Source organism: Oratosquilla oratoria, chromosome 13 (assembly GCF_046742065.1).
Source record: "Oratosquilla oratoria isolate Oo_2021 chromosome 13, ASM4674206v1, whole genome shotgun sequence".
NCBI lineage: Eukaryota > Metazoa > Arthropoda > Malacostraca > Stomatopoda > Squillidae > Oratosquilla > Oratosquilla oratoria.
The window spans coordinates 22,365,322-22,509,500 of NC_134789.1; the positions used below are offsets into that span (position 1 = coordinate 22,365,322).

The following is a 144,179-nucleotide window of genomic DNA, read 5'->3' on the forward strand; positions in this document are numbered from 1 at the left end:
CATAAACATTGACTATACCATTTTGGTTGAGTGATCTGATAACACTGTGGTCAGTGATTAATCTTTTAAAGAATTTCCTGACATGACCCACATTGTATTCCAATACACTACCAAGATATGCTAAACTTTCAAAGACCTCAATGTCCTCACCACATGCATGAACAGACTGAACTGTGTCATTCAGTACACTCACAAATACCTGGCCCTTGGTCTTAGTCCAAAAGAATTGGACTCCAAGCTATCTTTGACTCAAGGCCTGCAACCAGAACCTCTAACAATTCCACATGTTTGTAAATATTAGTAACCAATATTGAGGAAAGTAAATGGAGTTAATATTACAAGTAATCACTGAGCATGTGGTTTTTGCTATAGAGAATAAATTCTTTACCTATTTCATACCGTATGGCACTTTCTCTTTCAAACTAAATGTTGTATCAACCATTTATCAAGTATGAGAATTTTATAGACAAGTCTAACCATAAAATGAGTATTATTTGATAGGATGGAAATCGTGGCCTATCAGGTAGAAGAGGGTTGAATTTTTTTATTTCGGAGTTATACTAGTGTGAATTTTATGTAATATCACTGCAATGTAATTATTTTGTTGTGTGTAATTGAGCAGGGTTGGGCTAATAATACACCAGGTGCACCAATTACATCAACCAATTTGATCCTAACATTTTCATGATTTTTGTGATTAATTTTAATTTTAGTTATACAGCAAGACAAATTTGAAATATGAAATTTTGCTCATAAAATCATATTAAACCAAAATTGAACCACTTAACAATCTTTCATTTTTAGTAAACAAGAACATTATTAAAAAGATAATGATTCTATGATTAAAATTTCATATTTCAAATTTGCCTGCCTATGACCATAATTGAACTTAATTACAGAAATTGTGGCTACCTCCCTTATAAAGTGAAAAAAGCTCTTGGTATATAGACTGAAATTATGAAAATGCCAGGATCAAATTGGTTGATGTAAGAGAGAAATGGGTGGGAGTGGGTACTTGCCTTTAGACTTGGCTACGTCCCTTTTAAGTGTGAAAAAGGTCCTTGATGTATAGATAGAAGAACATTATGAAACTTACAGTTAGGATAAAGAGAAGGAAATGAGTATGACAGAAAACCTTGGACCAAAAGAGTATCTCATGGCCTATCTTGGTCAATCCTGTCCTTGCTAATTTTATTTTATTCATTTTGGTGGCACTCTCAGTAGCAAAAGGGTTTATACCACAAATTAGGAAATGTTTGGAATTCTGTCCTCTTTTTTTTTCTGTATAATTGAATTAAATAAAAATAACTGTTTACCTATTTCATTATGAGAACACATCAGCAGTGAGGGACCAATGATAGGTACCTGTTAGTAGTGATGGTCCTGCACAATGGACACTGGGGATAACCACCATCTCCTTGCTGCACATCCCCACAACATATCAACATCCTTAGGTGCTGGTATCTCTAGACTTGTCCCAAAGTCTTTGTCAACTTTGACTATTTATTCCCCATTTTTTCTCTTGAAATCTAACAACTGGTGACTTCTGCTCCTTCTTGTTCCAGCTAATGATATAGAAATAGACCCATATTAATACACATTAGTGAATGGGGACTTTGGAAAAGATATAGGAAGAAATAAGCTAGAGGACAGTGTGAGAAAAAGTAATAAAAAAGGGGGGGGGGGAATCAGAGGGACCAAACAAGATCAGAAAGGGTGAATAGAGATACTGCCACCAAGTATTTCCACTTGGATCATAAGAGGCGAGAAGAAAGGGACGGGGAGTGGGATGCATCCTTCTCCTTGTAGCCCCACAGGGGACATTCCTAAACGAAAAAGTAAAGGCATAAGAGGGTCTGGGAGTTTTCCGACCAGCACCCTAAGGTTTGGGTCTTTTAATGTGCGTGGATGTGGTACAGATGAGAGTAAAAGGGAATAGATAGGTAGTATGTTTGTGAGAAGAAAGATGGATGTGTTGGCTTTGAGTGAAACTAAGTTGAAAGGGAAGGGTGAGTAAGTTTGGGAGTATAAGTGGGAGGTTATCAGGAGTGAAGAGAGGGCGAGGGAGGGAAGGTAGCTATTCTAGTAAGTGAAGAGATAGGTAAACGTGTAGTGGAGTGGAAGGAGGTTTCCTCAAGGATAATGTGGATGAAGGTGAAACTGGGAAAGGAGATGTGGGTCTTTGTAAGTGCATATGGGCCTGGCAGTGAGAAGAGTGTAGAAGAAAGGGAGGCCTTTTGGATAGATTTAAATGAGTGCATAGAGGATTTAGGGAGAAATGTCAATGTAATAGTACTGGGAGACCTTAATGCTAGGGTAGGAAATGGTCCAATTGATGGAGTGGTTGGGAAATTTGGAGTTCCAGGAAAGAATCGTAGTGGAGAGTTGATGGTGGAAATGTGTCTAGAAAGAGAGTTGATAGCAAATACAGTGTTTCGGAAGAAAGTCAAGCATAAGTACACATGGGAGAGGGTGGTGGATGGAAGGGTGGTAGATAGAGCGTTGATGGATTATGTAGTGGTAAATAGGACTATGATAGGAAGAGTTAAGGATGTACATGTGCTAAGGGGAGAGGGTGGGGGAATACAGATCATATTTTGGTGGAAGGTAAGCTGAGAGTGGAGGATAGATGGAAAAAGAGGAAAGGGACAAAAGGTAGGGAGGTGCTTAGAGTGAACTCTTTAAATGAAAAGGAGAAGGAGTACAAGAAGCTGAAGGAGTGGGAGGGAGTGAAGGATAGAGTAGAGCTAGGTATGGAGGAGGAATGGGGATGGTTCAAGGAGGGAGTCACAAAGTGTGCAAAGATGGTGTGTGGAACAAGAAGGACAGGAGGAAATAGAAGGAAGGGTAGTGAATGGTGGGATGAGGAAACAAGGTTGTAGAAGAGAAGAAGTGAGCTTTCACAGACTGGTTACAAAATAGGACGAGGGAGTCATATGAGAGGTACAAAGAAAAGAGAAGTAAAGAAAAAGGTAAAGGAGGCAAAGAGGAGAGCAGATGTGAAGTGGGGTAAGAGTATGACAAAATTTTGAAAGTAATAAAAAGATGTTTTGGAAAGAAATTAAGAGAGGAAGAGGAGGCGAATCAAGTAGAGAAAAAAAGGTAAAAGGTGCAGGTGGAGAGATGATAATGGAAGAGAAGGCAGTAAGGGGAAGATGGGCAGAATATTTTAGGGAGTTGCTAAATGTGAAGGATAGGGAGGGAAAGATAGTTCCAGTGGGAAATGCTAAGAAAATGAGAGTGATGAGTGAGGAAAATGGAGGAGAAATAAGGAAGGATGAAGTGAAGGCAATTGTTAACCACTTCACTACGGGCCAAAATCTTACAGGCAGCATTAGCTGCCAGACGTACGATGTTGCGTCATAATACTCGCATCATAAAAAATAGTCACCGCTTATATCGATCGTTCTCTCTTTCACCCGTGAATTTTTAAACCATAGAAAATGTGATGAAGCCAGTTTAGAGAGTATGTCAGTTATGCAGGGACAACTACAATAAATATAATCAAGACGCCAATATGGCAGCCTCACGTGTCCACTTGCTCCTCATGCCACCTACGTAAGCGGCACCGTTTGGAAGAGGTTAAGATGAAAGCAGGTAAGGCACCTGGTCTGGATGAATGCCATGCAGAATGTTTAAAAAAAGGAGGTAAAGTGATGGTGGACTGGCTGGTGAGGTTATTTAATGTTTGCTGGAGAGAGGGTAGAGTGCCGGAGGACTGCCTGTATAGTTCCACTTTACAAGGGAAAAGGGGACAAGTGTAGTTAAGTGTTAAGTGTAGTTGGGAAGGCTTATGGGAAGATCTTGATTGAGAGGATTAGGAGAGGAACAGAGGGAGTAATTGGTGAGGAACAGTGTGGATGTAGGACGGGTAGAGGTTGTGTAGATCAGATCTTTGTGGTAAGACAAATATGTGAGAAAGCTATAGGAAAGGGGAAGGATGTTTTTTAGGCTTTTATGGATCTGGAAAAGGCTTATGATAGGGTAGACAGAAAGGCACTGTGGGAGGTTATGGAGATATATGGGATAGGAGGAAAGCTTCTAGGAGCTGTCAAGAGTTTTTATGAGAGTAGTAGAGCTTGTGTCAGGATCAGAAATGGAGAGAGTGAATGGTTCGAGGTAAAGGTGGGACTTCGTCAAGAATGCGTTATGTTCAACTTATACATGGATGGGGTAGTGCGAGAGGTAAATGCAAGGGTAGTGGGTCAGGGATTGGAGATGGTTAAAGAAAATGAAGAAAAATGGGAGGTGATCCAGCTGTTGTTTGCTGACGACACTGCGCTTGTGGCAGGATCGGAGGAGGGACTGAGGAAGTTGGTGACAGAGTTTGGCAGAGTATGTGATAGAAAAAAGTTAAAGATAAATGTGGGTAAAAGTAAGGTGATGAGATGTACAAGGGGTGAAAGTGGCAGTAGACTGGAAGTGAGCATTAAGGGAGAGCGACTGGAGGAAGTGGATAGTTTTAGATACTTGGGTGCAAATGTGGCAGGAAAAGGTGGAGTGAAGGTGGAGGTAGAATGTAGATTGAGAGAAGCGAGTAAATGCCTTGGTGGATTGAAGAGTGTAATGAGGTATAGACATTTGGGAATGGATGCTAAGAGGAGACTGTATGAAGGAGTGATTGTGCCAACAGCACTGTATGGGGCAGAAACATGGAACATAAGAGAGGAAGAGAGGAGTTTGAGATGAGGTGACTGAGAAGTATGATGGGGGTTACTAGGCTAGATAGAGTGAGAAATGAGGAGTTGAGGAGAAGAACGGGGGTGGAAAGGGAGTTGGGAGATAGGGTTGATGAAAAAGTATTAGGATGGATTGGACACATGGAAAGAATGAGTGAAGAAAGACTAGTAAAAGAGGTATGGAAGGCAGATGTGGAGGGAGTGAACATGAGGTGACGTCCTAGGATGAGGTGGATGGATGGGGTGAAGGGGGCTTTGGGGAAGAGGGGAATGTCTGTTGAGGAAGGACAGGAGAGGACAGGGGTGAATGGAGTATGGTTGTATATGGATGATGTTGTGATGCATGAGGTGGAATGGGGGGTGAGGTAGTATGTGTGAGCAAAATTTGACGCAGTCTGAAGGGATTTCTCCCCGTCTTCTCCTTTTATGCATGGGGGGACGGAGAGGGGGGGTCGCCGATTTAATGAAGCAGCCTTGCTGTGGATGTGCTGTGTCTTACGACACTGCTTCTGACCCAGGGCAGTGGACAAGGTGCAGGGATGATCCGTCATCCAGGAGGTGCTAAGATAGGGAGGGTGGAGGGGTGTGGAGTGCATTCAGGGATGGAATGGGTGGGAATGATTTTATGCCTTTTCCTTTTTGGCTACCTCCCTTGTAAGGGGGAAAATGCCTTGGTATATGTATGTATGATAACGAAACAGCAAAAGAGGGAACAAAAGGCATGGAAAAGGTGATAAAAGTACTTAACAGTAATGTTGATAAGAGAGGAAGATAAATGTAAAGAAAGGTAGTTGATAATCACACAGTATGTGGATGGATGGAAAAGAGTAATGTTTACTAGCATGAATACAGAAACAAAAGGGAACAAGTAAAGGAAATTGTGTGAATGATTTGACAATTAGGTGAAAAAACTATGGTGACATATATCCCACCAAAAAATTAAAGCATGGAATGTGGGAGTGTATGAACAATTAGTGATAGCTACAGCAGAATAATTGGAATAACTGTTGAAAAGAATGAAAATATAACTAATGGGAGATTTTTATTGTGGAGATGTAAAATGTGAGGAGTAAGAAACAAATAGAAATTAGGATTTATAAGCCAGTACATTGTTGAATATTATAATAAATCCATTGACCCAGACCTCTCTTGCAGGAGACTCATGGCTCCTAAACAACCAACAACAGCTACTGGATTGGCCCATTAGTGTGGGTATGGCTTGGGTGAGGCAGAGTAGATGTGTCTCCTCTTTTTTTTGTGTGTGATAGGCATTCATAGATTGGCTACAAATTAGGACGAGGGAATCGTATGAGAGGTACAAAGTAAAGAGAAAGGAAGTTAAGCATAAGATAAAGGAAGCAAAGAGGAGAGCAGATGTGAAATGGGGAAACAGTATGACAGAAAATTTTGAAAGTAATAAAAAGATGTTTTGGAAGGAAGTTAAAAGAGGAAGAGGAGGCAAATCAAGTAGAGAAGAAAAGGTAAAAGGTGCAGATGGAGAGATGATAATGGAAGAGAAGGCAGTGAGAGGAAGGTGGGCAGAGTATTTTAGGGAGTTGCTAAATGTGAAGGAGGATAGGGAGGGAAAGATAGTTGCAGTGGTAAGCGCTAAGAAAATGAGAGTGATGAGTGAGGAAAATGGAGAAATAAGGAAGGATGAAGTGAAAGCAGCTGTTAAGATGATGAGAGCAGGTAAGGCACCTGGTCTGGATGGATGCCATGCAGAATGTCTGAAGAAAGGAGGTACAGTGATGGTGAACTGGCTGGTGAGGTTATTTAATGTTTGTTTAAGAGATGGTAGAGTGTCAGAAGACTGGAGGAGTGCCTGTATAGTTCCAATTTACAAAGGAAAGGGGGACAAGTGTGAGTGTAGTAGTTACAGAGGGATCAGCTTGTTGAGTGTAGTTCAGAAGACTTATGGGAGGGTTTTGATTGAGAGGATTTGGAGAGAAACAGAGGGAGTAATTGGTGAGGAACAGTGTAGGTTTAGGACAGGTAGGGGTTGCATAGATCTGATTTTTGTGGTAATACAGATATGTGAGAAAGCTATAGGAAAAGATAAGGATGATTTTTGGTCTTTTATGGATCTGGAAAAGGCTTAAGACAGGAAGGTACTGTGGGAGGTATTGCAGATATATGGGATAGGAGGAAAGCTTTTAAGAGCAGTCAAGAGTTTTTACAAGAGTAGTAGAGCTTGTGTTAGGATTACAAATGGAAAGAGTAAGTGGTCTGAGGTAAAGGTGGGACTTCATAAGGGATGTATTATGTTGCCCTGGCTGTTCAATTTATACATGGGTGGGGTGGTGTGAAAGGGTGGTGCAAGGGTAGTGGGTCAGGGATTGGAGATGGTTAAAGAAAATGGAGAAAAATGGGAGATAAGCCAGTTATTGTTTGCTGACGACATTGCACTTGTAGCAGGATCAGAGGAGTTGAGGAAATTAGTGACAAAGTTTGGGAAGGTGTGCGAAAGAAGGAAGTTGAAGATAAATATGGGTAAAAGTAAGGTGATGAGATGTACAAAGTGGGAAAGTGGCAGCAGACTGGAAGTGAGTATTAAGGAAGAGAGACTGGAGGAAGTGGATAGTTTTAGATACTTGGGTGTAAATGTGATGGGAAAGGGAGGAGTGGGGGTGGAGGTAGAATGTAGATTGAGAGAAGTGAGTAAATGCATTGGGGGATTAAAAAGCGTAAGGAGAAATAGACATTTGGGAATAGATGCTAAGAGGAGATTGTATGAAGATGCAATTGTGCCAACAGCACTGTACGGGGCAGAAACATGGAACATAAGAGAGGAGTTTGAATGTTTGAGATGGGGTGCCTGAGAAGTATGATAGGGGTTACTAGGCTGGATAGAGTGAGAAATGAGGAGGTGAGGAGGAAAATGGGAGTGGAAAGGGAGTTGGGAGATAGGGTTGATGAAAGAGTATTGGGATGGTTTTGGACACATGGAAAGAGTGAGTGAAGACTAGTAAAAGAGGTGTGGAAGGCAGAGGTGGAAGGAGTGAACAAGACGGGCTGACCTAGGATGAGGTGGATGGATGGGGTAAAAGGGGCATTGGGAAAGAGGGGAATGTCTGTTGAAGAGGGACAGGAGAGGTCAGAAGATAGGGGTGAATGGAGAATGGTTATGTATGGATGATGCTGTGATGAATGAGGTGGAGTGGGTGGGGGGTGGGGGTGAGGGAGTATGTGTGAGAAATAAATTGATGCAACCCAAAGGGATTTCTCCCCGTCTTCTCCTTTTCTGCATGAAGGGATGGAGAGGGGGTTCACCGATTTAATGAAGCAGCCTTGCTGTGGATGTGCTGTGTCTTGCGACACTGCTTCTGACCCAGGGCAGTGGGCAAGATGTGGGGATGACCTGTCATCCAGGAGGTGCCAAGATAAGAGGGAGAGAAAAGGGTTGGGGGGAGTGGAGTATGTTGGGGATGAAATGGGTGGGAGTGGTTTTTATGCCTTTGTTTTTTTGGCTACCTCCCTTATAAGGGGGAAAAGGCCTTTGGTATGTGTATGATATGAAACTTGAATTGCTCACCACAATTATATGAAATGTAACACTAACACAAATTTATCAGTTGAAAATTGCAACCTTCTTACCTCAGTGCTGGCTTCTTTATGATTTCTGTCAGCCTTGGCATTTCAGTCTGTTCACAGATGTTAACCTTTCCACGTGTTACCTTCAGCTTCATTGATCATGCACATTATCCTTGATTCACTTCATTTCATTATCTAGTGCTTATGTACACATATTCCCTGGCTTAAACTCAAGAGCTCAACTGGTGCTGGCTTTGCTACTATATGTGCAGATTACTTTGCTATGATTTAATTTTTCCATCTTTTTCTAGATACAAAGACTACTCGTGGTCTTCATAGCAAGAGCGTTTCTTATTGTTCATCATATTTGCATTCTTGGGACGCGTACTCATGTGAAAGGAATAATACATATATTCAAATAAAACTTTTATTAAAATTTATGTACCCAAATAAAACTTTTATTATGATGTACTTTCTGGATTATTCCTGTGGTCATTACTGGTGTTTTCTACTTTATTTCTTTCACTATAAGAACTCCCTCTCCCCCTGGACCTCCCTCTACCATAATATCCTCTTGCCCCTTGTTCTGACCGACTATATCCAGCTTGAGCATCATTATTAGGATTCCAAGACCTTCCTCCATGATTTCCTCTTTGGGGCTTCTGACTGTTTAAATTCCGACGTCTTTTCACCTTAATTGGTTGCCACATTTCTTCTGCAGATGATCTAGGAGCTTGATATCTGTTGGAATATTAAATTTAAGTACAAATGGACATACCTAAATTTTACTATATTGTAATAAGCAGGAAAAAAGCTACACCTATGTAAATATATGCATGTTGTATTTACAGCTATATTATATACCCAAAATATACAATACAGTCATTCCTTAACAGACATCTCATCATGCAGTTTTTAAAATACACATGAGAAACATATACATATTTTTTAAAATACACATATCACTACTAGAAGATATACATGGTTTTGACCATTCACAGGTTACCAAAGTTTCAAATCATGCATGGCTTGAAATATAGTTTTCCATATAGATGCATAAATACTTGGAATGGTTTAGCAGATTTAACCCAAGCTGGAATAATAGAGGATTTCAAATCTAAATATGATGATTAGAAATCAAGGATATAGATTAAGTTGGAACTATACATGAATACTGAGGCTAAGTATGATATACTGGAGACTAAGATATTTACCTAGTTGTATCTTATACTTGTGATGTCCCATCTTTGTATCTCTCCATATCTAGTTTGCTCTTAAATTCTTGTATTGTTTTTGCACACATTGTTCTTTCGTCCAATATGTTCCATTCATCCACCTCTCTGTGGGGAAAGCTGCTCTTTTACAGGTCTCTTCTATAATTGTCCTTTTTGAGCTTCTTTCCATGTCCTCTTGTTTCTCTTATCCCAATTTAGTAAGTCTTCTCTTTCAAGGACTTCCATGCCTTTCATAATTCTGTAGATAGTCAACAAGTCACCTCTTCCTCTTCTTTGTTCCACAGTTGGCAACTCCAATTTTAACAATCTTTCTTCATATGAGAGTTTTGATAATTCTGGGGCCATCTTCATAGCTGCTCTCTGAATTCTCTCAATCTTCTTTATATTTTTTTTGTACTGGGTGACCATAGTGTTGCTGCATACTCCGATTTAGGCTTTATCAATGTGACTAGTATTTTCTTTACCATATCTTCATCCAAGTGGGTAAAAGCCACTTTTATTGATCTTAGCAAGTTATAGGTTTCACTGACAATTTTGTTGATATGTTTGTCAGGAGACGTATCTTTTGTGATGATCACTCCCAGGTCTTTTTCAGATCCTTCTTTCTTTATTTCTTTTTCACCAATTTTATATCATCCTGATATCCTTTTTTTACTTTTTCCAAATATCATTATGTTAGGATAGGAAATAAACCAATAAATGGATTGATTGGGAAGTGTGGAGTTCCAGGAAAAAAAAATTGTGGAGAGTTGATGGTGATGTGTCTCGAAAGAGACTTGATGATAGCAAATACAATGTTTCAAAAGAAAGAGGGTGGTGGATGGAAGGGTGGTAGACTGAACATTAATGGACTATATAGTGGTAACCAGGAGTATAGTAGGAAGAGTTAAGGATGTACATGTTCTAAGGTGAGACAGTGGGGGAATATCAGATCATTTTTTGGTGGAAGGTAAGTTGAGAGTGGAGGATAGGTGGAGAAAGAGGAAAAGGGCAGAAGGTCGGGGGGTACTTAGAGTGAACTGCTTAAATGAGAAAGAAAAGGAGACCTCAGCAAGACTATTGTGCAATCATTTTGACTTCAAAAGTTCATCTCTCATTAACAAGCTATATAAACCATTAGTTCATCTACATTTGGAATATGCTGTTTCTGTATGGTCATTGAATCTCGTCAAAGACATTGACAGATTGGGAAAAGTACAATGGTGAGCCACAAAATTGATTCCAAATATAAAAAATAAATCATGAAAACTGACTAAAACATATGAATCTGTTTTCCCTAAAAAAGCATAGACTCAGAGGTGACTTGATACAGGTCTTTAAGATTCTAAAGGGAACTGACATCAAAAGTGACAAAATTTTCACAATGAATAAGAATCTGAGAAGAAATAACGGTTTCAAACTGTCAGGAGATAGATTTAATTTGGAAGTGGGTAGAAACAACTTTGCCAACCATGTAGTTAATGACTGGAATAAACTTCCTGCACAGGCAGTGCAATGAAGTTCAGTTCAAAGCTTAGATTTATTTAGATAAACACCTAAGCAAGTTTCTGTTATGACTGCCATTTATATTATATCATTTGTTTACTTGTTTGCTATTATTTGTCTTTTTATCATTATTTGCTTGATTTTCATTTATTTAGTTATCTGAGTGAATGTGAGGGGGCAACCTAGGATGAGATGGATGGATGGGGTGAAAGGGGCTTTGGGGAAGAGGGGAATGTCTGTTGAGGAAGGACGGGTGAATGGAGAATGGTTGTATATGGATGATGTTGTGATGCATGAGGTGAAATGGGTGGGGGGATGGGGGGGTGAGGTAGTATGTGTGAGAAAAATTTGACGCAGCCCAAAGGGATTTCTCCCCGTCTTCTCCTTTTCTGCATGAGGGGATGGAGAGGGGGGTCGCCGATTCAATGAAGCGGCCTTGCTATGGATGTGCTGTGTCTTGCGACACTGCCTCTGACCCAGGGCAGTGGACAAGATGCAGGGATGCCCCGTCATCCAGGAGGTGCCAAGATAAGAGGGAGGGTGGAGGGGAGTGGAGTGTATTAGGGATTGAATGGGTGGGAATGGTTTTTATGCCTTTTTCTTTTTGGCTACCTCCCTTGTAAGGGGGAAAAAGCCTTTGGTATATATATATTAGTTATCTTTCAATTTATTATTATTTACTATTTACCTATTTGTTTATTATTCAACTATGCCTATGCATTTATTTTATTTATTACTATTTATATTATTATAATTCTTATTTTTTTTTTTATCTATCATTATAATTTTTTTCCCACATCTGATCTAGTTATGGACCAAAAGGTCTCCAGTCAGTATGCTCCTCCTTTGTAATCCTTTGTAAAAAGAGTATAAGAAGAAGCTTAGAGAGGAGTGGGAGGGAGTGAAGGATAGACTAGAACTAGGAGTGAAGGAGGAATCGGGATGTTTCAAGGAGGGAGTCATAAGATGTGCAAAGATGGTGTGTGGAACAAGGAGGACAGGAGGAAATAGAAGGAAGGGTGGTGAGTGGTGGGATGAGGAAGCAAAGAAGGGTGTAGAAGAAAAGAAGCAAGCTTTCATAGATTGGTTACAAATTAGGACAAGGGAATCATATGAGAGGTACAAAGTAACGAGATGAGAAGTAAAACATAAGATAAAGGAGGCAAAAAGGAGAGCAGATGTGAAATGGGGTAAGAGTATGACAGAAAAATGTTTTGGAAAGAAATTAAGAGAGGAAGAGGAGGCGAATCAATTAAATAGGAAAAGGTAAAAGGTGCAGATGGAGAGATGATAATGGAAGAGAAGGCAGTGAGAGGAAGGTGGGCAGAGTATGTATGTTTAAGAGAGGGTAGAGTGCCGGAGGACTGGAGGAGTGCCTGTATAGTTCCACTTTACAAGGGAAAAGGGGACAAGTGTGAGTAGTAGTTTCAGAGGGATCAATTTGTTAAGTTTAGTTCAGAAGGCTTATGGGAGGGTCTTGATTGAGAGGATTAGGAGAGGAACAGAGGGAGTAATTGGTGAGGAACAGTGTGGGTTTAGGACAGGTAAGGGTTGAGTAGATCAGATTTTTGTGATAATACAGATATGTGTGAGAGCTACAGGAAAAGGTAAGGATATATTTTGGGCCTTTATGGATCTGGAAAAGGCTTATGACAGGGTAGACAGGAAGGCATTGTGGGAAGTATTGCTGATATATGGGAGGAAAGCTTTTAAGAGCAGTCAAGAGTTTTTATGAGAGTAGTAGAGCTTGTGTTAGGATTAGAAATGGAGAGAGTGAGTGGTTTGAGGTAAAGGTGGGACTTCATAAGGGATGTGTTATGTTGCCCTGGCTGTTCAATTAATACATGGATGGGGTGGTGCGAGAGGTAAATGTAAGGGTAGTGGGTCAGGATTGGAGATGGTTGAAGAAAATGGAGAAAAGTGTATGATAAGCCAGTTGTTGTTTGCTGACGACATTGCGCTTGTGGAAGGATCAGAGGAGAGATTGAGAAAGTTAGTGACAGAGTTTGGGAAGGTGTGCGAAAGAAGGAAGTTGAAGATGTGGGTAAAAGTGAGGTGATGAGATGTACAAGGGGAGAGAGTGGCAGCAGCGGACTGGAAGTGAGTATTAAAGGAGAGACTGGAGGAAGTGGCTAGTTTTAGATACTTGGGTGCAAATGTGGCAGGAAAGGGAGGAGTGGGGGTGGAGGTAGAATGTAGATTGAGAGAAGTGAGTAAATGCCTTGAGAGATTAAAAAGTGTAATGAGAAATAGACATTTGGGAATGGATGCTAAGAGAAGATTGTATGAAGGAGTGATTGTCCTGACAGCACTGTACAAGGCAGAAACATGGAACATAAGAGAGGAGTTTGTATGTGTTTGAGATGAGGTGCCTGAGAAGTATGATAGGAGTTACTAGGCTGGATAGAGTGAGAAATGAGAAGGTGAGGAGGAGAACTGGGGTGGAAAGGGAGTTGGGTGATAGGGTTGATGAAAGAGTATTAGGATGGTTTTGGACACATGGAAAGAATGAGTGAAGAAAGACTTGTAAAAGAGGTGTGGAAGGCAGAGGTGGAAGGAGTGAACATGAGGGGCTGACCTAGGATGAGATGGATGAATGGGGTAAAAGGAGCATTGGGAAAGAGGGGAATGTCTGTTGAGTAAGGATGGGAGAGGACAGAAGATAGGGGTGAATGGAGAATGGTTGTGTATGGATAATGCTGTGATGCATGAAGGGGACAGGGTGGGGGATGGGGGGTGAGGGAGTATATATGAGGAATAAGTTGATGCAGCCTGAAGTGATTTCTCCCCATCTCCTTTTCTGCATGAGGGGACAGAGGGGAGGCAACCAATTTAATGAAGTGGCCTTGCTGTGGATGTGCTGCTTCTAACCCAGGGCAGTGGACATGACATAGGGATGACCAGTCATCCAGGAGGTGCCAAGATAAGAGGGAGGGAAGAGGGTAGAGGGGAGTGAAGTATGTAGGGGATGGAATGGTTGGGAGTGGTTTCTATGCCTTTGTTTTTTTTGCTACCTCCCTTGTAAGGGGGAAAGAGCCTTTGTTATATGTATGTACTTTCCACTTCTGACTCCATTCCCAAACCCTGTTCAGATCTCTCTGTAGTGAGTCACAGTCCATTTCAGTACTCACTTTCTTCAACAATTTTGCATCATCTGCAAAGACGCTCATGTAACATTCCACTCCCTCGTCCATGTCATTCACATAGATGGCAAACATTATTGGAGCCAACACTGATCCTTGTGGGCTCCACTAATTACCTCTCCCCAAGTAGAAGTTTTACCTCTGAGCACCACCCTCATTTTTCTTCCATGCAAAAAGGCCTCCATCCATTTCAATTGTTTACCTTGTATCCCTCCTATGGTTTCCAGTTTTCTTAATATTTTTTGAGTGGGACTTTATCAAAAGCTCCTTTCCTTATACATTAGGTAAATACACAGCTTGACAGTGCAGTGGTACTGCTCTCAGCCACTGATTCAGCAATCAAGTTTGAGTCTGGCCAAGGACTGGAAAAAAAAAAAAAAAAAAAAAGTCAGCATCACTGCACTGTAAGCCAGCATTCCAGCTCTGGTGGGCAAGGAACTGTGTGTATTTACCTAGTTGTATCTTACTGGAAGGGGAGCTACACTTGTGGTGTCCCATCTTTCTATCTTGCAGTGTCTAAATTGTTCTTAACCCCTTCCATACGGTGCCGCACACGTAGGCGTCATGGACTTGGATCTCGGTGGCAGCAGCCAATGCCAGCCGTACGACGTGTCATAATAATACTCGCATCATAAAATATAGTCACCGCTTATATCGATCATTCTCTCTTCACCCGTGAATTTTGATAACCATAGAAAATGCGATTACAAAAGAATTAGAAAGAATGTCATTATGGAGGGGCGACTACAATAAATATAATCAAGACGCCGATATGGCAGCCTCGCGAATACACTCGCTCCCCATGACGCCTACGTGTGCGGCACCGTATGGAAGGGGTTAAATTCATGTATGGTTTTTGTACACACTATCTTTTCATCCAGTTTGTTTCATACATCCACTACATCTGTGAGGAAAGCTGTTCTTTTTCAGGTCTCTTCTATAACTGTCCTTTTTTAGCTTTCCATGTCCCTTTGTATTTTTCGTATCCCAATTTAGTAAGTCTTCTCTATCAAGGATTTCCATACCTCTCATGATTCTATAGTCAACAAGTCTCCTCTTTGTTCCAGGGTCAGTAACTCTAGTTTTGACAATCTCTCTTTGTATGACAGTTCTGAAAGTGTGGGGGCCATCTTCATAGTTGCTCTTTGGATTCTTTCAACTTTCCTAGTATTCTTTTTAGTACTGGGTGACCATAGTGTCACTGCATACCAGTCTTGGCCGTATCAGTGTGATTAGTATTTTCTTCATTTCTTCATCCAAGTAAGTAAATGTCACCTTTATTGATCTTAGCAAGTTATAGGTTTCTCCGACAATTTTGTTTATCTGTTTACTCCCAGGTCTTTTCAAATCCCACTTTCTTTACTTCCTTTTCACCAATTTTATATTGTCCTGATATCCTGTTTTTACTTTTTCCAAACTCCACTATATTACATTTCTTAATGTTGAAGTTCACTTCCCATTTCTGACTCTATTCCCAAAGTTTGTTCAGAATTCTCTGTAGCAAATCACAGTCTATTTTAGTGCTCACTTTTTTCAACATCTTTTCGCCATAAGCAAAGAAGCTCATGTAACTGTCCACACCCTCATCCATGTCATTCACATAAATACCAAACATTATTGGAGCCAGTACCGATCCCTGTGGAACTCCACTAATTACCTCTTCCCTCATCTTTGAGCTCTATTATTTTTCTTCCATGCAAGAAATCCTCCATCCATTCCAGTAGTTTACCTTGTACCCCTTCTATGGTTTTCAGTTTTCTATGTGGCACTTTAGCAAAAGCTTTTTGTAGGTCTAGGAAAGCACAATCAGCCCATCTGTCCCTTTCCTGTGTTATATCTAATAATCTTGAGTAAAAACAGATCAGATTTGTGGCACATAATCTTCCTTGTCTGAATCCAAACTGTCTCAGGTTTAGTATGTTGTTCTCCTCCAGATGTTTTGTCCATCTATTTTTGATAACTTTTTCACAAATTTTGGCTATAGTACTTGTACAGTAAACTGGTCGGTAATTTGTTGGGTCTTCTTTGCTTCCTTCTTTATATATTGGTATGATGTTGGCCTTTTTCCAGTCTTCTGGTATTTTTCCTTCTTTAAGTGAGCATCTTATTATATATTTTGCCTACCAATTCTTTACACTCCTTTAGTATCCAGTTTGCAATTCCATCCAGGCTATGCAATTTCCTGACATCAAGGTTTCTTATTTGGTCCATTATTTCTGCTTGTGTTGCTATTATCTCCTCCATAGGAGGAGGATATCACTTCTCGCCCTTCATCCCAATGCCATACATTTTCTCTAGTGAAAACCAACTTGAATTGTTTACTAATGACCTAAGTCATTTCTATATCTTCTGTGTATTCTGTGTTCCCTTGGCATAGTTTCTCTATTTCCTACTTGTTTTTCAATTTGCTGTTCACATATCTATAGAATAGTTTTGGTTGATCCTTACATTTTTCTGTTATGTCTTTTTCATAATTTCTTTGGTCTTCCCTACATATTTTAATATATTCATTTCTTTCATTGATCAGATTTGTGGCACATGATCTTCCCTGTCTGAATCCAAACTGTCTCAGGTTTAGTATGTTGTTCTCCTCCAGATGTTTTGTCCATCTATTTTTGATAACTTTTTCACAAATTTTGGCTATAGTACAGGGGGTCACCGCAATTCGACCATTCACAATTCAAATTATCGCAAATTCGACAGTAGCTAATTTATACCCAACCTTCAAGGTTTGACAGCCAGACTCGATAATTCGACATTCAAATCTTGTGCGCCACCCACCCGGTTGAATTTGCCGCCACTCCCGATGTGCCACTCTGTCTCACTCTCGCCCCAGCCATCGTCGTGGCAAGCCGTGCTCCGCTGTTCCACCTCCACCATGTTGCGCAAATCCACCTCCGGCCCCACCCCTAAGAAACACATTTTCCTGCCTTTCAAAGATAAGCTTGAGCTTATAAGAAAGTGTGAGGCAGGTATGGCTCATTCTGCCGTTGCAGCGGAAATGGGTGTCCCGAGATCAACAGCATCAACGATTTGGAAGAACAGGGACAAATACTGCCAAGCCGCTGCATCAACATCTTCCATGACTTCCCTTGTTCTCCGTGGCTCAAGGGACTCCCGTCTCGACATGATGGAGGACATGTTGATCAAGTGGATAGATGACAGGACACAACGCAAGATGCCAATCAGCATGGGGCTCGTGCAGGAGCGTGTCTTGTCATTGTGTCACCAACCACATAGGCCACACCACCACCACCAACCAAGGAGGCAGCACAGCCAACCACTGAGGCCACACCACCATCACCAAGGCGGAGTTCATCAATGACACGCTTCAGGGGATTTAAGGGGGAGGAGGAGGAGGAGGTGGAGGAGCTAGGTTTGTAAGTCCAGTAAAATGCTCTTTTCATATATTCTGCTGAGTGTTTGTACTATGTGTGTGTGGGAGATGGGTTTATCTTTAAATAAAAGTTAGCTTTTTATTGCAAGTGTTTTTATTTCCAAAAATGTACTATACAGCAGCTTAATGTGTTTAATAATTAAAATTAGATATAAATGAAGCCTTTAATAATATTACTGATTTAGTCTAAGTCAGTGTTTTTTAGAGGTCATAGTGATATTTTGGGAGGGTCTAGGCTGGAGGTCGGTCCCTATCCCCCCTAATTACAATGTATTTCTATGGGAAAAACTGCATCATGATTCGACAAAACCCAGGTTCAACCGATGATAGACCGCCCCATCCCTGTCGAATTGCGGTGACCCCCTGTATTTGCCATTTTCTAGGATTTTTCTCTTTTTTCCATGTTTTCCAAGCTACATCTTTTTTTTTTTCCTCACTGCACCTTCTGTTAAACCAGCACTTAATATACACCTTTTCCTGTTTTTGTCTGGGGTATTGGCTGCTTGTTATTGTGGCAAAGTAGCATGCAGTCGATACTTTAGGGTCTATATGGGGCGCCCCTACGGACCAGAGCCACACATCATTTTGTCTATGATAGAAGAAATTCTGTTCATAGAGAAATGATGACACTTTTATACTACGACTGTCCCTCCGTTATGCTGTCCCCCAACCCCTTGTTGCTGTCCTGTACCATTTCTCTGAGTATTCTCTTTCTGTGATGGGGGAATTCCCTGTGGTGGGGGAAAAGAATACTGCCACTAAGTATCCCACTTGGATCGTAAGAGGCGAGAAGAAAGGGACGGGGAGAGGGACTAGGCATTCTTCTCCCTGTAGCCCCACGGGGCATATAACCTAAAAAGAAAAGTGAAGGCATAAGGGGTGCTGGAGGGCCTCGGGCCAGCACCCTAAGGTTTGGGTCTTTTAATGTGCGTGGATGTGGTACAGATGAGAGTAAAAGGGAAGAGATAGGTAGTATGTTTGTGAGAAGAAAGATGGATGTGTTGTCTTTGAGTGAAACTAAGTTGAAAGGGAAGGGTGAGTGTAAGTTTGGGAGTGTAAATGGGAGGTTATCAGGAGTGAAGAGAGGGCGAGGGAGGGAAGGGGTGGCTATTCTAGTAAGTGAGGAGATAGGTAAACAGGTAGTGGAGTGGAAGGAGGTTTCCTCAAGGATAATGTGGATGAAGGTGAAACTGGGAAAGGAGATGTGGGTCTTTGTAAGTGCATATGGACCTGGCAGTGAGAAGAGCGTGGAAGAAAGGGAGGACTTTTGGATAGATTTAAATGAGTACATAGAGGGTTTAGGAAGAAATGTCAATGTAATAGTACTGGGAGACCTTAATGCTAGGGTGGGAAATGGTCCAATCGATGGAGTGGTTGGGAAGTGTGGAGTTCCAGGAAAGAATCGTAGTGGAGAGTTGATGGTGGAAATGTGTCTAGAAAGAGAGTTGATGATAGCAAATACAGTGTTTCGGAAGAAAGTCAAGCATAAGTACACATGGGAGAGGGTGGTGGAGGGAAGGGTGGTAGATAGAGCGCTAATGGATTATGTAGTGGTAAATAGGATTATGATAGGAAGAGTTAAGGATGTACATGTGCTAAGGGGAGAGGGTGGGGGAAAATCAGATCATTTTTTGGTGGAAGGTAAGCTGAGAGTGGAGGATAGATGGAGAAAGAGTAAAGGGACAAAAGGTAGGGAGGTTCTTAGAGTGAACTCCTTGAATGAAAAGGAAAAGGAGAAGGAGTACGAAAAGAAGCTGAAGGAGGAGTGGGAGGGAGTAAAGGATGGAGCAGAGATGGGTGTGGAGGAGGAATGGGGATGGTTCAAGGAGGGAGTCTTAAAGTGTGCAAGGATGGTGTGTGGAACAAGAAGGACAGGGGGAAATAGAAGAAAGGGTAGTGAATGGTGGGATGAGGAAACAAAGAAGGTTGTAGAAGAGAAGAAGCGAGCATTCACAGATTGGTTACAAAAGAGGACGGGGGAGTCATACGAGACGTACAAAGAAAAGAAAAGAGAAGTAAAGCAAAAGGTAAAGGAGGCAAAGAGGAGAGCAGATGTGAAATGGGGTAGGAGTATGACAGAAAATTTTGAAAGTAATAAAAAGATGTTTTGGAAAGAAATTAAGAGAGGAAGAGGAGGCGAATCAAGTAGGGAAGAAAAGGTAAAAGGTACAGATGGAGAGATGATAATGGAAGAGATGGCAGTAAGGGGAAGATGGGCAGAATATTTTAGGGAGTTGCTAAATGTGAAGGAGGATAGGGAAGGAAAGATTGCTGCAGTGGGAAATGCAAAGAAAATGAGAGTGATGAGTGAGGAGAATGGAGGAGAAATAGGGAAGGATGAGGTGAAGGCAGTTGTTAAGATGATGAAAGCAGGTAAGGCACCTGGTCTGGATGGATGCCATGCAGAATGTCTGAAAAAGGGAGGTTCAGTGATGGTGGACTGGTTGGTGAGGTTATTTAATGTTTGCTGGAGAGAGGGTACAGTACCGGAGGACTGGAGAAGTGCTTGTATAGTTCCTCTTTACAAGGGAAAAGGGGACAAGTGTGAATGTAGTAGTTTCAGAGGGATTAGCCTGTTAAGTGTAGTAGGGAAGGCTTATGGGAGGATCTTAATTGAGAGGATTAGGAGAGGAACAGGAGTAATTGGTGAGGAACAGTGTGGTTTTAGGACAGGTAGAGATTGTGTAGATCAGATCTTTGTGGGAAGACAGATATGTGAGAAAGCTATAGGAAAGGGGAAGGATGTTTTTTGGGCTTTTATGGATCTGGAAAAGGCTTATGATAGGGTAGACAGAAAGGCACTGTGGGAGGTTATGCAGATTTATGGGATAGGAGGAAAGCTTTTGGGAGCTGTCAAGAGTTTTTATGAGAGTAGTAGAGCTTGTGTCAGGATTAGAAATGGAGAGAGTGAGTGGTTTGAAGTAAAGGTGGGACTTCGTCAAGGATGCGTTATGTCGCCCTGGCTGTTCAACTTATACATGGATGGGGTGGTGCGAGAGGTGAATGTAAGGGTAGTGGGTCAGGGATTGGAGATGGTTAAAGAAAATGGAGAAAAGTGGGAGGTGAGCCAGCTGTTGTTTGCGGACGACACTGCGCTTGTGGCAGGGTCAGAGGAGGGATTGAGGAAGTTGGTGGCAGAGTTTGGGAGAGTATGTGATAGAAGAAAGCTAAAGATAAATGTAGGTAAAAGTAAGGTGATGAGATGTACAAGGGGTGAAAGTGGCAGTAGACTGGAAGTGAACATTAAGGGAGAGCGACTGGAGGAAGTGGATAGTTTTAGATACTTGGGTGCAAGTGTAGCAGGAAAAGGTGGAGTGAAGGTGGAGGTAGAATGTAGATTGAGAGAAGCGAGTAAATGCCTTGGTGGATTAAAGAGTGTAATGAGGAATAGACATTTGGGAATGGATGCGAAGAGGAGACTGTATGAAGGAGTGATTGTGCCAACAGCACTGTATGGGGCAGAAATGTGGAACATAAGAGAAGAAGAGAGAAGGAGTTTGAATGTGTTTGAGATGAGGTGTCTGAGAAGTATGGTGGGGATTACTAGGCTGGATAGAGTGAGAAATGAGGAGGTGAGGAGGAGAACAGGGGTGAAAAAGGATTTGGGAGATAGGGTTGATGAAAGAATATTGGGATGGTTTGGACACATGGAAAGAATGAGTGAAGAAAGACTAGTAAAAGAGGTATGGAAGGCAGATGTGGAGGGAGTGAACATGAGGGGACGTCCTAGGATGAGGTGGATGGATGGGGTGAAGGGGGCTTTGGGGAAGAGGGGAATGTCTGTTGAGGAAGGAAGGGAGAGGACGGAAGACAGAGGTGAGTGGAGAATGGTTGTATATGGATGATGTTGTGATTGCATGAGGAGGAATGGGCGGGGTGGGGTAGTATGTGTGAGTAAATTTTGACGCAGCCCGAAGGGATTTCTCCCCGTCCTCTCCTTATATGCAAGGGGGGTCGCCGATTAAATGAAGCGGCCTTGCTGTGGATGTGCTGTGTCTTGCGACACTGCTTCTGACCCAGGGCGGTGGGCAGGGTGCAGGGATGACCCGTCATCCAGGAGGTGCTCAGATGAGAGGGAGGGTGGGAGGGGTGTGGAGTGTATTTAGGGATGAAATGGGTGGGAGTGTTTTTATGCCTTTCCCTTTTTGGCTACCTCCCTTGGAAGGGGGAAAAAGCCTTGGTATATGTATGTATGTATGTACATATTTATCCACCCCTCCATTATAGATTTCCATCAGAATCTTCCATTTTTCTTCCACTTATGTCTCTTCATTGTAGAATTTTTCTCAACTTGCTTCTTGAAAAAAATTATTAAATTTCATAAAGTCCATTTTACTATATACCAGTCTCTCTTTCCTGTATTTCTTATTTCTCTCCATGTATATTTTCTCTAGTTCTAGCTCAAATAATATGTGGTCAATCTTCCCAATTGGTGTCTTGTATTAAATTTTATCCACAATTTCAGGTTCTGATCTAGCCTCGATGGTTCTTCATTATTTCTATATCTCATATTTTCCTTTACCCATTGTGTTGTTGTATATTCCATAGTCATGTCAAGTAATACATTTCCCCATAATTCCTCTCCACCTTTCACTGTCAATCTCCCAGCAGATTTCTTTACAGTTAAAATCTCCCATAATTACCACATTTCCTCCATCTTTCAGCACCCCATTTCATGAAATCTTTGTATTTACTAACATTTTAGAGTAATCGCTCTCTCTCCAACAACCCATTTTCCGGGGCACATGAATTGCCACACTCTGTTTCATGTCATCTTCAACTCTTATCATGATCATATCCACACTGTTCCTTCCATTTGTAACTTTCATCACATTTAAATTTTTCTTAGCCAAGAACTTGAGTCCACCCTGTTTTTCCTATTTCTAAGCCAGTAATTATATAATTTATTTCCAACACTGTTTGGTGATAGTGGACCCCTTAATTTTGTCTCTACAATTGCCATTACATCTGACTTTGCTTCTGACAAGTAATCATTAAGCTCATTTAATCCTAAAATTAATCCATTTATATTAGTATAAGCCACTTTTAATTTTCTGCATTCTCTATCTTATTCTTTTTTTCTTTTGTTTCCTTTACTTGAAGGTACAATTTTCTCAGTCTCATGTCTAACACTCCAAAAGAACTTTTTCTTCATCTCCATTTTTTTTTTCTTTAGCTTTGCTTCTTAATGTTTTCTCTTTTTCTCTTTCCTCAAGGTTCATATCTCTTTTTATCCATACATCTTTATAGTGCTCAGTATTTACTAGCTTTCCTGTGGCCAATATCTCTTCCACTGCCCTTTGTGCCCTTAATTTGATCTTCAGGGGTCGATTTCCTTCTACATAATTTCCCATTCTATCCACTTCCTCTATTTCCTTTTCTAATTCTTCTTCATCTTGTACTCTCAAAACATCTAATGTTAATTTTTCTTCTTTGTCTCTCACAAACCTGTTTTTTCTTTTAGACCAAATACTACTATATGCTTCTATGACTGTTTCCTTAGCATTCTACTGCATTTGTTGCTTAACAATTTCCTTAAAACATACCTTATCCTTTTCATGATATTTTTCCATTCCTTCCTGAGTTGCTGTATCTTTTCCTCACCTATACTTCCTCCAATTTTTTGTCATTGCCTTCATTTGTTCATTCAATTCCTTTATGGTTGTACTATTTATGGTATCTTTGCTTTTCAATTTCTCATTTTCACATTTTACCTCAACCAATTCTTTTATTGGGGCACTCACTTCTCAATTTGTTTCAGCATTTGCTTTCTATTCACTAATCTCTTTGTAAAATAGATCTTGTTGTGCAATGACCCATGAAACTAAATCTTTCAAATCTTTCATTACCTTCTCCATGTCTATAATTCTTCTCAAGTTACCTCTTTCTTGTCTAAACCCAGAAAATGGCCTTTGTAGTTTTCTAATTATGGTTGTACTATTTACAGTACCTTTGCTTTTCAATTTCTCATTTTACCTCAACCAATTCTTTTTTTAGGGCACCCACTTCCCAATTTGTTTTAGCACTTGCTTTCTTTAATTCACTAATCTCTTTGTAAAATATATCTTACTGTGCAATGACCCATGAAACTAAATCTTTCAAATCTTTCATTACCTTCTCCATGTCTATGATTCTTCTCAAGTTATTTCTTTCTTGTCTAAACCCAGAAAATGGCCTTTGTAGTTTTCTAATGATCTCCTCAGGTCTAATAGAGTCTTTAAGCTCATGTTTACCTTGTGTTTCACTGCTTCGCCACCAGGAGTTTCATCTGGCCCGTTTTCATTTCCTTCTATCTTCTTTCAATACTCACTATTTTCACTGTATTAACTTACCTAGGGTACCTACAAGTGCTCCCCCTTCCCATCTAACACAACCTAGGTATCCTGTTATTGTAGCACTGATGAGAGGTCCAGTTTTTAATGTAGTCCCCAGGAGCACCAGTTGTTGATGTGTTGACAGGCTGACGATCAACATGTGTATATTTACCTAGTTGTATCTTGACGCAGCCCGAAGGGATTTCTCCCCGTCCTCTCCTTTATATGGGGGGACGGAGAGGGGGGTTGCCGATTTAATGAAGCGGTCTTGCTGTGGATGTGCTGTGTCCTGCGACACTGCTTCTGACCCAGGGCAGTGGACAGGGTGCAGGGATGACCCGTCATCTAGGAGGTGCTAAGATGGGAGGGAGGGTGGAGGGGTGTGGAGTGTTTTTGGGGATGGAATGGGTGGGAATGATTTTATGCCTTGTTCTTTTTGGCTACCTCCCTGGTAAGAGGGAAAAGCCTTGGTATATGTATGTATGTATCTTACAGGAAGGGGAGCTACGCTCATGGTGTCCCATCTCTATATCTTGCCATATCTAATTTCCTCTTAAATTCTTGTATTGTTTTTGCACACACTTGTTTTGTCTGGTACGTTCCATACATCCACCACTCTGTGAGGAAAGCTTTTTTTTTTTCTTTTTTTTTTCTTTTTTTTAGGTCTCTTCTATAACTGTCCTTTTTGAGTTTCTTTCCATGTCCTCTTGTGTTTCTCTTACCCCAATTTAGTAAGTTATTTCTATCAAGGACTTCAACACCTCTCATAATTCTGTAGATGGTCAACAAGTCACCTCTTTCTCTTCTTTATTCCAGAGTAGGTAGTTCTAGTTTTGACAATCTGCCTTCATATGACATTTCTGATAGTGTTGGAGCCATCTTTGTAGTTGCTCTCTGGATTCTCTCAAATTTCCTTATATTCTTTTTAGTACTAGGTGACCATAGTGTCGCTGCAATCTCCAATTTATGCCTTATCAGAGTGACTAATATTTTCTTTACCATTTCTTCATCCAAGTAAGTAAAAACCAGTTTTATTGATCTTAGCAAGTTATAGGTTTCGCTGACAATTTTATTTGTGTGTTTGTCAGGGAACATATCTTTTGTGATGATCACCCCCAGATCTTTTTCAGATCCCATTTTTGTTACTTCCTTTTCACCAATTTTATATTGTCTTGCATATCTTTTACTTTTTCCAAATTCCATTATGCTACATTTCTTAATGTTGAAGTCCACCTCCCACTTCTGACTCCATTCCCAGACCATGTTCAGATCTCTCAGACCTCACAGTCCATTTCAGTACTCACTTCTTTAACAATTTTGCATCATCTGCAAAGAAGGTCATGTGTATTTACCTAGTTGTATTATATGGGAAGGGGAGCTATGCTCGTAGTGATCCATCTATGTATCTTGCAATATCTAGTTTGTTCTTAAATTCTTGTATGGTGTTTGCACACACTATTGTTTCATCCTATTTGTTCCAAGCATCCACCATTATGTGTGGAAAACATTTCTTTTTTTTTCAGATCTTTTTCTATAAATACCCTTTTTGAGTTTCTTTTCATGTCCCCTTGTATTTACCTAATTATAGCATACAGAAAAGGAGCAACACTCATTGGGTCACACCTATTCTCTAATTTTTATCATACCTATCCTCAAATTCATGCACAGTTCCAACTTAATTTTTATCCTAGTTTTCCAATTATATCTAGATTTGAACTCATGTAGTTTGACTTTGGGCTATATCACCTTCTAAGCCATTACACTTATTTATGCATCTATATGGAAAACTATTTCTTCACATCCTTGAGACATGTAGTCTTTCTTAATTTGCTCCCATGACCTCTTAAAGCCCTCCCATCTTTAATAAGAACATCTCTTCTGTCAATGCAATCCTTTAAGTAACCCAAATATTGTAATCATATTGTATTCATGGAGAAACTGTCATGCACTGCCCAAGTCTGCCGCTCTTTTTTTTCTATTACAGCAGGTCACGGTGACCCAGATCTGCGCATTAAGCAATTATCGTCCCGTCAACAATCGACCTGACCTCTCACCTCACCCCCACAAGTTGCGATGCTCGCTCGTGCCCCCGATTTCTACGTGAGGTCGGAGTTAGCGGACGTCGTGACGCATGTCATTGTGTGTGTGTATATATGTGTATGCATGTATGTGTGTATATATGTGTGTAGATGTGTATGTACCATACTAACATGTAACAAAAATAAATAAATAATTTTTTTTTTTTTTTTCCCTTAAGGGAGAGCAACTCCCCATAAGCTTTGCTTCTCGCTCTCCCTTTTCAACTACCAATTTTGTAAAAAAAAAAAAAAATGTATATATGTATGTCTAATTGTATTTAATATTGTTGAATAAACCTATAATAATAATAATAATAATAAAAATAATAATATCTCCTCTTTCTCTTCGATTTTCAGTCTTCTGTCCTCTCCCGTCCTTCCTCAACAGACATTCCCCTCTTCCCCAAAGCCCCTTTCACCCCATCCATCCATCTCATCCTAGGTCACCCCTTCATGTTCACCCCCTCCACATCTGCCTTCCATACCTCTTTTACTAGTCTTTCTTCACTCATTCTTTCTATGTGTCCAAATCATCCCAATACTCTTTCATCCACCCTATCTCCCAACTCCCTTACCACCACCGTTCTCCTCCTCACCTCCTCATTTCTCACTCTATCTAGCCTAGTAACCCCTATCATATTTCTCAGACACCTCATCTCAAACACATTCAAACTCTTTCTCTCTTCCTCTCTTATGTTCCATTTTCTACCCCAAACTCCTCTTAGCATCCTTTCCCAAATGTCTATTTCTCATTACACTTTTTAATCCACCAAAGCATTTACTCGTTTCTCTCAATCTACATTCTACCTCCACTCCTCCCTTTCCTGCCACATTCGAACCTAAGTATCTAAAACTATCCACTTCCTCCAGTCACTTTCCCTTAACCCCTTTAATACGATGATGTCTACGTAGGCGTCACAAGGCGCATGTGGGTACGCGAGGATACCGATGTTGGCGTCTTGATTATATATATTGTAGTTGTACCTGCGTGACCCCCATACTCCGTAAACTGGCTTCATATTTTCTATGGTTATCAAAATTCATGGGTGAAAGAGAACGAGCAATACAGCGGTAACTTTATTTTTTATAATGCGAGTATTATGACGCAACATCGCACGTCTGACAGCTAATGCTGCCCGCGAGATTTAGGCCCAGAGTGAAGGGGTTAATGCTTACTTCCAGTCTGCTGCCACTTTCACCCTTTGTACACCTCATCACCTTACATTTACCCACATTTATCTTCAACTTTCTTCTTTCACACACTCTCCCAAACTCTGTCACTAGCTTCCCCTCCTCTGATCCTGCTACAAGCAGTGTCGTCAGCAAACAACAGCTGGCTCACCAACTTTTCTCCATTTTCTTTAACCATCTCCAATACCTGACTCACCACCCTTCATTTACCTCTTGCACCACCCAATCCATATATAAGTTGAACTGCCAGGGTGACATAACACATCCCTTATGAAGTCCCACCTTAACCTCAAATCACTCACTCTCTCCATTTCTAACCCTGACACATGCTCTACTACTCTCGTAAAAGCTCCTAACAGCTCTTAAAAACTTTCCTCCTATCCCGTATATCTGCAAAACCTCCGACAGTGCCTTCCTGTCTACCCTGTCATAATCCTTTTCCAGATCAATAAAAGCCCAAAAAACATCCTTACCTTTTCCTATAGCTTTCTCACGTATCTGTCTTGCCAAAAAAATCTGATCTACGCAACCTCTACCTGTCCTAAATCCACTCTGTTCCTCATCAATTACTCCCTCTGTTCCTCTAATCCTCTCAATCAAGATTTTCCCATAAGCCTTCCCAACTACACTTAACAAGCTAATCCCTCTGAAACTACTACACTCACACTTGTCCCCTTTTCCCTTGTAGAGTGGAACTATACAGGCACTCCTCCAGTCCTCCGACACTCTACCCTCTCTCTAAGAAACATTAACCCATTTCAATACGGGCCACATCGCACGTCATGATACTCGCATTATAAAAAATAAAGTCACTGCTCTATCGCTCGTTCTCTTTCACCCGTGAATTTTGATAACCATAGAAAATATGATGAAGCCAGTTTACTGAGTATGGGGGTCACACAGGTATGACTACAATAAATATAATCAAGACGCCGACGTCGGCATCTTCGCGTACCCACTTGCTCCTCATGATGCCTACATAGGCATCACCGTATGAAAGGGGTTAAATAACCTCACCAGCCAATCCACCATCACTGTACCTCCTTTTTTTTTAGACATTCTGCATGGAATCCATCCAGACCAGGTGCCTTACCTACTCTCATCATCTTAACAACTGCCTTCACTTCATCCTTCCTTATTTCTCCTCTATTTTCCTCACTCATCATGGTCATTTTCTTAGCACTTCCCACTGCAACTATCCTTCCCTCCCTATCCTCCTTCACATTTAGCAACTCCCTAAAATACTCTGTCCATCTTCCTCTTACTGCCCTCTTTTCCATTATCATCTCTCCATCTACACCTTTTACCTTTTCTTCTCTACTTGATTTGCCTCCTCTTCCTCTCTTAATTTCTTTCCAAAACATCTTTTTATTACTTTCAAAATTTTCTATTATACTTTTACCTCTTTTCACATCTGCTCTCCTCTTTGCCTCCTTTACCTTGTGCTTTACTTCTCTTTTCTTTGTACCTCTCATATGACTTCCTTGTCCTATTTTGTAACCAATCTGTGAAAGCTCACTTCTCTTCTACAACCATCTTTGTTTCCTCATCTCACCACTCACTACCCTTCCTTCTATTTCCTCCCATCCTTATTGTTCCACGCACCATCTCTGCACACTCTGTGACTCCCTCCTTGAACCATCCTCATTCCTCCTCCACTCCTAGTTCTACTCTATCCTTCACTCCCTCCCACTCCTCTCTCAGCTTCTTCTTGTACTCCTCCTTTTCCTTTTCATTTAAAGAGTTCACTCTACGCACCTCACTACCTTTTGTCCTTTTCCTCTTCCTCCACCAACTCTCTAGACATATCTCCAACATTAACTCTCCACTAAGATTCTTTCCTGGAACTCCACATTTCCCAACCACTCCATCAATTGGTTCATTTCCTACCCTAGCATTAAGGTCTCCCAATACTACTACATTGACATTTCTCCCTAATCCCTGTATGCACTTATGTAAGTCTATCCAAAAAGCCTCCCTTTCTTCTACACTCTTCTCACTACCAGGCCCATGTGCACTTACAAAAACCCACATCTCCTTTCCCAGTAAAATGTGGAGGATAGGGATTTGTGGTAGCTGTTGGGAGGTGCTAAGAAAATGACAGTGATGGGTGAGGAAAATGGAGGAGAAATAAGAAAAGATGAGGTCCAAGTAGTTATTAAAATGATGAGAGCAGGTAAAGCACCTGGGTTAGATGTGTGTCATATGGAGTGTCTGAAGAAGGGAGGCACAGTAATAGTGGACTGGCTAGTGAGGTTGTTTAATGTGTGTCTAAAAGAGGGTTGAATGCCAGAGGACTGAAGGAGTGCCTGTATAGTTCCACTTTACAAGGGAAAAAGGGACAAATGTAAGTGGGATCAGTTTGTTGAGTGTAGTTAGGAAGGCTTATGGGATGGTTTTAACTGAAAGGATTAGGAGAGAAACAGAAGGAGTAGTGAGGAACTGTGGGTTTGGGAAAGGTAGGGGTTACATGGTTTAGATTTTTGTAGGAAGACATATATGTAAGAAAGCTTTAGCAAAAGGTAAGGATGCTTTTTGGGCCTTTATGGATTTAAAAAAGGCTTATGACAGGTTAGATGGGAAGGCACTGTGGGAGGTTTTACAGATATATGGGATCAGGGAGAAAGCTGTTACGATCAGTCAAGAGTTTTTAAGAGAATGGTAGATCCTGAGTTAGAATTAGAAATGGAGAGAGTGAGTGGTTTGAGGTAAAGGTGGGGCTGCATCAGGGATGTGTCTTGTTGCCATGTCTTTTCAATGTGTGCATAGACAGTGGTGCAGGAGGCAAATGCAAGGGTAATGGACAGGGGATTGGTAATGGTTAAATAAAATGGAGAAAAATGGGAGGTAAGCCATTTGTTGTTTGCTGATGACATTGTGCTTATGGCAGGGTCAAAGGGGGATTAAGGGAGTGATGAAGTTTTGGAAAGGTATGCAATAGAAGAAAATTCAAGGTAAATATGGGTAGAAAGTGATGAGATGTACAAGGGGAGAGGATGGCAGCAAGTTGGAAGTCTGAAAGGAGGAAAGAGGCTGGAGGAAGTGGATAGTTTTAGGTATTTGGGGTCACATGAAGCAGGAAAAGAAGTTGAGGGAAATTGTAGACTGAGAGAAGCAAGTAAATGCTTTGGGAGATTAAAAAGAGGTCAGAGGGGGGATTAAGGAAATTAGTGATGGAGTTTGGGAAGGTATGCAATAGGAAAAAGTTAAAGGTAAATGTGGGTAAAAGTAAGAAGATGAAATGTACAAGGGGAGCAGATGGCAGTGAGTTGGAAGTCTGAAAGGAGAGTGGCTGAAGGAAGTGTATAGCTTTAGGTATTTGGGGTCCCATAAGGCAAGAAAGGGAGGAGTGGAGGTGAAGGTACATTGTAGATTGAGAGAAGCATGTAAATGCCTTGGGGGATTAAAAAGTGTGATGAGAAATAGGCATTTGGGAATGGATGCAAAGAGATATGAAGAGATGACTGTGCTGAAATCACTGTATGGGGCAGAGACTTGGAATTTAAGAGAGGTAGAGAGGAAATGTTTGAATGTGTTTGAGATGAAATGTCTGAGAAATATAGTTGGGGTTACAAGGTGGGACCAATAGAAATGAGGTGAAGAGAGCAGGATTGGAAAATGAGTTGGCAGATGGGGATGATGAAAGAGTATTGGGATGGTTTGGACACATAGAAAGAATGAGTGATGAAAGATTAGTAAAGGCGGAGTGGAAGGCAGAGGTGGATGGAGTGAACTTGAGGAGATGGCCAAAGATGGATGGATGGGGTGAAAGGGGCACTGAGCATTGGAGAAAGCAGGAGATGAGATAGGAGTGGAGAATGGCTATGTACAGATGATACTGAGATGCAAGGAAGGGAGGTTAGAGAGTGATTATGTGTGAATATTTTAACCTCTTCACTCTGGGGCACATCGCACGTCTGGCAGCAATAGCTGCCCGACATGCAATGTTGCGTCATAATAATTGCATTATAGAAAATAAAGTCAGTGCTCAATCGTTCGTTCTCTTTCACCCGTGAATTTTGATAACCATAGAAAATATGATGAAGCCAGTTTAGAGAGAATGGAGGTTACGTAGGTACGACTACAATAAATATAATCAAGATGCCAACGTCGGCATCATCGCGTACCCACTTGCTCCTCATGATGCCTATGTAGGCGTCACCGTATGGAAGTGGTTAACAGGTCCGTCGTGCTCGAGAACGAACTTCATCAATTATGATCGGAATTTTGCGAAATTTTAATATGTTATATATATACTGAGATGTTCACCACCAATTTTCATATAATTTGGTTGAAAAACAATGAATTAAAAAAAAACTTTTTTGAAAAATTACAAACTCTCATTTATCCATTGACTGAGCATGCTGCAAAAATACTACAAATGCTCTAGCAATACCTAAATAAAGTTCATACAGTTTTTTGAATTTCCTCTTAGTTTAGGAGAAAGAATTTTTTTTCTAATTTTTTTTTTCTTTTTTTTTTTTTTACATAAAATACAATATATTGACTTCTATCACAAAAAATGAAAAATGCCACAATATATAATTGGAAATTTATTCAGCTTTCAAATGATCCAAACCCCATTAAAATCGGCCAAGTAGTTATGGAGGAGATAGAAAAAATGTAGAGAAAAGTGTAGTTTTGAAGTTCAAAATACATTTCCCCGCATTTTTATATATTTCATTTAGATTTTTTTTCTCTGCGCCAATCTTCATGCAATCTATGTCATTCACATGTTATTATAAAGTGTAGCTGGTACCTGGTCCCCCCTTTTACGGAGGTATTAGCAGCTCAGAAGGCGAGGGTTTCAGGAGGCACCACCTCCCTCATTGTCGCCAGGTTCGCTTACTAGAAAGCTCCCGGGTGGAAATCGGAGCTGAACGACAGTTTTCTCTTCTTCTTTCTGGTCTTTGGTGTCCCTTTCCGTTCTGTGTTTTTGTCTTGTTCCTCAAGTGCTTTTGTACTGATGGGATTGACTCCAACCAAGTGAGAAAGATTATGTGTCCTTCCAAAGTTATGATCAATGACAGTCGCTCTTGTGACGAAAAGCACTTGAAGCATTTCAGTTGAAGAGGCACGTGATGGTACGTCACGCATGCTCGATGTTTGCGGTGACGTCATTTGAGAAAAGAGGATGTGGAGGGGCAGAGGAGTGCAGTAACGCGGTCAGCGTAGCGAGCCCAAGTGCGCAGCAGCACTGCTATGAGTCATCTCCAGAAATAACCAAGGCAGAAGTACACTCTTTCTCAATAATTTGATTCCGTTTCTTAGCTCTTTCATGAAATGCATGTTTCTTCTTCGAATGTTTAGGCATTCTTGAAATGATTACAGCTTGAAATAAAAATAAATAAAAGTTCTCCAAGGAGCGACAATTTGCTTTCTCAGCCTACTCACAATAATTCTCTCAGTTTACTCACGAGTGCGAAATGCTTTCCCCACAAGTTTCCAGCTAGTCTTTAATAGTGAATAATACATCACATTTGTGTCATTTTTATTGCAATGAAATAACTTAGTCGAACATATGTGCAGCGAAGGTGTACTGGGAAGTGGGGGGGGGGGTCACAAAAATAGTCATAACTCCTTTATTTTTTTGTATTTCGCCTCCATTGCAGTCTCCTCCTCCCCCCTCCCCCCTCCCCCACAAGCCTTGGGACATGACTTGGAATGTGCAGTTGTCACCTTCTTTGCCATCTCTTCGCCCCCTCCTGCTCTCACACTTACAGCGAGCTATGTTACACTGGTGCCCAACTTTTACATTGGTCCACTATTATCTGCTGATGGTTAACTTGAATATTCAAATGAAGGAATGTATGATATTTTAAACAATTATTTTAGCTCAGTATTCGTAAATGAAACACCTCAAAGTGAACTCCAAACTGAAACCTGTTAAAGTCTAGGGTAAACTTACTACAGTAAATATAACAAAAGAAAAAATTAATAGGTGTATAGATAAATTCAAAGTTGATAAAACACCAGGGCCTGATGGTTGGTATCCAATAATCTTAAAGGAAATAAAACATGAGATTGTTGTTCCATCAGAAATTCTTTTCAAGAAATCCATCATATCCAGAGATGTCCCAAGAGAATGGAAGCTAGCTAACATTACTCCCATATTCAAAAAAGGTGACACAAAGTATCCAAATAACTACAGGCCTATAAGTTTGACTTCAATTGTAGGAAAAATTATGGAAACTATCATCAGAGATTCTATCGAACATCATTTAGGAAGTAACTGTTTGGTAAATGATAGCCAGCATGGTTTCAGACGAAAACATTCTTGCATGACTAATTTACTCGAATTCTACAACACAGTTATCTCGAATTATGGCAAAAGAAACAATATAGATTTAATATATCTAGACTTTGCAAAAGCTTTTGATACCGTCCCCCACGAAAGACAACTTACTAAATTAGCTTCACACGGAATAAGTGGTAGTCTATTAAGTTGGAATAGTAATTGGTTGAATGATCAAAAACAGAGTTGTTTTAAATGGAAAAACTTCTGGATGGAAAAATGTTACAAGTGGAGTTCCTCAAGGTTCCATTCTCGGGCCACTTTTATAGTATATATAAATGATATAGACCATGGACTAAAATCTATTGTCTCCAAATTTGTTGATGATACAAAACTGTGCGGAATGGCAAATGATCACTTAAAACAATTAGATATTCAAGAAGATTTAGATAAATTACAGCAATGGTCTGAAAAGCGGCTAATGAAATTTAACACAAGGTAATGCATTGGTAAAAATAACAGTAAGTACGATTACAAGTTATTTGGAAATTCGTTAACAAAAGTGAATAGTGAGAAGGATCTCGGTGTAATTATTAGTAACGATCTCAAATCATCCAAGCAGTGTATTTCAGCCTCTGAGAAAGCAAACAAGATTCTAGGACTGCGCGATCTTTTGACTTCAAAAGTCCATCACTCATTAACAAGCTATATAAATCGTTAGTTCATCCGCATTTGTAATACGCTTTTCCGTATGGTCACTGAATCTTATTAAAGACATTGACAGATTGGAAAACTACAATGGCGAGCTACAAAATTTATTCCAAATATCAAAAATAAAGCATACGAAAATTGACTAAAACATATAAATCTGTTTTCCAGAGGTGACTTGATACAGGTCTTTAAGATTCTAAAGGGAACTGACATTAAAAGTGACAAAATTTTCACACTGAATGAGAATCCGACAAGAAACAATGGTCTCAAACTGTCCAGAAATAGATTTAATTTGGAAGTGGGTAGAAACAACTTTGCCAACCATGTAGTTAATGAATGGAATAAACTTCCTGCAGAGGCAGTGCAATGTAATTCGGTTCAAAGCTTTAAGAGTCATTTAGATAAACACCTAAGATACTGTAATGATGGAAGGGTGGTAGATAGAGCGTTGATGGATTATGTAGTGGTAAATAGGACTATGATAGGAAGAGTTAAGGATGTACATGTGCTAAGGGGAGAGGGTGGGGGAATATCAGATCATTTTTTGGTGGAAGGTAAGTTGAGAGTGGAGGATAGATGGAGAAAGAGGAAAGGGACAAAAGGTAGGGAGGTGCTTAGAGTGAACTCTTTAAATGAAAAGGAAAAGGAGAAGGAGTACAAGAAGAAGCTGGAGGAGGAGTGGGAGGGAGTGAAGGATAGAGTAGAAAGTGTGCAAGGATGGTGTGTGGAACAAGAAGGACAGGAGGAAATAGAAGGAAGGGTAGTGAATGGTGGGATGAGGAAACAAGGTTGTAGAAGAGAAGAAGCGAGCTTTCACAGATTGGTTACAAAACAAGACGAGGGAGTCATATGAGAGGTACAAAGAAAAGAAAAGAGAAGTAAAGCAAAAAGTAAAGGAGGCAAAGAGAAGAGTAGATGTGAAGTGGGGTAAGAGTATGACAGAAAATTTTGAAAGTGATAAAAAGACGTTTTGGAAAGAAATTAAGAGAGGAAGAGGAGGCGAATCAAGTAGAGAAGAAAAGGTAAAAGGTGTAGATGGAGAGATGATAATGGAAGAAGGCAGTAAGGGGAAGATGGGCAGAATATTTTAGGGAGTTGCTAAATGTGAAGGAGGATAGGGAGGGAAAGATAGTTGCAGTGGGAAATGCTAAGAAAATAAAGAGTGATGAGTGAGGAAAATGGAGGAGAAATAAGGAAGGATGAAGTGAAGGCAGTTGTTAAGATGATGAAAGCAGGTAAGGCACCTGGTCTGGATGGATGCCATGCAGAATGTCTAAAGAAAGGAGGTACAGTGATGGTGGACTGGTTGGTGAGGTTATTTAATGTTTGCTGGAGAGAGGGTAGAGTGCCGGAGGACTGGAGGAGTGCATGTATAGTTCCACTTTACAGGGGAAAAGGGGACAAATGTGAATGTAGTAGTTTCAGAGGGATTAGCTTGTTAAGTGTAGTTGGGAAGGCTTATGGGAAGATTTTGATTGAGAGGATTAGAAGAGGAAGAGAGGGAGTAATTGGTGAGGAACAGTGTGGATTTAGGACGGGTAGAGGTTGTGTAGATCAGATCTTTGTGGGAAGACAAATATGTGAGAAAGCTATAGGAAAGGGGAAGGATGTTTTTTGGGCTTTTATGGATCTGGAAAAGGCTTACGATAGGGTAGACAGAGAGGCACTGTGGGAGGTTATGCAGATTTATGGGATAAGAGGAAAGCTTCTAGGAGCTGTCAAGAGTTTTTATGAGAGTAGTAGAGCTTGTGTCAGGATTGGAAATGGAGAGAGTGAGTGGTTCGAGGTAAAGGTGGGACTTCGTCAAGGATGCGTTATGTCGTCCTGGCTGTTCAACTTATACATGGATGGGGTAGTGCAAGAGGTAAATGCAAGGGTAGTGGTCAGGTATTGGAGATGGTTAAAGAAAATGGAGAAAAGTGGGAGGTAAGCCAGCTGTTGTTTGCTGACGACACTGCGCTTGTGGCAGGATCGGAGGAGGGACTGTGGAAGTTGGTGACAGAGTTTGGGAGAGTATGTGATAGAAGAAAGCTAAAGATAAATGTGGGTAAAAGTAAGGTGATGAGATGTACAAGGGGTGAAAGTGGCAGTAGACTGGAAGTGAGCATTAAGGGAGAGCGACTGGAGGAAGTGGATAGTTTTAGATACTTGGGTGCAAATGTGGCAGGAAAAGGTGGAGTGAAGGTGGAGGTAGAATGTAGATTGAGAGAAGCGAGTAAATGCCTTGGTGGATTGAAGAGTGTAATGAGGAATAGACATTTGGGAATGGATGCTAAGAGGAGACTGTATGAAGGAGTGATTGTGCCAACAGCACTGTATGGGGCAGAAACATGGAACATAAGAGAGAAGGAGTTTGAATGTGTTTGAGATGAGGTGTCTGAGAAGTATGATGGGGGTTACTAGGCTAGACAGAGTGAGAAATGAGGAGGTGAGGAGAAGAACGAGGGTGGAATGGGAGTTGGGAGATAGGGTTGATGAAAGAGTATTAGGATGGTTTGGACACATGGAAAGAATGAGTGAAGAAAGACTAGTAAAAGAGGTATGGAAGGCAGATGTGGAGGGAGTGAACATGAGGGGACATCCTAGGATGAGGTGGATGGGGTGAAGGGGGCTTAGGGGAAGAGGGGAATGTCTGTTAAGGAAGGACGGGAGAGGACAGAAGACAGGGGTGAATGGAGAATGGTTGTACAGTAGAAGCCCAATTTAACGAATCTCAATTTAGCGGAAGCTCAAATTAGCGAACTGCAAATAGCAATAACGAAAATGCTCAACTTAGCGGAAATGGTCCGCTAAGTTGACCATTTTCCGCTAGCTGACCAGACGCGCGTCTATGGAAATAGCTCAATATAGTGGGAACGGTAAGCTAAGTTGAGCATTTTCCATCAACTGGCCACATGCATGTCTCAGAGTCCAATGTTACCATATGTTACCAGATTGTGGTGGTGGAGTCAAGAAAAAAATTAAAATTTTGTACTTTGGAGGTATATATATATATATATATATATATATATATATATATATACACAATAATATACATTTCAGTATATGTATAAAGTATAATTGTAGCAGAAATATATTCAAGTGAAATAGACGGTATAATAGGAAAACAAAATAATGAAACAGTAAGCTGATGGGAAAATTCAAAATCAGTACACGAGAGTAATCACCACGAAAAAAACTTCAATAACAACGAACTACGTTTTCTGCAACAACAGAACAATAACGCTTACTATCCAAAAACCAACTGCCCAGTCCTATTAATCGCTAGAATTATGTACATCGAACCAAACACGAAGCTATGACTAATATTCCGCGAAATTCACAGACAGCTCATATCATTGTTACACGACACACACACACACACACACTTCCGTCGGACGGACGGTGAGGATTGACGTCCTGAAGAAAAAGTGAAATATTCGTGGATCTCAACGCAAAGGAAGTACCTATTGTATTTGCAGGGAAGGGGATTGCTCATGGTGTAGTGGGAAAGTGAGGAAAAAGGAGAAGGGGAGGGATTACTGAGGGAAATGGAAGGAAATGAGGAAGGAGGGGACTTGGTCCAGGCAGGCAGATGCCATGTAAACAAACGCGGGCCAGAGCAATTTAGTGACGATGAAGGGACTAACAAAAATGTAAAGATTAGAAACATAGATAAGAGCAGCACAATAGATGAGGATAACAATTTCCATGGATTTAATGAGGGGGGGGGGGTGGATACCAACCTCCCCCAACTGGCAAGACTAGAGGAAAAACTTGAACAAATGACCGAAAATTGGGAGATTAGGTTCGGTAGAATGTCAAAAATTGCGAAAAGGGTTGAAAGATTGGAAGAACTAGAGAAGGCGAACAAAAACTTAAATAATGAAGTAGAAGAATTAAAAAGACAGTTAAAAGAAGTAAAAGAGGAGAATGAACAATTAAAAAAGAATAAAGACAATAAAGAGGCCATAGCAAAGGAAGCACATGGGTGGAGAAAATTACAGGAAAACAGTAAAGTTGCATTTACTGATATAATTAAACAGCAAATGAATGAACAAACTGAAGACTCAGTTATCAAAGTGATGAGACAGAAGGAGAATATAGTAAGAGACTTAGCAGATAAAAAGAAATGTATAATTATATTGGGAATGGAAGAGAAACATAACCTAGAGAGAACTTCAAGAATCAGTGAGGAAAAAGAAAAAGTAAGCAGTTTACTAGAATTAGTTCAGGAAGATGAACCTGAAATAATGAAACAAATTGAAGAGATGTTTAGGCTCGGAAAATATAATACTGATAAGACCAGACCAATTAAGATTAAATTCAGGTCACAAACAACAACAGAGAATATCTTAGCAAAAACAGGGAAGCTAGCAGCAAGTGAACAATATAAAAAAGTATGGATAAAAAGAGAAATGAATAAAGAGGAAAGAGAGGAAGAAAAAATGAAAAGCAAAGAAGCTAAAGAAAAAAACGAGACCAGAACTGAGTCAGAAAAAGAAGAATTCTACTGGAGAGTAGTGAATATGAAATTGAGGAAATGGACCATAACAGAAACAAAAAAGAAACAGAGAATACAATGGAAATAACAGAAAGTTAAGAGTGTCCTACACAAATATAGATGGATTAATAACAGGACTGAATAAAATGAACGAGTATCTGAAGGAAAAAGAACCGGACATAATGGGAATTGTAGAGACAAAATTAAAAGGTCCACTACCACCCAACAGCATAGGACATAATGCATATAATTTTTGGATTAGAAACAGAGAGATAAAACAAGGGGGTGGAGTTATGTGCCGTTACGAGCAGTAACGGGATTTTTTATAATTCCGTGTATCTCCATGTTTACATATTTTTTGTCGTAAGGCTCGTTTCAACTCGGAAGGGGTTTTCAATTTTGTTTTTTGTAATGCTTTAATTTTAAGTGTATTTCGGGCAGAGACCTCCTCTGTTCCAAATCCCACCTTTGTAAGTTGTCTGCAAGTTGTGTCGCAAGATAACATCGCATTATTTGTACAATGTTCACTTTAAGAATTAGAATTAAGGTGTGTAAAGACCGGTTGCCGTTTATGATGTCACGTCACGCATCTAGGCGCCAGTCTGGTTCGAAACTCGAAAGGTGTACGCACCCCTCTTGTAGCCAACTCAGTAAGTCGTAAACCCCTTTATATTTTAGGTTTAGAGTATACTAGTGCATCCTTTGCAATCCTTTTATATCATGTGTAGCTTTTAGCCTTTAGTAACTAGTCCAATTTCCAGTTTTCATCATTTCACCGTAACTATCGAAATTCCTTTGGGTCCATCCTGCATGATGGATCGGATCTGCAATAAAGTGGCATCGAACATCCCCGTGAATTTATAACCTTCCGTCCCAAGTCTGTCTACGTCACGGATGCTAAGATGCTGATTGTCCATTTGATCTGCGCAGTCCCCAGTTCGCTGTGTGTCACATATGGAAAGAATAGAGATGATTATGATAGAAGTAGAAGACAGAGATAAGAAGAGTAGAAAGTTTGTAATAAACTACGTGCCCCCAAAAACAGCCTCGTGGGAAGAGAGTGAACATAAAAGTATGTTAGAAGACACAAGAATAACATTAAACAAGATAATGGAAGATGGAGGAAGAATAGTTATGATGGGCGACTTTGATTGCAAAGAAATCTGCTGGGAAGAGATGACCATAAAGGGTGGAGAAGACTCATGGGGAAATGTTCTACTTGTGATGATTATTGACCACACAATGACACAATGGATTCAGGAGAACACTAGGTATAGAAATGAAGAACCATCGAAACTAGACCTAATAATCACATCTGAACCTAGAATAGTGGAAAAGATAGAATACCAGGCACCAATAAGTAAAAGTGACCACATATTGATAGAACTAGAACTAAACGAGAAAAAATACATGAAAAGAAATTAATATAGAAAAGGAAGATTGATGTATGAAAAAACAAATTCTAATAAAATAAGAGAATTCTTTCAAAATGAAAACTGGGAAAGAATACACAAAGAAGATACAACAGAAGAGAAATAGAATATTTTGACAACAATTTATAAAAATAAAAAAAAAAGGAGTGGAAAAGTATGTCCCAAGACAAAAACAAGAAAAAGAATATGTAAAGTGCTGGTACAACAAAAGTTGTAGGGAGTTAAAAGACAAAAGATACAAAGCTTGGACCAAATGGAAGACAAAAGACCTGAAAAATGGAAAATATATACTTGTTATAGAAATGAATATGTACAAGCATGCAGAGAGGAAAAGAGAAAATATGAAAAATATGTCATAGAAAAATGTAAAGATCAACCAAAACTATTCTACAGATTTGTAAACAACAAAGTGAAAAACTAACAAGATTTGGAGAAATTAAGACAAGGAGTTGAATACACAGAGGAAATAGAAATGGCAGAAATTATGAACATGCATCTTAAATCAGTGTTTACAAGGGAGAATATACAACCAGAAGAGATCAAATGGAAGGAGAAAGTCCTCCCTATGAAAGAAATAGAAGTAACAAAGAATGAAATAATGAAACACTTGAGTAATCTTGATGTTAGAAAATCGCATGGACCAGATGAAATAGCAAACTGGATTTTGAAAGAATGCAGAAATGAACTGGCAGACAAAATACATAACATAATAAATAGTTCCTTGAAAGAAGGAAAAGTTCCAGAAGATTGGAAAAAAGCAAATATAGTACCTATATATAAAGGAGGAAATAAAGAAGACCCTACCAACTATAGACCAGTCTCTCTAACAAGTACAATAGCAAAAATTTGTGAAAGAATTATCAAAAGTAGATGGCAATTTGGATTCAGACAAAGCAATTTGGATTCAGACAAGGACAATCATGTGTCACTAATTTAGTATGTTTCTATTCAAGGCTAATAGATATAATACAAGAAAGAGATGGATGGGCTGATTGTGCATTTCTAGACCTAAAAAAAGCTTTTGACAAAGTACCACATAAGAAGTTGCTTAAGAAATTAGAAACTGAAGGAGGAATACAGGGCAAACTGCTTAAATGGATGGAAGACTTTTTGCAAGAAAGAAAAATGAGAGTAGTGATAAGAGACACTCAAAATGGGATGACGTAATAAGCGGTGTTCCACAAGGAACAGTTCTGGCCCCAATAATGTTTGCTATATATATTAATGATATGGATGAAGAAATTGAAAGTTATATGAGCTTCTTTGCAGATGATGCAAAACTTTAAAAAAGTGAACACGGAAGAAGATTGTGAGTCACTACAGAGTGATCTAAATAAAGTATGGGAATGGAGTAGGAAGTGGAAGATGGAGTTCAACACTAAAAAGTGTAGTATAATGGAATTTGGAAAAAGTAAAAACAGAATAACAGGATCATATAAATTGGGAGAAGGAATAAAAAAAGTAGAAAATGAGAAGGACTTGGGAGTCATTGTTATGAATAATATGTCACCTGAGAAACATATAAACAAGATTTTTGGAGAAACTTATAATTTAATAAGAACAATCAAAGTGGCATTTACATACCTGGATGAAGAAATGGTGAAGAAAAATCTAATCACTGATAAGACCAAGATTGGAATATGCAACAACAATGTGGTCACCAAGTACAAAAAAATGTATAAAAAAAACTTGAAAGAATACAAAGAGCAATTACAAAATTGGCACCAACACTCTCAAAACTATCATATGAAGAGAGACTAGCAAAACTTGAGCTACAGACACTAGAGCAAAGAAGAGAGAGAGGAGATTTGATAGCTATTTACAGAATCATGAAAGGCATAGAAATTATTGATAGAGAGAATCTGATAAAATGGGATGACAGAAATACAAGAGGGCACGGAAAGAAAATCAAGAAAGACAGCTATAGAAGAGATCTGAAAAAGAACAGCTTTCCTCACAGAGTAATAGACAGTTGGAACAAGTTAGATGAGAAAGTGGTGTGTGCAAAAACAATACATGAATTTAAAAATAGTTTAGATAAAATGAGATATGAAGACGGGACACCACGAGCATAGCTCCCCTTCCCGTAAAATACAACTAGGTAAATACACATGTTGCAACAAATTACTGCACGTTGCTGTTCATTTGCAATTCATGATTGTGCTGCCTATAATTCACTTACAATAATATATATACTGTATGTGTGTGTATGTACACTAGGGAATTTTTAGGTACGTATCATTTTTATAATTCGCTCTGGCAACACTGTTACACCAACGCTCACTCGCTCAATTTAACGGAAAATTCAATTTAGCGGACTGGACCTTGGCTGAATTAGTTCGTTAAATCGGGCTTCTACTGTATATGGGTGATGATGTGATGCATGAGGTGGAATGGGCAGGGGGATGGGGGGTGAGGTAGTATGTGTGAGCAAAATTTGATGAAGTCCGAAGGGATTTCTCCCCGTCTTCTCCTTTTATGCATGGGGGGACAGAGAGGGGGGTTCGCCGATTTAATGAAGCGGCCTTGCTGTGGATATGCTGTGTCTTGCGACACTGCTTCTGACCCAGGGCAGTGGACAAGGTGCAGGGATGACCCGTCATCCAGGAAGTGCTAAGATAAGAGGGAGGGTGGAGGGGTGTGGAGTGTATTCAGGGATGGAATGGGTGGGAGTGATTTTATGCCTTTTCGGCTACCTCCCTTGTAAGGGGGAAAAAGCCTTGGTATATGTATCATTTGTCCATTTGTTTATTATTATTTGTTTGATTCTCATTTATTATTAGTTATGTCAATTTATTATTATTTACTATTTACCTATCTATTATCTAACTATACCTATGCATTTATTTTATTTATTATTCACATTATTATTTTTTTTATTCATTTATTTATCATTAATATGATTTTTTTTTTTGCATCCAACCTAGATATGGACCAAAAGGTCTCCACCTTTGTAATCCTTTGTAATAATCTCCCCATCAGAGTTTGCCTTCCAGCCAGCCTGACATTTGGCTGCCCCATGTTTGAGACCCTGATCCCCACCTTTACCAACTACCTGCCAGATCAACTGCCACTCTTGCCTGCCAGGTCTGCTGACTGCCAGCTCTTTTACCGCCACTGCCTGCAAGCTCATCTGCCGCCCATTGCCTACCTGCTCGACTGCCCACCAGCTCAACTGCTGCTGCTGCCTGCCAGGCCTACTGATTGTCAGCTTGACTGCCTACATTCTTGCCTATCACAGGTATCATTTTGTGGCCTACTGTCACTAGATCATTTAGCAAACTAGAGCTATAAGCATTCCCACCTTGACCCACCCACATGCTCAATGGAGATCACAAGGTCCTACACCTAAACTCCAATAAAGCTAGTGACTAGTAACCTTGACTGTCAAGTCCATGAAGCCCTGGGTGGCCTAATGCCACACCCACTAATCATAATCATTCTCATGAGTCTATCTTTTCATGGAGATGTTGCAACCACACTACTAACATCACCATACATGATCCCAAGATGCGTTCTAGATACAAGATCCCCTAGGCAGTCTCCCAAGATGCACCAACCTCTTCAACATCATTCAAGATGTACAGGACAACTCTAGTCCTACAGGAGTAGCCAAGCACCCCGAGGCTTACTACCCTGCGGCAAACACACTACTGCCTGCTGCTGCCCCTGCAGTCTGCTGGCCAGCTCCACCCCAGCCTTCAAGTTCTGGTCCCATCATGTCCAGGACAAGGACAACTACCCTGACAACTCCTTGTCGCGGCTCCACATGAATGCACTCCAGTCCTTGACTTCTGTTGGGGTGTGTTAGGGAAGTTATCCTCATGACAGTCCTCACCTCTTCTCCTGACCCTGTCTCATGACCTTTGACTCCCAAGGCCTCCAAGGGAATTCATTGTGGGCCTAGCCATGTGACTCATGCTGCCTGGCTGCATGACTCACACAAAGCCTCTTTGAGGAAACATACATGCAGTTCACCAGCCTATGATGACTCAATCTACTCATCGCCTGACCATGTAAGATGCACAAAAATTCTTTGAGGAACGCACACTCCATACTCCATCTTGGTGACTCAGTGGCTTGAGAACATTTTGTGTCTCTGACTTCCTAGGCATCAACTTTGACCTCATGCCAATTAAGAGCATGGGTCATGACCTGAACTATGTATATAAGATCGGACAGAACACTAAAGATTCAGATTTCCTCGGAGCATCACACTGTGAGCTTAGAACATTGCCTCTGTTGCAGTCTCCTCCTCTCCCACTTTGGGATATAACTTGGAACACACAGTAGTCATCTCCCTTGCTGTCTCTCCCCCATCTTTCTCACACTTAGAGCAAGCCGTATTATATTGGTGCCCAACTTTCACTCAAAATAAACAAATATTCTCCCCCATCAGAGTTTCCCTTCCACCCAGCCTGACAGTGTATTATTTCTATCTATATACTACAGGCTTTTTCCCCCCTTACCAGGGAGGTAGCCAAAGTCAAAAGGCATATACTCACTCCCACCCATTCCACTCCCATCTACCACCCTTTCCTCCCTCTCAGTGTGCTATACTGTACATTATTCACAGTAAACTATTTGTAAAAATGCACATAAGACATTTCTATACTTAACCCATAAACTGTGACATACATCATATGAATAGCATGTAACTATGACATACATCATATGATATGAAGGCTTTTCTTAAACTTGGTCCACATTTTGCTCCAATATGTCTTAAAATGAAGTTTGCCAACTCAAAGTGAACAAGTCCACACACTACACCTACCCACCCATGCATCCTTTGTTCTTCTCAGACATCATGGAAGGGGCAGTTCAGTCACCTCCACATGACCCACTTGTGGTGTAAGATGTAAGATAACTTACACAAAAAACATTCATAAAAAAAACAAAAACAAAAACAGTGGACAAATGAAGTAGCAGTAGTGAGGAACAAAGTGTTAAGTAGTAGAAAAGTTCCTCATCACTCATCCATGCATGACCACAACTCATTCCCTGCTACCTCAGAGTGACACAACGTGCAAATTTGCTACACCACCATGCCTGAACTAAGGGAAATAATTAACTAAAACTTAGTTTTCTTATACTTTTTCATGCAATCTTTCATTTTATAACAAAACTCTTTTGAGATTTTTTTAACCCCAAACAATTGCACAAAAGCCTATTGTGCAGTTATCAGGTTAGATAAGGAAATGGAATGCCAGAAGTGTTTCCAAGGGGGACATAGCAAAAATATGAAGATTTTCAACAGGCATAATATCTATGTTACCTAACCCTCATGTATGTTAAGAGATGACTGTATACATGTAATATATATACAAACACAATATTCATATACATCAACAAAAGGAATTAAAAATTTTATACAGAATATAATACATAAATATACAGATCAAACTTAAAGGCAAATTACCCTAGATCTCGTTGTACTAAATCTTTTGAAAGTAAGACAAATAGGGTGGGAATCCGACGAACAACTTTTAACTGGTCGAGGTCTTCAAGCTTTGGATCCCAGTACTCTTCAACTCTATGGAAATAAAATACAAAACAGTTACTTGGTATATACATACCAAAGGCACACACTTAATACACATTAAAACCCCCACTTAATTCCCCTCTCATCTCAATACTTTTTGGATTAAAGGTCATCCCTGTCCCTCTTCCATTTAACTCAGAATGAAGACAATGCAGCATGCCACATCACTTCCACAGCAGGTCCTGAGAGCTGGAGCTGGTTTACATCCACCCCTACAGTTACTTCATACATATACCAAGGGCTTTTTCCTCTTCACAAGGTAGACAAAGTCAAAGGCATAAATCCACTCCTACCCATTTCATCCCCATATATTCCACTCCCATTTACCACCCCTCCCTCCCTCTTTTCTTGGCTCCTGGATGATGGGTCATCTCTGCATCTCACCCTCTGCTGTCAGAAGCAATGTAGCAAGACACAGCATATCCACAGCAAGGCTGCTTCATGTAATTGGTGAAGACCCCCTTTCTATACCCTCATGCAGAAAAAGAGATGGGGAGAAATCCCTTTGGGCTGCATCAAAATATTATCTATACATATTCTCTCACCCCCATCCCCCACCCACTCCCATGCATCACAGCAAATTCAGAAAGAGACCTAGGAGTGATCATTTCATGACACCAGACAAACATATAAACAAAATAGTTGGAGAAACCTACAACTTAATAAGATAAATGAAAGTGGCCTTTGACTACATGGATGAGGAAATGGTGAAGAAAATCCTAGTTACACTGACAAGACCAAAATTAGAATATGCAGCGTCACTATGGACACCCAGTTAAAAAAAAAAAAAAAAAAAAAAAAAAAAAAAAAAAAAAAAAGATAATGATAAATAAATAAATAAACTAGAAAGAATTCAAAGAGCACTAACAAAGATGGCACCAACACTCAGCATGTTGACATGTGAACAAAGATTGGACAAACTAAACTTATTAATTCTGGAGCAAAGAAGAGAAAGAGGCTACCCCTGCATCTCACTGTGTCAAGTCAATGTTATGGTACTTTCATGTTATTCAAGTCTAAAGAAAGACACAACAAAAATGCCAGCCTGCTGTTTGTGTTATGAAAATAAGAAGATATTTCTATGTTTTAAGCCAGAAAGTAGCAGTTGCTGGTTGTTAACTTTCTTAATGTAATAAGTGGTGGATGAGTAGTATGGGGGTAAACTGCATGTCCAAAGTAATGGTCATTGGACCCTCCCATAGATCTTTCTAGTAAGAAACTTTTACTAATATCTGTGTCATACTGGTGCAGTCTACAGTCTGGTCTGGAGGCTAAGTGAGGGCCACTAAAGGGTGCATCTCCAGATGGAGAAGAGGGTGTTGATGGATTCTGAAGATAGATAACAGAGATGATTCTCTGAAATATTGAAGGTCACCAACAACAAATACCAGTTCAATATGGTGACATCCCTGAGCTGAATGAGTTTGGAATAACCCGGAATGAAATAATACAATACATAACTGAACTATTGGGGTTAAAGGTGATGATTACCCTTCACTATGGTACTATTACCTAAAAAAACAAGATTGTTTTATATTTGTTGGAATAAGACTTAAATTTATGATTAGAACGAGGGAGCTAAGTTTAAAAGACAGATAGCCCAATTTTCAAAACTTCTGACACAGTATTGTATTTATGGTACATTGCTTTTAATCAGAACAGTGTGGCAGGGGACATGTTGATCTTTCATCTCCAAGATTCTGGGATGGGAGGGGTGGGTGAATGGGTTTAATTTGCTCACAATGAGGGTTTTTAAGTTCATTCTGTGGCTCCACTTCAATATATGTATTTAGTGAAAGATAAATTATATATATTTTTACTTACATTTTGTATCCAATCTTGTTCAACTGGTGGAGATTTCTATTTTTCCTCTTGATTATCTCAACACAAGATATGACTTTCGTTGTTGCTGGTCCTGATCCAATCCATAATAATTGTTTATCAGTGTTCAGCCTGAAAAATAAGAAAATAAATCCTAATCAGAACTACCAATCTTTTAATCAAATTTTACATTTGTTGTGCAAAAATGTCACTAATGTCACAGATCTACAGAAAACAGTGACTTACTTATTCAAAGCAGCAGATATGATATTGCACATCTTAGAACCTGGATGAACTATAAACTGTGGAGTGGATTCTGGTAGATCAGGAAATGGAATTTCTAGATCCAATTCTTTATTTTCACCTTTGCTGTAGTTCTCCACTTTGGAAAATGAAATATAAGTATATAATGAGAACAGTGGTCTGAATACTTCTTGCTATGCTACCATGTCCTCACCCTACCTATACAACAACAAAATATCTCTTCCTTGAGTGACTTTTATTTACATAGTTATTTTACGGGAAGAGAGCTATGCTCATAGTGACCCATCTTTGTATCTTTCATCATCAAGTTTGTTTTTAAATTCTTGTATAGTTTTTGCACTCACTGTTTTGTCATCCAATTGTGGGTCAATCCAGCTGTTGTTGATTACCTATGAGCAGTGGATTTCTAAGACATATGGGCATTGGATTGATTGATTGAACATATAATCTAAAAATAGTCTATTTACATGCTGAAAGGTTCCTTCCCCTTGTAAGGGAGGTAGACAGTAAAGGGATACACCTATCCTCTAGTCATCCCACACCCATTTGCCCCCTGCCAACTACCTGGGTCACAAGCAATCCAGCAAGTCAAAGTTACTGCACAACAGGGCCCAGCAGCCAAAGCTGGTTTACCCCTACTTTTTTATTTATTGTCTCTCTTTGTCCCATTATGAGTAAATAGAGAAGACTAGAAGAAATCCCTTTAGGCCCCATCAGCTGATCATCCATTTACAACCATTGTTCACTCACACCTATATCTTGCCCAGTCTCTTCCCTACTCAATAGACATTCCCTTTTTATACAAGGTCCTCTTCACACCATCCATCTATCCCATTCTCTATTTTCCCCTAAAGTTCATCCCATCCACCTTTGCCTTCCACACTCTTTTTGCTAGTCTTTCTTCACTCATTCTTTCCACATGTATAAACCATTTCATTCTTCCACTGATCTATATGCCAGCTTCCTTTTCACCCCCACTCTCCTCCTAACCTCCTAATTTCTCACTCTATCCATAATCATAACCTCAATCATACTTCTCAAACACTTTATCTCATACACATTCAAATTTCTCCTTTCTGCCTCATTTACATTCCAAGTTTTCCCCATACAGTGTCATAGGTATGAATGATGAGGAAAGAGAAAAGACATTAAGAAGTGAAGCTAAAAAAAAAAAAAAAAAAAAAAAAAGAACACAGACCGAGAAAACGAAGTTCTATTGAAGAGTGTTAGACATGAGACTGAAAAAATGGCATATTCAAGAAAAAGAAACAAAAGGAACTGAAAATGAGATGGAGAAAGTAGAAAATTAAAAGGGACTTATACCAATATAGATGGATTAATCTCAGGATTAAATGAACTAAATGATTACCTGTCAGAAGAAAAACCAGACATAATGGGAATTGTGGAGACAAAATTAAAGGGTCCACTATTACCAAACAGTGTTGGACATGGATTACATAATCACTGGCGAAATAATAGAGAGGAAAAACAGGGTGGAGGAGTCATGCTCTTGGCTAAGAAAAACTTAAATGTGATGAAAATTACAAATGGAGAGAACAGGGTGATGATCACAATAAGAATTGAAGATACATACATACATATACCAAGGCTTTTTCCCCTTTACAAGGGAGGTACCCAAAAAGAAAAAGGCATAAAATCATTCCCACCCATTCCATCCCTAAATACACTCCACTCCCCTCCACCCTCCCTCCCATCTTAGCACCTCCTGGATGACGGGTCATCCCTGCACCTTGTCCACTACCCTGGGTCAGAAGCAGTGTCGCAAGTCACAGCACATCCACAGCAAGGCTGCTTCATTAAATTGGCAAACCCCCCTGCATAAAAGGAGAAGACGGGGAGAAATCCCTTTGGGCTGCGTCAAATTTTGCTCACACATATTCCCTCACCCCCAATCCCCCCACCCATTCCACCTCATGCATCACAACATCATCCATATACAACCATTCTCCATTCACCCCTGTCTTCTGTCCTCTCTCGTCCTTCCTCAACAGACATCCCCCTCTTCCCCAAAGCCCCCTTCACCCCATCCATCCACCTCATCCTAGGACGTCACCTCATGTTCACTCCCTCCACATCTGACTTCCATACCTCTTTTACTAGTCTTTCTTCACTCATTCTTTCCATGTGTCCAAACCATCCTAATACTCTTTCATCAACCCTATCTCCCAACTCCCTTTCCACCCCTGTTCTCCTCCTCACCTCGTCATTTCTCACTCTAGCCTAGTAACCCCCATCATACTTCTCAGACACCTCATCTCAAACACATTCAAACTCCTTCTCTCTTCCTCTCTTATGTTCCATGTTTCTACTCCATACAGTGCTGTTGGCACAATCACTCCTTCATAAAGTATAGACCACTAAAAGTTAAACTTAGATCGCAATCAAGCGCAGAAGAAATATTATCTAGAACAATAAGATTAGCAAATAGTGAACAGTACAAAAATATATGGATAAAAAAAGAAATGAGTGAAGAAGAAAAAGAGAAAGAAAAAGAACTTAGGAATGAGGCGAATGAGAATAGAACTGAAAAAGAAAAGGAGGAGTTTTTTTGGAGAGTGATAGACATGAGGCTGAGAAAAAGATATACTGTATAGGGAAAATGGAAACAAAGAAGACAGAAGGGGAGGAGGACAAAAGAAACTAAAAATAGCTTATACAAATATAGATGGAATAATCTCAGTAATAAACGAATTAAACGGTTATCTAGTCTTAGAAGAACCAGACATATTGGAAATTGTAGAAACCAAATTAAAGTACACCCTAACACTCCCACACTGTGGGACAAGGTGTATACAACTGTTGGACAAAGAATAGAAAGAACAAACAGGGCGGAGGAGTTCTAATATTGACCAAGAAAGATTTGATTGTAAAAAAAATAACTGAAGGAAAAAACAATGTAGAATCAATTATAGTACAAGTCGAAGGTAAACAAATGAAGAAAAGAAAATCTGCAGTGGTATATGTACCTCCTAAAACACAAGCCTGGACAGAAAGGGATCATTCCGAGTTACTAGAAGATACAAAAGATGAACTAATTGAAACACTGAAAGATGGAGGAAATACAGTAATTATGGGTGACTTTAATTCAAAAGAAATATGCTGGGAAGAAATGACAGTGAAGGGGGGAGAGAAACACTGGGGCAATGTACTCCTTGACTTGACCATTAAATACACAATGACCCAGTGGATTAAAGAAAATACTAGATACAGAGGAAATGAAGAACCCTCAAAATTGGACTTAATACTTACAACAGAACCTGAGATTATTGAAAAAACTGATTATAAAACTCCGATAGGAAAAAGTGACCACGTGCTAATAGAAATGGAATTGAAAGAACAAATGGACCAAAGCAAAAATGATAAACATAGAATACGAAGACCTATGTATAACAAAACAAACTTTGAGAAACTTAAAACATTCTTTCACAATGCAAACTGGGAAAAATTCCAAAACGAAGATACAGGGATAGAAGAAAAATGGAACATATTAAAAGAAATTTATAATGAAGGAGTGAACAAATATGTACCACAAAAAAAAAATGGAAAAGGCATACATAAAGAGCTGGTACAACAAAAGATGTAGTGAAGCTAAGGAAAAAAGAGACAAAGCTTGGAAAAGACATAAGAAACAAAGCAAATGGCAAACATACATCAAACTAAGAAACGAATATGTAAAAATACGCAGAGATCAGAAGAGGAATTATAAAAAAAAAAAGATAATAGACAAATATAAGGAAGAACCCAAACTATTTTACAAATATGTAAATAGAAAACTGAAAAACAAACAAGAAATAGAAAAACTGCGCCAAGATAAAAAGGAAAATACAGAAGAACTGGAAATGGCTGAAATTATGAACAACCACTTCAGATCAGTATTCACAATAGAAAACTCGCCTAACAGTGTAGATAGAGAGAGAGAATTATCCCCAGCAATGAAAGAAATAAACGTAACACAAAAAGAAATCAGTGATCAAATTAAAACCCTTGATGTCAGAAAATCACATGGCCCAGACGGAATTGCAAACTGGATACTGAAGGAATGTATGGAAGAATTAACTGACAAAATATATAATATAATTAAATCCTCACTTAAGGGGGTACGCGACACCTGAGGGGGGTGAATTTGGTCAAGATATAGCATTTTTCAAAACTGTGTTCAAAATGTTCGTATACCATTTAGAAATAAATCCCGACAAATAATTTTCCAGACGCGCGCAATTTAAAGGTCTTGGGTGAGGTTTAAAGGGACAGAGTTAAAGGCGCAACCCACACTAGATGGAGGCGTGCCACTTAGGACCTTCAGGCGCATGGAATTACGTTGAAATTTGATTGAATTTACGCTCGCCCAATGCTTCAATGGCCAGTACGAGGGTGGAGGGGAAGGGAGGAGGGTGGAGGGGAAGGGAGGAAGGTGGAGGGAGAGGAAATGCCAACTTTGAGCGCATCTAGGCGTCAGTTACCTGCTAGCTCTGAAAGGGAAACTGTGCATATCTCATGAGCTCTCCTTGCAATCTATTACCTTAGCTAGTACATATTACTCTATAGTACGGTCATCATGGGTAGCAAAAAGAACAGAAGAACATCCACACTGACAAAAAAACAGTAGTTAAAGATGGCAAGCAGTCAAAGACGACTAGCCAAGACCTAACCACCTCTCACTCCACCACTGCCCTCACCTGCACCTCTCTCAACACCTGTGGCCAGGTCTACACCATCAAGCACTTCATTCATCTCTAATACAGCAAGAAAATTAGATATCAGTTATGAAATTGCACAGAGGGGAGATGAGAATGAACGTGAATTCATGATTGTGGAGAAAAGCAGTTTTTTGCAGTGGATAAATTCGCTTGTTAGATGCCAGTGTGGTGAGAAGATGCATGTTGAAGTGATAGGAGAATGTGGAATGGTGAAAACATTTCAGGCAGAGTGTAAGTTGTGCTCTGAAAAGAGCAAATGGTGTACTTCACCAGGCGGTGGAAATGAAAGCTATGAAGTACATAACAGGGCTGTGGAGGCCGGCTTACACTGTGGGGATGGTTATGTTGCAGTACAGAAAATGTGCATGGCAATGAACATGAAAATGATACACCACAAAACGTTTAGTAAACTTAGCCATCCTATTATAGAGACCAGCATAACGAAATATGAGGAACTCTTGGAAAAAACAAGAGAACAAGTACATGCTGCATTAGAAAAAGAAGACCCAACTCTACCAGAAGTAAAAGAAGTAAAAGTTAGTATCGATGGTTCGTGGAGTAAGAGAGGATTCACTTCCAAATATGGCTTTGTAAGTGCAATAGAATTCCAGACAGGAATGGTAGTGGACCATGTAACACTCAGCAAGTACTGTAAAGTTTGTGCAGTAAACGAAGAAAAGGGGCTGGATCGCAAGGAGTGGTGGCCTGAACATGAATGTATGTGTGAGAAGAATTTTGATGGAAGCAGTCCCGCTATGGAAGTGGAAGGGTGGAAGATATTGTTTGGCAGGTCAATTGAAAAATGCAAGATGAAATATACATGTGTGGTGTCTGATGGTGATGGGAATGGCTTTAAAGCAGTGCAAGGCATATATGGAGATACAAAGATAGAGAAGGAGGAGTGTACGAATCATGTCTCAAAAAGAATTGGAAAAGGATTGCTCCAATTAAAACTAGGGGGAAGAAAGAAAGGTTCACTTACTGCTACAGCTGTGAAGAAATTGCAAAACTACTTCACCAAAGCCATCAAGGATAATGCTGGCAACAAAGAGGAGATGAAGAAGGCTATATATGCCACACTACGGCACTGCTCGAGCACGGATGAGAATCCTCAGCACAGCTGTTGTCCACCAGGGAAAGACTCTTTTTGTTTTGTGCAAAGGGCTATAGCTAATGACATGCCCATACCTTCACACAAAGATAACATCCACACACCACTATGTCCTGATGTTGTGAGACAGATGATACCCATTTACCAGCGAATCGTTACCCCAAAGTTACTAGAAAGTTGTGGAGGAGACACTCAAAATCACAACGAAAGCTTGCATAGTGTCATCTGGAGTGAACTGCCCAAGGTTAAATTCTATGGTCTATAACGAATGCTGTATGGTGTGCATCGCGGTGTGACAAAGTTCAACCTTGGCCATACAGCAGCTGAGGTGGAGAACCTTGGTGAAATTGCAGCAAAAGTGACAGAGGTAAAGGACAACATTAGACTAAACAATTCAAAGAGGAAGATTGAATCCAAAGAAGAAAGCAAGAGGAAAAAGATCAAGGCTATACAGGAAGAAGAGAGAAAGAAGAGAGAAGAGGGGACATCATATGATGCTGGAGGGGGTGCCCTACCAACATAGATTGGTGAGGGGAATCTGATGAGGAAAGAGAAGGTGCCCACTGCTGGTTAAAATAAACCTCTTTCCAATTATTTAGATACCCTGAAGACCCCCAGCAGTGAGGTTTCATATGAAGAAACCGCCAAAGGTGCAAAAAAGCAAATTATATGATGGTGTCGTCTGTGCGTCGTCACTACTGTGACATACTTATACTTTAGTTTTTCAGTATTTAAAGTACTTATAATTAAAATATGTTGATGATTTTTACTGTACATACTCATTATATAATAAGAATTAAGCCATGAACAAATCAGTCAAATTGGTAAAACTATAAGCAAGTTCCAGATATATTTATATTTCAAGTTGCCATATCTCCATTCGATATTTTTTTACTTTTTTTTTAATCATAAAAAATCTAAAATACATCTGATTTAGATGAAACTTACAGGGAATATTACTTTTAGTAACTGCTAGGGCCGATTGTTCGAATATTTTGAATAAGATGAAAGAGTTCGGAGTAATAATGGAAACAAGACCAAAAATTTTATATTTTTCACGATTTTTGCCGAACATTAACATTGAAATGCCTGTATGCAAAAGTATAAAGGAAATTGTTCAATTACTCAATGACCAGCTCTAGGTGTGCCTACTGACTAATCATAGCCAAAATATAAAACAAATTGGTCCACGTATTATGGTGCTGTGCACTTTTAAATGTCACTACTGGTATACGTACATGTGTACATGTGTACATACATCATTCTGTTTCACCTAAAATGTAGGCAACATGGATACCTATTTACCTGAGAAGTTTCAGCTCTTTACTCTAAATAGTTTAGAAAAAGACCCCCAGGTGTCGCGTACCCCCTTAAAGAAGGAAAAGTACCATTGGACTGGAAAAAGGCAAACATTGTACCAATTTAAAAGGGAGGTGATAAAGAAGTTCCATCTAACTACAGACCGGTCTCACTAACAAGCACAATAGCAAAAATTTGTGAAAGTTGTCAAAAACAGATGGGTTAAATACCTGGAAGAAAAATCTATACTGAACCCAAATCAATTTGGATTCAGACAAGGGAGATCATGTACAACAAATCTGATCTGCTTTTACTCAAGATTAGTAGACATAATACAAGAAAGAGATGGATGGGCGGACTGTGCTTTTCTGGACCTGCAAAAGGCATTCGATAAGGTACCTCATAGGAAACTAATAAATAAGATAGAGTCAAAAGGTGGCATCAGAGGAAAATTATTGGAATGGATGAAAGACTTCCTGATTGGGAGGAAAATGAGAGTTGTAATTAGAGAAAAATTCTCCAACTGGGAAGAAGTAAAAAGCGGTGTCCTGCAAGGATTGGTACTAGCCCTGATCATGTTCGCTGTATACATTAATGACATGAATGAAGGCGTGGAGTGCTATATGAATTTTTTTGCAGATGATGCAAAATTACTTAAGAAGGTAAAAAGGGAAGAGGGCAACTCATTGCAACAAGATCTGGACACGATATGGAATTGGACTCAAAGGTGGGAAGTGAAATTTAATATAAAGAAATGCAGTATAATGGAATTTGGAAAGAGTAAAAACAAAATATCAAAAGATTACAGAAGTGGAGAAGAAAAACTAAAAAAAGCAAACTCTGAAAAAGATCTTGGAGTGATGATTGGAAAGGACATGAAACCTGATAAGCATATAAATAAAATATTCGGAGAAACCTATATTTTATTGAGGTCAATCAAAGTGGCATTTACTTATATGGATGAAGAAATGATAAAGAAAATACTAACTACACTAATAAGACCAAAACTAGAGTACGCAGCATCACTTTGGACACCCAGTACCAAAAAGAATATTAAGAAACTAGAAAGATTACAAAGAGCGACAACCAAACTAGCACTGACTCTCGCCGAACTAACATATGAGCAAAGACTATCCAAACTAAACCTACCAACTCTGGAACAAAGAGAAAGAGGAGATTTGCTGACTATCTACAGAATATTGAAAGGAATGGAAGTTTTAGACAGGAACGACCTGTTAGTGTGGGACAACGGTAAAACGAGAGGACACAAAAAAAAATGAAAAAAGATAGTTATAGAAAAAACTTGAAAAGGAACAGTTTCCCACACAGAGCAATTAATACATGGAACAAATTAGACAACAAAACAGTATGTGCAAACACTATACAAGATTTTAAGATAAAACTTGATGTGGAGAGATACAAAGACGGGTCACCACGAGCATAGCTCCCCTCCCGTATATTACAACTAGGTAAATACAGTCTCCTCTTAGCATCCATTCCCAAATGTCTATTCCTCATTACACTTTTTAATCCACCAAGGAATTTACTCGCTTCTCTCAATCTACATTCTACCTCCACCTTCACTCCACCTTTTCCTGCCACATTTGCACCCAAGTATCTAAAACTATCCACTTCCTCCAGTCGCTCTCCCTTAATACTCACTTCCAGTCTACTGCCACTTTCACCCCTTGTACATCTCATCACCTTAATTTTACCCACATTTAACTTTAGCTTTCTTCTTTCACACACTCTCCCAAACTCTGTCACCAACTTCCTCAATCCCTCCTCCGATCCTGCCACAAGCGCAGTATTGTCCACAAACAACAAATGGCTCACCTCCCACTTTTCTCCATTTTCTTTCACCATCTCCAATCCCTGACCCACCACCCTTGCATTTACCTCTTGCACCACCCCATCCATCTACAAGTTGAACAGCCAGGACGACATAACGCATCCCTGATGAAGTCCCACCTTTACCTTGAACCACTCACTCTCTCCATTTCTTATCCTGACACATGCTCTACTACTCTCGTAAAAACTCTTGACAGCTCCTAGAAGCTTTCCTCCTATCCTGTATATCTGCATAACTTCCCATAGTGCCTTCCTGTCTACCCTGTTGTAAGCCTTTTCTAGATCCATAAAAGCCCAAAAAACACCCTTCCCCTTTCCTATAGCTTTCTCACATATCTGTCTTACCACAAAAATCTGATCTACACAACCTCTACCCATCCTAAATCCACACTGTTCCTCACCAATTACTCCTCTGTTCCTCTCCTAATCTTCTCAATCAAGATCCTCCCATAAGCCTTACCAACTACACTTAAGCTAATCCCTCTGAAACTACTACACTCACACTTGTCCCCTTTTTCCTTGTAAAGTGGAACTATACATGCACTCCTCCAGTCCTCCGGCACTCTACCCTCTCTCCAGCAAACATTAAATAACCTCAGTTGAAGATAGTGACATGAAAAGTAGAATGTGGTGACTTATGTGCCCCCAAAAACAGGGTCTTCAAGGGAGAGAGATTCTAAAACATTAGAAGATACAAGGCTTTGATTAAATGAGATGCTGAAGGATGGAAGAAATGTGGTACTTATGGGAGACTTTAGCTTCAAAGAAATCTGTTGGGAAGAGATGACAATGAAATGTGGAGAGGATCTAAGGGGAAATGTATTACTTAGCAATACTATAAAATATACAATGACACAATGGGTAAAAGAAAATACTAGATTTAGAAATAATGAAGAACCATCGAGACTAGATTTATTATTTACATCAGAACACTGAAATTATGGATAAAGTTGAATACAAGACACCAACTGGGAAGAGTGACCATATATTACTAGAGTTAGAACTAAAGGAGGAAATATAGATAGAGAGAAATGAAAAATACAGAAAAGGAAGACTGGTGTATAGTAAAATGGACTTTTGAGAATTTAGGAAATGTTTTCTTAGAATTGGCAAAAATTCTACAATGAAAAAATACAAGTAGAAGAAAAATGGATGATTCTGATGGAAATCTATAATAAAGGAGTGGATAAATATGTTCCAAAGCAAAAACAGGAAAAGGTATATATTAAGTGTTGTTTTTAACATAAGGTGTAGTGATGTGAAAGAAAGAAGAGATAAAGCTTGGAAAAGATGAAAAAAAAAAATATATAGAAAACGGCAAATACATATCAAAGGAATGTGTAGAAATATGCAGGGAGGAAAACAGAAACTGTGTAAAAGACATAACAGAAAAATGTAAGGATCAGCCAAAACTATTCTATATGTGAATGGTAAACTAAAAAATGAACATGAAATAGTGAAACTATGCCACAGGAATACGGAATACATAGAATATACAGAAATGGCTGAAGTCATGACCAAACACTTCAAGTTGCTTTTCACTAGAGAAAATGTACATTAGGATGATGAGCAAGAAGTGAAATCCCCCCCATGAGGGAAATAATAGTAACAAGAAATAATGGACCATATAATGAATCTTGATGTCAGAAAATCGCACGGCCCAGATGGAATCGCAAACTGGATACTAAAAGAATGTAAATAAGAACTAATAGATAAAATATATAACATAATAAGTTGCTCACTCGAAGAAGGAAGAATACCAGAAGACTGGAAAAATGCTGATAGAGTACCAATATATAAAGGAAAAAACAAGGAAGACCCAACAAATTATAGACTGGTTTCCCTTACTAGCAATGGTAGCCAAAATTTGTGAAAAAGTTATAAAAAGTAGATGGATAAAACATTTGGAGAACAGAATACTAAATCCAAGACAATTTGGATTTACACAGGGAAGATCATGTGCCACAAATCTGATCTGTTTTAACTCAAGATTACTAGAAATAATACAGGAAAGGGATGGATGGGTTGAGTGTGCTTTCCTAGACCTACAAAAAGTTTTTGACAAAGTATCACACACAAAACTATTAAGAAAACTGGAAACCATAGGAGGGATACAAGGTAAACTACTGAAATGGATGGAGGATTTCTTGCATGGAAGAAAAATGAGAGTAGTGCTCAGAGATAAGAGTTCTACTAGGGAAGAGGTGATTAATGGAGTTCCACAAGGATTAGTATTAGGTCCAATAATGTTTGCTACTTATATGAATGACATGGATGAGGATGTGAAATGTTATATGAGCTTCTTTGCAGGAGACACAAAACTATTGAAGAAAGTGAGTAGTGAAACAGATTGTGATTTGCTGCAGAGAGATCTGAACAGGGTTTGGGAATAGAGTCAGAAGTGGGAAGTGGACTTCAACATTAAGAAATATAGCATAATGGAATTTGGAAAAATTAAATAAAGAATATCAGGACCATATAAAATAGTGCAAAGGAAGTAAAGAGAATGGGATCTGAAAAAGACCTGGGAGTAATCATCACAAAAGACATGTCTCCTGATAAACAAAATTGTCGGAGAAACCTACAACTTGCTAAGATCAATAAAGGTGGCTTTTACTTACTTGGATGAAGAAATGGTAAAAAAATACTAGTCACATTGATAAGGCCAAAATTGGAGTATGCAGTGACACTATGGTCACACAGAACTAAAAAGAATATAAGGAAAATTGAGAGAATCCAGAGAGCAACTACGAAGATAGCCCCAACACTTTCAAAAATGTCATATGAGGAGAGTTTGTCAAAACTAGAATTACTGACTCTGGAACAAAGGAGAGAAAGAGGTGACTTGTTGACTATCTACAGAATCATGAGATGTATGGAAGTTTTTGATAGAGAAGACTCACTAAACTGAGATAAGAGAAATGCAAGGGGACATCTAAGGAAGCTCAAGGACAGTTATAGAAGAGACCTGAAAAAGAACAGTTTTCCCCACAGCGTGGTGGATGTATGGAACAAACTAGATGAAACAATAGTGTGTGCAAAAACCATACACGAATTTAAGAGCAAATTAGACATGGCAAGATAGAGACAGGACACCATGAGTGTGGCTCCCCTTCCCATAAGATACAACTAGGTAAATACTAGGTAAATATAGGCTTCTCTTTGTGTCCATCCCTAAATATATATCTCATGCCACTTATAGTCCCTCTACACATTTACTTATTTCCCTTTCTCTACAATTTACCTCTAGTCCCACTCCTCAATGTAATCCTAAATATTTAAAACTATCCACTTCCACTAGTCTCTTTCCTTTACGACATGCCTCCAATTCACTGCCACCCTCATCCCTTGTACATATATAGAAATTGTAGTCTACAAATATTAAATTAGAAATACATACACTGTATTTAGGCTAAAGAGATGACTAACACATATTTTCAATTCCAAAATTGGTACCAACATCTATTTTTATGAAGGGTCATAAGAGATATGAAAGGTAGAATAAACAAGGGAAAAGTTTCACTGCTGTATATAAAAACCACTGTGAATATATGATGAGCAGTCATAAAATCAAACCTGAATATGAACTCTTTACTGTGCAGATCCTCTTAACCAGACAAAAGCATCTGTTTTTAGCAAAAGAAAAAAGAAAGGAAAAAAAATCAAAAGAAAAGAATAGAAAATTAAATAAAATAAAATAAATCCTCAAATGTCACACACTTCAGACTGCAATGCTTAATAAAGAATTAATAAAAATAGTTCAAGTTGTTGTTGTTGTCGTTCCCTAGACTGTCTGTCAGAGCAGTCCTGTCTCACCAAGGAATGCCACAGCCGAAACTGGCTTTTCCCACAAATCCTTTATAGAGTGTATGTTGTGTTGTTTGCATGCATGATTGTGTATAATGCAGTCTTCCATTATGTGTTGTATGGTATGGGGTGAAGTGTTACATCCTGGGCAGCTGTTCACAATGTGGTCATCCAGCCTCTTCTGGTAGCTTAGAAGTGCTGGGTGGTGGCCACACCGCAGTCTGGCCAGGTGGACTCTGTCCTTTCGTGGGAGAGAGGATTCAGAAGGGTGGATATCAGAGGGTCTGGCATGCAGCAGTGTGTTGTTTTTCAGTGTGTTAATTGAGCGGTGAGTGATATGATTATGAATATGTTTCCGGAGGCTGGTATTTGGTGGTTGTGGAGGAAGAGAAGAGAGTATCTGTGTGTGATACAGGTCTTTGGGTGATGTTTTAATGTTTCTTGGTGTGTGTGAGTGTTCTGCTATGTAGTGTAGCAGGTGTGATGTGTTTGTGGTGGCTGCGGCAAGTGTTTGTGTGCCTCTCATGTCGAGGTGGTCCTTGACTTTGAGGACTTTTGTTTCATGGTGTAAATGGTCTGTAGGTGTTGTATTTGTGCAGCCTGTAATTGTTTTTAGGGCTTTGTTTTGTATGATTTCAAGGGTGTTGTGGTGTGTCTCATTGAGATTAGGAGCCCATGCAGGACTCGCATAATTCATCACTGAGCATATGCATTGTTTGTAGATTGTTATGTTAGTTTCTTTGTTTTGTCCAAATGTTGTTCCAGTGATTGACTTAAATGCATTAAGTCTAGGTGTACATTTGTTTTTTATGTTTGTGATTGAAAGACATGGATGTATCATATGTTACACCAAGAATTTTCAGTGTGTTTGTGTGTAGTATTAAAGTGTTGTTGATGTAGAGATGAGGTATGTATTTTATGTTCTTTTGTCCAGTTGTTGTTGTTGTTGTCGTTCCCTAGACTGTCTGTCCGAGCAGTCCCGTCTCCCCAAGGAAGGCCACAGCCGAAACTGGGTTTTCCCACAAATCCTTTATAGAGTGTATGTTGTGTTGTTTGCGTGCATGATTGTGTATAATGCAGTCTTCCATTATGTGTTGTATGGTATGGGGTGAAGTGTTACATCCTGGGCAGCTGTTCACAACACGGTCGTCCAGCCTCTTCTGGTAGCTTAGAAGTGCTGGGTGGTGACCGCATCGCAGTCTGGCCAAGTGGACTCTGTCCTTTCGTGGGAGAGAGGATTCAGAAGGGTGGATATCAGGGGGTCTGGCATGCAGCAGTGTGTTGTCTTTCAGTGTGTTAATGGAACGGTGAGTGATATGATTATGAATATGTTTCCGGAGGCTGGTATTTGGTGGTTGTGGAGGAAGAGAAGAGAGTATCTGTGCGTAATAAAGGTCTTTGGGTGTAGTTTTAATGTTTCTTGGTGTGTGTGGGTGTTCTGCTATGTAGTGTAGCGGGTGTGTGATGTGTTTGTGGTGGCTGCAGCAAGTGTTTGTGTGCCTCTCATGTCGAGGTGGTCCTTGACTTTGAGGACTTTTGTTTCATGGTGTAAATGGTCTGTAGGTGATGTATTTGTGCAGCCTGTAATTGTTTTTAGGGCTTTGTTTTGTATGATTTGAAGGGTGTTGTGGTGTGTCTCACTGAGATTAGGAGCCCATGCAGGACTCGCATAATTCATCACTGAGCGTATGCATTGTTTGTATATTGTTATATTAGTTTCTTTGTTTTGTCCAAATGTTGTTCCTGTGATTGACTTAAGTGCGTTAAGTCTAGGTGTGCATTTGTTTTTTATGTTTGTGAGTTATAACATTGGACATTAGTAAAGCTTTTGATGCTATCCCCCGCCACAACCTAACAAATAAAATATATAACACAGACATGCACAATAACACCAAAAGATGGCTGGCCAATTATCTGGCAGGCAGGAATGCTCATGTGTCATATAATGGCCAATCATCGCACATCAGAAACATTAAGAACGGAGTACCACAGGGCTCAGTTCTATCCCCCACATTATTTAATCTATACATGCATGACTTACCCACGCCAGACACCTCAGAAATACAAATCTCTTCCTACGCAGACGACATAACAATCACATGCACACATCGTAACACAGACAAAGCTGCAGAAATAATCCAGCCTTACCTTGACACACTCAACACATGGTTCATCACAAACAGACTCAAAATAGCTCCAACCAAATCTACAGCAACACTTCTCACCAACTGGACAAAAGAACACAAATACATACCTCATCTCTACATCAACAACACTCTAATACCACACACAAACACACCGAAAATTCTTGGTGTAACATACGATACGTCCATGTCCTTCTTTTGTCCAGTTGGTGAGAAGTGTTGCTGTAGATTTGGTTGGAGCTATTTTGAGTCTGTTTGTGATGAACCATGTGTTGAGTGTATCAAGGTATGGCTGGATTATTTCTGCAGCTTTGTCTGTGTTACGATGTGTGCATGTGATTGTTATGTCGTATGCGTAGGAAGAGATTTGTATTTCTGAGGTGTCTGGTGTGGGGGATAGAACAGAGCCCTGTGGTACTCCCAATCCCAAGAGTTGGGGGCCAAACGGCGGCAACCAGCCCTGGCCACCGGCTCTATGCAGGGCACTGATCCCCAAGAGGAGCTACGATTGCCTTGGGGAGTATCACAATAGTTCAAGTTCTCTACCAACCCTTAACCCATTAATGACGATTGGGAGGATATACTGCCACTGCTTATATTCACATCAGGACATGTGGTATTCAGTGCTAGCGCATTACCGTTTGATCAGATACCTATATGTTTCAACTTGCTCATTACACATCTGCATGTTGCTCTGATTCACAAATCTGTCAGTTATGTGCTAGATACAGTCATGTGAAGGTGTTTGTATGTCTCAACTACACAACAAATGAGGGTATGTAGAACAATGTTTACATTTTTCCTCAGACCAGTAACCATTATTATTTTACTCTATATTGACATCTTTATAAAACTGTATTGAGAAAATATCAGCAAATTGTTTCTTATCAAAGATATAACTAGAAAGAATTTGCAGGCAGGAATTCCTGCCACTTCATTCCAATAAACTATTTTCAGTAAATATAAATTACATAGCATTCTGTTGCTATACAATGTGACTGTCTGTGACTACAAAAAAAATGCATAGCAAAATGTGTACATATTGGTATTATATGTTGTCTGTTTGGTTTTCAGCCTCAGCTTCAATAAAATTCATGAAATATTGGACAAACTTGACTGTGAAAGCACAACAGTAGCTATTAATCCACTACATGAGGATGGTGTTGCAGATATTGATTGTGGCTCAGATACTTTTGATGACGATGTCATATGCAACCCTATTCATCTTCCATGAAGAATTTTGTCTTCTGAAGCAGTTTCTGTTACTACAAGTAATCAGAAGGATGATATGAATGATGAACCAGACCCTCCTTCAACATCATCACAACCTCCAAGAAAGCTTCAAAAAAAGAATTACAATTGGCACAATAATAGTATCCACATCAAGTCTGTACCAGGCTACGTTATGTTCAGAAACAAAATGACTTATTGAAACTGAAAGAAAAAGTAAAGAATCCAGAGGACTGCATCAGGTTATAAATTCACATTCACATTTATAAACAAATCAATAACATTTTCTTCAAAAATAAATGTTTTTTACAAAGTAGATAATTATTATCATTAATGGCTTAATCCCCCTTCTACTAAAGGAGTTATCAATCAACTGGTTGCCCCCAGTTATTTCCTGCAAGAGACCCACAGCCCTCAGGAAACTGGTCACAGCTACTGGTTCATCCCAAGTCATTCAAAGAATATATTTTGAGCTGTCAGGAGTGAATAATTGAAGGGGTTATGCACAGCTAAAGAAAAAACCCAAGGCAACTTGAAATGAAAGGAGTTAATCAAGGTAATTTTTATCTTGTCTCTAATAAAGCTTGGCATGGCCTTAAACTGAATGGACCAAATGCTCCCAATGGGGCCACACACCTACAGGAACCTATTGACCATACCAGTTATCTACTAGTTGGTCACATCACTTTGAATGCCAGACCTTCCAATACTTTCTTTTATTTTTGCATATAGCGAAAAGTTATTGATGGAACCAGCTGTGAAATCAGTGCAAGATGAGCAGGACCAGATTTCACCTTTTATGGGCTACCACTTAATGTAACTGAATGTTAGAAGGTAAAACTGAGGAGCCTACATCAGGAGGCACATAGCTGCTGCCAAAGCTGTTACCTTTGCCCTGTGCATCTGGACTGGGCTGGCAACTGTTGTCACTACTGGGAATAAGACAGAAATGCAGGATTTGAACCCACAAATAAGACAGTGCGAGGCCAGCACATTTTCAATTATGCCACAAGCACACAATGTTAGAAGCTACAGAATATTTTGCAAAATCTAATGTTTTCAAATTCCCTGGACTGCCACCTTGCACAAATAGTGAAGTTATGATTTTTACATTATTTAATGTGTGCAGTGACACACTGATCTCCTGACTCAGTTAATTCTTTTGTCAAAATAAATGTAAATATTCATTTCAGTAAAATTTAGAAGTGCACACTTAACGATATAGTAATAGAAAATTAATACTAATTTACTAGATTATTATACATCAATGTAATATACAGGTACTCCTCGTTTAACGACCTACTCAGTTAACGACAACTCGGAGTAACAACGGGCTTTATGACGTTAACGTAAATCTCCCGAAGTTACGACGTCGTGTACGATAATTAAGTTGGCTGAGGCAAATTTGTATGATGTTATAAATGAACTTGTACGGTGGATATTAGCTGTGAGGTAAAGTGTTCTGAAGCTTAGGTCTACATTACCATCCTGCAAGCTGCAAAAACTACCTGGGGTACAGTGTATACCGGTAGTGGTAAATTTTTAGTTTCGACCATGGGCGCAATATAGCAATAGAAAATTAATTATTAATTTTGTAAATTATAATGTATCAACGTAATATGCAATTTTGTGAGCGGAAATGAAAAAAAAAAATGCTAAAACAGATTTCGTAAGTAACGAAGTCATGTCGGACGAATGGTACACCATGTTTGTTATGATAGATGCCGATGTCGAAGAAATGAAAGGATGATAAATCAATTCGTCTAACCTAAACTAAACTCACCTAACCTGTGTTTAATAAATCATTACCTGCAAATTAAATGTCATCCTGCTCGTCCTCGTTGTCGTCGTCGTGAAAGACATTGGCAGACGACAAGATGGCGTCCCGAGCCTATGCTACCGACTTCGTTCATTAGCATATTTTCTAGTAGCAAGGTATTTTTTACTTTCATTTCCGGCCACAAAATTGCATATTACGTTGATACATTTTAATTTACAAAATTAATAATTAATTTTCTATTACTATATTGTGCCCATGGTCGAAACTAAAAAAATACCCCGGTATTCAATATGGAATGTCAGCATACGCGGATTTGGTCAAATACGGTAATTTTAGGAACCTAACCACCGTAAATAAACAGTAAATAAAGCTTTAATGTACTGTATAAAAGAGGGAAAATACACGAAAATAAAGATACATGTATTGCTGGACATTGTACATACAGTACATGTACGTATATGTATACACTTTCGCTTAACGACCAATTCGGTTAACGACAGCGCGCTGGTCCCAATTGTCGTTGTTAAACGAGGAGTACCTGTACTTTTTTCTTGGCAGAATTCAATAACATAAGAAGTTGCTATAAGTGAAACATTAATGGAGTCATGAGTGCTTGAGATGCCATCTTTGTTTTGATAGATGCAGAAGTTTGAAGAAATTAAAGTATGATAAATTAGTCTAATCTGATCTGCATTTAGTAATATGGTACCTGTAATGCTAGAGGTCATCAGGTTTGTTGTTGTCAGGAATGTTGATGGCCGGTTTTGGTATCGAATGAGACTGTGGAATGTACAGGAGTTTCATAGCTTCAAGAAAAGCATGAAGCTCAGCTCCATAGCACTGGTTAAAAAATATGACGTCACTTGGAGTGGGAGAATACCCAGTACACAACGTATCACAGTTGTCAAACTGACATTGACGGAACTGGACAGACAACATGGCATATTAAACCTATCGTTGTAGCTCCATTCAGTAGTGTACTTGCTTTTACCAAGGCTTTTTGTTATTGATTTCTGCTGAGAAAAATGTATATTATGTTGATGTATTATGATTTACAAAATTAATATCTAATTTCCTATTGCTATATCACTTAGGTATGCACTTCTAAAAGTAAACCTTTATTTCTTAAGGAAATATGAATAATAGCATTAAAGTTACAAAAATTATCACAATTTTATTGTCTTGTATATGGGCGATAGAGAAATATCAACTCAGACTCACAGACCTTGTCCATGAATCTTAGGACCTGCAAAAAATATTCCAATTTAGCCCCACACCTCCTGAAGTTTGTGCTAAATGAAAGGGTTACACACAGTTTGGTAAATCTAAAGAACTGTAAACCTAAATGATATAGCAATAGAAAATGAAATACTATTTTTGTGGATTATTATACATCAACGTAATATATGTTTATCTTGGCAGAAATCAATAACAAAAAAAGTTACTAAAAGGGATACACTAGCAACAACTCAGACATCAGCGAAATTCAAGATGCCATATTTGTTTTTGTTTGTTGTGGAAGATGAACTAATGGAAGTCTAATATATACAGTACTTACAAATACCAAGGGATTCCCTTACAAGGGTGGTAGCTAAAGTCAAAGGGTATAAATCCACTCCCACCTATTTCATCCCTCACCCCCCCCATACTCTCCCATTCACTACTCCTCCCTCCCTTTTTTCTTGGTTCCTGATAAATTGGTCTAGTTTAGTCTAATGAACTCTAGGGACAATATGAAATATTCTATGGAAGAAGAATTGACAGGAATCAAAGTAGAGAAGGATCTGGGAGTTGTAATTGATGATGAGCTGAAGTTCACAGCACACTTGGCTGAGAAAATCAATAAGGCAAATAGAGTAGTCGGGCTAATAATAAGAACTTTCGTAACAATGAACGAGACCATATTCAAATCATTATACACTGCACTAGTCCGACCACATTTGGAATATGCTAATCAAGTATGGTGTCCATACAAGAAAAAGGACATTGAGACTGTGGAAGCATGTCAAAGAAGAGCAACAAAGTTGGTCCCTAGCCTGAAGGATTTGCCTTACCCTGAACAATTGAGGAAATTGGACTTTCCTACACTATCATACTGTAGATCAAGAGGGGACACGATAGAAACCTTTAAAATTGTGAACAATTTATATGATAGTGAAGTGAGCAGAGGATTATTTATTGAACTTGCCGGTTCAGTGACTCGAGGACACGCCAAGAATATCTACAAGCAGCACCCAAGATTGGACATCAGGAAATTCACTTTCTGCAGTCGTGTTGTGAACAACTGGAATAGTCTTCCTGATCATGTTGTGAATGCAAATTCAGTTGTAAGTTTTGAAAAGAGATTGGATAGTGTATGGAAACATCAAGATCAAATATTCGATTACACAGCACAAATAAATAACAAACACCTAGACCACAATGACCACTAGACCACAGATGACCTAAGTATTAGTCATTTAGAGCCGGAGTAACAGGCTCAAAAGCCTCTTCCGGGACCCTTCTGTGAGTATCTGTGAGTAAATGCATACCCCACAGAAGGTTAGGTTAAGTACATTTTGTGAGACCAATTTATTAGACCAAACCCAAGCAAGTCTAATAAATTGATCTAATCTGACCTAACCTAACCTTCTATGGGTTATGAATTTAGCATCCCTAAAAGTCATCAGACTAGACTAGGCAAATTTATCAGACTTCCATTAGGTCATCTTCCACAACAAACATGGAGTTGAAACTCGCTGATGTCCAAGTTATCACTGATGTATCGCTTTTGGCCCGGGTTTTGATATTTTCTGCCAAACTGGTGAAACTAGGGAGATGTGGGTTTTTGTAAGTGCATATGAGCCTGGTAGTGAGAAGAGTGTAGAGGAAAGGGAGGCTTTTTGGATAGATTTAAATGAGTACATAGAGGGTTTAGGGAGAAATGTCAATGTAGTGGTATTGGGAGCTCTTAATACTTGGGTAGGAAATGAACCAATAGATGGAGTGGTTGGGAAGTATGGAGTTCCAGGAAAAAATTATATTGGAGAGTCGATGGTGATGTGTCTAGAGAGCTGATAATAGCAAATACAGTGTTTAGGAAGAAAGTCAAACATCTGTACACATGGGAGAGGGTGGTAGATAGGACAACATACAGGTAACCAGGAGAATAATTGGAAGTTCTAAATGTACATGTTCTAAGGTGAGAGAGTGAGGGAATATCAGATCCTTTTTTGGTGGGAGGTAAGTTGAGGATAGATGGAGAAAGAGGAAAATGACAAAAGGTAGAGAGGTCCTTTGAGTAAACTGCTTAAATGAGAAAGATAAGGAGAAGGAGTGCAAGAAGCTGAGAGAGGAGTGGGAGGGAGTGAAGGATAGAGTAGAACTAGGAGTGGAGGAGGAATGGGGATGGTTCAAGGAGGGAATCACAAGGTGTGCACAGCTGATGTGTGGAACAAGGAGGATGGGAGGAAAGGTAGCGGGTGGTGGGATGATAAAGCAAAGACGGTTGTACAAGAGAAGAAATGAGCATTCATGGATTGGTTACAAAATAGGATGAAAGGATCATATGAGGTACAAAGAAAAGAGAAGTAAAGTATAAGATAAAGGAGGAAAAGGGGAGAGATGTGAAATGGGGTAAGAGTATGACAGAAATTTTTTAAAGTAATATTTTACAAAGAAATTAAGAGAAGAGGAGGCAAATCAAGTAGAGAAGAAAAGGTAAAAGGGGTAGATGGAGAAATGATAATGGAAGAGAAGGCAGTATGAGGAAGATGGAGAGAGCATTTTAGGGAGTTGCTCAATGTGAAGGAGGATAGGGAGGGAAACGTAGTTGCAGTGGGAAGCACTAAGAAAATGACCATGATGAGTGAAGAAAATGGAGAAGAAATAAGTAATGATGCGGTGAAAGCAGTTGTTAAAATTATGAGAGCAAGTATTGCACCTGGGTTGGATGGGTGTCATACGGAGTGTCTACAAAAGGGAGATACAGTGATGGTGGACGGGCTGGTGAGGTTGTTTAATGTTTGTCTAAAAGAGGGTAGAGTGCCAGAGGACTTGAGGAGTGCATGTATAGTTCCACTTTACAAGGGAAAAGGGGACAAATATGAGTGCAGTAGTGTAGTAGTTTCAGTGGGATCAGTCTGTTTAGTGTAGTTGGGAAAGCTTATGGAAGGGTTTTGATTGAGAGGATTAGGAGAGGAACAGAGGATGTAATTGGTGAGCAGTGTGGGCTTAGGACAGGTAAGGGTTGCATGGATCAGATTTATGTGGTAAGGTATACAAGAAAACTTTAGGAAAAGGTCAGGATGTTTTTTGGGCCTTTCTGGATTTGGAAAATGCTTATGACAGGGTAGACAGGAAGACACTATGGGTGGTATTACAGATATATGGAATAGGAGGAAACCTGTTAAGTGCAGTCAAGAGTTTTTACAAAAGTACAGCCTGTGTTAGAATCAGAAATGGAGAGAGTGAATGGATTAAGGAAAAGGTGGGACTTTGTCAGGGATGAGTTATGTCACCTTGGCTGTTCAATTTATACATGTATGGGGTGGTGCGAGAGGTAGACGCACGGGTAATGGGTTGGGGATTGGAAATGGTTAAAGAAAATTGAGAAAAGTGGGAGATAAGCCAGTTATCGGTTGCTGATGACACAGCACTTTTGGCAGGATCAGAGGGATTAAGGAAGCTAGTGACAGAGTTTGGAAGGTGTGCAAAAGAAGAAAGTTGAAGATAAATGTGGGCAAATGTGAGGTGATGAGATGTACGAGGGGAGAATGTGGCAGCAAATTGGAGGCGAGTATTAAGGAAGACTGGATGAAGTGGATAGTTTTAGATACTTGGGTGCAAATGTAGCAGGAAAGGGAGGAGTGGAGATGGAGGTAGACTGTAGATTGAGAGAAGCGAGTATATGCCTTGGGGCATTAAAGTGTAATGAGAAATAGACATCTGGAAATAGATGCTAAAAAGAGATTGTATGAAGGAGTGATTGTGCAAACAGCATTGTATGAAGGGCGACTGAGAAATTTGTGGCTTATGGTACTAAAATTTATTTCATGATACATACAGACGCTCCTCTACTTACATTCATTCGTTTTACGTTTTTTCGATTTTACGTTTGAACTGACTGTAAAAAAAAAAATTGTAAAAAAAAAAAAAAAAAAAATTGAGTGAATTTTTTAGTTCAGCGCGCTCTCCGTAGTTCAAACGATACTTACGCATGACACCGCGTCCATTGTTTACATGGCACGAACAACAGACTGAACATACCTTGCCTCATCCTCCCCCTCCTCCACCATCTCAATTTATGTTGCTTGAATTTAATTTATTTGAAATTAATGTTATTATTTTACAATGTCATGTGTATTATTAATGATTTAGGGGTGTTTTATAAGATACGGTAATAGAATTTACGGATGTATAGTACAGTAACAACTTACGTTCATTTTCAACTTACATTCGGCCGTTCGGAACGTAACTAAAACGTAAGTTGAGGAGCGTCTGTATACCGTATATACTCGTCTATAGGTCAAAATCTTAAGGAATTTTTTTTAGGCCAAAACCTAGGGGTCGACCTATACCCAAGTAATAATCTTGTTAGGTTGAAATCCAGACATGACAAGAAAGGCTAGGAAGAACTCTTACCTTTTCTTTAGGTTCAGAAATCAAAATATTTATTTGCTAGTTACTACCAGTAAACAATGGGGACATAAAATACACGGTACGTACCAAAACATGTGAAATTCCTTCTAGATACGGTAACCCCATACTGTGGTTTTACCCGTTTGTTAAAATTCTTAGCACAGGCGAGCTTATTGTATCATGTATACTATTATAGTACCCATAGTTGTTTAAAGAATAATAAAATGCTGTGATATTCTCAAATTTAGGTATTTTTTTAGTTTCGACCATGGGCGCAATATAGCAATAGAAAATTAATCATTAATTTTGTCAATTAAAATGTATCAACGTAATATGCAATTTTGTGGGCAGAAGTGAAAATAAAAAATACCTTGCTACAAGCAAGTATGCTAATGAGCGAAGCCGGTAGCATAGGATCGGGACGCCATCTTGTCGTCTATCAATTGATGGCCTCGGTACATTTTCTTGAAGGAATGTTATGGAGCGGAGATACATGCATTCCTTCAAGCTGCAAGAACTTTGTATACCCCGCAAGCTGAGAGAGTAGTTGAAAAGCCCGCCAACGTCTCTCACGACGACGACAATGAGGACAAGCCGGATGACATTTAATTTGCAGGTAATGATTTATTAAACAGGTTAGGTTAGGTTAGTTTAGGTTAGACGAATTTATCCTTTCATGTCTTCGACGTCGGCATCATCATAACAAACATGGCGTACCATTCGTCCGACATTACAAAGGATTACAAAGGCGGAGCATGCCGACAGGAGACCTTTTGATCCATATCTAGGTCGGATGGAGAAAAAAAAAAAAAAAAAAAAAAAAAAAAATCATATTAATAATAAATAAAAACTATAATAATGTAAATAACAAATGATTTAGCACCTTTTTTGTTTTTTATTTCCACTCACAAAATTGCATATTACGTTGATACATTATAATTTACAAAATTAATAATTAATTTTTTATTGCTATATTGCGCCCATGGTCGAAACTAAAAATTTACCCATATTTAGCTTTCTATATGGTATATATTATTGTTACCATTACCAAAACAATGCATGGATCTCACCATCACGAAAACAAACTGTTCAGTATTGCCAACTTATTACTGTTACAGTGACACATGGTATAATCCTAAATATTTTAACTAAAATCCACCAAAATCGTTTTCCTTGCTGTCGTCATCTTCACCACCAAACAGCTCCTCCCACTCACTTCTGAGTAGTATCGTCATATGGATCAACTTCATCAGCCATAGGAACATCAACATCATCTTCCTCCGACAGTTGAGATTACAAGACTACTCTGAGACACTGTTGGTTAAAATTGTTTCTAACAAAACACGCCTAGCCAGTTTATTCCATATAGCATACATTACTTCGTAATCTGTTCAAGTTTTTCACTCCGCTGAAATGGCAACTTCAGTGAAACTTATCAAATATTAAAATCAGTGAACTTGAAAAAAACATAAACTAAAATACATCAGAATTAATGATGTGAACCATAATAATCAATTGCTATACCAGGCAAGCCATGCCACTTCAAAGCATTAAGACAGTGGAATGCTCACAGCACCAAAACAATAACAAGCCACTTGACCTGTACATGAGGTATATGGAAAATTCCAGATTTTTTGGTCAAAAATGGGGGGTCGACCTTTATATGAGATCGACCTATAGACGAGTATATACGGTACCAAAGGCTTTTTCCCCCTTACAAGGGAGGTAGCCAAAAAGAAAAAGTCATAAAAACCATTCCCACCCATTCCATCCCTAATACACTCCACTCCCCTCCACCCTCCCTCTTATCTTGGCACCTCCTGGATGACGGGTCATCCCTGCATCTTGTCCACTGCCCTGGGTCTGAGGCAGTGTCGCAAGACACAGCACATCCATAGCAAGGCCGCTTCATTAAATCAGCGACCCCCCTCTCCGTCCCCTCATCCAGAAAAGAGAAGACGGGGAGAAATCCCTTCGGGCTGCATCAAATTTTTCTCACACATACTACCTCACCCCCTATCCCCCCACCCATTCCACCTCATGCATCACAACATTTTCCATATACAACCATTCTCCATTCACCCATCTTCTGTCCTCTCCTGTCCTTCCTCAACAGACATTCCCCTCCTCCCCAAAGCCCCTTTAACCCCATCTATCCATCTCATCCTAGGTCGCCCCCTCATGTTCACTCCCTCCACACCTCTTTTACTAGTCTTTCTTCACTCATTCTTTCCATGTATCCAAACCATCCCAATACTCTTTCATCCACCCTATCTCCCAACTCTCTTGCCACCCCTGTTCTCCTCCTCACCTCTTCATTTCTCACTCTATCTAGCCTAGTAACCCCCATCATACTTCTCAGACACCTCATCTCAAACACATTCAAACTCCTTCTTCTTTCTTCTTCTCTTATGCTCCATGTTTGTGCTCCCATACAGTGCTGTCAGCACAATCACTCCTTCATACAATCTCCTCTTAGCCTCCATTCCCAAATGTCTATTCCTCATTACACTTTTTAATCCACCAAGGCATTTGTTCGTTTCTCTCAATCTATATTCTACCTCCACCTCCACTCCTCCCTTTCCTGCTACATTCGCACCCAAGTATCTAAAACTATCCACTTCCTACAGTCTCTCTCTCCCTTAATGGTCACTTCCTGTCTGCTGCCACTTTCACCCCTTGTACATCTCATCACCTTACTTTTACACACATTTATCTTCAACTTTCTTCTTTCACACTCTCCCAAACTCTGTCACCAACTTCCTAAATCCCTCCTCTGATTCTGCTACAAGTGCAGTGTCATCCGCAAACAGCTGGCTCACCTCCCACTTTTCTCCATTTTCTTTAAACATCTCCAATCCCTGACCCATCACCCTTGCATTTACCTCTCACACCACCCCATCCAATAAGTTGAACAGCCAGGGCGACATAACACATCCCTGATGAAGTCCCACCTTTACCTTGAAACACTCTCTCCATTTCTAATCCTGACACATGCTCTACTACTCCCGTAAAAACTCTTGACAGCTCCTAGAAGCTTTCCTCCTATCCCATATATCTGCAATACCTCCCATAGTGAATTCCTGTCTACCCTGTCATAAGCCTTTTCTAGATTTAAAAAAAAAAAAAAAAAAAAAAAAAAAAAAAAAAAAAAAAAAAAAAAAAAAAAAAAAAAAAAAAAAAAAAAAAAAAATCCTTACCTTTTCCTATAGCTTTCTCACATATCTGTCTTACCACAAAAATCTGATCTATGCAACCTCTACCTGTCCTAAGTCCACACTTTTCCTCACCAATTACTCCCTCTATTCCTCTCAATCAAGATCCTCCCATAAGCCTTCCCAACTACACTTAACAAGCTAATCCCTCTGAAACTACTACACTCACACTTGTCCCCTTTTCCCTTGTAGAGTGGAACTATACAGGCACTCCTCCAGTCCTCTGGCACTCTACCCTCTCTCCAGTAAACATTAAATAACCTCACCAGCCAGTCCACCATCACTGTATCTCTTTTTTTAGATATTCTTCATGGCATCCATCCAGACCAGGTGCCTTACCTGCTCTCATCATCTTAACAACTGGTGAACTGGCTAGTGAGGTTATTTAATGTTTGTTTAAGAGAGGGTAGAGTGCCAGAAGACTGGAGGAATGCCTATATAATTCCGCTTTACAAGGGAAAGGGGGACAAGTGTGAGTGTAGTAGTTTCAGAGGGTTCAGCTTGTTGAGTGTAGTTGGGAAGGCTTATGGGAGTCTTGATTGAGAGGATTAGGAGAGGAACAGAGGGAATAATTGGTGGGGAACAGTGTGGATTTAGGACAGGAAAGGGTTGTGTAGATCAGGTTTTTGTGGTAAGACAGATATGTGAGAAAGCTATGGGAAAAGGTAAGGATGTTTTTTGGGCTTTTATGGATTTGGAAAAGGCTTACGACAGGATAGACAGGAAGACACTGTGGGAGGTATTGCAGATATATGGGACAGGAGGAAAGCTGTTAAGAGCAGTCAAAAGTTTTTATGATAGTAGTAGAGCTTGTTAGAATTGGTAATGGAGAGAGTGAATGGTTTGAGGTAAAGGTGGGACTTCATCAGGGATGTGTTATGTCGCCCTGGCTGTTCAATCTATACAGTAGACCCTTGTCAAGTCAGACTACATGGGGGGGGGGAGGGCATCCGACTATGCCGATTGTTCGACTTAACAGATGGCCTATAGCCCCTAGGCTAGCCTGGCCTAGTAAATAAATGAGACTCAAATAGAATTACCTGTACAGATATCGGTTGTTATTACCTAGGCTATTTTGTTTTACCTTACCTTCATAACATGCAAACACTGTACACTGTAAATCAGATTTATTTGTTTTGTTTTTTATGAAAACCAAAACATGACGAAGGCTATCGTCAATTTGTAAGGTAGAGCAACCATACAGCTGATCGCGTAGCATAAACAAATAAACAAAAGACGTAAATGAAACGAATGGTTATCACTTCATTGAGATTTTACTTATACAAATAATTATTTATTTAAGCATTAAATTCTTACATTTACTGTATTTATTAATGCATTAAAGAACAAACGAAGAAATACATTTGTAAATAGTGAAATTAAAAATAAACACTGCAAATTAGTACATTTTTTTTGCTATGTGCCATACATTAAAGAATAATTAAGAACAATTAAAAAGAATTAAAGAACTATTCAAAAACAGTTTTTATACAAAACAATTACTCATCAGAAGAGTGACGTCCATTTGTAGATGGTTGAAGAGAGTCAGGAGACTGAAAGCTGGTTGATGCTTGAGGAGAGTCTGACTGTAGTTGTAACAACTGGCTTGAAAAAAGAATTAATCTTTAATTGCTTTCCTTGTCAGTGTTGCCTCCGAATGATCATATCCCTCAAAGATCATGAATGCGGGTAATACTGGCTGCTTTCCTCGTCTGCAGTTAAATCAATGTATGTTATGATAGTGTCAAGGGCTCCTCGAACCACTGAAAGCTTGGGAATTTGAACATCCAAATAATTTCATTCATCATTTTCCAAATTTCCATCCTTAGAAACTCACATCCTTTCTCTATTTCCAAGAGAAGAATTTTCATGGCCTTCAGTCACATTGTACTTTAAAGAAAAGGCTAGGAGTTTATCTTTAGCTTTCCGAATGTCTGACACAGTTTGTTTCTTCACCCCATACTCTTCACAAACACTTTTCACAGTAGCTCCAGCTTCTAATTTATGAATAAGTTCAAGTTTCTTGGTCACTGATAGAGTCACAAGCTTTTGAGCATTGGCTGCACCTCTTCCAGGCATTCTGCAAGAAAATATTGAAGAAAAATAGAGATGAGCACTTCAACAACTTGATATAGCCACAGCAAGCTTTGGAATACCGCCAAAATTTAGAATGATCACACGCCATCTATTGAGTAAAAAATAAAATATCAGCGTAAAAAAGATGGCCGCTTGTAAGCCTTTGAGGGCAAACATTTGTATTCTCGGTCACGGTCCACCTTATCCAATATCCAAGTTATCAGGGTCCAGGTTAACGAGGGCATACTGTATATGGATGGGGTGGTGCGAGAGGTGAATGCAAGGGTAGTGGGTCAGGGGTTGGAGACGGTTAAAGAAAATGGAGAAAAGTGGGAAATAAGCCAGTTGTTGTTTACTGACGACACTGCGCTTGTAGCAGGATCAGAGGGATTGAGGAAGTTAGTGACAGAGTTTGAGAAGGTGTGTGAAAGAAGGAAGTTGAAGATAAATGTGGGCAAATGTAAGGTAATGAGATGTACAAGGGAAGAGTGGCAGCAGACTGGAAGTGAGCATTAAGGGAGACTGGTGGAAGTGGATATTTTTAGATACTTGGGTGTGAATGTGGCAGGAAAGGGAGTGGAGGTGGAGGTAGAATGTAGACTGAGAGAAGCAAGTAAATGCCTTGATGGATTAATCTCTTCACTCCGGGGCACATCACACGTCTGGCAGCATTAGCTGCCCGACGTGCGATGTTGCGTCATAATAATCGCATTATAAAGAATAAAGTCAGTGCTCAATTGTTCATTCTCTTTCACCCATGTATTTTGATAACCATAGAAAATATGATGAAACCAGTTTAGAGAGAATGGAGTTTATGTAGGTACAACTACAATAGTTTGTGGGTTGAGTTAACCCAAACAAATGGACAAAAAATAAATGTAGGTGTAATATATAGGCCAAAGACATTATCATTAGCAGACAACAAACTGTTATTTCAAGAACTGTCTAGTTTCTGCAACCGGGATTTATTGATAATGGGTGATTTCAATTTTACTGACATTGATTGGATGACTCTTGAACATGGCTATATAGGTAGTTGCTTGATTGATTTCCTTGGTGACAATTACTTAATTCAGCATGTAAAAGAGCCCACAAGATATGGAAACTTACTCGATCTTTTTATCACTAGCTGCGAAAGCATGGTAACTGATGTAGAAGTCGGTGAATCTGTTGCAAATAGCGATCACAACTTACTTAGATTCAAACTCCTAAACAATTTTAGAATAGATACTTGTGTTTCTAAAATACCCAATTTCAGTAAAGCCCAGTTCATAGGACTACGTCAGGAGCTTCAGCTTACAGATTAGGAGGCAAAATTAAACAAAAGACCTGTAGATCAGACGTGGGAAATATTTCAAAATACGCTCACTAAGATGATTCAAACTTACATTCCTTTTAAGGACAGACGTCCCCCAAATCAGGCTCGCCCAAACTGGCTCGACAAAGAAACTGAAAAAAGTATTGCTAAAAAGAGACAGGCTTATAAGAAATATAAGTGCTCGGGTGCATCTAATGTGAAAGTTATGTATCAATACAGAGAGATTTAAAAAAGATAATAAGAAAAAGAAAATGACAATACGAAATGAACATCGCTGATAAATCCAAAGAGAATCCCAAAGAATTCTATAGTTACATTAGAGATAAAAAGGTTGTTAGGAATCACATTGGTCCACTATTATCTGCTGACGGTCAACTTGAATATTCAAATGAAGGAATGTGTAATATCTTAAACAATTATTTTAGCTCGGTATTCGTAAACGAAACACCTCAAAGTGAATTCCAAACTGAAACCTGTGAAAAGTCTAGGGTAAACTTACTACGGTAAATATAACAAAAGAAAAAATTAAAAGGTGTATAGACAAACTCAAAGTTAATAAAACACAAGGGCCTGATGATTGGCATCCAAGAATCTTAAAGGAAATGAAAAATGAGATTGTTGTTCCATTAGAAATTATTTTCAAGAAATCCATCATATCCAGAGATGTCCCAAGAGAATGGAAGCTAGCTAACATTACTCCCATATTCAAAAAAGGTGACAAAACAAACCAAATAACTACAGGCCTATAAGTTTGACTTCAATCGTAGGAAAAATAATGGAAACTATCATCAGAGATGTTATCGAACATCATTTAGAAAGTAACCGTTTGATGATAGCCAGTATGGTTTCAGACGGAAACGTTCTTGCGTGACTAACTTACTCGAATTCTACAGCACAATTATCTCGAATTATGACAAAAGAAACAATATAGATTTAATATATCTAGACTTTGCAAAAGCTTTTGATACCGTCCCACACGAAAGACTACTTACTAAATTAGCTTTACACGGAATAAGTGGTAGCCTATTAAGTTGGACTAGTAATTGGTTGAATGGTCGAAAACAGAGAGTTGTTTTAAATGGAAAAACTTCTAGATGGAAAAATGTTATAAGTGGAGTTCCTCAGGGTTCCATTCTTGGGCCACTTCTATTCATAGTACAGTATATATAAATGATATAGACCATGGACTAAAATCTACTGTTTCCAAATTTGCTGATGATACAAAACTGTGCGGAGTGGCAAATGATCACTCAAACCAATTAGATATTCAAGAAGATTTAGATAAATTACAGCAATGGTCTGAAAAGTGGCTAATGAAATTTAACACAAGTAAATGCAAGGTAATGCACATAGGTAAAAATAACAGTAAGTACCATTACAAGTTATTTCGAAATTCGTTAACAAAAGTGGATAGTGAAAAAGATCTCGGCGTAATTATCAGTAACGACCTCAAATCATCCAAGCAGTGTCAGCCTCTGAGAAAGCAAATAAGATTCTGGGACTGATTGCGCGATCTTTTGATTTCAAAAGTCCATCTCTCATGAACAAGCTATATAAATCGTTAGTTCGTCCACATTTGGAATATGCTGTTTCCATATGGTCACCGAATCTCATTAAAGACATTGACAGACTGGAAAAAGTACAACGGAGAGCCACAAAACTGATTCCAAATATCAAAAATAAATCATACGAAAATCGACTAAAACACATGAATCTGTTTTCCCTAAAAAAGCGTAGACTCAGAGGTCACTTGATACAGGTCTTTAAGATTTTAAAGGGAATTGACAACATCAAAAGTGACAAAATTTTCACATTGAATGAGAATCAGACAAGAAACAATGGTCTCAAACTGTCCGGAAATAGATTCAATTTGGAAGTAGGTAGAAACAACTTTGCCAACCGTGTAGTTAATGAATGGAATAAACTTCCTGCACAGGTAGTGCAATGTAGTTCAGTTCGAAGCTTTAAGAATCATTTAGAATACCTAAGTAAGATGCTGTAATGAATATAATCTATCTTATATTATTTGTTTTTGTTTTATTATCATTTGTCTGTGATTTTCATTTATTATTAGTTATATGTCAATTTATTATTATTTACTATTTACCTGTTTGTTTATTATTTAACTATACCTATGCATTTATTAATTTATTTTATTTATTTACATTATTATAGTTTTTATTTATTATTCTATTATTAATATGATTTTTTATTCGCATCCGACCTAGATATGGATCAAAAGGTCTCCTGTCGGCATGCTCCGCCTTTGTAATCCTTTGTAAATCTAATCAAGATGCCGATGTCGGCATCATCGAGTACCCACTTGCTCCTCATGCCGCCTACGTAGGCGTCACCGTATGGAAGTTGTTAAAAAGTGTAATGAGAAATAGACATTTGGGAATGGATACTAAGAGGAGGTTATATGAAGGAGTGATTGTGCCAACAGCACTGTACGGGGCAGAAACATGGAACACAAGAGAGGAAGAGAGAAAGAGTTTGAATGTGCTTGAGATTAAATGTCTGGGAAGTATGATAGGGGTTACTAGGCTAGAGTGAGAAATGAGATGGTGAGAACATGGGTGGAAAGGGAGTTGGGAGATAGGGTTGATGAAAGAGTATTAGGATGGTTTGGACACATGGAAAGAATGAGTGAAGAAAGATTAGTAAAAGAGGTGTGGAATGCAGAGGTGGAAGGAGTGAATATGAGGGGCCATCCTAGGATGAGATGGATAGATGGGGTAAAAGGGGCATTATGAAAGGGAAGAATGTCTGTTGAGGAAGGACAGGAGAGGACAGAAGATAGGGGTGAATGGAGAAGGGTTGTGTATGGATGATGCTGTGATGCATAAAGGGGTGGGGGATGGGGGGTGAGGGAGTATGTATAAGAAATAAATTGACGCCGGGGGGGGGGGGGTCACCGAATTAATGAAGTGGCCTTGTTGTGGATGTGCCATGTCCTGCAACACTGCATCTGACCCAGGGTGGTGGACGGGATGCAGGGATGACCTGTCATCCAGGAGGTGCCAAGATGTGAGGGAGGGAAGAGGGTGGAGAGGAGTGGAGTATGTAGGAGGGTGGAATGGGTGGGAGTGGTTTTTGTGCCTTTTTCTTTTTGGCTACCTCCCTTGTAAGGGGGAAAAAAGCCTTTGGTATATGTATGTACAGTATTAAATAGTCTGATGACAGCCATGATTGAAAGAACTGCCACTTGGTATAGATTGGGCTGTGCATATGCTTTTCTAAGCAGAATAAAATCACCTGTCATTACCAAACAAAATACGTAAATACTGATGTTTAAAATTGCTAACTACCAAATATTAATATGGTATTTTTTTTTAGAAGCGCACACCTATGCAATATAACATTAGAAAATTAAATATTTTGTAAATCATATCAATGTAATATACTTTTTTTTTTAGCAGGAATCAATAACAGAAAATGCTATTAAAAGATATACATGAACAAAATTGCATTGACTCCTTTAGATGCCATCTTGATTTTGATAGGATTGGGGGTTGAAGAAGATGACAACCCTGATGACCTCTAGAATTACAGGTAGAGCATTTCTATATGTAGATTAGGTTAGTTCAGGCAAGTTGTTGTTGTTGTTGTCGTTCCCTAGACTGTCTGTCAGAGCAGTCCCGTCTCCCCAATGAATGCCACAGCCGAAACTGGGTTTTCCCACAAATCCTTTATAGAGTGTATGTTGTGTTGTTTGCATGCATGATTGTGTATAATGCAGTCTTCCATTATGTGTTGTATGGTATGGGGTGAAGTGTTACATCCTGGGCAGCTGTTCACAATGCGGTCATCCAGCCTCTTCTGGTAGCTTAGAAGTACTGGGTGGTGTCATGTGCATTGTGCCTTTGAAGAACAATAAACAGTTAAGTACTTTTCTAAGCGTTTATATAATACCCATAACTTTTAACATAGGTTATGGGCCCAGGACACGTTATTTTGTGTGCTTAGAAATTACACTGCGTCACAGCGAATAGTGATTGAATCGAGCATGGCGGTGTAGGCACGTGAACAAGAGTGAACGTAAGTGTTTATTACGTTGCATTTCATTTGTGTGACACAATCAACCTCACACTGTTGAATGATAAGAACTATCCTACGTGGAAGTTGCAGATGAAGATGCACTTGATTAAAGAGGATATGTTCGGTATAGTAAATGGCTCAGAAACAGTACCGACAGAGGAAGGGGAACTGGAAAAATACAATAAGAAAAAGGCCAGGGCGTTGGCTTTTATTGTATTGGCTATTGACCAAAACCTTCTTTATTTGGTTGGGGATCCAACTGATCCAGGTGCTGTGTGGAAACTACTGGAGGACACTTTTCAAAAGAAAACCTGGTCAAATAAACTACGGCTCAAGAAACTGTTGTATAACATGAAGTTACGCCAGGAAGACAGTATGCAGGAACATTTGAAGAAGTTCATAGAACTATTTGATGAACTCGCAGTGGTTGGCGACGCCGTTAACGAGGAAGACAAGGTAATTTTATAATTATCGTCATTGCCTGACAGTTATTCAGTGCTTGTAACAGCACTAGAGGCTTCGGAATGTGTTCCAAAGTGGGAAACTGTGACGGAACGTCTCCTACACCAGGAAAGTAAGTGTAGTCTTATGAAGTCAACAAACAATAACAGTGCACTTGTTGTTAATAAAACAAAGTCATATAGAAAGATACAGTGTTTTGAGTGCAAAAAGATGGGGCACGTCAGGAAAAATTGTTGGGTTTATTTGAAGAAGTGTAAAAATGAAAAAGTGAATTGTGCAGTGGGAAATAAAAAGGATGAAAAAGAAATAGCATTGGTTGCTAGTGCTTTCTATAAATACTGTAGTCAAAGCAGGCAGTTGGGTAATTGATTCAGGTGCTACGCAACATATGTCCCATAAAAAGGAACTTTTTTCAAGTTATGAGACACTAGAAATGCCCTTGTTTGTTGAAGTAGGAGATGGTAGAGCATTGAAAGCTTATGGAGTAGGTGATGTTTGCATTAAATTGAAACTACCTAATGATGAAATAACTAATTGCACTGTTAAAGATGTTTTCATTCCTGATTTAACTTATAATTTGATGTCAGTACCTAAAATGGTCAAAAATCATATAAATGTAAATTTCCATGGAGGTAAATGTGAAATTTTCAACCAAGAAAATGAGTTGTTGGCTGTTGCAAATTTAGTAGGGAATTTGTATTTTCTAGAATGTGTAAGTGATATTGCAGCTGCAACGACACTTGACTCTGTCTCCAATTCTGCACTTGTTGCACAGTCAAAAGAGATGTTATGGCATCGCAGGTTAGGCCACCTTGGCATTGATGATCTTTGTAAATTAGTTAGGAAAGATTTGATAAATGGTGTCAACAGTTCTCTTAGAAGTGACTCTATTTTTTGTGAAAGCTGTGTTAATGGTAAGAATCATAGACAACCATTTCGATCATCACTGAAGGACGGAAATAGAAATTGTTTGAATTAATACATACTGATGTATGTGGGAAGCTTAACCCTAGTTCTTTGGGTAATGGTAATTACTTTCTGACCTTCATAGATGATGCCTCTAAGTATACATGGGTGTGCATTTTGACAAATAAGAGTGATGTTTTCAACAAATTTGTAGAGTTGAAGACATTGGTTGAGAAACAATATGATGCTAAAATCAAAATTGTGAGATCAGATAACGGGGGAGAGTATACCTCCAATGAGTTCCAAAATTATCTTAAGAAGGAGGGAATACGTCATGAAACTATTGAACATTTAAGAATTTTTGGATGTGTATCATATGTTCATGTACCTAAAGATGAAAGATCTAAATTAGATTCTAAATCTAAGCGTTGTGTTATGTTAGGATATGGATCTACTACTAAAGGTTACAGATTGTATGATGTAACTAGTAAGAAAATAATTTACAGCAGGGATGTAATTTTCAATGAATCTCAAATGTATTTTCTTGAGAAGGAGTGTGCTAATGTGGATTCTGTTTCAGTTGAAAAAGTTGATATTTCCATTCCTGTAGATAAAGATGAGAAAAATGGAAATGAAGCTCCTGAAATGCATGTTAGGCGGTCCAATAGAGATAGACGTCCACCAGAACGTCTTGGTGAATGGGTTAATATTTGTGATGCACCATAACTTGGTGAACCACAAAGTGTTGAGGATGCTTTGAATGGACCTGAAAAATCTCTTTGGAAGGCAGCTATGCAGAGTGAAATAACAGCTCTTTCTTCTAATGATGTTTGGGATTTGACAGAGTTGCCGGAAGGACGAACTCCCGTCAAATCGAAGTGGGTTTTTAAAAGGAAAATTGGATCTGATGGCTCAGTTTCCTCTTACAAAGCTCGCTTAGTTGCTCAAGGTTTTTCACAAAGACATGGTATTGACTATGATGAGACCTTCAGTCCCGTGGTTAGGTTTGAGTCAATACGTACCATCTTATCATTAGCTGCTCGCGAAGGATTAAAGATCCATCAGATGGATGTATCTTCTGCATTTCTCAATGGAGAACTGCGTGAAGAGATTAACTTAACTCAACCCGAATCTTTTCATGAACCTGGAAAAGAAGAGTTAGTATGCAAACTAAACAAGGCCATCTATGGCCTCAAACAAGGTCCTAAATGTTGGAATGATAACTTAGATACATTTATTAGAGACTTGCATTTTGAACAAAGTCCTAGTGATTCATGTGTTTACACTCGCATGTATGATAATGATTTATGTATAATTGCCATATATGTTGATGATGTCATTTTAGCTTCTAAGTCCTTTGATATTATTGCTGAGATTAAGAATTTGTTGAGTGAGCGTTACTTGATGAAGGACTTAGGAAAACTAAAGTACTTTTTAGGTGTAAAAATTGCACAAAATAATGGTAAAATATTCATCAGTCAATCTGGATTTGTTAAAAGTGTTCTTAACAAGTTTGGCTTTGGTGACTGTAAGCCTGTATCTACTCCATGTGATGTAAACAATGTTCTTTTAAAAGACTATAATGAATCAGATCTTTTTGATACTACTAAGTATCAATCTGCAGTTGGCAGTTTGTTATATTTGTCCACAAAAACCAGACCAGACATTTCATATGCAGTATGTAATGTTGCAAAGTACTGTAATAAACCTTATCAACAGCATTGGTCAGCAGTTACGAGGATCTTCAGATACCTCAAAGGAACCATTACAGTTGGACTACTCTATACTAATGATGATGTAAATGAATGTGTAGGTTTTGCTGATGCTGACTGGGCTGGTGATAGATCTGACCGTAAATCCACATCAGATTATTGTTTTAGGCTCGGGACTAGTGGACTGATTTCTTGGCGCTCAAACAAGCAATCGTGCGTTGCCCTCTCAACTGCTGAGGCGGAATATGTAGCACTATCTGGTGCAGGACAGGAAGCTGTTTGGCTTAAATCTTTGCTAACGGACTTGAAACACAATTGTCAAAGTCCTATAACTATCTTTGAGGATAATCAGTCTGCTATAGTCCTTGCGAAGAATCAGAAAGATCATTCTCGTACTAAACATATTGATATAAAGTTTCATTTTGTGAGAGAGTTGATCAATAACAAAACCATTGGTGTGAAATAATGTCCAAGTGATAATATGTTGGCTGATATATTAACCAAGGCACTCCCTGTGGATAAGTTTAAAAATTTAGAAAAGGTATGGGAATGACTGAACAAAAAGTGAATGAATAGAATTTACAAAAACAATACAATCTGAGGAGTGTTGAAATATAAATATTTGTTATTGTGCATCTTGTATTGTTTTTGATTGAATGTATAATGCAATGTATAGTGAGAATTTTGTCATTTGATTTATTGTATAATCTGTACTTAATTTGCATGTATAAGAAAGTTCAGTTGCTAGGCCTGAGAGATTTCCCGCACTAAGGGAGACATTACGCCAAGAAAGGGAGACAATTGTGCCTTTGAAGAACAATAAAGAGTTAAGTACTTTTCTAAGCGTTTATATAATACCCATAACTTTTAACAGTATGTTGCCGTTTGGGGTTGAGGTTGGGGGTGTTAATGGGGAAGGTATAGGATCTGGGTTAGAGGGGGGGAAAGGAGAGATTGGGGACAAAGGAAGGGGAGTACTGATTGGGGGCCAAACGGCGGCAACCAGCCCTGGCCACCGGCTCTACGCAGGTGGCACCGATCCCCAAGAGGAGTTCAGGCAAGTAGGTTAGGTAGGTAGGCTTGAAAAGATGAGGTGGCTAAGTTTGTTTCTTTACTGCTTTTAGCAAATTTTTGTTACTGATTTCTGCCAAGAAAAACATATATTATGTTGGTGTATTATAATTTACAAAATTATATTCAATTTTTTATTGCTACATCACATAAGTGTGCACTTCTAAAAATTTACCATTATATGGTTTAGGGAAGGATGAATAAACTTGTTAAAATTCTAGAATAATATGTGTTTAATATATTGTGCAGGATACAGGTATGGCAGCCATACTTCAAATTTTTAAGGCTGGGAGTAAGGCAGTGTTCTGAGGATGCGCAAATGCAATGTCACCACTGATGTCACTGCCATATTCATAGCTAAACATAATAGTGAATATGGCATAATGTTGCAAGATGACTGAAGGGAATATTCAATCCTTTAGATGTCTAGTGTGCACATGTGTGCATACACACATTTAGTGCAGAACGGAATGTGTGACGTCTTCAGAGAACTCCTAAAGGACCCCCTATTGTGTTTGACCTTACAGTGGTCATAGGGCCAAGCACATCTGGGCTGAGTGACTGGACACCTGACTGCACATTGCCAAACTGCAAAATTGGCATGTCAATTATATATATTTATGTGTTCCCTTTTGTAAATAACTGATCCATACATAAATCCTGAGTGTCCTTACTCAGTCCATGCATTGTAAATTGTAGCAATAAGAGTAAGATGTAAATAGTAGAGAATATATTGTTACAGCCAACTGTTATGGCAACAGCCACCATGTGCATGTAATTATAACCTTTGGCAACTGGCAGATCCATACATAAATCCTGAGTGTCCTTACTCAGTCCATGCATTGTACATTGTAGCAATAAGAGTAAGATGTAAATAGTAGAGAATATATTGTTACAGCCAACTGTTATGGCAACAGCCACCATGTGCATGTAATTATAACCTTTGGCGACTGGCAGAGTCCTCCTCAGGGTTGTTTCGAGAATGTAGTGCAGACTACATGGAGAGTAAAGAGTAAAGACCAGAAGCAACAACTTGTCTCAATGCCTCCAAACTCAATGTAGATCACAAACAACAAATCTACATTCTGGTGTCTGTGGTGGGATTGTGAGATGGCAGAGGATGTCTGACTCATGGGAGTAATGTTGGATAATGCTGCAGAGGGGAAGAATTGTCTTGTAGCTGGTGCTGCCCAGAATCTCTTGTTGTGGATGCTCAACAACACAGTGAAGAGGGATTGCCTCATAGTAGGTACTACACGAGGACCATTGGAGTATTGCCTCATAATAGATGCTGGACAAGGAGTGTTGGAGCATTGCCTCGTAATAGATGCTGGATGAGGAGTGTTGCCTTGTAGCAGATGACGGACAAGAAGCATTGGAGTGTTGCCTTGTAGTAGATGATGGACGAGAGCATTGGAGTGTAGGCTCATAGTTGTTGCTTGGCAATGCTGCGAAGAGCATAGAGCTGGAAAGTGGCTATGTTCAACTGGAGTGTAGATCTCTGATGTATCCTAGCACATGGAATCTGCTAATCCATAGCTGCTATCACCAAAATGCAGAACTGGAGTTTCGTAGAAATGATAGAGTTGTTGTTTTGGAGGAATGGTAGTGTTGAAGTTTCATGGCCACTGCTTGCTACCAGAATGTAGAGTTAGAGTTTCATATCCTCCGCTGGCCACCAGAATGTAGATCACAAACATCAAACTTCATCTAAGGACAAAATGGTCTGTCTGCATAAAAAATCAGCCACAGCTTGTACCTTTGAACTTGGAGACATTGTTTACACCCTCAACCACACTCCTACCTCGAATCTCTCCCCTAAATTCTCTGGACCCTATCGTACCAATGGACACAAGTAAGAGAACAAAGTCAAAGCACTCAGGTTGCATGATCTTACAGAGACTGTATTGCACAAAGATCATATCAAAAGAGTTGCCAATGACCTCCATGTAGAGACAAGTTCATACTACCCCTACAATAGAGGGCCATCACCAATCCTTTCCATCACAACCTCCTATCCCCCTCCCCCGTTACAATCTTTGCAGTCGAGTGACAGCTTCATAAGAATACATTTTGCCTAGGTGAACAGAAATAATATCTAATTCCACATGTTCATACAATTAAGTCAATTTTATTAAATTATTTTAATCATGAGTATTTCCCGATACTACCATTGTTCCAAGACTACTTCATGCCAAAATTCCTGAACAATTTTTGTATTACTTCTTATCTTTCTACAGTATTAACCTAACTGTGGTCAGGGAGTGTTAGCCAAACCGAGCATCTGTTGCAAAATGATCGAAGGGAATATTCAATCTTTTAGATGTCTTGTGTCCACACGTACACACGCATGCATTTGGTGCACAATGAAACGTCCAACATCTTCAGAGAACTCTCAAGGTACCCCCATTGTTTTTGACCTCACAGTGGTCATAGGGATCAAGCACATCTGACTTCATGGCGGACATCTGGGCTGAGCAGCCAGACACCTGGTTGCACATTGCCAAACTGCAAAATCAGCATATGTCAAATATATATATATATACATATATATATATAAAAAATCAGCATATGTCAAATATATCTATATATATATATATATATATATAATATATATACATATATAAATATAAAAAATCAGCATATGTCAAATATATATATATATATATACATATATATATAAAAAATCAGCATGTCAAATATATATATATATATATATATATTATATATATATATTATATATATATATATATATATATATATATATATATATATATATATAATATATATATATATATATATATTTATATATATTTAGGTGTTCCCTTTTGTAAATGATTGATCCATAAATAAATACTCAGTGTCCATACTCAGTCCATGCATTGTGCACTGTGGCAATAAGAGAAAGATGTAAATAGTAAAGAATAAATTGTTATAGCTGTTATGGCAACAGCCACCATGTGCATGTAATTATAACCATTGGCAACTGCTCGAGTCCTCCTCAGGGTTGTTCCAGGAGTGTAGCAGTCTAGAAGAAAAGAGCAAATACCAAAAACCAAAACTTCGTTTGTCTCAATACCTCCAAACTCAATGTAGATCATAAACAACAAATCTACAATTGTTACATTGTATAAATTGTGCCATATTCATTATAATGATCAGCTATTAACCTAACCTACCATACAAATTACAATAACATTCTTGTTCTCAGATTTGAACTGCATTTTGTAACTCTTCAAATGAAATAAATTTAGAATGAAGTTAATCTCACCTGGAGTGGCTCATCAGCTTTAAGTATTTAGAATTTCTAACTATTGTGGGTGGATCCATTGAAGTGTACCATACTCCTAGCCATAATAATTCAGAATACAGCTGCCGTATCTCTAACCAGTTCGTTATTATATATTTTATTGAAGCTGATGATCAATATTCAATGGCAATACAGCAAGGGCATGGGGGAACATTGTTGTGGTAAAAAGAATAGGAAAGATGATAAACGTTATTTTACAAAAAGTAATATCACACTCTGCACACCCAGAGAGAAAGTACCCAAAGAAAAAAGTATCCACTGCATGAGGAAATCGTGTATAAAATTACATCAGACCTGAACATTCAACATAATTGCTGGTTTGTCTCCTGGGGTTAAAATTTAAATGGAACTCCTGAAGCAGCTAAGTATGAACATCTTAACCTGGCTTTATATCTAATGACATATTATCTCACTGAGGGATTTGACGCCATGGAGTACAACATATTTATGCTACAACCTAAATAATCAGAAATATCGAAAAATACAAGCCTTCGTACTTGGGAAATAAGCTTAGGATCCGTCTCCTGATATGTATAATTATTGACTAGCCAACAAACTGAAATCTTCGTATGTAAATATAAAAACTGTCATTTTTCGCATGAAGAACATTCTTTTGTTATTTCTTTTATAAAACAGTAGACACATCGAGGCCATATTGTAGTCACTATTTATTTTCCATGATAATGTTTTCTCTCTCTCTCTCTCCGTCTCCCCTCTTTTTCTCTCCCTCTCGCCTCTTTCTCCTTCCCTCCCCACACTAGTGGTGGGCAGTTACCGGTAAAAACGATAACAACCTTAACGATACTTTACCGGTAAAAAATCTGTTACCGTAAAGGTTCCGTTATCCGATAAGGCCTCTTTCAGACGGCGCGGGCGATGCCCGCGTCCGCGCTTAAAGCGCGGATGTACCCGCTTCCGCGTTGGTATTCAGACAACACCACCCGCGTTGGTATTCAGACAGCACCACCCGCCTCCCGCGCACCACCAATTAGAGGTGTATTTCTGTTCATTTTTCCTGTTGCTTTCTTTCCTATAATCACATATGTTAGCAGTATCAAGTCTTACAGGCCTATGCTTCCTTGTTAAAATTATGTAAGTATCGTGAAGTAAAGGGATGAAAGAAATATATTTATGCACTTACCATACTTGCTTTTATCTGCCTCTGATAAACTCTCGAAGTCTGGGTTGAGTTTGATTCACACCTCCCTCCAGCATTCTGTTGTGTGTGTTCTGGATTTATAATCTTCTAGTGATTTGTCCCATAGAGCTGGTCTCTCTTGCACAAGGGATATCAACTGCTCTGTATCAATATGAGCTTCCATTAGATACGAAGGGACAGTCACGCACAACCAATCACCTGAAAATTCAATCGGCTACTGAATGAATTTCCTCCAGAGAAGTTCGGGGGTCGCGGAGCTGCCCCCGACATGTGAAGACATGCATTAGACACTATACCCCATAGCAACCAAGGTAAAACGAATACTATAAGGTACGTTGAGCACCCCCTGCCTTAGCTACCCCTTTAATCAGAAGGTGGAGCTTCGCTCCACACACTGGTGTGTGAGTGACTGATAGCTCTCGACCAGCGGAACCCTGGTCTCGATATTTCCGTTGATGTCATCATCTACCTGCGCAGTGGAGAGGTTTTCTGGCTCTCCCTCACCCCCCCCCCCCGCTAACGTACCTTATAGTATTCGTTTTACCTTGATAGCAACAACGCGCGGAGGCGGGTCCGCGGGCGACCCAAGAGGCACCCGCGCTGCATTTCGTCCGCGCGCGGACAATCGCCCGCTCCGTGTGGAAGATTACATTGAAAACATGAGTAATTAGTTTAAGTGGGTCCGCGCTAAAGGGCGGACGCGGGCATCGCCCGCGCCGTCTGAAAGAGGCCTAAGCTATACCCAAGGTCATATACCAGGTCTAACCACTTCCGACCGAATTTCGAGGGTGTTGGCGCAGCGGGCCTGTGACGTCACCTGGCTGCTCAAAGTGGGGTTCGCGCGTCCCATCGCTGTTAGTTGTAGCTGGTTCGTTGCATAGACATGCTGCCTCCGCTCGCACCGCTCCACGCAATTAGTTATATTCTGACAATGAAGATCTATATATACCATATAGATCTATTGTACCATTAAGGGTTGTGGCTCAAACCAAAGAGGAATTAAGCCAAATGTTAATTTTCATCGTTTCCCTGCAAATACACACACACGCGCGCACATGTGAACGTGTACACATATAAGCACACACGACGATATCTCCCCTTCCCGTAAAATACAAGTATATAAACACACACACATACATGTGAACGTGTACACATAAAAACACACACGATGATAGCTCCCCTTCCCGTAAAATGTAAGTATATAAAGACACACACACATACTTAATCACATATAACTCGGTGGCGCGGTTGGTAGAGACCTATATCCATAATACTGAGATATGTGCGTTACCTGGTTCGAATCCTGCCCAGGATTGAATTTTTTTCAGTATCGCTTCTCTTCGAGTCGTTACTCCAACTCTCGTGGGCGGGGAGATGGTGATGTGTGTGCGTGTAAGTTCATAGATCGGACATACGAGCTCTGAGCTCTCTTCCGGGAGGGAAATAGCTGTCGATCACGAGTCCAACACGTGATCCAAAAGACCAAAATGAATCACACACACACACATGTGAGCATGTACACATATAAGCACACACGACGATATCTCCCCTTCCCGTATAATACAAGTATATAAATACACACACACACACACACACACACACGCACACATATATGTGAACGTGTACACATACAAGCACAAACGACGATATCTCCCCTTCCCGTAAAATACAAGTATATAAACACACACACACACACACACACACACACACACACACACACACACACACACACACGCACACACTTCAACGAATGGACGGCTTAGAAGTCGTTCTGAAGAAAATTGAAGTCTGTGGATCCCAACGCAAAGAGAAGTGCCTATTGTTTTTACAAGGTGGGGGGGAAATTGCTCGTGGAGTAGTAGGAAAGTAGGGAAAGAGGAAAAGGGGAGGGATTACTGAGGGAAATGGAAGGAAATGAAGAAGGAGTAGACTTGGCCCAGGCAGACAGGCGAAAGGTAAACAAAAGGCCTCCCGATGATAATGAAATGTCTAATAAAAATGTAAAGATTAGAAGTATAGACAAGAGCAATACAGTAGAAAGTGATGAGAATATTTTCCAGGGATTTAAAGAGGGTGGGGGGGACACAACACCCCCCCCCCCCGACTGACAAGACTAGAAGAGAAGGTCGATAAGATGATCGAGGACTTGGAGCGTAGGTTCGGTAATGTTGATAGTATTATACGAAGAGTTGAAAAATTGGAAGAACTAGAGAGGGCGAACAAAAACTTAACTAAGGAAATTGAAGAATTAAAACAACAGTTAAAAGAAGTAAAAGATGAGAATAAAGTCTTAAAGGAGAATAATAAGGAGAACAAGGAGGGTTGGAAAAAAAATCATGAAAATAACAAGGTTGCATTCACTGACATAATCAGACAGCAAATGAATGAACAAACTGAAAACTCAGTTATTAAAGTGATGAGACAGAAGGAGAATATAGTAAGAAACTTAGCAGACAAAAAGAAATGTATAATTATATTAGGAATGGAAGAGAAACATAACCCAGATAGAACCACAAGAATCAAAGAGGAAAATGAAAAAGTAAAAAATTTACTAGAATTAGTTCAGGAAGATGAACCAGAAATAATGAAACAAATCGAAGAGAAATTCAGGCTAGAGAAATATAGTACAGACAAGACCAGACCAATCAAGATTAAATTCAGGTCACAAACTACGGCTGAGAATATCTTATCCAAAACAGGGAAACTACCAACAAGTGAACAATATAAAAAGGTATGGATAAAAAGGGAAATGAATAAAGAGGAAAGAGGAAGAAAAACAGAAAAGACTTGAAGCAAAGGAAAAAAACGAGATAAGAACGGAGTCAGAAAAAGAGAGATTCTATTGGAGAGTAGTGAATATGAAACTAAAGAAAGTCGACATACAAGAGAAAAACAAAAGGGAAACAGAGAACACAATGGAAGTGGCAGAAAACTAAGAGTGTCTTACACAAATATAGATGGATTAGTAACAGGATTGAATGAACTGAATGATTATTTGAAAGAAAAAGAACCAGACATAATGGGAATTGTAGAAACAAAATTAAAAGGTCCACTACCACCCAACAGTGTAGGACATGATGCATATAATTATTGGATTAGAAACAGAGTGAAAAAGGAAGGGGGTGGAGTTATGTTCCTGACTAAGAAGGATATAAACGTGAAGGATGTCACATATGGAAAGAATACAGTAGAAATGATAATGATGGAAGTAGAAGACAGAGATAAGAAGAACAGAAAGTTTGTGATAAATTATGTGCCCCCAAAAACAGCCTCATGGGAAGAGAGTGAACATAAAAGTATGTTAGAGGACACAAAGATAACATTAAACAAGATAATGGAAGAGGGAGGAAGAATAGTTATGATGGGCGACTTTAATTGCAAAGAAATCTGCTGGGAAGAAATGACAGTAAAGGGTGGAGACGGCTCATGGGGAAACGCTCTACTCGAGATGGTTACTGACCATACAATGACACAATGGATACAGGAGAACACTAGGTATAGAAATGAAGAAGAGCCATCGAAACTAGACCTAGTAATTACATCCGAACCTAGAATAGTGGACAAAATTGAATATAAAACACCAATAGGTAAAAGTGACCACATATTGATTGAACTGGAACTTAATGAAGAAAAATATATGAAAAGAAATGAACAATACAGAAAAGGAAGAATGATGTATGAAAAACAAACTTTGATAAAATAAGAGAATTCTTTCAAAAGGAAAACTGGGAAGAAATATACAAAGAAGAAACAACAGTAGAAGAGAAATGGAATATTTTGACAAACATTTACAAAAAAGGAGTGGAAAAGTATGTCCCAAGACAAAAACAAGAAAAAGAATATGTAAAATGCTGGTACAACAAAAGCTGTAGGGAGTTAAAAGACAAAAGAGACAAAGCCTGGACCAGATGGAAAAAAGACAGAAGACCTGAAAAATGGAAAATATATACCTGCTATAGAAATGAATATGTACAAATGTGCAGAGAAGAAAAGAGAAAATATGAAAAAGATATCATAGAAAAGTGTAAAGATCAACCGAAACTATTCTACAGATTTGTAAACAATAAACTGAAAAACAAACAAGACTTGGAGAAATTAAGACAGGAGGGAGTTGAATACACTGAGGAAATGGAGATGGAGGAAATTATGAACAAACATTTTAAATCAGTGTTTACAAGGGAGAACATACAACCTGAAGAGAACAAATGGAAAGAGAAAGTCCCCCCTATGGAAGAAATAGAAGTAACAAAGAATGAAATATTAACACACTTGAGTAATCTTGATGTCAGAAAATCGCATGGACCAGATGAAATAGCAAACTGGATACTAAAAGAATGCAGGAATGAACTGGCAGACAAAATACATAGCATACTAAATAGTTCCTTGAAAGAAGGAAAAGTTCCAGAAGATTGGAAAAAAGCAAATATAGTACCTATATACAAAGGAGGAAATAAAGAAGAACCTACCAACTATAGACCAGTCTCTCTAACAAGTACAATAGCAAAAATTTGTGAAAGAATTATCAAAAGTAGATGGGTAAAATATTTAGAAAAAAAAACAAAGTGTTAAATCCAAGGCAATTTGGATTCAGACAAGGACGATCATGCGTCACCAATTTAATATGTTTCTATTCAAGGCTAATAGATGTAATACAAGAAAGAGATGGATGGGCGGACTGTGCATTTTTAGATCTAAAGAAAGCTTTTGACAAAGTACCACATAGGAAGTTGCTTAAGAAATTAGAAACTGAAGGAGGAATACAGGGCAAACTACTAAATTGGATGGAGGACTTTTTGCAAGAAAGAAAAATGAGAGTAGTGATAAGAAACCAACACTCAAAATGGGATGAAGTAATAAGCGGTGTTCCGCAGGGAACAGTTCTGGCCCCAATAATGTTTGCTATATATATTAATGATATGGATGAAGGAATAGAAAGCTATATGAGCTTCTTTGCAGATGATGCAAAACTACTGAAAAGAATGAAAACTGAAGAAGATTGTGAATCACTACAGAGAGATCTAAATAAAGTACAAGAATGGAGTAGGAAATGGGAGATGGAGTTTAATACAAAAAAGTGTAGTATAATGGAATTTGGAAAAAGCAAAAACAGAATAACAGGAGCATATAAATTGGGAGAAGAAGGAATAAAAAAAAAAGTAGAAAATGAGAAGGACCTGGGAGTCATTGTTATGAATAATATGTCACCTGAGAAACATATAAATAAGATTTTTGGAGAGACTTATAATCTAATAAGAACAATCAAAGTTGCATTTACATACCTGGATGAAGAAATGGTGAAGAAAATCCTAATCACCCTGATAAGACCAAGATTGGAATATGCAGCAACGATATGGTCACCAAGTACAAAAAAATGTATAAAAAAAACTTGAAAGAATACAAAGAGCAATTACAAAATTGGCACCAACACTCTCAAAACTATCATATGAAGAGAGACTAGCAAAACTTGAACTACAGACACTAGAGCAAAGAAGAGAGAGAGGAGATTTGATAGCTATTTACAGAATCATGAAAGGCATAGAAATTACTGACAGAGAGAATCTGATAAAATGGGATGACAGAAATACTAGAGGACACGGAAAGAAAATAAAAAAAAGACAGCTATAGAAGAGATTTGAAATAGAACAGCTTTCCTCACAGAGTAATAAACAGTTGGAACAAGTTAGATGAGAAAGTGGTGTGTGCAAAAACAATACATGAATTTAAAAATAGTTTAGATAAAATGAGATATGAAGACGGGACCCCACGAGCATAGCTCCCCTTCCCGTAAAATACAACTAGGTAAATACAACTAGGTAAATACACACACTTTCGTCGGATTCACGGCGTGGATTGGAACTCCGAAAAAAAAAACCGCATTTTTCGTGGATCTCAATTACGACGAAGTACCTTATTGTATTTGTAGGGAAGGGAAATCTCGTGGAAATTCGTGGTAATTCGTTGAAATTCGTGGTAATGAAAGTTGAGAAGGGGAGGGATTACTGAGGGAAATGGAAGAAAATGAGGAGGGAGACGAACGGGATCCCCCTGATAGCAGGAAAAATGTAAACAAAAGAGCTGACGACACTGGGGAAATCGAAAATATCAGTAAAAGCATTAAGCTTAGAAATATAGATAAGAGCAGCACAATGGAAGGTGAAGATTTTTTTTTCCAGGGATTTAATGAGGGGGGGGGGGAGGATACCAACTTCCCCCGATTGGCAAGACTAGAGGAAAAACTTGAACAAATGACCGAACATTGGGAGAAGAGGTTCGGTAACGTAGCAAAGATTGCGCAAAGAGTTGAAAAAATGTAAGAACTTGAGAAGGTAAACAAAAACTTAACTAAAGAAATAGAAGATTTAAAAAGGCAGTTAAAAGAAGTAAAAGAGGAGAATGAGGAATTAAAGATGAATAATAAAGACAATAAAGAGGCCATAGCAAAGGAAGCACAGGGTTGGAAAAAGATCCAAGAAAACAGTAGAGTTGCATTTACTGATATAATTAAACAGCAAATGAAAGAACAAACTGAAGACTCAGTTATCAAAGTGATGAGACAGAAGGAGAATATAGTAAGGGACTTAGCAGATATAAAGAAATGTATGATTATATTAGGAATGGAAGAGAAATATAACACAAATAGAACCACAAGAATGAACGAGGAAAAATAAAAAGTAAGCAGTTTACTAGAATTAGTTCAGGAAGATGAACCTGAAATAATGAAACAAATTGAAGAGGTGTATGGACTCGGGAAGTATAGTACAGATAAGTCCAGACCAATTAAGATTAAATTCAGGTCACAAACTACGGCAGAGAATATCTTAGCAAAAACAGGGAAACTAGCAACAAGTGAACAATATAAAAAGGTATGGATAAAAAGAGAAATGAATAAAGAGGAAAGAGAGGAGAAAAAAAGAAAAGACATGAAGCTATGAAAAAAACGAGAACAGAACAGAGTAAGAAAAAGAGAAATTCTATTGGAGAGTAGTGAATATGAAAATAAGGAAATACGACATACTAGAGAAAAACAAAAGGGAAACAGAGAATACAATTGAAGTGGCAGAAAACTAAAAGTGTCTTACACAAATATAGATGGATTAATAACGGGACTGAATGAGCTGAATGATTATCTGAAGGAAAAAGAACCGGACATAATGGGAATTGTAGAAACGAAATTAAAAGGTCCACTATCACCCAACAGTGTAGGCAATGATGCATATAATTATTGGATTAGAAACAGAGAGACAAAACAAGGGGGTGGAGTTATGTTCCTGACTAAGAAGGATATAAACGTGAGGTGTATCACCTATGGAAAGAATAGAGTAGAGATGATTATGATCGAAGTGGAAGACAGAGATAAGAAGAGTAGAAAGTTCGTGATAAATTATGTGCCTCCAAAAACAGCCTCGTGGGAAGAGAGTGAACATAAAAGTATGTTAGAAGACACAAGGATAACATTAAATAAGATAATGGAAGATGGAGCAAGAATAGTTATGATGGGCGACTTTAATTGCAAAGAACTCTGCTGGGAAGAGATGACAGTAAAGGGTGGAGACGGCTCATGGGGAAATGTTCTACTTGAGATGATTATTGACCATATAATGGCACAGTGGATACAGGAGAACACTAGGCATAGAAATGAAGAAGAACCATCGAGACTAGACCTAATAATCACATCTGAACCTAGAATAGTGGAAAAAATTGAATATAAAACACCAAAAGTAAAAGTGACCACATATTGATTGAACTGGATTTAAATGAGGAAAAATACATGAAAAAAATGAACAATATAGGAAAGGAAGAATGATGTATGAAAAAACAAACTTTGATAAAATAAGAGAATTCTTTCAAAAGGAAAACTGGGAAAGAATATACAAAGAAGAAACAACAGTGGAAGAGAAATGGAATATTTTGACAAAAATTTACAAAAAAAAAGGAGTGGAAAAGTATGTCCCAAGACAAAAACAAGAAAAAGAATATATAAAGTGCTGGTACAACAGAAGTTGTAGAGAGTTAAAAGACAAAAGAGAGAAAGCTTGGACCAAATGGAAGACAAAAGGCCTGAAAAATTGAAAATATATACTTGTTATAGAAATGAATATGTACAAGCATGCAGAGAGGAAAAGAGAAAATATGAAAAAGATGTCATAGAAAAATGTAAAGATCAACCAAAAATATTCTACAGATTTGTAAACAACAAACTGAAAAACAAACAAGATTTGGAGAAATTAAGACAAGGAGGAGTTGAATACACAGAGGAAATAGAAATGGCGGAAATCATGAACAAACATTTTAAATCAGTGTTTACAAGGGAGAACATACAACCTGAAGAGATCGAATGGAAAGAGAAAGTCCCCCCTATGGAAGAAATAGAAGTAACAAAGAATGAAATAATGAAACACTTGAGTAATCTTGATGTTAGAAAATCGCATGGACCAGATGAAATAGCAAACTGGATACTAAAAGAATGCAGGAATGAACTGGCAGACAAAATACATAGCATGATAAACAGTTCCTTGAAAGAAGGAAAAGTTCCAGAAGATTGGAAAAAAACAAATATAGTACCTATGTATAAACGGAAAAATAAAGAAGACCCTACCAACTATAGACCAGTCTCTCTAACAAGTACAATAGCAAAAATTTGTGAAAGAATTGTCAAAAGTAGATGGGTAAAATATTTAGAAGAAAAAAACAAAAAACAACGTGCTAAATCCAAGGCAATTTGGATTCAGACAAGGACGATCATGCGTCACCAATTTAATATGTTTCTATTCAAGGCTAATATATATAATACAAGAAAGAGATGGATGGGCTGATTGTGCATTTCTAGACCTAAAAAAAGCTTTTGACAAAGTACCACATAAGAAGTTGCTGAAGAAATTAGAAACCGAAGGAGGAATACAGGGCAAACTGCTTAAATGGATGGAGGACTTCTTGCAAGAAAGAAAAATGAGAGTAGTGATAAGAGACAAACACTCAAATTGGGATGAAGTAATAAGTGGTGTTCCACAAGGAACAGTTTTGGCCCCAATAATGTTTGCTATATATATTAATGATATGGATGAAGAAATTTAAAGTTATATGAGCTTCTTTGCAGATGATGGAAAACCATTAAAAAAAGTGAACACAGAAGAAGATTGTGAATCACTACAGAGTGATCTAAATAAAGTCTGGGAATGGAGTAGGAAGTGGGAGATGGAGTTCAATACTAAAAAGTGTAGTATAATGGAATTTGGAAAAAGTAAAAACAGAATAACAGGAGCATATAAATTGGGAGAAGAAGGAATAAAAAAAGTAGAAAATGAAAAGGACCTGGGAGTCATTGTTATGAATAATATGTCACCTGAGAAACAAATAAATAAGATTTTTGGTGAAACTTATAATTTAATGAGAACAATCAAAGTGGCATTTACATACCTGGATGAAGAAATGGTGAAGAAAATACTAATCACTCTGATAAGACCAAGATTGGAATATGCAGCAACGATGTGGTCACCAAGTACAAAAAAATGTATAAAAAAAAAACTTGAAAGAATACAAAGAGCAATTACAAAATTGGTACCAACACTCTCAAAACTATCATATGAAGAGAGACTAGCAAAACTTGAACTACAGACACTAGAGCAAAGAAGAGAGAGAGGAGATTTGATAGCTATTTACAGAATCATGAAAGGCATAGAAATTATTGATAGAGATGATCTAATAAAATGGGATGATAGAAATACAAGAGGACACGGAAAGAAAATCAAGAAAGACAGCTATAGAAGAGATCTGAAAAGGAACAGCTTTCCTCACAGAGTAATACACAGTTGGAACAAGTTAGATGAGAAAGTAGTGTGTGCAAAAACAATACATGAATTTAAAAATAGTTTAGATAAAATGAGATATGAAGACGGGACACCACGAACATAGCTCCCCTTCCCATAAAATACAACTAGGTACAACTAGGTAAATACACACACACACATGTGAACGTGTGCGCATATAAGCACACACGACGGTATCTCCCCTTCCCGTAAAATACAAGTATATAAACACACACACACACACACACACACACACACACACACACACACACACACACACACACACATGGCTCGGTGGCGGATTGGTAAAGCACTGGCCTCACAAGCCAGAGAACCGGGGTTCGATTCCCCGGCCGGGCGGAGATAAGTTGGGTTTGTCTCCATTGACGTGTAACCCCTGTTCACCTAGCAGTGAGTAGGTACGGGACGTTAGTCAAGGAGTTGTGACCTTGCTGTCCCGGTGTGTGGTGTGTGAGTGGTCTCAGACCTACCCAGAGATCGGCAAATAATGAGCTCTGAGCTCACTGCCGTAGGGTGGTGTCTGGCTGTCTCGACAGAGACTGCAGCAGATCTGAGGTGAATGCATACACACACGCACACACACACACACATACACACACACACACCCATGTGAACGTGTACACATATAAGCACACACGACGATATTTCCCCTTACCGTAAAATACAAGGATATAGATACACACACACACACACACACACACACACACACACACACACACACACCTCTCATGGCGCTGTGGTTAGAGCTCTGGCCTGCCACTACGGAGGTCCGGGTTCGATCCTCCCCCGGGGCTGAAATAATATCAGTACCGCAGCGCTGAGGGGTGTTACTCCAACTCTCGTGGGCGGGGAGTTGGGTGTGTGTGTGTGTGCAAGGTCATAGCATTACCCATAGATCGGACCTACGAGCTCTGAGCTCTCTTCCAGGAGGGAAATAGCTGTCGATCACGAGTCCAACACGTGATCCAAAGACCAAGGGAATACACACACACACACACACACACACACATACACACACACACACACACACACACACATACATACACACACACACACACACTCTGATAATAGCAATGCGCTAGAGAGAGAGATAACGGAGGGGGGGGGAATATAATAATTCCAGTCTTCCTTAGCGTTTCACAGTTTTCTTCAGTGTTTCACAAAGAGAAAACGGAAGCAGCCAGATGACGTCAGAAGCTGCGCAGAACGGCTCAAACGGTTAGACCTGGTGTATATAGACCTTGGCTATACCATAACACTCAGAGAGCGGTAAGCGCGTCTCGGCTTGATAATGACGGGACCAATGTCCCACTAATTTACCGGTAAACTTTTACCATTAAGCGAGTATGTACCGCTAAGGTCTCGGTAAGCGCGTCTCGGCTTGGTGGTACTGACGGGACCAGTGTCCCACTAATTTACCGGTAAACATTTGCCATTAAGCGAGTATGTACCGCTAAGGTCTCGTTAAACGCGTCTCGGCTTGGTGGTACTGACGGGACCAGTGTCCCGCTAATTTACCGGTAAACTTTTACCATTAAGCGAGTATGTACCGCTAAGCTCTCGGTAAATTTTTACCATTAAGCGTTGCCGGTAAAATATTTACCGAGACTGTCCCGCGCCATGTTAACTAGTTCCCATTTAAAAGCGGCGTGGCCAGACGTCTTCCTTTAAGGAGGACAGCCCTCCTTTTGAGCACTTTGTCCTCCATCCAGCGCAAACTCACGCCGGACGTGCATTTGTCCTCCTTTCTTGGGGTGTGACAAAAATAAATGAATAAACAAATAGATAAATAAAAAAAAATAAAGAATATATAAATAAATAAATAGATAAATAACGTTAGGTATACAATAATGCCGTACAATTAAATTATGTGGGAGTACCTAGGCCAAGGTCAACGTCGGAACTCGGCAGCCGAAGTAGACAGGAACTGCAGAGGACCAACGTTGTGAACGTGTAATTGCATGATTCATATCTCATACATTGGGCTGCAGTCCTGAGGTGGCCACAGTGCAGTGTGGTTTGGCAATTAATTTATGAGGTTAAGGAGTCTGAAAATGCCGAAAAGAAAGACTTTGTTTAACTCTGACTGAGCCAATGAGTTTGGATTCACAGCTAACAGCAGAAAGGATGAGTTTCATGCTTTTTGTAAACTGTGTCGTTGTGATGTGGAGATAGGAGGTAAGGGGGAGAGTGTAGTTGAATGACATGCAGCCACAGACAAACATAGACTTAACACTCGCAGTGCTGGCACCTCGTCACTGCTATCATTTGTTTCCTCAGCTCGATCATCTCAGGATGACAAAATCACAGCTGCAGAACTTTGTAAAGTGTATCATACTGTGAAACATCACCAATTCACCAGTCATAGAGGAGCATTGACTGTGCAGTGAAAGTTAACAGAGAGCGGGCGATACTAAATCGTGCCCAAACGTGCCCAACCGTGCCCTAACGTGCCCAAACTTTACCTATGTTATGTGCGTGATGAGAACTTAAGATTTTATCCTGGCGTAATAATGATTAAAGTAATAGTTCATTCTTGTAGTATGATATTATTGCGAAAAATTCTGTATCGTTTGATTAATTTCTTTCAAAAAGTGCTACCCGCGCTTAGCAAAGAGTGTAAAATTCATGCTGAACATTAAGCCTCTTTTGTTTGGCTGCTTGGTTCCTTGTTTTGCACAATTAATGTCAATTAGTCGAGCTTGTCTAAACAATTACTCCATTGTGCTAGTCAGGTCCCAATAGCCAAATTTGTTTGGCATTTTTTAATCTTGTAAATAAACTATCTTGTTCTTATATACACACCGGAATCTCAAATGTAAGGTCTGTAGTGGATGTCGTTATTCAGGCCCGTAGGAGCCGGGGGGCTGGGGCGGCTATCCCTCGCCCCATGGGAAAATTGACGAAAATTTTGAAATATGAACGGAATTTTTGCGTTTTCATGCCACGCTCCAGTGCCACAAGCCATCTTGCGGCGCCTTACGGAACTTGCAGCCAAAACAAAGATGGCGACCGAGAGAAAATTCATCGGGAGTGTCAAAGACTTTGCATCAAAATATCTCTGCAGAATTTGAATCAAACTGGTTCAAATTCTCCAAAATCATACTTTATACTATTTTGAATAGTTTGAGAGCATAAATCTTTGGTTTCAATTGATTGGTGTCGTTTGGGCACGGTTTCGCTACCGAGGAGCCACTATATACCTAGTGACTCCTCGGTAGCGAAAGGTGTGACATGTGGAAGAACCAAAGCAAAAGCTCTGTGTGAAAATATTTTAGCACCATATTCTGTACAGAAGCACGTGGAATATGTAAAAGAACACGACTTGCACTTTTCGATAGCAACTGATGCTTCAAACAAAGGTGCAACAAAATGTTTCCCAATTCTTTTGAGATACTTTAATTGTGAGGAGGGAGTGCAACATTTGTTACTTGACTTTTACACTGATAATGATGAATCATCAGAAGCTATCACAAATGAGTTGTTGTCTAAGTTAGAAGTGTCAATAAAGTGTCAGCATACACAACTGACAATGCAACTGTAAACTATGGAAAATACAATAGTGTTGACCAGAAACTGAAACTGGCCCAAAACAACACTATTGCTGATAACTGTTTGGCTCATGTTTTGCACAATGCAACAAGATTTGCCGCTGGAAAACTGGACATTGATGTTGAAAAGATTGTGCTCAAGGTGTACAGCCATTTCAGCATCTCAGCAAGCAGAACACAACAGTTGAAGGAGTTCTGCGAATTTGTGGAGTCTGACGAATGCAATCTATTGCGACATGTTGTAACTAGATGGCTATCTCTTTTGTCATCAATTGACAGAATACTGAAGTACTGGAAAGCCCTAAAAAGTTATTTTTAGAGCTTATGAGAAGAGGAATGTCCCAAGGTTCTGTGGAAGTGCTTCGGAGATGAAAGAAATGACTCTGAAGTGTCAGAGATCTATTTCCTCTTCCTCAGTCACTCTCTCAAATTGTTCTCAGACACTATCGAAGCACTAGAAGCCAAATCATTCAGCATAATTTCAGTATATAAGCTAATGACTGACCTGAAACACAACCTCGACAGAAGAATGAAGGATTTGTTTTTTGGGTATTTAGTAAACACCAAGCTTTGCCAGCTTACTCCAGACGTGGCTAAGAAATGTAAAACAAACTTCACTGTTTTTCTATGAAATGGCCAGAAAGTACTTAAGTGACAGATATGACTTCTCTGAAAACAGTTTTCACAATAAAGTATCAAAATTGGGCCTGACAAGTGATGTATCTTTTGGAGAATTCAGTGATGCAGTCGAGACCTGTAACCTTCCAGATATTAATATGGATGATTTGTATGAAGAGTATGGGATTGTGGACGCAATTATTAATACTCCTGAAATGGTAGATTGCCACAGTGATGAACGCTATCTCAAACTGTTCAGTAAATATAAATCTGAGTTCCCATTCACAAACCTGAAGAAAGTGAGTGCTTATATATTCTCCATTCCATGCAGTAATGCTCACTAGGAGCGAGTTTTTTCAGCTTGGAGGAACTAGAGAAACCGTTTGGAAGTGGACACGGTCAAGGCAGAGCTTCAAATCTGTATCAACCTCTCAGAAGAATGCACAGCTATGTACAAAATATCTCTGGCCAACAAGAAACTATTGGAGATGGCCAGCAGAGGGCAGAAATACAATAAATAAATAAATAAACCTCCAGGCAATCAAGGTGAGGATACAACTAGGTTTTGTATGTGTTGTAACTTAATAAGAAATACAGGTATTTGTTTTTTGTCGGTTTCATTGGAAGTGAAAAATATTATTAACTTTCAGTTGATTATATATATATATATATATATATATATATATATATATATATATATATATATATATATATATATATATATTACATTGCACTAAATTCTAATGTCGTAACACATTGGTAAGATTCAAACTTAGAACCCACTGTTGGTGGAAAAAGATAAAAAGTGAGATGAGTGTTCCTGTATATTTCGACCACTCTCTGTGGTCCTCTTCAGCAGAATGATTACAAAGGTATAGTACAAGAATTTATACATAGTAATGAGGTACATGAAGGGGGACATGGGAAGACACAGGTGAATATACCCTAGGTAGGGTGATCGTTGTTGGAACCAATAATGTTTGAACATATTTTATTAACTGCTAATGATGTAATACAGTCCGGAATCCAATGACCTTTTGAGATGTTGAAATTCGAGACATCTTTGATGAAAGAAGATTCTATTATTTTTCTCTTGAAGCTACAATTTGATTTGAAAATTATATCTGCGTTGTCACAGTCTATGCGGTGGTCTTTGTTGAATGAGTGAGGAAACACTGCAGAGTTCTCGTATGCATATTTAACCGAGTTTTTGTGTTCTTTAATCCTGGTGGTGAGGTTTCGTCCGGTTTGACCCCAGTACACTTGATCACAGTCCTTGCATGGTAATCTATAAACTCCTGGGTTGTTATTATCTTGGGTTCTTCTATGGACATTAACCACTAGAAAATAGGCTGTTGGGATAATTAAATGTGAATTTGATTTGTTCAGGAGGAAGTAGTTTAGAAACTTTGTGGATAGAGTCATGGTATGGTAATTTTATACATTTTTTGTCCCAATTGTGTATGTTATGAGTGTTGGAGTTATCTTTATAATGGCTGGTTTTTGCTTTACTAAGGGCTTTGAGTAAGAACCAGTCTGGATATCCTATTTTCTTTAGTTGTGAGCTTACTTCCTCTAGTTCTTGTTCAAGGTACTGTGGACTACATAGTCTAAGGGCTCTTAGGTACAGACCTGAAGCGACACATTATTGGTTCCAACAACGATCACCCTACCTAGGGTATATTCACCTGTGTCTTCCCATGTCCCCCTTCATGTACCTCATTACTATGTATAAATTATTGTACTATACCTTTGTAATCATTCTGCCGAAGAGGACCACAGAGTGGTCGAAATATACAGGAACACTCATCTCACTTTTTATCTTTTTCCACCGACAGTGGGTTTTAAGTTTAATATATATATATATATATATATATATATATATATATAAATATATATATAACATATATATATATATATATATTACTCCTCCAGTCCTCCGGCACTCTACCTTCTCTCCAGCAAACATTAAATAACCTCACCAACCATTCCACCATCACTGTACCTCCCTTTTCCAGACATTCCGCATGGCATCCATCCAGACCAGGTGCCTTACCTGCTTTCATCATCTTAACAACTGCCTTCACCTCATCCTTCCTTATTTCTCCTCCATTCTCCTCATTCATCACTCTCATTTTCTTCGCACTTCCCACTACAGCAATCTTTCCTTCCCTATCCTCCTTCACATTTAGCAACTCCCTAAAATATTCTGCCCATCTTCCCCTTACTGCCTTCTCTTCCATTATCATCTCTCCATCTGCACCTTTTACCTTTTCTTCTCTACTTGATTCGCCTCCTCTTCCTCTCTTAATTTCTTTCCAAAACATCTTTTTATTACTTTCAAAATTTTCTGTCAAACTCTTACCCCATTTCACATCTGCTCTCCCCTTTGCAACCTTTACCTTTTGCTTTACTTCTCTTTTCTTTTCTTTGTACCTCTCATATGACTCCCTCGTCCTATTTTGTAACCAAATTGTGAAAGCTCGCTTCTTCTCTTCTACAACCTTCTTTGTTTCCTCATCCCACCATTCACTACCCTTCCTTCTATTTCCCCCTGTCCTTCTTGTTCCACACACCATCCTTGCACACTTTATGACTCCCTCCTTGAAACATCCCCATTCCTCCTCCACACCCAGCTCTACTCTACCCTTTACTCCCTCCCACTCCTCCTTCAGCTTCTTTCCGTACTCCTTCTCCTTTTCCTTTTCATTCAAAGAGTTCACTCTAAGAACCTTCCTACCTATTGTCTCTTTCCTCTTTCTCCATCTATCCTCCACTTTCAACTTACCTTCCACCAAAAAATGATCTGATATTCCCCCACCCTCTCCCCTTAGCACATATACATCCTTAACTCTTCCTATCATAATCCTATTTACCACTACATAATCCATTAGCGCTCTATCTACCACCCTTCCCTCCACCACCCTCTCCCATGTGTACTTATGCTTGGCTTTCTTCCGAAACACTGTATTTGCTATCATCAACTCTCTTTCTAGACACATTTCCACCATCAACTCTCCACTACGATTCTTTCCTGGAACTCCACATTTCCCAACCACTCCATCGATTGGACCATTTCCTACCCTAGCATTAAGGTCTCCCAGTACTATTACATTGACATTTCTTCCTAAATCCTCTATGCACTCATTTAGACCTATCCAAAAGGCCTCCCTTTCTTCTACACTCTTCTCACTGCCTGGCCCATATGCACTTACAAAGACCCACATCTCCTTCCCCAGTTTCACCTTCATCCACATTATCCTTGAGGAAACCTCCTTCCACTCCACTACCCGCTTACCTATCTCTTCACTTACTAGAATAACCACCCCTTCCCTCCCTCGCCCTCTCTTCACTCCTGATAACCTCCCACTTACACTTCCAAACTTACACTCACTCTTCCCTTTCAACTTAGTTTCACTCAAAGTCAACACATCCATCTTTCTTTTCACAAACATACTACCTATCTCTTCCCTTTTACTCTCATCTGTACCACATCCACACACATTAAAAGACCTAAACCTTAGGGTGCTGGCCCGAGAACTTCCAGCCCCTTTTATGCCTTCTCTTTTTCTTTTAGGAATTTCCCTTGTGGGGCTACAAGGAGAAGGATGCCTAGTCCCAATCCCCGTCCCTTTCTTCTCGCCTCTTACGATCCAAGTGGGAATACTTGGTGGCAGTATTCTTTTCCCCCACCACAGGGAATTCCCCCATCACAGAAAAAGAATACTCAGAGAAATGGTACAGGACAGCAACAAGGGGTTGGAGGACAACATAACGGAGGGACAGTCGTAGTATAAAAGTGTCATAATTTCTCTATGAACAGAGTTTTCCTCTATCATAGACAAAATGATGTGTGGCTCTGGTCCGTAGGGGCGCCCCATATAGACCCTAAAGTATCAACTGCATGCTACTTTGCCACAATAACAAGCAGCCAATACCCCAGGAGTGCCTGTATAGTTCCTCTTTACAAGGGAAAAGGGGACAAGTGTGAATGTAGTAGTTTCAAAGGGATTAGCTTGTTAAGTGTAGTTGGGAAGGCTTATGGGAGGATCTTGATTGAGAGGATTAGGAGAGGAACAGAAGGAGTAATTGGTGAGGAACAGTGTGGATTTAGGACAGGTAGAGGTTGTGTAGATCAGATCTTTGTGGTAAGACAGATATGTGAGAAAGCTATAGGAAAGGGAAGGATGTTTTTTGGTCTTTTATGGATCTGGAAAAGGGTTATGATAGGGTAGACAGGAAGGCACTGTGGGAGGTTATGCAGATATACGGGATAGGAGGAAAGCTTCTGGGAGCTGTCAAGAATTTTTATGAGAGTAGTAGAGCTTGTGTCAGGATAAGAAATGGAGAGAGTGAGTGGTTTGAGGTAAATGTGGGACTTCGTCAAGGATGCGTTATGTCGCCCTGGCTGTTCAACATATACATGGATGGGGTGGTGCGAGAGGTAAATGCAAGGGTAGTGGGCAAGGGATTGGAGATGGTTAAAGAAAATGGAGAAAAGTGGGAGGTGAGCCAGCTGTTGTTTGCTGACGACACTGCGCTTGTGGCAGGATCAGAGGAGGGATTGAGGAAGTTGGTGGCAGAGTTTGGGAGAGTATGTGATAGAAGAAAGCTAAAGATAAATGTGGGTAAAAGTAAGGTGATGAGATGCACAAGGGGTGAAAGTGGCAGTAGACTGGAAGTGAGCATTAAGGGAGAGCGACTGGAGGAAGTGGATAGTTTTAGATACTTGGGTGCAAATGTGGCAGGGAAAGGTGGAGTGAAAGTGGAGGTAGAATGTAGATTGAAAGAAGCGAGTAAATGCCTTGGTGGATTGAAGAGTGTAATGAGGAATAGACATTTGGGAATGGATGCTAAGAGGAGACTGTATGAAGGAGTGATTGTGCCAACAGCACTGTATGGAGCAGAAACATGGAACATAAGAGAAGAGAGAAGGAGTTTGAATGTGTTTGAGATGAGGTGTCTGAGAAGTATGATGGGGGTTACTAGGCTAGATAGAGTGAGAAATGAGGAGGTGAGGAGGAGAACAGGGGTGAAAAAGGATTTGGGAGATAGGGTTGATGAAAGAATATTAGGATGGTTTGGACACATGGAAAGAATGAGTGAAGAAAGACTAGTAAAATAGGTGTGGAAGGCAGATGTGGAGGGAGTGAACATGAGGGGACGTCCTAGGATGAGATGGATGGATGGGGTGAAGGGGGCTTTGGGGAAGAGGGGAATGTCTGTTGAGGAAGGACGGGAGAGGACAGAAGTCAGGGGTGAATGGAGAATGGTTGTATATGGATGATGTTGTGATTGCATGAGGTGGAATGGGTGGGGGGATGGGGGGTGAGGTAGTATGCGTGAGCAAAATTTGACGCAGCCCAAAGGGATTTCTCCCCGTCCTCTCATTTTGTGCAATGGGGGGACGGAGAGGGGGGTCGCCGATTTAATGAAGCGGCCTTTCTGTGGATGTGCTGTGTCTTGCGACACTGCTTCTGACCCAGGGCAGTGGACAAGGTGCAGGGATGACCCGTCATTCAGGAGGTGCTAAGATGGGAGGGAGGGTGGAGGGGTGTGGAGTGTATTCAGGGATGGAATGGGTGGGAATGATTTTATGCCTTTTTCTTCTCGGCTACCCCACTTGTAAGGGGAAAAAAGCCTTGGTATATGTATGTATGTATATTACTGTATATTATAATCATCGATATGCAGTGTCCTTCTTTTTGGAAATTTGGTAATGGCCCCCCTAATTAAAATTGTTTTTCTCGGCACTTTCTTTAATTTCTCAAAAAATTAATATTATTTCTGTAATCACCATACGAAACTATATTAATTGTGAAAGTTTCATAAAAAAATTCCGCGTGTCGCCAAACGGAAAAGACCCATATATATATATATATATATATATATATATATATATATATATATATACTTTTTTTTTTTCTTAACATTTTACCTATAGCACCGGTAGGCATATGGGGTATGTTTAGTGCTTCCTTCGCCCGTTCGCGATACAGGCAATATTTTTATGGTGACGACGTTACAAAACTTAAGTTGTGACTTCACACCATAATAGGATGAATTTTCTTTAAAGATTTAAGTCATAAAGGCGACTCGAACTTGGGACGTCACTACTGCCTCACGAGTCTTTTACTGTAAACTACCGGTAATCCCGGTAACGGCATTGTTTTTTACCGGTAAATCCGGTACTGAAATTAGCGGTATTTGCCCAGCACTACCCCATACTTCCCTTTTTTTCATGGCGGACGACCGAAAAGCAAACTTGTTTACTAAAGGCTCGGTCCCACAGAATTATGGGTGAAATACGATTGAATCGAGGATGCTAATTTTGCTGGGTTCCAGCCGTCCGCAATCATCCGCAGCAAAAATGGACTTTTTTCCGCAATACTGTGCGGATATGAACCGTATGGTTTACACATGTATTGAGAATGTGTCGCTGATGTATTACGAACAAAAACGGAAAGCATTGCGGAAGCCGTCCGGGGGTGAAAAATACCGTTATATCAGGCCGGATGTAACGAGAGTATTGTGGGTATAAAACGGATACAATGCGGAAAATAGCGTAGTTTTTGCATATGTATTGCGAAAGCAGAGCGGATGCATTGCAAACAAAGCGAAAGAATATCGAACCATTTGCGGAAGCATGGATGATGTAGAGCGGATGTATCCCGGAGATTGCGGATACAATGCGCATGTGTGGCATTTGGGTTGCGGAGGTTTAAAACAGGGCGGGCGCTCCGTTTCTCACCAGTACGCCAGCCAACTTGGAAGGAGGAAGATGTCCACCCAACCTCTCAAGATGCCTCAGAAGAGGCAGCTGAGATGTCCCACAACTCCACCGTCAAGAAGAGGGTCACGCCCTTGGATTTTGGGTCAACTGCTGCTCCTACCCCAGCCCCTACGCAGAAGCCAATAAAGAAAATGAAGAAGCAGCGTGCAACTGTAGTTCCAGAGAACGAGTCCGCCCCACCCCAGGACCAAACAGCCATCCAGCTTGCACCCAGGGACCAGCCACCTCCACCCAGGGACCAGCCTTCTCCAGCCAGGGAATCTCCCGAAGACGAATCTCCTTCAGGCAGCGACGACCGTGAAGAGCCTCCTTCAGCCATGGACGGTCCAGAAGTCCAGCCTCCTCCAGCCAGGGCGCCTGGTGACCAGCATGAAAAAGACTCCGCCCCTGACGATCCTCCCTCCCAGCTCTCCCAAGGCACTGGCAAGGGCAATTGCAAGTCAAAGAAGCCCCGGAAGAACTTTCAGCTGACGCCAGAGCAGGAGGACAATCTTCTGGAATAGTTGAGGGAAAATGAGCTCCCCTGGCGCCGGGGGCACATGCAATTCAAGGACGTCCAGAAGAAAAGCCTGTGCGAGAAGAAGGCGCAGGAGTTTGGCCTTACAATGGGACCTTTCGCAGTGAGCGATTTGATACCAGACACCACCAGATTTTGTAATTCTTGCCGGAAAATAAATACTTTTTTGGGCAAGTTTTATAAGCTTACAGAGGTGTATCGTTGTACATTATTGTGTCTGAAATTTAAGTCAATTAATTTCATGATTGCAAACGGCATATAGCATTGTTTGAGCCTCTATTTATAATTACAGATGATATTCGTAAAACAGCCTATAATTGTATGAAGCCAAGCAATTTGTCATTTTCTACCGACTTCAATGGACGTATACTGATATATACTTTCATTTGAATGCACCAAGCAATAAACAAATCCATGTAATGTATAGAAAATATAATTTTGCATCGAAGACTTAATTTTTCCGGTACGATTAACATTTGTCTTTCTCTTATTTTTTCTTAAATCTGACGTGCAGTTTGCCACGGCACACGTAAAATTAGTCATATTTGTTTGAAAGTAGCTCCCAGCAGATCTAAGAGGCTATTCTTTACACAAATGTCGCTATCTTCGTACGTCCGCCACCACTGTTGTTATCTTTTATCTCACTGATTATCTTCATATACAGGACGTGACAGCAATATCCATTATTTTTCAATACTCTAAGATAAAATGCACAAACCGAAATCAACATCCTCTTATTTTTACTGCTCATACTTACTTCAGTAAAAATAATTACCTATTTTTAGTTTTACCTTATAATTAAATTAATAAGCCTTATCACACACCAGTAAGTAAAATTATAACATTAAGAGTCATGTTTTTAATTTCAAATACATTTATGCAGCAATTTATGTCGTATCTTTTTTTGAATATCGGTTTCCAAATTAGCTAAGTCACCCCTTTACCTCGTGAAATCCGAGACAATTGAAAATTCTAGCGCTAATAGGAATCTACGAGCCTGACTGCGAAAGGTCCCATTGAGCATCTCCAGGGCTGGTGAAGCTGCACAAGGTTAAGAGTGGCCAGGCAACGAAGAAGCTGACTGACCGAGAGATGTACGTCTTGCAGAAGTACAGCTTCTACGAGGGACAGCTACGCCACCAGTCCACAGCGCCACTAAAACCGGTGAGTAATGTTTTCAAAGTTGTTTTTCATTATTGTTAGTAATGTTTTCAAAATGATAGATCATAATTGTTTATAGCAATATTTTCAAAAATATTTGTACGGTTTTCAAAATTATTTTTCAAAACTTTTTATTAATGTTTTCCAATTTGTCTGTCATAATTCTTAGTAATGTTTTCCAAATTATTCTTCATAATTTCTTCATCTTTCTTGCCTTCTTGTAAACTCAAGGAATTCATCCCTTTTCAGCTTGCTCGGGACGTGGAGGCAGACGCTCTAGGACAGTTGTCGGATATTGGTGACTTGGATGCTGGTGATGGACCTGTTGGTGATGGTGCTGCAGATGCTGGCCTGCCAACAAACCCCGAATTGGACCAGGGCCAGTTTCTCTCCCAGCTTGAGAGGGGCGCTGTCAAGAAGTTCAGGACTCCCAAGCGCCCAGCCGGTGGCACCAGGAGGAGGACTGCCACGGATGAGGAAGACATTCTAAAGGACATCCGGGACAGCATGAAAGTCAGCACTGAACTGCTGTCTCAGCTAGTGCACAAGAGTGACCAGGGAGCCCTTCATCACGTACCTGTCAGAGACTTTGAGGACACTCCCCGAGGATCAGTACCACGTGGTGATGAAGCATATCACATCTCTCCTCAACAATCTTCCTCATCCTGCGGCAACTCCTGTGCAGCACCAGTGGCAGTATTCAAAGCCACTGCAGTACCCATTCAGCCAGTCCGTGAACTACTCGCAGCAGCAGCACCCCCTCCAAACACCGACCTTCCAGCAGGCACCCAGCACCACCTCCCTCCAGACAACCCAGGAGTCGACGCAGCCCCAGTACACGCTGATGACACGGTCGACGAGCACCCCATCTACCAGTAGTGCCCCAGGAGTTGCCTCTACCCCGTCTCTTCAACCCTGGTCGGTGCCAACGACGTGCTGAATATGTCACTAGGGGGCATCAACCTCAGTGGTATAGCTGATGTCGCCAATAGCTCCTTCAGATCCATTGGGAACCTCAATACGCCAGGACTTGCCACCCCCCGGGGAGATGGAGCACCGGAGTAGTGTCAGCAAATGTATTTTTCCATTTCAAATGTATTTCCTGCTGTAATTATATTTCATTCTATTAATAAAGATGTATTTTTTCCTTTTCAATTTCTGTGTTTGATTTCTATTTGTCCGTTGGCCATTTATTAATTGATATTAGACTGTCACAGAATAATTAAGAGGCTATTACCACCTATCATTGAATAATGAACTATCACTGAATAATTAAGAAGCTATTGCCACCTATAATTGAATAATGAACCATAGTGAATTAAGAAACTATACCCAAATAAGAAACTAGTATTGAGGTGGTGGCCCCCTTATATATTGATAGAAAAATATATTGAATAACAAACGATTATTGAAATGTGGATAGAAAAACATACAAAGTGAACTTAGATTTATTGCAATATTTCACAAGAAAAACATTTCCACAAAAATACAAGTTACAATGCAGAACAAAAGATAAATATAACACTCCTAGACATATTTGCAAATACAAAGAAGACATAAGTAAAATAAATTAATTGCCAAATTTCTAATGCAAACAACTTCAGGGCACAATGTCCATACAGTCCAAACATTTCCTCTATTACACACCCACCATCCCATCCTGCCATGGAACGGCACCAGCTGGGGAGTTGCACCAGTGCTTCAGTAGGTTCCTCTGCTTCTTCCCTTCTTTGGAATCCCTGTTTGGTGCTTGCACGTGTCCACGGTGTCTTGCAGGTTCTGTCCCATTCTCCAGGCTCCTGGCTCCATCTCTCCATTTGGCAGCTGCCGGTCAAGCAGCTGGTACTGCAACATAGGGTAGCGGCTGCGCATCAGGTTGTGGAGGACCATACATGTCTTCACGATGAGCCTGACTGTGTCTGCATGGTGCTCCACCACTCTCCTGGCCCTTGACAACCTGTAGTTGTAGATGCGCTCCTCCCTGGTCATGTTCCGGCCACTGTAAGGCTTCATCAGGTATGTCCTCAGGGAGAAAGCGTCATCACCCACGATGAAGTAGGGAACATCTTGTATGTCATTGGGCAGGGGGTCAGGACGTGGCCAACCCGTGATGTTGTCGTTCTCAAAGACTTTCTTCAGCTCACTGGTTGAACATCTGGGCATCTGATGCTGAACCATTCCCAGACACGTCTGCACACAAGAACTTATAGTCTGAACTGACCGTGGCCAACAGTATGATGCTGAAGAAGCCCTTATAGTTGTAGTATGCTTGCCATCGATGGCCCCAGTGGTGTGGGGGAAGTTCCATCTCTGCATCCATTCATTGGAGATTTGGCGCCATCCTTCTTCAGTGCTAGGGCATGTGAACTGTTCATCCAGATACTCCTCCAATATAGCCTGACAGACTTCTCTCACAACTTTGTTGATGGTGTTGTGTGGCACCCTCCAGCCATAGGCCATATCCCTGTATTTGGTTCCAGAGGCCAAGTGCCGCAGGTTAACTGCCACCTTGAGTCCAGTCTCCAAGTTTGCTCTGTAGTTGGTGCTTGGCCTGGTGAGTCTTGGAGTTAGCCCGTTTAGCAATTCATCAAACATGGCTGGGGACATCCTCATGAAGTTCTGGAAGGAACTTGGATCCTCATTTCGCAGCTCCACCATCAGCCTATCGTAGATCCCCAGCTCCAGTCTTCTGCCAATCCAGGGTCTGACCCAGACCGATCTTGACCGTCTTCTTCGTCTTCTTCTTTCCTGGAGCACTTGCAAGAGTTGTGCAACTTGACTGTTATGTTGTTGGGTGAAAGCAACAATCAGACGGCATCTTTGAGAGTCCATGGTATATAGGTGTATACTCCTCCAGAACCAGATGACAATTGACGTGAGTCCAGTTCTGGCTCACTTTATATACAATCTTGGGTTACCGTTATCCAATCGCTATTGGTTCGCAAATTATACGCTATGTATACGCTATGTATTTGGAATGCATTCTTATAATTCGTAGTATGGATGTGATAGGTACGCTATACATTCGGTATACATACATGATACATACACTCCCATTCCGCTACCAACACGCAATTGCCCTTGAGTTGCGGATAAAGGCCGAACATAGCGAATACCAGTGGATGTATTGCGTATGGATTGTGTATGCACTGCGAATGTATTACGAAATCTCATTCGCAATCAACAATTTGTGCCTACACTAGGCAGCTCCGTATCCATCACCACCTGTCATCCCCATCCATAAAGTTGTCTAATCGTTTTTTAAAACAACTGATAGTTTCAGCGCTTACTACATGGTTACTAAGTTTATTCCATTCGTCGACCACCCTATTAGTAAACCAATTCTTGCCTATTTCCTTTTTGAATCTAAATTTGTCCAGTTTATATCCATTACTGCAAGTCCTGACCTGTTGTTTTATTATGATTACCTTGTTTGCATCACCCTTGTTAAAGCCTTTGATCCACTTGAACACCTCTATTAGATCACCCCGCACTCTGCGTCTTTCCAGAGAGTGTAAGTTAAGGTGCCTAAGCCTCTCTTCGTAAGGCAAATTTCTGAGTCCATGTATCATTTTGGTCATTCTTCACTGTACTGATTCTAGTGAATTGATGTCCATTCTGTAGGACGGAGACCAAAACTGTACCGCATAGTCAAGGATGGGTCTAACTATCGCTAGATAGAGTTTAATAATTACCTCTGCACTTTTATTCGTTACCGTCCTAGCAATGAAACCTAATGCTCTGTTAGCTTTATTCCTGGCGCTAATGCACTGTTTCCTGGTTTTAAGATCCGGATTCACTAGAACTCCTAAGTCTCTTTCGCACTCAGTTTTCTCTAAAAGCGTGTTATATAAGCGGTATCTATTTTCGGGGTTGTGTAGCCCTACGTTTAACACGCTGCACTTAGAGATACTGAAGTTCATTTGCCATTTCACCGACCATGTGAACAATTTGTTAAGATCATCCTGCAGAATCTCTGCGTCGTCTCCTGACCTAATTAGGCGTCCTATCTTAGTGTCATTCGCAAACTCACTAACATCACTATTTATCCCGTCGTCTAAGTCGTTTATGTACACAATGAACAACAAGGGACCCAAAAACCGAGCCCTGGGGGACCCCGCTAGTAACATTGCCCCACCTAGATTTTACCCCATTTATGGTGACCCACTGTTTTCTATTACTATCCAAGCTCTAATCCATTCTAACACTTTTCCTCCTAAGCCATGATTGTCGAACGCTTTGCTAAAGCCAAGGTAAATAACATCGTAATTATCATTGTTATCTGACGCTTATATACTTTAAAGTAAGAGGATAGAAGATTAGTCACACATGACTTACCCTTGGAGAAACCATGCTGTGAATCACGAATTAAATTATGTCTTTTGATGTGTTCTCTGAGTCTATTTACTATTACTGATTCAAGCATTTTGCCTATAGCCGATGTCAAACTGATTGGCCTGTAGTTGCATATAGACGATCTATCTCCCTTCTTAAAAACAGGATCAACTTTTGCTTGCCTCCAAGCAGTAGGCACAAAACCAGTGTCTACTGATTTATTAAATATTTCAGTTAACTGGTCGCAGATTTCAAATTTACACTCCTTTAGCATTCTCGGAAAAACTTCGTCTTGACCCGGGGATTTTGTAGCTTTAAGTCCTTCAGTCTGCTTGACTACTTCTACTTTACTAATGCTGATATTAGATAGACTATTTTCTTCATCTCCTCTGAAAATCGGATCGCAGTCTCATGAGTAAACACCGATAGAAAATAATTGTTAAACTCCTCACTCATTTTTTCCTCTGATTCTATCATGTCATTTTCATCGTTTTTAATTGGTCCTATTCTTTCTCTCTTTTTTGTTCTATAGAGATGAAAGAAACCCTTTGGGTTGGATCTTGCTTGACTAGCAACCTTAATTTCATAATTACGTTTCCCTGTACGTGTATTCTTTTTAACCAGCTTTGCCATTTCGTTATATCTTGATCTAAGGTGTGTTTCCCTGTTTTTTATTTTTACGTAAAGTCCTCTTTTCATTCTGATCTCATGTTTCAATCTGTCCGTCATCCATTTGGGAATATTGCTATTTTTCCGTATTGACTTCAGGGGGATAAATGTATTTTGTGCATTAATAATTAAATCAGTTAGATTGCTATACATTTCATCCAAATCGCTGACCTGTCTGTTGAGCCCGCACCCCCGAATGACCTGACCCAAGGTATGCATATTACCCTCCGTGACTCAGTGCGGATGCATTGGAAACATGTGCGGAGGTTGGCCAACTGATTTCAGCATGAATCACGAATACTGAGTATGTTTGGCCTAATTCAGTCGCAATTCACCCGCAAGTCCTGTGGGACCGGGCCTTAAGCCAAGATCCCATAATCATTCAATCTGAACGAAGTTCTCAATAATGGTGGACGTAATCGATTGTTTGTAATCGACTATATAGTGATATTTCCAGTAATCGATTACATTTGAGTGTAATATATTACCAAACAATTACTCCCTAGATCAGAGTTAAATTGAGGACCGAGAACAGCCTTGATTTTATGTACTACTAGCCTAGTGAGGGGTACCAGACTCCATGAGTAACACCATCCAAATCTGCGTTCACTCATAACTGTTCTGAGTCCTGACCTCCCCTTTTGTCCTTCAGAGGTTTAGCTTAGTATAACAATGTTTGATGTTCAAAACTGGTTTCCACCTTTGTTTTGCTTGTCATAATCTGGTATAGGCTATCTCTCAGGTATGGTCCGAGAACAGTTATGATCTGATCATAATACAAGCCTGGTGAATCAGGGCACCAGGCAACAAGGTAATTGGACCTTTCCCTCGATCTCCTTGTTGTTTTACTCATACGAGTATTGGTCCCTGTACCCTACTTCTGGTGCTTCAGGTTATAATGTACTACTTCCTAGTGCTCATACTAATGTGTGATTGCCCACTCCGTCCTGAGGTACAGATAAATTTTGGAATTAATTAATAGGTCTCAATATCCTACGTGTTACGAATATTTTAGTAGTATTAGCAAAATCATGTGTCATATGTGCACTTATTAGTATTACTCATGACTGTCTCTGGTGTGTTTTGGTACCTTTTAGCAATATTTTGTTGTTCCTGATGCATAATGCAATGTTCTTTATTGTGATGGTACTCAAGTTTTAGTTTCAATATCCTACGTGTTACGAACATTTTAGTAGTATCAGCAAATCCATAATAATGTTTAAGTGTCATATGTGTACTGAATGGTATTACTCATGACTGTCTCTGGTCCCCTTAACCCCTACATATGTTGTCTGTGTACCTTAGCGTAGAAAGTCAGTCTAATTAGTGTGGTGACGCGCCGTTGGACAAAACCAGACTGGATGTCACATAGTTCTGTTCTGTTCTGTTTAATTTGGGAGTGAAGCTCCCACGGGCTTTTAATGTGAGCCCGTTTGGAGGGTGATTTGACTTATGAGTGTGTGTGGGTTTAACCACACACACTCATACATTCACAAGATGTGCACACGTGTGCGATACACGCATGCACATCCCGGTGAATGCACCCTTCCTAACATGTTCAGTGTGTACAGTTGTAGGTGTAGCAAGTGTGTAATAAATTGTGAAAAAGGGGGGGGGGTGATTCAATGTATGAGTGCGTGTGGTTTTGGCCACGCCCACTCATACATTCACTGGATGTGCATACCTATGCATATACGTATGCACATCCCGGTGAATTCACCCTTCCAGACATTGACGGTGTATACACAAAAAAACAAGAAATATAAAAATTATAGGGGGGGCTGACACTCCACCAGCCGACGCAGTTCGTACGGACTTAAGTGGCTGCATAGGGGGCGCACAAGACACTCAGATGTTGTCGGAGGCCTTATCCTCAGAAAAGCAGTTGCGGGGCAATGCTTGAGGTAGTGGTCAAGGGTGGCTTCTGGGTGGCGGCAATGGCGACATCTTCTCTCTTCTGGCGTGGAGTTGTTCTTGATTTGCCAGAAACAACGGTCCTCCAACCGCAGACGGAAGAGCAGAGTTTCCACTTTTCTAGGTGTGGAGCAAGGAAGTACAAGGGGCTCATAGTCTGTGACTGCCCTGTACCACCTCGCCCTCTCTGACACCTCTGCCTCCAGTCTGTGCTGAAGGAACCGTTGTACCTGGTTAAGAGCCCTGGTGCGTATGCGCAACTGATTTCTGCTGAGAGGGACGACAACATCGACTTTGGGTCTTTGGCGCGCCACTTCTGCTGCGGCGTCGGCTAGCTCATTGCCTGGGACGCCCACGTGGCTCGGCACCCAGTTGAGCGTAACACTCCTGCCTTGCTGATCTAGCTTCAGCAGGAGTACTAGGATGGAGGTCAGTAGGCGTACATTGTCGCTGGGGTGTGTCGTTTCTAAGCTGCCTAGCAAAGACTGTGAATCCGTGTGGATTACCACAGGACCAGCTCGAGATATTAGAGCATGCTCTAACGCTCCTTGAACCGCTATGACCTCAGCTTGGAGAGTGGACGCATGATCAGATACTCTCCTGCCGAAGGTCAAACCATCCGTCACGAAGGCAGCCCCCGCACTATGGGGCCTGTTGGGGTCTACGGAGCCATCCGTATAATAGACCGCCATTCCAGGTTCCGACAGTGCGCGGATGCCTTGTAGGGCCTGCGCTCGTACTCTTTCCTGATCACATAACTTCTTCTTACTGGGAAGCTTTGTGACAACGAAGGTTGCAGGTATCGACAGCCATGGTGGTGGGGGCTTGAACTCTGGGTGTGGAGAGTCCCTACCCTTCTCAAGGAGAACGCCGGTGAGCCTGAAGGAGTCCAGAAGCCCAGCCGCCTGAGATAGCCAGGTATCGGAGTGGATAAGAGTATCCACCCGTCCCAGAGCTATCACAAGGCTCTGACTCAGCTCAGTTATCCTGGGGCTCTAGACTATCTTGGCAAGAAAGTCGACCTCCAGCCTTGTTAATGAAGGCAATGAAGCCTCCATCTGGAGGTTAACAATCTTGGTCCAAGGTTGAGCTCCCAGGATAATCCTTGCTGCGGCATTTTGGCAAGGCTCCAGGTCTGCAAGCTTGGAATTCGCCACATTTATGAGAGCTGGGGGAGCATAGTCCACCAAACTGCGGACTGCTTGCACATAGAATGTGCGAAGGACCTGATGCGTGGCACCAAGTGCCTTCCCCGTCATTGCTCTCTTAACTGTGGTTCTTGCCTTCAGTCTCTCCTTGAGATAGGCTAGTTCCTTCTAAAAGTTGAACCTCCCATCTATCCAGACCCCCAGGTACTGAAACTGGTGCCCCAATCCAGCCTAAGGTCCTCGATGGTGAGGTGCTCCCCTTCTTTCCAGAGTCCTAATGCCATGGCCTTCGATTTTGTATGGGAGATCTTTAACCCTAACCTGCAACACTCCGTCGCCACAGTGCTTAAGCAACGATGGGCCCTGCTGAAGCACCGCCGTTTCCCAGTAATTATGAGCGCAATGTCATCTGCATAGCAGATGACCTTGCACCCATTGGGTAGAGGTAGTTCCAGAATGCTGGAGACGAGCACATTGAACAGAGTGGGGCTGAGGACCCCCCCCCCCCCGGAGTGCCATTCTCCAGCATTCTGGCCTCTGATATATGACCCTGAAATCTTACTTTCGCAGACCGGTGACTGAGATAGTCAGCAATCCAAGAAAGCAGCTTGCCTATTACGCCCTTGCGAGCAAGGGTGTCTAATATCACAAGTGGACTGGCCAGCTCAAACGCCTTTTCCAAATCCAAAAAGACCACGATGGACGGTGTGCCACTGACAGCATTGAGGAGTGTTGCTATACTGTTTGCCGTACCAGTGCCCTTGCAGTAAGCATGTATATGCTCATGCATTGGGCCCATTTTCCACAGCAGCCTGTTTAGCACCATCTTCTCCGCTGTCTTCCCCATGCAGCTTGTCAGGCTGATGGGGCGATAAGCACTAGGTTCCTTCGGCTTTGGAATTGGCGTTATGATTGCCGTCTTCCAGGCTGTTGGTAGCTTGCCAGTCCTCCAAGACTCGTTTATCACCGTTAGAAGTGCCTCGTCACCCGCTCCCCCAAGATGGGTCAGCATGGAATAGGTGACGAGGTCCTCTCCAGGTGCCGTGTCTGAGCTGGTCTTGTGTGTGACACGTAGCTCCTAAAGTGTAAAGCTAGCGTCAGTATCATCCGACCGACTCATCATGTCCTCAACACTATGACGCCTCACTCCTTGGAGGTCCTGCAGTGTGTCTTGAACACACTGTGGGAGTGAGGTGCTGCTGGAGCGAGAGACAAACTCCTGCACCAGCCGCTGCGCCTCAGTATCAGGGGCATGATGAGTGCGTCGCGGTTGAGTCCTGCCAGTAGCTCTACGGAGCTTAGACCACAGCTCTGCTAGGGAGGTGTGAGCGTTAAAGCCCTCACACCATTCAAGAAATTGAGCTGTTCTGGCATCTGCATCTATAACGTGAGCGTCATGAACTGCAGCGCGCAAGTTGGCCAAATTGGTCTGAGTTCGGCTCCGTCAGAAAACACGCCTAAGCATGTTCACCCGATGGTTGGCCTCTCTCACCTCGGGGGTATAATACCAGCTGTTCTTATGTTCTCTGGGGGACTGGCGAGTCTTTGGGATGGCTCTGTTGGCAGCCACCTGAACGGCTGCAGAAAAGTCAGCTTCTAGCGTTTCAACGCCCTGTGGTGGAACGTAAGACGCTGCCCATTCTTCAACAGATCTCTCAAACACTGGCCAGTTTGCCAAAGCTGTCTTCCACCTGGGAACAGGTAATACAGCTGGTATTGGTGGTGTATCCCGTATGTGCACAGAGACACCGAAGTGGTCGCTAGTGACAATAGGATGCAGCTCCCAGGTTACCCTAGGGAGGAGAGTGGCCGTCGCCAAGGTCAGATCAAGTCGTCCACCTTGCGCGTGCGTCGGATTATATCATTATTCAACAACGCAATGTCAGGGCATTCATCTAATACGTAACTTAAGTGGCGCCCAGCGACATTGGACCCTTGGGGCGATATCAAGATATTATGGTGGGCGTTGAAGTCCCCTCCTATGATGAGGAGCCTGTCCGCAGCAAGAGCACACACTTCTCCAAGGTCCAGTTCCGCTCTGTGGCCCCTGTATATGTTATAGATGCTATACGTTTCGTGGGCTCGATGGAGTCGAACCGCAAGAACTTCTACACCATCCCCACATGATACAGGGTCCACGATCTCACTGCAGGGGATGGATGATTTGACTAAGATCATGCACCCCCTAGTAGTGGGTAAGCGAGGGAGGGAGAAGATGCGATATCCCGGAAATCGCACCTCATCACTCACCAATGTCTCCTGGAGAAGTATGATATCGTAATCATGCTCTTGCGCAAGCGCAAGGAGATACGAGCTTTTGCTGCGGAACCCGTTTATGTTCCACTGTAGCAACCTTAAATGATTATTGAACAGGGCGACTTTCTTCCCTGTCTAGTTCCATTACTGTCTCATCTTGTCCTCCCCGGTCAGAAGACAAGATGGGTTGCGTCTTTGTTACAGTGGGGACATTTCCCTCCTCATCAGAAGAGGAGTCTTCAAGCCTAAGTGCATATTGACGTTGGGGCTTGGCAGAAAGCACTTTCCTCGTCTTTGACGTTGTAGGTATTGCCTTCCCAATGGTGAAAGTGGGTGTGGCGAGCTTGGGGGAAGTGGAAGGGGAGGAGGAGGAGGCAGAGGAAGAGGAAGAGGCAGGGGAAGAGGCGGGGGAGGGGGCGAAAGATGAGGAGGTAGAGGGGGAGGGAGTCTTCTCCTTTCGCCTAGGGTTCCTCTTCTCTTTAAAGAGTTTGAGTACGTTCTTGACGGCCCTATCCACCATGACTAGCATCTTATCTGGGTCGCTTTCCCCTAGGGTAGTATCGACTGCAGAGACGACACCAGTCACAATCAAGTCGATGTCATCCTCCCTGAGGGGGATGACATGAGACGGATACTGAGGTGGAGGGAGCTGCTGTTCCTGTGCTCGTGAGGTTGGTACTGAGGGCGTGGGTTTGGCTTTAGGTTTAGGGGTGGGATTGGAGGCGGGCGTGGGTTTGGAGGTGGGCGCTGTTTTGGAAGTGGGTGCGGGTTTGGAGCTTGGCGTGGGTTTGGGTGCGCTAACCTTCTTGGGAGCTGGTTGTGTCTGTGTGGGAGCTTGTTTAAGTGATGGAAATTGCTCCTGATTGTTCATATCAGGAGCGCTAGGTGTAGGTGGTTGTGGTACTGTGGTGGGAGAGTGCTTCCTGCTGCCCCATACATGTGTTGGCACGTTGTGCATATAATTATATGGTAATATGTACATTTTATTTATATTAGTATTGTAGGTATTATGTCAGTAGTATTTATTATTTCTAGCAAATGTCCGCAAGGCTTGGGTAGAGAGTCTTGGCGGGAAAAGTAGCGTCAGTATTCTAGTGGCGCTCAAGTCTGCTACACGCTTGTCCATTGTGTCGTGCCATATATTATATTTTTCTAAATCTATAAATTTGAACTGTGCCTCCTGAGTTTCTTTAGCCGCCCAGAACATACAAATGTTCCTGGAGGAGCAGGTATGAAGTCCTGTTGCTTCTCTTTCCTCTCCTTACAGGCAATGGCCTGAACTTTACGCACTGCACATGAGGCATTCCAGGCGTGGTGCTTCTTGCTGCAATTGGGGCACTTGGCAACAGTCTCAGTGCCAGCCTTGAACTTGTTAAGATAAGTCTCAGTGGCATGAGGCATGCTGCAAATGCCGCACTTGGGCTGCTTCGAAGTGCACATCGCCTGGTGATGACCATAGCGCTGACACCTGAAGCAACGGAGAGGATCAGGGATGTACGTTCGTACATCATACCTGCCATACCATCCCAGGTCGATTGAGTCAAAGGGTTCGCCTCTGATCGTAATTAACACTTGGCGAGTGGGCGTCTTGTCCCATCTGCGCATCCTCGCGACCTCAATTACCTGACTGTGATCTTCGATGGCCTCAGTCAAGTAGCCGGTCGGGTAATTGTGTACCACGATTCTATGCTTTTTGTCCTCCGGGAGCAGCTCCAGGATCAAAGGCTTGCCATCAAGCGACTTGATCCCGTCCAGCTCCTCGACAAGGTCATAGGTGCTTGGTAACAATAGCACGTTACCATCGCCAAGGGGCCGGAGGGCCAGAAGCTTACCACGGAGGGGGCCCTTCTCTAGAGCTCTGACCACCTCAAAGGCCGTGTCATACCCCGCCGAGGGTACGACCTAAAAGGTGGGGAGCTTGCCACCCTTGCCACTAATAGGGGCCACCACGACAGCAGCTTCATCGTCTGATGGAGGCGCTGATCCCGGAGCGCATCGACGCCTTTTCGGCACGCCAGTGACACTGTCAGTAGCCGCCATGGCGGCACTGAGTGCGAAAGGAAACACGGAGTAACGAAGATATCAGTATTCGTGAAAAAAACACGGAAATCTAAGGGGCAGGGGGGCGCGGGCGTGTACTAACGCGTTGGTGCTAATTCGCTTAACGTAACCTGTCTACCTTGCAAGCAGTCGATCGAATACGAGGCCCGAGTGCACCTAGAGCGTGCGAGACCGGGCTTTTCTTGATGAAGGGGTTCCCACCTCTCCCGCCGTAAAGGCAATTTTCGAAAGAACCACAGGGGCTATGCCGATCGTGCAGGGAGAGTTATGCTGGGCATAATCCTGCCAGAGCGAGATTCCACAGGAAGGGGGAATTTTCTCGGGTAGCAGTACTTTCCGATTTCAATAGGTTGTAGCAGGTCAAACAGAGCTAGCATCTAGGGTGAGTGACGGCGTACAGAGCGTAAACAGCGTGAGGAGCGATCCAGCGTGGATGTTCTCAGTCCAGAATCTATCTAATCTCTGAGCGCGGATGTCACACATTTTCTGTTCTGTTTATTTTGGAAAAAAATATTCCCACGGGCTTTAAGTGTGAGGTCGTTTGGAGGGTGATTTGACTTATGAGTGTGTGTGGGCCCAACCACACACACTCATACATTCACAAGATGTGCATACTTATATGAAATACGTATGCACATCTCGGTGAATGCACCCTTCCTAACATTAGCTGTGTGTTCAGTGATAGTAGTTTATGTAGCAAGTGGTGTAATAAGATTTAGAAAAAACGGGGGGGGGGGTGATTCAATATATGAGTGTGTGTGGCTTGGCCACGCCCACTCATACATTTACCAGATGTGCATACCTATGTTAAATATGTATGCACATCTCGGTGAATTCACCCTTCCTGGCATGAACGGAGTACACAAGTGCAATGATATAAGAAAAGAGTTAAAGGGGGGGGGGCTGACACTCCACCAGCCGACGCAGTTCGTACGGACTTAAGTGGCGGCATAGGCGGCGCACAAGACACTCAGATGTTGTCGGAGGCCCTATCCTTAGAAAAGCAGTTGCGGGGCAATGCTGGAGGTAGTGCTTGAGGGTGGCTTCAGGGTGGCGGCAATGGCGACATCTTTTCTCTTCTGGCGTGGAGTTGTTCTTGATTTGCCAGAAACAACGGTCCTCCAACCGCAGACGGAAGAGCAGAGTTTCCACTTTTCTAGGTGTGGAGCGAGGAAGTACAAGGGGCTCGTAGTCTGTGACTGCCCTGTACCACCTCGCCCTCTCTGACACCTCTGCCTCCAGTCTGTGCTGAAGGAATCGTTGTACCTGGTTAAGAGCCCTGGTGCGTATGCGCAGCCGATTTCTGCTAAGAGGGACGACAACATCGACTTTGGGTCTTTGGCGCGCCACTTCTGCTGCGGCGTCGGCTAGCTCGTTACCTGGGACACCTACGTGGCTCGGCACCCAGTTGAGCGTAACACTCCTGCTTTGCTGATGCAGCTTCAGCAGGAGTACTATGATGGAGGTCAGTAGGCGTACATTGTCGCTGGGGTGTGTCGTTTCTAAGCTGCCTAGCAAAGACTGTGAATCCGTGTGGATTACCACAGGACCAGCTCGAGATATTAGAGCATGCTCTAACGCTCCTTGAACCGCTATGACCTCAGCTTGGAGAGTGGACGCTTGATCAGATACTCTCCTGCCGAAGGTCAAACCATCCGTCACGAAGGCAGCCCCCGCACTATGGGGCCTGTTGGGGTCTACGGAGCCATCCGTGTAATAGACCGCCATTCCAGGTTCCGACAGTGCGCGGATGCCTTGTAGGGCCTGCGCTCGTACTCTTTCCTGGTCACATAACTTCTTCTTACTGGGAAGCTTTGTGACAACGAAGGTTGCAGGTATCGACAGCCATGGTGGTGGGGGCTGGAACTCTGGGTGTGGAGAGTCCCTACCCTTCTCAAGGAGAGTGCTGGTGAGCCTGAAGGAGTCCAGAAGTCCAGCCGCCTGTGATAGCCAGGTACCGGAGTGGATAAGAGTATCCACCCGTCCCAGAGCTATCACAAGGCTCTGACTCAGCTCAGTTATCCTGGGGCTCTAGACTATCTTGGCAAGAAAGTCGACCTCCAGCCTTCTGACCCGTGACGTTAATGAAGGGAATGAAGCCTCCATCTGGAGGTTAACGATCTTAGTCCAAGGTTGAGCTCCCAGGATAATCCTTGCTGCGGCATTTTGGCAAGGCTCCAGGTCTGCAAGCTTGGCAGTCGCCACATTTATGAGAGCTGGGGCAGCGTAGTCCACCAAACTGCGGACTGCTTGCACATAGAATGTGCGAAGGACCTGATGCGTGGCACCAAGTGCCTTCCCCGTCATTGCTCTCTTAACTGTGGTTCTTGCCTTCAGTCTCTCCTTGAGATAGGCTAGTTCCATCTGAAAGGTGAGCCTCCCATCAATCCAGACCCCTAGGTACTGAAACTGGTGAACCCAGTCCAGCCTAAGGTCCTGGATGGTGAGGTGCTTCCCTTCTTACCAGAGTCTCAATGCCATGGCCTTCGATTTTGTAGGGAAGATCATTAACCCTAACCTACAACATTCCGTCACTACAGCGCTTAAACAGCGTTGAGCCCTGTTGAAGCACTGCCGTTTCCCAGTAATTATGAGCCCAATGTCATCTGCATAGCAGATGACCTTGCACCCATTGGGTAGAGGTAGTTCCAGAATGCTGGAGACGAGCACATTGAACAGAGTGGGGCTGAGGACCCCCCCCCCCCCGAGTGTCATTCTCCAGCATTCTGGCCTCTGATATATGACCCTGAAAGCGTACTTTCGCAGACCGGTGACTGAGATAGTCAGCAATCCAAGAAAGCAGCTTGCCTATTACGCCCTTGCGAGCAAGGGTGTCTAATATCACAAGTGGACTGGCCAGCTCAAACGCCTTTTCCAAGTCCAAATAGACCACGATGGACGGTGTGCCACTGACAGCATTGAGGAGTGTTGCTATACTGTTTGCTGTGCCAGTGCCCTTGCAGTAAGCATGTATATGCTCATGCATTGGGCCCATTTTCCACAGCAGCCTGTTTAGCACCATCTTCTCCGCTGTCTTCCCCATGCAGCTTGTCAAGCTGATGGGGCGATAAGCACTAGGTTCCTTTGGCTTTGGAATTGGCGTTATGATTACCGTCTTCCAGGCTGTTGGTAGCTTGCCAGTCCTCCAAGACGCGTTTATCACCTGTCACGTGGGTCACGTGACGAAGCTTGGAGGGCTGTCGGCGCGGACGTGTCGTCCCCCGCTGACCACGTGATTCGGCTCGAGATGAAGGCTTGGAGCTGGTCAGCCAGCGCACTTGACCAAGGCCGGACGAACGTGAGGTCATGCTTACCCTCCCAGTGCTACTAACTATACGGGGTCACTACTGCTGTGCGCATGCGCAGATCGCCGCCACCCACTCTCCCTCACCCTCCCGGATGGACGAACACACTTTACGGCCGTCTGCCGTTGAGGGCGGTCTCCCCCCCCCTCCCCTCCCAGTTCCACGGAGGGAGGGCACCAGGACGCAGGAGATCACGAGGAGATAGAGCCGTAGGAGACTTTACGGCTGCACGCCGTTGAGGGCGGACCCCCTTCTCCCAGTTCTACAGAGGGAGGGCACCGCCTGAAGGAGATCGTCGGGAATTAGGAAGAGGTGCAGCGCCCGTCCGCCTGAAGGAGAAGGACACAGGGGACTCGCCTGGAGGAGACCAAGGAGGAGACGTGCGCCCGTCCAAGGAGGACACAGGGGACCCGTCTGGAGGAATCGACGCTCGAGGAGAATTCTTCCTCGCGCCTGCACCAAGGAAGAGATTAGTGCGAGGAGACGTGCGCCCGTCCAAGGAGGACACAGGGGACTCGTCCGGAAGAGATCGTCTGAAGAAGGAATCGACGCTCGAGGAGAATTTATCCTCGCGCTCGCAGAGCCGAGGAGTGGTTTGTTATTTATAATTTTGTACATATTGAGTAGGCCGTGCTAGATATCACACTGGTGATATTTCTATTATATGTGATTTGAGAGGTAGATAGGATAGTGCTCTGTGTTATCCAATAAAAACACGTGTTAGTGTTACCTTGGTGTTTCTTTTCTCTCACGCCCAATTCTCAATAATACCGAGTATACACGTAAATTTGTACCCCCCTGACACACCCTTAGAAGTGCCTCGTCACCCGCTCCCCCAAGATGGGTCAGCATGGAATAGGTGACGAGGTCCTCTCCAGGTGCCGTGTCTGAGCTGGTCTTGTGTGTGACCCGTAGCTCCTGAAGTGTAAAGCTAGTGTCAGTATCATTCGATTGACTCATCATGTCCTCGACACTGTGGCGCCTCACTCCTTGGAGGTCCTGCAGTGTGTCTTGAACACACTGTGGGAGTGAGGTGCTGCTGGAGCGAGAGACAAACTCCTGCACCAGCCGCTGCGCCTCAGTATCAGGGGCATGATGAGTGCGTCGCGGTTGAGTCCTGCCAGTAGCTCTACGGAGCTTAGACCACAGCTCTGCTAGGGAGGTGTGAGCGTTAAAGCCCTCACACCATTCAAGAAATTGAGCTGTTCTGGCATCTGCATCTATAACGTGAGCGTCATGAACTGCAGCGCGCAAGTTGGCCAAATTGGTCTGAGTTCGGCTCCGTCAGAAAACACGCCTAAGCATGTTCACCCGATGGTTGGCCTCTCTCACCTCGGGGGTATAATACCAGCTGTTCTTATGTTCTCTGGGGGACTGGCGAGTCTTTGGGATGGCTCTGTTGGCAGCCACCTGAACGGCTGCAGAAAAGTCAGCTTCTAGCGTTTCCACGTCCTGTGGTGGAACGTAAGACGCTGTCCATTCTTCAACAGATCTCTCAAATACTGGCCAGTTTGCCAAAGCTGTCTTCCACCTGGGAACAGGTAATACAGCTGGTATTGGTGGTGTATCCTGTATGTGCACAGAGACACCGAAGTGGTCGCTAGTGACAATAGGATGCAGCTCCCAGGTTACCCTAGGGAGGAGAGTGGCCGTCGCCAAGGTCAGATCAAGTCGTCCACCTTGCACGTGCGTCGGATTACCATCATTCAACAACGCAATGTCAGGGCATTCATCTAATACGTAACTTAAGTGGCGCCCAGCGACATTGGGCCCTTGGGGCGACATCAAAATATTATGATGGGCGTTGAAGTCCTCTCCTATGATGAGGAGCCTGTCCGCAGCAAGAGCACACACTTCTCCAAGGTCCAGTTCCGCTCTGTGGCCCCTGTATATGTTATAGATGCTATACGTTTCGTGGGCTCGATGGAGTCGAACCGCAAGAACTTCTACACCATCCCCACATGATACAGGGTCCACGATCTCACTGCAGGGGATGGATGATTTGACTAAGATCATGCACCCCCTAGTAGTGAGTAAGCGAGGGAGGGAGAAGATGCGATATCCCGGAAATCACACCTCATCACTCACCAATATCTCCTGGAGAAGTATGATATCGTAATCATGCTCTTGCGCAAGCTCAAGGGGATACGAGCTTTTGCTGCGGAACCCGTTTATGTTCCACTGTAGCAACCTTAAGTGATTATTGAACAGGGCGACTTTCTTCCCTGTCTAGTTCCATCACTGTCTCATCTTGTCCTCCCCGGTCAGAAGACAAGATGGGTTGCGTCTTTGTTACAGTGGGGACATTTCCCTCCTCATCAGAAGAGGAGTCTTCAAGCCTAAGTGCATATTGACGTTGGGGCTTGGCAGAAAGCACTTTCCTCGTCTTTGACGTTGTAGGTATTGCCTTCCCAATGGTGAAAGTGGGTGTGGCGAGCTTGGGGGAAGTGGAAGGGGAGGAGGAGGAGGCAGAGGAAGAGGAAGAGGCAGGGGAAGAGGCGGGGGAGGGGGCGAAAGATGAGGAGGTAGAGGGGGAGGGAGTCTTCTCCTTTCGCCTAGGGTTCCTCTTCTCTTTAAAGAGTTTGAGTACGTTCTTGACGGCCCTATCCACCATGACTAGCATCTTATCTGGGTCGCTTTCCCCTAGGGTAGTAGCGACTGCAGAGACGACGCCAGTCACAATCAAGTCGATGTCATCCTCCCTGAGGGGGATGTCATGAGACGGATACTGAGGTGGAGGGGGCCGTCGTTCCTATGCTCGTGGGGTTGGTACTGGGGCGTGGGCTTAAGGGTAGGCGTGGGTTTGGGCGTGGGGTTATGCGTAGGCTTAGGCGTGGGCTTAGGCGTGGGCTTAGGCGTAGGTTTGGGTGTGGGGGTCTTTTTGGGAGATGGCTGAGTTCGAGTGTGTGTGCGTATGTCTGTTTCGAGTGCTGGGAAATGCTCTTGATTGTTTAAATCGGGAGCACTAGGTGTAGGTGTCCGTGGTGCAGTGGGAGAGTGCTTCCTGCTGCCCCATGCAAATGTACCTGGGGGGGGGGGCAGGTATGAAGTCCTGTCGCTTCTCTGTCCTCTCCTTACAGACAATGGCCTGAGCTTTACGAGCTGAGCAAGAAGTATTCCAGGCGTGGTGCTTCTTGCTACAATTGGGGCATTTGGCCACAGTCTCAGTGCCAGCCTTAAACTTGTTGAGACAAGTCTCGGTAGCATGAGACATGCTGCAAACGCCACATTTCGGTTGCTTAGAAGTGCACCGCGCCTGGTGGTGACCATAGCGTTGACACTTAAAACAACGGAGAGGATCAGGGATGTACGTTCGTACATCATAGCTGCCATGCATCCCCAGGTCAATACGATTGAAGGGTTCGCCTTTTATGGTGATCAAGACCTGGCGGGTGGGCGTCTTATCCCAGCGGCGCATTCTCGTGGTCCCAATCACCTGAGGGTGGTCCTCAATGGCCTCAGTCATGTATGAGGTCAGGTAATTGTGCATCACGAGTCTGTGCCGCTTATCCTCGGGATTGAGTCTCTCCAGGGTCAGAGGCTTTCCATTCAATGATGTAACTGCCTCCAGCTCCTCGACGAGTTGGTAACTGCTCGGTAACAGCAGCAAGTTACCGTCGCCAAGGGGCCGGAGGGATACAAGGTTACCGTGGAGGGGGCCCTTCTCAAGAGCTCGTACCACCTCAAAAGCTGTATCGTACCCTGCTGAGGGTACGACCTTGAAGGTGGGGACCTTGCCGCCCTTGTTATGAAGAGGGGCCATCACCGCGGCAGCTTCATCATCAGATGGAGGCTCCGATCCTGGAGAGCAGCGCCTACGTTTCACCACGCCAGTCACGGTATCAGTAGCCGCCATGGCGGTACTGATGACGGGAATGAACAAAAGAACTGGGTATATGTGCAAGGACTAGCGAAAAAAAAAAAGGCGGAAATCTAAGGGGCAAGGGGGCGCGGGCGTTTACTAGCGTGTTGGTGCTGATTCGCTTTACGTGGCCTGTCTACCTAGCAGCAAGCGATCGAATACGAGGCCCGAGTGCACTAGAGCGTGCGAGACCGGGCTTATCTTCAAGACGGGGTTCCCCCTCTCCCGCCGTAAAACAATTTTCACAGAACCACACGGGCTATGCTAATCGTGCAGGGAGAGTTATTTGGGGCATAATCCTGCCAGAGCGAGATTCCTCTAAGAAGGGGGAATTGCCTTGGGTAGCAGTACTTTCGGTATGATAAGCGGCAGCACGACAATCAGAGCTAGTGACTAGGGTAATTGCGGCTGGTTTCGACGAGATCGATGTGGTGAACAAACGGAGCGGGAGTGTCCTCTTCATACAGAATATATTTTCTCTATAATGTCAAGAATATAATAATAAAATGACAATAGGGAAGTGTGAAGGTGTGGGAGGAAAAAAGGGTGGGTGGGGGTGAGTGGTGAAGGTAAAGTTTAGAAAGTAAAGGAAGTAGGAGTGTGATAGTGTGGGGCGGGCCCACTTGCATGGTATTCTTTGTATTATTGTGGTCATCCTATCTATGCTCTAAATCATTGTTCCCTAGCTAGATAATCATTTATACAGGTATGAAGGAAGGACTCATTTTTTCGTTTTTTATTACTAGTATTACTTAAGGTCTTAGTTATATTTTAGTTTAATGAGATGTTGTTAATTTAGTTTAATTTATTATGAGTGCTTCCTTCATTATGCACAAATTATAAAAAATATTTACATGAGTTGGGAGCAGGTGTGACAGGATAATGGCAATGTGCCGTGAGTATCAATTCAAGTTTTGATTTGAGTTCTCGTTTTAATTCATGTTAAAGTAAGCAATGGAGTTTGTCACACCTGCTTCCAGTTAATTTACACACACACACACACACACACACACACACACACACACACACACACACACACACACACACACACACACACACACACACACACACACACACACACACACACACACACACACACACACACACACACACACACACATATATATATATATATAATTTTTTTTTTTAGGTTACGTCAGTTAGTTATTGGCTCATGTGCCATGTGAATTCTATATCTGTTATTAGTTATATCTGTTATGATATATAAAATTTACACAAATATCCTGTGGATATATGTGTTTTTGTGAGGCAATGTGCCCTATGTGTTATATTGTTTTTATACTACGTTAAATACGTAACTTTTTTTTTTTTTTTTTTACTATTGGCCGTGACTTTGGCAGGAAGACTAGGTTTTAACCTAATATAGTTTTTATTCTGGGCCAGTTTTTGTGGTCTTGTGTTTTTTTTTTTATGATTGAGGAGGTGGGGGTATTATGTTATATGATATGTTGTTCCATGCTTTGCTACTCAGTCTTATGAGTCTTGAGTCTATTGTTTCTATGTTTGCTGTTTTGTGGATTTGTTCTTGTGTTTCTAGGTATGGTGGTTTATTTTTTTGTATTTTCCTTAATGTTTTGTTTTGTAAAGTTTGCATGTTCTTGATTGTGTGTGTGCTTATGACTGTGATTATTGGGGGTATTCCAGTTGTGGTCGTGCTAGTGTTTTGTAAAGTATTATTTGTGTTTTTGTAGTTAGTCCTCTGAAGCGTCTTAGTCTATTAAGTGTGTTTTTTGTGATTTGTTTTCTGTTTTTGATGTGGTGTTTTATTCCTTGTGTGTTGATGGTGAGGCCTAGGATGTGTGCTTGTTTATTGTATGGTATTATGTTGTTGTTTATTTTTATTGGTGCTGGTTGGCGTGTTAAGATGGCTAGTAATTGGAATTTGTTTGTGTTTGTGGATAGTTTCCATTGTTTTTCGTATGTGTTAATTTTGTTGATTTCATGTTCTGTCTTTCTGGCAAGCATATGTTTTCCTGTAGTGTTAGGGTATGTGTAAGAGGCCGGTAGTTGTACGAATGGAAATGAGCCAGCCTGCTCGCCTGTTGTTTTGAAAACATGAGGTGACGCTATGTCTATGTAAACACACCGACGGTGGTGACTGTTTTATAATCGATTATGTAATCAAACTCTGTAAGCGCAGGTTAGCTTCGTTTGACTAATGCTGAGATAAACAATATCGCTAGTGGCATTGTAGTGGCTTTCCGAATTGGTGCAAGGTGGAGAAGGAGGAAAAAAAACTATTGGTGCATGAATTCAAAGTCACGCCCATAAGGAGTGACATTTATTTGAGAAGTCACCGGAGATTGGTTTAGAAAAATTAGTGACGTCAGACGAAGGTAGCTTAGCGTAGGATACGGGATCTCGTCAGAGGGTGTAGAGAGAGGATCAAGAGAGGATCAAGAGAGGATCAAGAGAGGATCAAGAGAGGATCTAGGGAGAGACGATGTAGAGACGAGAGAAAGAGATCCCGAGTGTAAGCAGAAGGTGAAATTACAGTGAAAGAAGAAAGAAAATTCACCACCCTTTTATTAACCCAAAGGACGAGAGGAATAGGCACGGGGCCTAGAAAATAGTGAGACTACTGCTTAAGAGGAACTTGAATTTTTAGGGAAACTCACTTAACGAAGGCAAGGGGCCTGGAGACGAGTGATATTACAAGTCAAATTTAAGTGTAAACATCGAGAACCGACAGTGGTGGTGACAGTGGTGACAAGGGGAGGTGAAAGTATGTGATTATTTGTGTGACGTCGTCCTCGTATTGTATAGTGTAGCTTCCGTGTGAAGGTGGTGGTATGTCTGAAGTGTATAAGTTAAACAGTGTTGGAGAGAGAACGCTTCCTTGAGGGACTCAGCTTTGGAGAGGGAAGGCTGGTCCTATGTAGTGGTTTATTTTTATTTTTGCTGTTCTGTTGTCTAGGAAGCTACACAGTGTTTTCGTGATGGTGTCTGGAAGGTGTGTTTGAAGTATTTTGTATTTAAGGCCTTCGTGTCTTTGGTATGTCGCGTGATATTATGTTACATGCATGTTTGTGTCTTTGTGCGTCTGCGATTCTTTCATATATAACGGCGAGTGCTGTCCGTGTTCCTTTGCCAGGTGTGAATCCGTGTTGATTTGGGTTTAACATATCGTGTTCGTGTAAGTGTGCCATAAGTCTGTTTGTGATTAGTCATTCGTATATTTTTCCAGGTGTTTCTAGTAGTGATATGGGTCTGTAGTTTTGTATTTGTGTGGTGTCTTTGTTTTGTTTTGGTATGAATGTGATGATTGAGTTTTTGAATTTTTGTGGAAAGTATCCTAGGCTGAGTGTTTCGTTGTATATTTCTATGAGTAGTTGTATTGTTGTTTTTGGTAAGTGTGCGAGTATTTGTTTCGTTATGCCTGATTGTCCTGGGGCTTTGTTTTTAGTGTGTTTGATTATGTTTTTAACGTCTTCTGGTTGTATGGGTCGTCCGATGTAATCGTCTGTGTCTAGTGTGTTTAAGTCTATGTTTACGTAAGGTTGTGTTTGTTGGTGGTGTTGTGTTATGTATGTGAGTATTTTTGTTTCATGGTTTGTGTCAAATTGTGTTTTCTTCTGGTGTGATCTGAATTTTTTTTGCCATACTTGTCTGAATGCGTTTTCTTTGTCATTGGCGCCGTGTAGTTTGTCGTTGTTATGTGTTATGTATGGTGAAGTGTTAGTGTTGGATCCTTGTAATCTCTTTATTGTGTTCCAGAAGTCTTGTGGTTTTTTGGGGTTGAATTTGATGTTTGATATTAATTTGTTCCATGTCTCTTCGTAGTTTCCTTTGTATTCTTCTAGTATTTGTGTTTGTAATTGTTTAATTGTTTGTGTTGTGTGTGGAGTCCAGTTGTTTTCTGTTATGGCTTTGTTTTTAATGTTGTTTTCCTTCCATATTAATTGTTTTAGTTCTTTAGATGTTTTAGGGGTGGGTAGTTGTTTGTGGTGTGTTGTAGGTATACTCTGTGCGATTGCGTTGTGTATTAATTTGTACCAGTTTTCTGTTTTGTCGTCTATGTATTTTGTGTCTTTCATTTGAGTGTTTGTGTTGGTTTGTGTTTCTGTGTTGTTGTATTCTTTTGTTGTTGTTTCTAGTATTGTTTTAAATTTCTTCCAGTCTGCTTCTTTGTATAGTAGTCTAGGTGGTGTGGGGATAGTGATCACTGTGGTGGATAGTGTGAAGTGTAGTGGTATGTTATCTGATGAAGTTATGTCGCCTGGGTGTATTCTGTATGTGAGGTGGTGGTGTCGGTTGGTGAATATCATGTCTGGGTTGCTTATTCCGGTGTGTGTAATGCTTGTTGGGAAGTCTGGGCCGAGGAAGGTGAGGTGGTTCTGTGTTATTAGTTGGTGTATGCTTTTTCCTACGTGATTGTTGTATGTGTGTTTTAGTGTTTTGTGTTTTGCATTAAAGTCTCCAATGATGTATGTTGGTTGTGGTTTTTGTGTGATTTTTAGTATGTCTTGTGTTGGTAGGTATGGTCTTCGTGGTGGGAGGTATGTTGTGGCAATGATTATGGGTCCTTTGTTTGTGTGTATTTCAATGGCTAACATGTCTTCATCAAAGTCGTCTAATAGTTTGTATTTTATGTTTTGTTTAATGGCTATGGCTATTCCTGCGTTGTCTTCGTTGTAAGTGTTTTGTGTGTGTATGTTGTAGTTGAATATTTTGAATGTGTGTTTACCAATAGAATTGAGTAATATGATGTCTGGCGTCTGTGTTAAGTAGTGGTTGCTTAGATGGTTTCTTCTGTGGAATGTCCAGTGTTGTACGTTGTGTTGTATTATGCGTATTGTGTTCATGTGTGTTTGATTTATTGATGTCATAGTATCCTTGTTGTATTTTTCTGTATTTTGTCTCTGTCAGTCTTTGTATAGGGGCTTTGGTCAGGTCAATTAGCTTTTGTGTTATTAAGGTGTCTACAGTTTCTTCAGGCATTTCTTTGGTGTATATGTATTTGATCTTCTTGCTTTGTAGGAGTGTGTGTACGTTTTGATGTATTTCTTCGTCTGTCATATTTGTTGTGTTGGGTGTTATTATTTGTATTGCGTCTGTGTTGTGGTCTGTTTTCTTTGTCTTTGTGGGTTGTTCAATTTCTGATGTATGTTCTGTGATGTGTGGTCTTTTATTCCTTTGTTCCTCTGTTTCCATTGCCTCTGGGTGTGATTGAGTGTGTGTTGTGTTGTTTATCATGTTTAGTATAGCTGTGGGTTTTATGACTGAAGGTGGGATTATGATTGTGGGGAGTCCGTTTGCTTTGTAGAATTCGTTTATTGTCTGTTGATATGTTCCTGGAATTGCTGCTTCTGTTATGTTGGCGTGTATGATTGCTGTGTTTATGACTGTTAGGTGTTTTAGGGTTATGGGGTTGGGTGTCGGTGTCGGTGAAGACTGAGTAGTATTGCCTGAAGCTACGTTTGCATATGAAGTGTTGGAGTATGTGTGTGTGTTTTGTTCTTTGTTCTCTTGAATCTTCTTCTTGATCAGGTCCTTCCTTACTTGGCATCTGGCTGCGTATGTTGGGTGATTTAGCCCACATGTGATACATTTCTTCAGTGCGTTGTGACAATTATTTATACGGTGGTCTCTTGAGCAGCAGCTTGAGCAGATGGTGTATGTGTTTGGTTGTGTACAGTGTTTGAGTGTGTGGTCATATGCATAACAGCGTGTGCACTGTGGAAGGTGTATGTATGTCTCTTGGCTAAGTGTGTGTGGTGGGGAATGACTGGCTGAATATTAAGATTCATTTTTCTAGGCATTTAGTCACTATGGTTGTCGTTTCTAATTTTGCCTTTATGATTGTCTTCGTGTTTGGCATTTTGATGATGCTGGTTATCTTTATAAATGTGTTCAGTCGCTCCATTTCATTTTTGATAGTTTCTGTGTCTTCAATGTAGATATGTTCATCAACTTGTTTGATCACCAGGCCTTCCTTGCTAAATGCAGTTTTGGTGGTACGCTTGGTCAGTTCTTCTATCGTTTTGTCATCAGCTATGGCTGTATGTTGGGTGCCATTGGTGTACAGTTTCTGGATAGCTATTTCCAATTTGGATAATAGCTTCCAGGCTATGGAGCGTTTTGAATGGCCGGCCGTAGGCCGGTTTTCCATTATGTTTATTCGGCCCATTGCGCCGAAGCGCGATGGGCTTTTGAGTGTGTGTGTTTCTGTTGATGTGTGTAAGACAGTTGTGTAAAGTGAGAAAAAGCAAAAAGAAATTGGTATAGGGGAGGGGGGGGGTCGCAGGGGTTCGGTCTATGCTCGCGTGTCTAACGGCCAACGGTGGTTAAGGGAAGCGACTGCGTCGACTGGTGCCCGAGTGTCCACTCGCAGCAAATGGAATGGCTCGATCGCCGGGTACTCGAACCTATGCCGGGTCCGCTGAAGAAGCGGGAGACCGGGAGGGGGGTTCCCTTCCCCAACAGTCGACTGAGCAAGTTTTAAGACCACACGGGCTATGCTCAGTCGAAAGGGGGGTTATAAGGGCATGAACCGTCAGAGCGAGAGGCGTAGGAAGTACCTTAGCTCGGGTAACGGTTTGTAGAATGCTTGCTTGTTGAAGAAGAGCACGGTGAGGCGGAAGATACGTACGCACGTCCTTTCTCGATGGTGTCTTTTCTCTTTCTGTCTATGATGTCACACATTTCTCTCTCTCTTCTGTTCTGAGTCATTCGGGAGTGAAGCTCCCACGGGCTTTGGATGTGAGCCCGTTTGGAAGGTGATTTGACTTATGAGTGTGTGTGGACCCAAACACACACTCATACATTCACAAGATGTGCATACGCATGTAAAATACGTATGCAAATCTCGGCGAATGCACCCTTCTGATGTATCAGTGTTGGTGTTACAAGTGGTGTTGTACAGTGAACTACATGTATCTATAGATATAGATTTATAGGGGGGGCTGACACTCCACCAGCCGACGCAGTTCGTAATCGCTTAAGTGGCGGCATAGGCGACGCACAAGACCCTCAGATATTGTCGGAGGCTCTCTCCTCAGAAAAGCAGTTGCGGGGCAATGCTAGAGGTAGTGCTTGAGGGTGGCTTTAGGGTGGCTACAGTGGTGGCATATTCTTTCTGCAGGTATCGAATTTCTCTTGATTTCCCAGAAACAACGGTCCTCCAGTCGCAGACGGAAGAGCAGTTTCCACTTTTCTAGATGTGGAGCGAGGAAGTACAAGGAGCTCATAGTCTGTGACTGCCCTGTACCATCTCGCCCTCTCTGACACCTCTGCCTCCAGTCTGTGCTAAAGGAACCGTTGCACCTGATTAAGAGCCCTGGTGCGTAGGTGCAACTGATTTCTGCTGAGAGGGACAACATCGACTTCGGGTGTTTGGCGCGCTGCTTCTGCTGCGTCGTCGGCTAGCTCGTTACCTGGGACACCTACGTGGCTCGGCACCCAGTTGAGCGTAACACTCCTGCCTTGCTGATGCAGATTCAGCAGGAGTACTAGGATGGAGGTCAGTAGGCGTACATTGTCGCTGGGCTGTGTCGATTCTAAGCTGCCTAGCAAAGACTGTGAATCCGTGTGGATCACCACAGGACCAGCTCGAGATATTAGAGCATGCTCTAACGCTCCTTGAACCGCTATGGCCTTAGCTTGGAGAGTGGACGCGTGATCGGATACTCTCCTGCCGAAGGTCAAACCATCCGTCACGAAGGCAGCCCCCGCACTGCGAGGCCTGTTGGGGTCTACGGAGCCATCCGTGTAATAGACCGCCATCCCAGGTTCCGACAGTGCGCGGATGCCTTGTAGGGCCTGCGCTCGTACTCTTTCCTGGTCACATAACTTCTTCTTACTGGGAAGCTTTGTGACAACGAAGGTTGCAGGTATCGACAGCCATGGTGGTGGGGGCTGGAACTCTGGGTGTGGAGAGTCCCTACCCTTCTCAAGGAGAGTGCTGGTGAGCCTGAAGGAGTCCAGAAGTCCAGCCGCCTGTGATAGCCAGGTACTGGAGTGGATAAGAGTATCCACCCGTCCCAGAGCTATCACAAGGCTCTGACTCAGCTCAGTTATACTGGGGCTCTAGACTATCTTGGCAAGAAAGTCGACCTCCAGCCTTCTGACCCGTGACGTTAATGAAGGGAATGAAGCCTCCATCTGGAGGTTAACGATCTTAGTCCAAGGTTGAGCTCCCAGGATAATCCTTGCTGCGGCATTTTGCAAAGGCTCCAGGTCTGCAAGCTTGGCAGTCGCCACATTTATGAGGGCTGGGGCAGCGTAGTCCACCAAGCTGAGGACTGCTTGCACATAGAATGTGCGAAGGACCTGATGCGTGGCACCAAGTGCCTTCCCCGTCATTGCTCTCTTAACTGTGGTTCTTGCCTTCAGTCTCTCCTTGAGATAGGCTAGTTCCATCTGAAAGGTGAGCCTCCCATCAATCCAGACCCCTAGGTACTGAAACTGGTGAACCCAGTCCATCCTAAGGTCCTGGATGGTGAGGTGCTCCCCTTCTTTCCAGAGTCCTAGTGCCATGGCCTTCGATTTTTTAGGGGAGATCTTTAACCCTAACCTGCAATATTCAGTCGCCACAGTGCTTAAGCACCGCTGGACCCTGCTGAAGCACCGCTGGACCCTGCTGAAGCACCGCTGTTCCCCAGTAATTATGAGCGCAATATCATCTGCATAGCAGATGACCTTGCACCCATTGGGTAGAGGTAGTTCCAGAATGTTGGAGACGAGCACATTGAACGGAGTGGGGCTGAGTAACCCCCCCCCCCTCAGGAGTGCCATTCTCCAGCATTCTGGCCTCTGATATGTGACCCTGAAAGCGTACTTTCGCAGACCGGTGACTAAGATAGTCAGCAATCCAAGAAAGCAGCTTGCCTTTTACGCCCTTGCGAACAAGGGTGTCTAATATCACAGGTGGACTGGCCAGCTCAAACGCCTTTTCCAAATCCAAAAAGACCACGATGGACGGTGTGCCACTGACAGCATTGAGGAGTGTTGCTATACTGTTTGCTGTGCCAGTGCCCTTGCAGTAAGCATGTATATGCTCATGCATTGGGCCCAGTTTCCACAGCAGCCTGTTTAGCACCATGTTCCACCCTCTTTGTTGTCACCACTGTTTTTCCCCCTCTTTGCTGTCTTTGCCCCTCTTCAGTAAATTTCTAGAGTTTTCTTGTTAATTTGTAAGTTTCACTCACGTCCAGGTTCTTCTTAGTAAGTAGGCCCCCTGCCTAAGTTCTGATTGAGGGTGAATAAAATAAGGGTGTAATTTTCAGTGAACGTGTTGGTCTAAATCAGTACACCCTGAGAATCTCGAGAGGAATTCTCAACGTCACGTCAAGCCACCTTTCTTCTGACGTCACTTTTTCATTCATCCAATAGTCTTTTACTTCTCAAACAAGGGCGTGCCTTTTTCCCCTTGCCCAATAATATTTCTCCTCGTACACATTTTTCTCCGATCCGAGTTCCAGTAACATTGCTACATAAGCATTATGTCGCAACGGAGATGGCTGTACGCTTACAACTTTGGTTACATCAGCATTATTACATTCAGTCACATCTGTATCAACATGCAACAACTAAACCCTCCCGTCGGTCGTTTGTTTACCTAGACAGGACGGCGACTCCACCACTCCCCAACTCAGCACTCGCAGTCGGCGCGGTCGGCCACTTTATCATAACAACCTAATAAAAAGACTATAAGGTTTCCTTTCTGTCCTCGATCTACCTCTCCATCTACCTAATTTTTCTACCTCCATCTACCTCCATCTACCGGCCTCTTACACACCATCCTCTCCGCTGTCTTCCCCATGCAGCTTGTCAGGCTGATGGGGCGATAAGCACTAGGTTCCTTTGGCTTTGGAATTGGCGTTATGATTGCCGTCTTCCAGGCTGTTAGTAGCTTGCCAGTCCTCCAAGACTCGTTTATCACCCTTAGAAGTGCCTCATCGCCCACTGGCCCAAGATGGATCAGCATGGAATAGGTGACGAGGTCCTCTCCAGGTGCCGTGTCTGAGCTGGTCTTGTGTGTGACCCGTAGCTCCTGAGGTGTAAAGCTAGCGTCAGTGTCATCCGATCGACTCATCATGTCCTCAACACTATGGTGCCTCAATCCTTGGAGGTCCTGCAGTGTGTCTTGAACACACTGTGGGAGTGAGGTGCTGCTGGAGCGAGAGACAAACTCCTGCACCAGCCGCTGCGCCTCAGTATCAGGGGCATGATGAGTGCGTCGCGGTTGAGTCCTGCCAGTAGCTCTATGGAGCTTAGACCACAGCTCTGCTAGGGAGGTGTGAGCGTTAAAGCCATCACACCATTCAAGAAATTGAGCTGTTCTGGCATCTGCAGCTATGACGTGAGCGTCATGAACTGCAGCGCGCAAGTTGGCCAAATTGGTCTGAGTTCGGCTCCGTCAGAAAACACGCCTAAGCATGTTCACCCAATGGTTGGCCTCTCTCACCTCGGGGGTATAATACCAGCTGTTCTTATGTTCTCTGGGGGATGGCTCTGTTGGCAGCCACCTGAAAGGCTGCAGAAAAATCAGCTTCTAACGTTTCCACGTCCTGTGGTGGAACGTAGGACGCTGCCCATTCTTCAACAGATCTCTCAAACACTGGCCAGTTTGCCAAAGCTGTCTTCCACCTGGGAACAGGTAATACAGCTGGTATGGGTGGTGCATCCCGTATGTGCACAGAGACACCGAAGTGATCGCTAGTGACAATAGGATGCACCTCCCAGGTTACCCTAGGGAGGAGAGTGGCCGTCGCCAAGGTCAGATCAAGTCGTCCACCTTGCACGTGCGTCGGATTACCATCATTCAACAACGCAATGTCAGGGCATTCGTCTAATACGTAACTTAAGTGGCGCCCAGCGACATTGGACCCTTGGGGCGACATCAAGATATTATGATGGGCGTTGAAGTCCCCTCCTATGATGAGGAGCCTGTCCGCAGCAAGAGCACACACTTCTCCAAGGTCCAGTTCCGCTCTGTGGCCCCTGTATATGTTATAGATGGTATACGTTTCGTGGGCCCGATGGAGTCGAACCGCAAGAACTTCTACACCATCTCCACATGATACAGGGTCCACGATCTCACTGCAGGGGATGGATGATTTGACTAAGATCATGCACCCCCTAGTAGTGGGTAAGCGAGGGAGGGAGAAGATGCGATATCCCGGAAATCGCACCTCATCGCTCACCAATGTCTCCTGGAGAAGTATGATATCGTAATCATGCTCTTGCGCAAGCGCAAGGAGATACGAGCTTTTGCTGCGGAACCCGTTATGTTCCACTGTAGCAACCTTAAGTGATTATTGAACAGGGCGATGTTCTTCCCTGTCAGTTTCCATTACAGTCTCATCTTGTCCTCCCCGGTCAGACGACAAGATGGGTTGCGACTTTGTAACAGTGGGAGCATTTCCCTCCTCATCAGAAGAGGAGTCTTCAAGCCTGAGCGCAAAATGACGTTGGGGCTTAGCAGAAGACACTTTCCTAGTCTTTCAGGTTGTCGGTGTAGCTTTCCCAATGGTAAAGGTGGGTGTGGCGAGCTTGGGGGAAGTGGAAGGGGAGGATGAGGCAGAGGAAGAGGAAGAGGTAGTGGAAGAGGCGGGGGAGGAGGCAGGAGAGGAGGAGGTATAGGGGGAGGGAGTCCTCTCCTTTCGCCTAGGGTTCCTCTTCTCTTTGAGGAGTTTGAGCACGTTCTTGACGGCCCTATCCACCATGACTAGCATCTTCTCTGGGTCGCTCTCCCCTAGGGTAGTAGCGACTGCAGAGACGACACCAGTCACAGTCAGGTCGATGTCATCCTCCCTAAGGGGGA

The 144,179-nt window shown here is 41.2% G+C and overlaps 1 protein-coding gene and 1 pseudogene across 11 annotated transcripts; one reads left to right on the forward strand and one right to left on the reverse strand.

The window, feature by feature from the left end:
• Positions 1-8,626: 8,626 nt before the first annotated feature.
• On the reverse strand, positions 8,627-90,829 carry LOC143032344 (ribonuclease P protein subunit p25-like protein). 11 transcript variants are annotated; one of them, XM_076196929.1, is made up of 7 exons: positions 90,737-90,829; positions 90,360-90,575; positions 75,826-76,402; positions 47,531-47,666; positions 47,288-47,416; positions 45,341-45,454; positions 8,627-8,954 (listed from the first exon to the last, which is right to left on the reverse strand). In XM_076196929.1, the coding sequence occupies exons 3-7, from the start codon at positions 75,845-75,847 to the stop codon at positions 8,675-8,677; spliced, it is 681 nt and encodes a 226-aa protein (XP_076053044.1). In that variant the 5' UTR covers positions 75,848-76,402; positions 90,360-90,575; positions 90,737-90,829; the 3' UTR covers positions 8,627-8,674. The 11 variants fall into 11 exon arrangements, 10 of the variants coding, with proteins under 10 accessions (XP_076053044.1, XP_076053050.1, XP_076053043.1 ...); XM_076196935.1 differs by lacking the exon at positions 75,826-76,402 and having other exon boundaries at positions 90,737-90,821; XM_076196928.1 differs by lacking the exons at positions 90,360-90,575; positions 90,737-90,829 and adding an exon at positions 89,716-89,797.
• A 19,941-nt stretch (positions 90,830-110,770) lies between these two features.
• LOC143032195 (uncharacterized) lies at positions 110,771-113,939 on the forward strand (annotated as a pseudogene).
• Positions 113,940-144,179: the final 30,240 nt, after the last annotated feature.

Excerpts from the sequence above, each read along its gene's own strand:
- LOC143032344 (XM_076196927.1), bottom strand. The coding sequence starts at position 75,541 with ATGCTACGCGATCAGCTGTATGGTTGCTCTACCTTACAAATTGACGAT. Across the intron at positions 47,417-47,530 it reads ATATCTGCTGCTTTGAATAA|GCTGAACACTGATAAACAAT; the intron begins GTAAGTCACTGT and ends CTTATTTTTCAG. Across the intron at positions 8,955-45,340 it reads TTAGTACAACGAGATCTAGG|ATATCAAGCTCCTAGATCAT; the intron begins GTAATTTGCCTT and ends ATATTCCAACAG.